This window comes from Acipenser ruthenus, chromosome 1, assembly GCF_902713425.1.
Source record: "Acipenser ruthenus chromosome 1, fAciRut3.2 maternal haplotype, whole genome shotgun sequence".
In the NCBI taxonomy this organism is placed as follows: Eukaryota; Metazoa; Chordata; class Actinopteri; order Acipenseriformes; family Acipenseridae; genus Acipenser; species Acipenser ruthenus.
Genome location: NC_081189.1, coordinates 21,582,615 through 21,726,793, shown reverse-complemented (window position 1 = coordinate 21,726,793; position 144,179 = coordinate 21,582,615). Strand labels below are relative to the sequence as shown.

General features: G+C 36.7%; 3 protein-coding genes across 3 annotated transcripts; 1 reads left to right on the top strand and 2 right to left on the bottom strand.

Moving 5' to 3' along the window:
- Window positions 1-73,827: 73,827 nt before the first annotated feature.
- LOC131736816 (spindle assembly abnormal protein 6 homolog) lies at window positions 73,828-96,486 on the bottom strand. The gene is made up of 17 exons (XM_059021994.1): window positions 95,995-96,486; window positions 91,235-91,295; window positions 88,053-88,132; window positions 86,737-86,841; window positions 86,230-86,401; window positions 84,930-85,007; window positions 84,722-84,841; window positions 81,896-82,087; window positions 81,230-81,424; window positions 80,858-80,947; window positions 80,582-80,761; window positions 79,832-79,913; window positions 79,539-79,666; window positions 75,977-76,138; window positions 75,649-75,755; window positions 75,394-75,476; window positions 73,828-75,219 (listed from the first exon to the last, which is right to left on the bottom strand). Exons 1-17 carry the CDS (start codon window positions 96,057-96,059, stop codon window positions 75,128-75,130), a joined length of 1,992 nt encoding a protein of 663 aa, XP_058877977.1. The 5' UTR covers window positions 96,060-96,486; the 3' UTR covers window positions 73,828-75,127.
- Window positions 96,487-97,101: 615 nt separating this feature from the next.
- On the bottom strand, window positions 97,102-119,290 carry LOC117409073 (leucine-rich repeat-containing protein 2). The gene is made up of 9 exons (XM_059021989.1): window positions 119,188-119,290; window positions 118,460-118,607; window positions 114,493-114,709; window positions 113,734-113,890; window positions 111,559-111,695; window positions 107,100-107,245; window positions 106,467-106,619; window positions 101,280-101,410; window positions 97,102-99,131 (listed from the first exon to the last, which is right to left on the bottom strand). The coding sequence occupies exons 2-9, from the start codon at window positions 118,582-118,584 to the stop codon at window positions 99,082-99,084; spliced, it is 1,116 nt and encodes a 371-aa protein (XP_058877972.1). The 5' UTR covers window positions 118,585-118,607; window positions 119,188-119,290; the 3' UTR covers window positions 97,102-99,081.
- Window positions 119,291-129,465: 10,175 nt separating this feature from the next.
- Window positions 129,466-132,713, top strand: LOC131736815 (cryptic protein-like). The gene is made up of 6 exons (XM_059021984.1): window positions 129,466-129,755; window positions 129,940-129,989; window positions 130,181-130,348; window positions 130,939-131,053; window positions 131,162-131,271; window positions 132,069-132,713. The coding sequence occupies exons 1-6, from the start codon at window positions 129,733-129,735 to the stop codon at window positions 132,167-132,169; spliced, it is 567 nt and encodes a 188-aa protein (XP_058877967.1). The 5' UTR covers window positions 129,466-129,732; the 3' UTR covers window positions 132,170-132,713.
- The last annotated feature ends 11,466 nt before the right edge of the window (window positions 132,714-144,179 follow it).

Here is a 144,179-nt window from a genome sequence, read left to right as displayed (position 1 = left end):
GACTCTTGACCTGAGGGTCGTGGGTTCAATCCCAGGTGGGGGACACTGCTGCTGTACCCTTGCGCAAGGTACTTTACCTAGATTGCTCCACTAAAAACCCAACTGTATAAATGGGTAATTTTATGTAAAATAATGTGTAAAAAATAATGTAATTGTATGTAAAAATAATGTGATATCTTGTAACAATTGTAAGTCCCCTGGATAAGGGTGTCAGCTAAGAAATAAATAATAATAATACATATTTTATTTGCCTTAGGAGCAAGTCCTTACATAAACTGGGACATCCTCTTGGCGAATAAAAAACGTGTACCACAAACAATCATTCAGTCCCCTCTATGTATGGAATTGAGTTGGTAATTTAAGAAACTTTCACCAAAAGTATCTATAAAAATATCAATGAATGAACAAATATTACATCAATAAAAAAAAAGTAAGACATAATCATAAACTTTACAGTTATGCTGATGTAGAGAACAAATAATTAGAGGAACAAACTAAATTATAACAAAGAAACAAGATGTATCAATGAGCAGAGAAACCTATACTCTTACAGGTAGTTGGAGGTTCTGTAAAAACTGATAAAGTGAGCTGTGCTTTTTAAATATCTAATATAGAAGACATCTGTCGGAATCCAAGGTCACAGTGTCTCTTATTCTAAAAACAATTATTATTAATAATAATAATAATAATAATAATAATAATAATAATAATAATAATAATAATAATAATAATAATAAAAATGTTTATCTCTTACCATTTTCAAAGTTCTAATGTGTCTTTTAGGTATTATTTGTGATGGTTTTCCAAAAACTAACACACAAAGCTTTAAAAAAATACATAAAAAATAATTTGTCTTTATAACAGCTAATGCTTTTCAGCAAAATAGATAGTAGCTTGTCTATGTGTCGACCAGTACAACATTAAATCATACACCTGATCTCAAATAAAATAACAAGGAAAATGAAAAAATAAATCTGACTGAAATACTGACACAAAAAAAGTATATGCTTTATTTCTTTGAAAAATTAAAACAAAATTAGTTTAATGAACATGTGCACATGGACATCAGGAATAACCAAGAAAAAGGCTAAAATCCCCCCAAATACATAATATGAACAATATATATATATATATATATATATACATACACAGTTGTAGTCGTAAGTATTCACACCCTCTGTTTGCAACAGTGTTATTTAGCAATGTATTAAGTGTTATAAATATTGATTGATATAGTGTACTTACACATCAATGATACTTCTTGTGAGTGTGGTGAACACTCATTCGTCTTACCAAGTGTTAGTTAAAAATCTGGTGAATTAACTGAGTTAAGGCACAGGGTACTAATATTTATGACTCTAATTCTATTGACTTTCATAGAGTTGGTTTCATAAATATTGGTCACATGAGATTGCCATGTTAATGCTCCATTGTATTCAGTAACAGGATATTGTTGTGTGTGGATCTTAATTTACTGCAAGTTCAAACTATTTGTTGTGTTTTACCCAGCCTTATAGTTTTTCTTTATCCCTAGGGACCAAACCATTGACAACAAAAAAGTGTAACACATCAGGAGAAACATTGCTCCCAGTTCTGAAAGTCTGAGCCACTGACAAGAATTCTGTAGGAATTAGACAACCTTCAGCTGCGCCTGGAACTTGAAAAACATGATCGGAAAAATGAGCAAATAATGGTTCAAGTTGTATGTACATTTACATACTTGATTTTCCACTTTTCCCCCAAAATCCTTGATCATAACATCTAACTCCACAATATAGAACTTGATCATAACATCTAACTCCACAATGTAGAACTTGATCATAACATCTAACTCCACAATATAGAACTTGATCATAACATCTAACTCCACAATATAGAACTTGATCATAACATCTAACTCCACAATGTAGAACTTGATCATAACATCTAACTCCACAATGTAGAACTTGATCATAACATCTAACTCCACAATGTAGAACTTGTCCTCCAAACATTGCCACCACTGACAAATGTTCAGTTACTGTAGGGTAGTTTGTAAATAATTTGACCTCAAGGAATTGCTATCACAAATGTTTCATTAATAGAATGAGAAAAAAATATATATAATATGCTATGCTCAACCAGGGACCAGTTATTTAAGAATCAGTTTAAAGTAAATGGTCCTAACATTTTAAGAGGATTTTATTTTTGTTTTTTTACATTTTGGTTCGGGCCTAGCATTTTATGACACCCACAATGTTTGTTAGAACAAGGTTGCAATTTAGCAGGATGCTGAAAGTCACAAGATACATAGGTGACACTTTATAACCTTTAAACAGGAGAATTCCCATCCCCAAAAGAATTCTAAATTTACCATATAAAATCATAGGATGCTGGCAACCTCAGAACAAACAATAGAAAATGCTGCCTGTACTTAAACTAGTAATAATCATTTTTGATAAATGACTTACCAGTCATGTCCTTTCTATCTAATGCCCTCAATTTACATGATAAATTACATTGTGCGGCAGCCCCCTAGATACATTTTTTAATTTGTATTATTTATCCAGACAATACAATTCAGTCTTCTGGAAACAACCTACTAATTATCTTTGTTTGTCAATGACACCAATATTAGCCAGAAAAAGCATTGTGTGAAGCCACACAGATGTATTTGAACCTTTTAATCAATGACGTGACAGAGCTATTGAAAGTGTCCAAGTAATTGTGAGTGGTGTTTGATTGATTTTGTTTTGTTGCAGTCAGTTAAGTCACACTGGCTAAAAGAAAACAATTCTGTATTGTCAGTTCAGACATTGTTTCTATTGATTGCCAGACATCATTTTTAGCTAAACTGAATGTTTTATATACTGATACACAATGAAAACGCTACAGTCTAAGTTTTACATCAATAGCTCATTGGACACATACATAATGTTATTTACATTTTAAATAGTGAGCAGATAGGTTTGTTGATTGTTTGAGTAGTATTGTTCCTTGGGATAACAAAATACTGAGCTCAAGTCGTGTTATTTCATAAAAGCACCAGGTGCTCAGTGTTTGGTATTGGAGTTGAATTAAATTTGCCAAAATGAGTTGATTAAAAATCTGTATAAATAGCCATTTGAAAAGACATGATTTTAATTAATGCAAGATACGACCATGCCCCGCTTGAGTAATGAAGATCGCCTGGTTGCTATCGGCATGATTGAAGGCGACCTGTCTGTAAGAGAAGTTGCCCGGAGAATGAGATGTTCTGCTTCAACAATCAGCAGACAAGTCCAGAGAAACCAGGAAACCGGCTCTGTGAGGGACAGGCCACGTCCTGGAAGGCAGAGGGACACCACACCGGCCCACCACGTCATGGTGAACGTTATGCTGACTGTTGCGTTGTTCAAGCCAACCAGTGGGGCGGTGGAAGTGTGATGATGTGGGGAGGAAACAAGAATGCCTTTGGTGCAGATTGAGGGCTACTGCTCAGCAGTACATTGACAAAGTCCTTGAGGCAGCAGTTTTTACGTTCCTGCAAGCCAATCCGGATGTGTCGATTATCCAGCAGGACAATGCAAGACCATACAATGCCGTGACAGCAATTACATGACTTCAAGCAAACACTGTCGAAATCTTGCCATGGCCAGCTTTTTCTCCTGACCGGAGTCCAATAGAACACCTATGAGACTAAATCACCAGTGCCATCCACAGGAGACAACCGCGACCAGCCAACCATCGCCAGCTGGCTGCAGCTGAACAGGAAGAGTGGCACAACACAGCAGTCTATCCAGAGGCTGATCAGGTACAGTGCCATGAAAAAGTATTTGCCCCTGTCTGATTTTCTGCATTTTTGCATTTTTTTGACACTGAATGTTATCAGATCTTCAACCAAAACCTAATATTAGATAAAAGGGACTCTGAGTGAACAAATAATACAAAAATGTTATACATATTTAATTTATTTATTAAAGAAAGTTATGCAACACCCAATGCCCCCGTGTAAAAAAGTAATCGCCCCCTTAGACTCAATAACTGGTTACGCCACCTTTAGCAGCAATAACTGCAACCAAACGCTTCCTGTAGTTATTGATTATACTCTCACAGCGCCGTGGAGGAATTATGGCCCACTCCTCCATGCAGAACTGCTTCAACTCGGTGACATTTGTGGGTTTTCGAGCATGAACTGCTCGTTTCAGGTCCTGCCACAACATCTCAATGGGGTTTAGGTCTGGACTTGGACTAGGCCATTCCAAAACTTTACATTTCTTGTTCTTCAACCATTCTGATGTAGACTTGCTTGTGTGTTTCGGATCATTGTCTTGCTGCATGACCCAGCTGCACTTCAGCTTCAGCTCACGGACGGGTGGCCTGACATTCTCCTGTAGAATTCTCTGATACAGAGCAGAATTCATGGTTCCTTCAATGACGGCAAGACGTCCAGGTCCTGATGCAGCAAAGCATCCCCAAACCATGACACTACCGTGGTATGAGGTTCTTACTGTGGAATGCAGTGTTTGGTTTTTCCCAGACATAACGGGCCCATGTCGGCCAAAAAGTTCCATTTTGATTCATCTGTCCATAGAACATTGTTCCAAAACTCTTGAGGATCATCCAGGTGCTTTTTGGCAAACTTGAGACGAGCATTCATGTTCTTCTTAGTGAGCAATGGTTTCTGCCTTGCTACTATACCAGGAATCCCATTTTTGCCCAGTGTCTTTCTGATGGTGGTCATGAACACTGACCTTAGCCGAGGCGAGAGAGGCCTGCAGATCCCTGGATGTTGTTCTAGGGTTCTTTGTGACTTCCTGGACGATTTTACGCCTTGCTCTTAGAGAGATTTTGGCAGGACAGCCACTCCTGGGAAGATTCACTACTGTCCCAAACTTTCTCCATTTGGACAATATGGCTCTGACTGTGGCTCGGTGGAGCCCCAGAGCCTTAGAAATGGCTTTGTAACCCTTTGTAATACTTTCCAGACTAATTGGCATCTGAAGATTGCATGTTTGATTACCTTGCACACCAAACAAATGAAAGAAGCACCAAACTTTGGTGTCATTTTTTCTCTCAGACTCCCTCTATATACTACTACAACCCACAAAAAAATCTGACCAAATACAATGTGAAAAATGTGCAAAAATGCAGAAATACTTTTTCACGGCACTATATATGCATCAACAGTGCCAGGGTTGTGTTAATGCTTAGGGAGGTCATACCTGACACTAACTTTGTAATGTTTTCATTTTGACAGTGTGTCACATTTCACACTGAAAACTTATCATGATTCTTTGATCTGTATTTTTGTTCACATTTTCTGGAATTTTGTTTGATATCTATGTTTAAAACACTTGATTAAATCCATTAGACCTGAGCATTGTGTTTCTTTTGTGCCTCAGTATATATTGTCATAATTATTACATACAATTGTATACATATTCTACAAATGTAGTTGTTGTAAATGACATAAATAAAATAAAAGAATACCATGACATTTCGTTGTATATACTGCTTCCAAAACCACATTATCCTGATATGATATTCCATTTGTATAAAAGTATTATTTAAAAGATTTTTTTTTTTTTTACAATACAAACTATCTATTAAAATTATGGACACCAGAGATATAACTTTTGTCAAAGTTCATGATATTCATATATAAGATACATTTTGTTGCATGCTAAAAAAATAAAAGATCCTGTTACCTCGCGTTTCCTTCACACGCAGCATGGTAGAGTACAGACAGACAATGGACCATAACATGAAAATATAATTAATTGTTCAATGTGGGGAAAAGGGTGTTTTTGTTATACTGTATTCTGTATACCTGCATAATTAACTGAAACAAATACAATATGTCCACAAATCTGTTTGAGACACTGTAGGTGTTGGGGGATTTGTCCTCATGAAAGTAATAAAATACAATGTATCTTAAAGTACCTGTGAAAAATATGTAAAGCCAAGTACTTCCTGCCTTCCAAGCACAGACAGTGATCAACACAGGAGCAATAAAAACCATTTGGAAATAAACACACCAATCACAGGCTATGATCCCCTAGTAAGACTGCCACCTTCAAACATGTAAATGCTTCAGTTTAGTTTACTACGAAATAAACATTTAGAAAATCTACAAACTATAAACTACCATCAAGCAGCTGACAAGTGTGTATCATTTATCCCAGATATATTTTTGTATTACGTTGCAATCGCATAGTGACAGCAACATCCCAGTTCTACATTAAGAAACCAAGCTTTTTCGGCTGTTAAACGCATTTTTTCCACTAGCCAACAGAGAAAAGAAAACAGTAGCCCATCATAGTTTATTCTAATAAACTTAACTGTTACACACTGCCAGTGTGTGTTTAAAAATGCACTGTATACAACATTGATATACCATTCAGATTTCAAGATCACATCACTAATATACTTTGTATACAATATTTTCTAAACAAACTTGTTAAGGCAGGAGAAAGGCAGACAAAAAAAATCAAGCACATCCTATCGACTTAATTTGCTTAAATAAATGACCAACAAAATAATTATATACCGTACAGACAAAGAGAGTGTGAATGAGTTTGCCTGTGCTGGGGAAAATTAACAAATACTCACCCAGACTCAGTAAAGCAGTGCTTCAGCAGAGGGTTTGAGTTGCTTCTCTAATTAAAGTTAAAGACCCTTTGAAGTGAAAAATACCTACTATTGGAAATGATAAGATTAACCTGTATTCAAATATATATTCTCTAAAGAAAAAACCTTTGGTAGCTTTACTTTTTGCACAATTGCGCTTCCCTTGCTGTGTTTGTACTGATTAAATCTGCAAGACATGGAAGAAAGTCAGCTATTTTGTCTGTGTTCAGCAACTTAATATGTCTTTGTACAATAGATAGATTTTTGGATGTAAGTGAGAAAACTGTTCTGTCGATTGACACATTCTACACCTCTGCAGGTAATTAAAGCATGTGTTTTTTGTTTTTATAAACAAAATCTCAGAAGTGCAACAAGATATTGACCCAGCTAACCAGAGTGACCTAAATGGAAATTTTACATTTTGCCGGCTGAACAGGCTAATGGGAGTAATAATTACAAATGGGATATCTGACTAAATGGCAGAGAATACTAAAAGGGAACCAACCAAAGCTGTAAACTGACTGTAACGCTATTCACTGTGACAACAGGCCAGTTAGTAAAGTCAGCTGGCAGCAAGTCTAGAGCCCTATAATAGTTGTAAATATAAGGCAGGCCTTTGGGACAGTTTTCTAGGATTGCATCACAATAATTGCTGGTAGACATTTACCAGATGTCACAGTGGATCAGATCAAATGAGATTGCTATACTTTTCTAATTGTTCTATTCAAACATATAAATTAAAGTAGACATTCAGCTTTATAATAAAACAACACATTATTACATAACAAGCATAACGTGAAAAAACATGCAGAAACTAATTTCATACTTTGATAAAACTATTTGGGCACCCTTGCATTAGTATTTGGTGTGCCCTTCTTTTGCTTCCTTAACAGCTTGCAGTCTTTTTTTGTATTTTGTAACCAGTTCCTGGCATCTTTCCAGAGGTATTTTTGCCCATTCTTCAACACATACAGCTTTGAGTTCTGCAATCCACTTTGGTTTCCTTTTTGCAACAGCAGCCTTCAAGTCAGTCTACAACATCTCGATGGGATTCAATTCTGGGGACTGAGATGGCCAATCCATGACTGTAATCTTCCTTTTTTTCATAAATTCCTTTGTAGACTTTGCAGAATGCTTAGGGTCATTATCCCGCTGGAATACAAACTTCCGTCCAATAAGCCTTCTAGCACTGGGTAACAATTTCTTGAACCAAACTGTATTTTTAAAATCATAAATAAAAAATAGTAATATTGAGAAGAATCTACAATTTATAACTAAACTGTACCAAGAAGACAGTTTGTTTATTGATGAGCCTTTGAAATTCCACTGAGAAAAATCTGAGGGATGTTTTTAGAATAGTCAACACAGGCACTTTCTTAAACCTAGATGAAAGAATGTTGATTTCTATGTATGCCAGATTGAAAATGAAAAGCATACATATATACTATACAAATGCAGTTAATGACATCCAAGTGTGTCAGAGATTATTCTAGAGATGGAGCACTTGATGTGTACAAACAACCAAGACATGTAAACCACTGGGGTCAAGTGACCATAACATGATAAAATTGGTAACAGTCTACCTATGAGTTCAGAGCAGATTGTCTTAACTTTTAAGAAGGCTTACTTGAAGAGGAAGCAGTATGCGAAATAGACAAGAGATAAATGGAAGGAAATTACCTTGAGGGGAAAATTGATTAAATTCAAAATTAAAATACAAGTTATATGTGCAGGGAAATTGTCTGCTATACTTATAATGAAAAAGCCTTGCTCCAATATGATTATATATATATATATATATATATATATATATATATATATATATATATATATACATTTTAGCAGGGAAAAAGCTGTTATTTTTTGTATTTTCTGATTCTCATGAAACAAGAACACACCTGTTTTTTATGGTATTATGTTTTGATATAAAAATAAAATCTAATTGTTTTACTGTTAAAAAAAAAAAAAAATTGGCCAAACTATGATGAAGGGTTTTCGAATTCTATGCACAAAGCCAATGCAATTAAAATATGGTCAAACATGTGTTTAATAAAAAAAAAAATAGTAGTTTAAAAATTAATAATAAGTGTATTATATACAGGGCTTCTGTTTTTTTCCGATATTTATAAATTTCATTTTTCAGTACTTATTTTGAGCTATTTTTGAGTTTTATGTAATGGCTGTTTTCTAGGGCTTTCACTTTTTATATGCTGTAGTTTTTTTTGTTTTGTTTTTAAATGGGAAAGGGGTGAAGTCAAAGTGAACTGAGTAACCATTTCCAGTGTTTTTCCGGTGTTTATTGGCTATACACCGATTTTAATTTTTGTACCGAGGGTGTTTTATCTAATTATACATAATTGTGGCAAAGTGGCTTGCAGTGCGCAGGTGTAGAGGTGACGCGATAATGAAACAGAAGACAACAAAGTTCACGATCCAAATAGGATTTATTTTTATAATCCTGGTCTGGTGACCACAAAGAATAATCCCAGGCAATACACAGCAATGTGTATTGCACTGTTTCTAAACAACGGGTTGCTGTCCCAAAATAATAATACAAGTATTAACACTCACAAAGACACACACGATCACAAGTCCAGAGTGAGTGGTTTACGTGCAAGTTGTGAAATACAATTTATCTGGGTAGAATGGTGAAGTGTTATCCAGGTTGATGCTGGCCTTGCAAGCGACAGCTCCCGGTACATGTTAGCCATCTAATAATAACAAACAAGTACAATTAGAATTCGACAAAACAAACAAACACTGAACACTCACGGTAACTTTATACTAAGTCCTTTTAGGCTCATCTCAACCATAAACAAGGAACAGATCACTTAGCCATGGCCCCTTTTGTACCGTCAGTCATGCCCCCTTGGCTAGCGAGTGCAACTGTTTCTCCTCCAATCCCTTCCCTTCTGCAGCAATTACTTGATGTATCATGGCACCACCCCCTTTCTAGATGGCTGACTTACACTTTCCCTGGAATTAATTGTCCGACCATCCAGTCCGGGGCACTCTTCCCTTTGCACAGCAACCTCACAGGTCTGGAGGTAGATTTATAACCAAGATTCATTCTCTCTCTGTCCCAATAATATAATGAGTTTACCATTTGTGTTCTCCCCTTACAGCTTTCAATGTATTAGTTGTTTACCATGAAGAGTTTAAAAGTTTTGTTTCACCATAATAACAAAGAAATTACTCAGTACCATTGGTCAAAACAAGAGCAGTTCACAGGACAGGAGCAAGAGCGGAATTTAAATAGGAGAGAAGTGCTTCGTGTTTCCCCTTGGCTCACAAAGAGCCGCCCTCGTGGACGTGAGACTGAACCAATCAGCAAGGGTTACTTCCCCCAAGGGAAACCTAGTGGGCTGAGAATAGGAAAACGAAAGCAAGATTTTGCCAGGGGTCCCCTTTGGCTCGCGGAGAACCTTCCAGGCCTCTAAGGTTGGGAAGTGAGCTTCACTTGCCACCAGAGGAAGACCGTTGCAGAGGTGGAGCAGCATAGTGGAGGAGGAAGGGAGGATAGAGGAAACAAAAAACCAAGACAGAGAATAAGGGCGTGACTTGGGGTTCAAATAGGGAGATTGCAGATATTCTGGCAGGACAGAATGGGGAGGAGGGAGGAGCCCTAGCTCTTGCCCCCTGAACCGCACACAAGGTTACAAAACTAGGGAGCACTTGGAAGTTGAGTCACGCTATAAACCTTTTTTTAAAAAAAAGTTTGATTTTCACCCATTTTCTAAAAAGAATAAAACAATAGTAACAGTATTGTTTTGGGTATTTTCTTCCTAGTTTTATACTTTTGTATAAAGGATAAGCTCAAAGTATTATTTTAGTGTCATTAGACCCAACATCCACCATAACATGCTAATGATACAGCGATATGCACATCTCCAGACAAAGGCTTGAAGCTGCTTGCTCAATCCTGAAAAATGTTCAGAATAATCTTGTGATCCAGAGGTTGTACTTGAAGTGCAGGACGATGCTTGTGTACATACACATGAAAGCAATAGGCTGACTCTCAAGGTCAGGAGCACCAAGGGCACGGTAAAGTGATTGCAGTTCTTCTCAACAGAGGAACTTTTAATGGATTGTATTCAGGTCATGTCCTTTTCTTTGATGGCCAGTCTATAAGAGGCAACAATTGTTTTAAATGGTTCTGTTCATAACAGGTTTACTGGAGAGGTATGGTAGGAGGTCAGTCAGTTTAATAAAAAAAAAGAGGTTGAGGTGGACATTATTGTAGCAACTATTTTAAATATATATATATATATATATATATATATATATATATATATATATATGAGCTCATGGAAATCTTGACTAGCTAAGTACAGCATACATTGTTCTAAAAAATAGTAAACATAGTAAGAGATTATCCACAATATTTTTCACAGTAATTAAAAAAGTAATTAAACATGATCTTACTGTTACAATGACAGGAGCAAGGGCTACATGGAGGGTGAACATTGTGACTTAGAAAAGAGGACAGGATTTCCCCTTGGATTGTGGACAGATGCCCCCGCAGAGGTGACCAAGGCTGGGAAGCAAGCGTTACTTCCCCCAAGGGAAAGCTATGGGGGAAAATGAAAGAGTTAGGATATATTTGGCCGGGGTTCACCTCTGGGACGAGGCCAACTGGGCCTCTAAGATTTAGAAATGAACTTTACTTACCCCCAGAGGGAGACTGTTTCAGAAGTGGTGCAGCAAAGTGGAGGAGGAAAGGAGGATGGAGAAAATGAAAATGCAAGATAGAGACTAAAGGCGAGACTTGGCGTCCTGCCCCCTGAGCCACACTGTAAGGTTAAAATAGTCAAATTATTGTGGTTTATAATTAACGTTGTATTACTTGAATTCAGCAAAACCAAGAGTAATTACATTTGTAAACTGATAGGTTGCATTTAATGTTGCATATAGTTTATTGGTTGACAGCAATATTTAAAGTTCACAGTAAATATTAAACCTGTCAATCCTTTTGTATAAAACTGTAGAAATTAAGTGGAACATATTAAGTGAAATTTGTATTATTATTATTATTATTATTATTATTATTATTATTATTATTATTATTATTATTTAACATTTTTACAAGAAGCATGTCCAATTTAAATACCCCTTACCCACATTTTTTTTTTTTTTTTTTTTTTTTTTTTTACATGATTGTGTTGAATCTCATTTAAGCTGCCAGCTGCTCTCAGGTAACTTAGCAGTTTCTTCTTTACAAGACCTATTCACTGAGACATATCTAAATTGCAATCTTTACACTGGTAAAGAAAGAATAGGACCTACTTTCTCAAGCAGTCAAATCCTTTTCAAAGTGACAAGTACTTATTGCATTAATATGAATGCGGGAAAATAACTGTCTCTTTAGCCAATGACATCAATCTTATTTTACATTTTGTTCAATGCATCTTTTATATTCTGCATTGATATACTGACAGGTTTTACACATATGGGACATCTGATGAGAGTCATTAATAACCCACCTGTTTCTCCTTTTCAGAAAGGGCAAGGAAATCAATGAAAATACAAACTGAAGACAAACATTTCAGCCAAAAGAATCCAATAAGGTACATTACTATACCAAATAAATCTCATGCAGCTAATCTCATACCTCAGACATTGAACTGTGACAAGGAGCCAGTGTTTTTTTTTTTCTTTCTTGCAGCTTGGAAAGCTTACAGAAACAGACAGGTAAGCCACAGAAAAAGGTTGTTTCCAACAGCAATCCCCTGAGACTGCATGTAAGAAGCAAAGAGACAGTACGTATCAGGTTTGAGAAATGTCAGTGCTTTTCCTGAATTCCAGATTTGGGAGGGCTACAGGGGTCATTCCTGGAATCTGTGTAATACCAAGGGTCTTCATTCAAATTGTGGACGTCTGCCTTAAATTATAACCAAACCTCCTATCCCATTGCATTCAGGTATAATTTGAATGTTTTGTATGTGTAATGCTTTTTTGGTTTGTTGGTTTTGGGAGGGGTGGGAACACAGAGAGGCCAAATTGCCATAAGACTTGAATGAAACAAGAAAGTCTGTCTTATGCCAAGTAGATTCTCCTAGCAAGATCAATACCAGTTACTGAAAGATACAGTATTGAAATAATTGGGGTAACAAAACCCAGAACCACTCAGAATATGGCAAAAAGAACCCAATGAACATACAGTCATCAGGCATTCCAAAGGTAGATTTTTTAAATGTTCAATAAATTCTGCACCAGATGTTCTCCCTTAAAAGCAGGTACCCCCATTTAGTCTAGAGATATAATCATTAGTCAAGTGGCTTCTCATGGGATAACATTGTTGTTGTTGTTAGCTGGGGCTTCTAATTATACCAGGTGGTGGCAGCAGAGATTTTTGACTGAAGTCCAGACTGCCAGAGCTGTTCAAATGCTGGAATCTGGGGATACACAATTCAGGTTGAACCATTCTGTTGTTTCCAGATTGTGGATGTTTATAAACCACAGGTTTGTACACTAGATGTCCTGGATAGATCGTGGGAGGTCAAACACCCCACACACTGGCTGATATCTACACAATATGGCACTGAGGAATCAGCAGTCCCTTGCACATGGGCTCAATATCCACTTCAGGACAGCAATTGGAGTTGCCATAAGAAACCAAACTGAAAAACAGATTGCATGAGTTTGAGGTCAAGTAGACCAGCTCCTCAACTGACCCCACAATACAAGGGAGACCACTATGCATGGCCTTGATCACCAGCACTGGCAGCTCCATCATTGGGCATCTGTTTTGTTCACTGATGAATCGAGATTTCATCTGTCTACTAATGATTATGGAGAGGCTGAGGAGAACGATTTGCTGAATTCAACATTGTTGGATAGGACCTTTTTTGATTTCCATGGGTCTACATAATCAGTTTATCTGTTTCAGTGTGTAAAGAGTGCTCAATTGAAATACTTTACTTTAATTTGATTCTTGATTGTATTTTGGAAAAAAAATCAAGTTGAAAATGTTGCTCCTTATAGATAAACAGTCGCAGACACAAGTATTTGGACAGTTAAAAAAATGGGAAAAACCACAAAGAAAATGATTTCTATAATTTCTAATTGAAAACTCATTTTTTAACTGCCTGAATACTTTTCTCTGCAACTGTATATATAATGAGACTATTAAAGGTGAATGGTGCCTGACATAGTGATTTAATTCATATTTATTTAAAACACTGTTGCAGTTTTAATAGTCTATTTAAAGCATCACCCATTCGAACTACCTACTGCGGCTATAGTGTAGAAACACTGCGGCTTTACAGAATGGGCAAAATGCTACCTGTTAAAAGCAAAACATTTCAAAGAAAACTTCACTAGTGTGTGGGAGGTCTGCCTCTGACACAATGATTTACGAAACGGTGTATGCTAAATATACAGTACATAGCACACGCTCAATTGGAATGGATCCTTATAATAGGGCACCTAGCTACTTATGTTTTTTTTTCTATTAAGAGATTGTGCTGTGCTATTTTGCTTTGCTTACTGTATACGGTTGACAGTAAGTTTCATTTATATTTATTTTTACTACACTGTATATCCCAAATGTATTTTATCTATAAATATCTTTTTAACTTTTTTTACAATTTTACCATTGCTTCACCTCAATTAAAATAGAATGATGCTCTCCTCAAGCCACAGACAAGTCTGTTGTAAACCCTCCGAAAAAGTCAGCCGTTCCAGTGTTCCAGTGCCCCTTCTTTGATACTGCCAGTGTTTTGTGACAGCCAAAGGCTGTTTGCCTAAAATGTTAATGTTTGTGTACATAATAATAATAATAATAATAATAATAATAATAATAATAATAATAATAATAATAATAATACAAAAAACATGAAGGACTGGTTTACACAACACAATGGCAACAGCATGGTACAAAGAAGATTAAGCATTCATCTTTTTGTTTCAGTGTCAATGAAAAGGAACTGTTGAAAACAGTGGATGTTTTTATAGAATAAAACAAACAAACAATATGTGCTGTGTTAGAAAAAATATAATGCATATTGTATTCTTCACAGCAGAAATAAGCCTTTTGGTGTAATACTACTGTACATTTCCATCTAAACTATGAAACTTGGCTAAAATAGATTACATCTCATTTCAATAAGAATTTGTGGCTATTTGCAGTTTACCAACATTTCCTGACACTTTTAATTAAACAAACAGTACTGAAATATAAATACTTGTAAATAAATAAAATACAGTAGTTGCTACAGAGTAATGCCAAGACTACAATTCTGAATGTCAGAATTGATACATCAGCAACAGACTGTCAACAAAAATATATTGGATGTAATTCAATGCCTAAAATGCATGCATGTACTCAATTATTTAACAATATCTGAAATGGAGGTATTGCATCTTGGGCAAAATGTGACAGACAGATAAAACAAATATGCCAATTCTTACAGATTTTATTGTACAAATCTTTTATGGGATATAGGACATTTATAATTGTTGTCAATTGAGATGGACATCTGCATTACAGAGGTTTGCAATTCAGCTGATTAAGGAAGGGTATATAGATTTCTCAAATATGTTTTTAAAACATATTTTCCAGTGTATTTTAAATATTTTGCCATCTGTGTAAAATATATGATCTATAAAGTCCATGTAAATTAGATTTTGAATATATTTTAGTTCCATAAGTGAATATCCTGTATACATGCTACTCATGTATGTATTTATTGATTACTTTATGTACAGTAATTAACTACATAGTAAAAGACACCCAATATCCTTTCAGAGCTATTCAATACCATCTGACTTCAATAAGTCCTTTGACACTGATTCTTTGCCTGAAGCATTTCATTACTGATGTTCAGTAAAGAATGAAGACAAGTTCTGGTGACCCATATAATCAATTCAAATAGCACCTTTTCAGGATGAAATGTTGAAATGAGATGAAGTCTGTATAAAACTGAAAGCAAACTCTTATTGTATGTAAAGAGGGATGGATTTTGTTCTAACATATATAGGGGATATTTCTATTCAAAATACACAAAAAACCAAAACAAAAATCAATCATGGAGGTCCAGGTTTCGTCGAACATGTAAATCCTTAACAGCCATAAAAGCAATATTATAAACCAAACTGTTTCTGTATTTTTGGCAACAAAAGAGGACCTAAACTGTGTAAGCTGCTGGTCTATACATTTGTTTGATGCTTTATGATAGATATTGGGAATAAACAGCATAATTATTGAAGCCTTCGTGCAGTTGTTGAGACGTGACTTATAAACACCAATTGCTTTTTGCTATGATCTGCATTTGTTTACTGACCCACGGATGTGTGTGCACTACTGAGCCCACTATGAGCTTTCTGCGCCTGTCTGGCATATTATATGTTCAGTATATATTATGTATTCTGTGGTGTATTTTATTTTATTTTTTAATGGTTTTGCCGTTCTGGCTTTTGACAGCCTCTCCGCTTTACCCACAGTATGTGTGATAATAAAATTATTAGAATGAAACAATTGAATTTGCTGCTAGAGGTGTGTAACTTCAATTAGACTACCGCTGCCTCACCTCCTATTATACTCAAGATTTAAAAATTATTTTTAGAGCACAATCTGAATGTTCTATTCTGATTGGATGGAGACTCTTCGGTGAAGTTCAGTGAAGTATGACATTTGACATTTTCTGAAGTGTGATTTTCAAGGGCAGAATAATAAAATGGGTTCCGTTCACATCCCTAGATGAGCTGTTAACAGTGTACATTACTTTTTAAGGACTTTTTTCACCTTCTTCTTAACAATCAGTGACAGCATACGACTGCAAATGGATCTTCTCTGAGCCATTTCTTTTGGAGCTTCTCAATATTCTGCTTCCGCTTCTGTTCTTGGGGACTCTCAGTGCAATAAGTGTTGAGCGGGGACCATTTACTAACTCTGTGTAGAAAAAAGCAACAGGTGATATGACTACTGTATGTTGTTGACGCAGGTAACTTATCCGCACCTAACAACTACATGTTCAGACTAATTGTTGTTTAATACATACTATAGTAATTTTAATTAAGTGATTTAAGCCAACTTTTGTTTACAGCAATGAAAGACCCACCACCATATTTTTTGTCACATACTACAAATTAAAAACACAATATTTGGAAAGATTTAATACAATTAATAGAAAAGCGAAAATGTTAAACAAAGACTTTATGTATTTAGTTATCTTTTATTTATGTATTTGTTGTTGTGGAAGCTTTTTTTTTTTAATTTAGAGTGACCAATTATCATTTGTATTTATTTTCCCCCAATTTGGAATGTCCAGTTATGTTTTTTCTCCTCACCGCAGCGAGCCTCCACACAGCACAGACTTTCGGTGGGCGTGTGAGAATCCTCCTATCTCACAAGCCTAAAGCCAGAATCGTTTTTAAGCCGAGCAATCCAGAGCAGAGGTGGGCGGGTTACCGATCCTGGAGAACAGAGATCAGCCCTGCTTTTTATCCACTCTGAATGTGATCGGTGTCTGGCCAGTAGGGTTCGCTGTTGCGCGATGAGGAGAAGCAATCCCTGCCGGTTTCCCATCCCCCATCCCGGGAGCGTCAGAGCCAATGTGATGCCTCCCTCGGGGTCCCCAGCATCCTGCGCGTCCAACAGCAGCGCTTTAACTGGATGAGCCACTTGTGGAACCATTTTAAACTTAAATGAGCACCTCTACTGTATATAGTTCAAAATCCCCTATATCACCTAAAACAACATGAATTGTTACTTGTCACAAGAATCACCCCCTCACCTGCCCTGCTGGGTTGTCTTAATCAATGCTACTGAAGTAGGTTACATACCATGCACCACAATTGTAGAATAACCCTCAACAGTTTTTAAAACAATAGTATTGGGGTACCCGTATTAACTCTCCCTATGCAGCATGTGTTTTATCCTGCTCAAAAAAACAGCTCCCTTTTATTCAAAGATTCACATTCACGGATATGTAATATAATTGCAGAACATATTCAAGTGAAGATTCTTCCAGAAATACAGCATCAAAGCACCACTTATGCGGTACAATTTCAAGTGATTGTTAATGAAGCAGCAAAGACTGTATGGAATTGCATTAGGCATATGCCACTAGAGTAAAATCAACATTTTGATTACACGTGTCCAATGTGTTTTAACCCGTTCCTGTCCCTTTATTCAGCGCCTGTCGGGCACGTCAGGTCTAATTTATTTTCACACAAGCTGTTTATTTTACATGCACTATTTAAAAGTATTTTTTTTTCACAGTAAAACAGGTTTAAAAGGCACTGCATATCAACAGGACACTCAGTACTGCATCTCCAGCCCTGCCCCACTCCTTGTTCGCTGTATTTATCACATATCTCTTCACAGTAGTGCATACTGATAAATCATCTCCTGATCACTCGATTTATCACCAAACTCCTCAATAATGCTGACCAAGTCATTATTTTATTACTATAACATCTCAAAAAGCATGGCAAATGTCCATGATTTTTTTTTTTCGGCTTCTCTCGGCCATTGAAAGCTTTTCTCGGCTTTTTCCGGAGAAAAAACGACTAGGGGCCTGTGATTGATGTCTTTTTGATGATGTTGGACCTGGTCTGACATAGGACCGCAAAGAGTTAAAAGCTTAATTTATGTATGAGCTTCTTAAAAAAACAGTCTTATGCCAGCATGGTTATCTTTGTTATGCAACTTGAGCACAATGATCAGAAAAACACTGCAAATCTATGGCTTACAAAGCGAGATTGGGTCTTTGTCGACTGGGGTACTATCGAAGTGTACCCTGGCCTGGGTACATGTGGCTATATCAAAGCATACCTTAGTTTAGACAAAGCTATCGTCTGGTACCTCTGCTTTTCAAATTTCATGAGAAATAGCAGTTGCTGCTAACCATTAATTTCTGCTCAGACATGACGTGCATTACAGCTCCCAACATGGCCACCACCGATCAAGCTACTGTGCCTCAGGATGAACTGTTCATCTCATGAGCATTCAGACATATGCAGCTGCCGATATGATGAGAAGGGAGATTAAGGGATCGAAATGTTGACATCCTGAGATAATTTAACTTCTGATCTCAACATAACAGTTTGAAATGTTGAGATCCTGAGATAATTTATCTGGTGATCTCAACCTAACTACAACTCTTGACCAAAAGAAAATAAATAGGTCATGAATGGTATCTGGGGTTTGTAGTATTAATTCCCAAACATTATTTTAAAAAACTTGCAGCATGCATCACTTCTCTTTGTAGTGAAACTGGGAGTTCCTAATCTTACCAACAAGCATTATGCAGTTATTGTAAAAAAAATTTAAAAAATACAAATTCCACAGTTCCGTTGAAGCTGTACAGTCTGGCAGATTGGGTCTGACAAATGTCGTAACAAAGGGATGTCGTAAACAACTTGCAACACAAAACAAGACTTGAAACCAGGGTACATTTGTGACATGCCGAGGTACCAAACGATAGCTTCGTCGTACACTTTGATATATCAACATGTACCCAGAGTACCCCGGTCAACAAAGATCCTATCTGCCTTACAGACAGCTTTTTATAATATTGATAATAAGGATTTAGTCTTTTTTTCAAAGACGAAAGAAAAAAAGAAGGGGCTGGAACCGCACAAGCACTCACATTAGGAGCACGCCAACAACAGAAGGAAGAATAAATGTATTTTATTATTTATTAATTCAAGCATCTCGTCCAGATATTTATGTATTTAGAAGCATATAGTATACAAGCCCTTTTTCTTGTTGTCAGTAGGCTATACGCGCGATTGCTTTTACATTTTATAATAATAATAGGTAATCTCAAGAACGTAAAAAGGATGAATAATAAATCCTGGTAGATCTTTTGTTTTGTTTTTAAGGGGGGGAATGTAATACAGGTACATGATTTTAATACAAAATATGTATGTCTGCAAAGAAATGACCTTATAGTCATTTCTTTTTTGTTTTTCATGTTTTTCGTTCATTCTATTATATTATAGGCTACATTATTTATTCTGTTTATTTATTTATTCCATTTATATATCGCAAAGCACTGTACAGTACACAGCAGAAACAAAGAACAAACCACAATACATTTGTATAGCATTTCACACATACAAATGCCACAGTCAGACCATTTAAATAACAGTATACACATAATAATACAAAAGCAGTAATTTTAAAGTTACATAAAAACCCACTAAGATAAGAAAGCCATTTTATAAAACTGGATTTTTTGTTTTGACTTAAACTGTAATGGTCCCAGCTTCCCTGACAAACAAAGGCAGATCATTCCATAATTTAGGAGCTCTACAAGAAAAAGCCCTACCTCCCGTGTTGCTTTCATTGACCCTAGGAATAACCAGCAGCCCTGCATCCTGTGATCTCATAGTGCGGTTTGGAAGATGCAGGGTCAGTAACTCCTGCAAATAACTAGGTGATAATCCATTCGGGACCTTGTAAGTTAACAGCAACATTTTAAAATCAGTTATATACTGCATAGGGAGCAAATGTAAAGATGCCAAAACAGGGATAATATGTTCACTTTTCCTGGTTTTAGTCAGTCTGAACAAGCTGCAAGCGGGATACCGCACCTTTTGGGACACCAGAAAAAAGTCCATTACAATAATTAATTCTAGATGAAACAAAGGTATGCATTAGTCTCTCAGCATCAGATATGGAAATAATTGGTCTCTCTGGCTATAGTTCTCAAATGGTAAAAAAGATCCTTTAGTAGCTTCCCTAATATGAGCCTCAAATGATCAGGATCAAAGATGACCCCCAAAACTCTTAATTTCTAGTTGAAGTTTTGATAAGAGACTGCAAGGGTTGAGCTCATGTAATCCTGCATTTCCTTTTAGTTGGTTCTGTGATATCACTAGCATAACCTCTGTTTTATCTGAATTCAACATTAGAAAATTCTGTGACATCAAATGCTTGATGTCTGTAAGGCAAGTAGCTAATAACACCCAGGCAGAAGAAATTCCTGGCTTTAGGGACAAATATAGCTGGGTATCATCAGCATAGCAATGGAAGTTCACTCTGTAAGTTCACTTATGTTTGTGTTGCTGACCCAGGTATTAAATGTAACAGAAAAAGTAGAAAAAAAAGCACAGGTTATGTTGAATGTTTTTTAATTTTGCATCGCATGGAACCAGAAAAGTGTGCTGGATAATAGAAGTAGTTTATAGAAGTAACTACTGTTAAATATAATACCTTAAAAAAAAGGTATACATGACAAACTATTTGAACACTCTGAAAAACTATTACAGTACATACAGTAGGAGTACTGTCCAGGTATTTTACTGCAGATGTACCATACCCACAGCACATGTGCGATTACGCAATACACTTAATCTTAGAAAAGAGAGTTTACATTGATTTTAGACAGAGAAGACTCACAAATCATGCCGGATTCCATAATTAACAGGTTTCAGATTGTAGGGGTATCACACCATTATGTTCAATAGGGATTTGGTTGAGATCCCAAAATTATGGCAATACATAATGCCGCTATGCAGAGAGCAGGATTAGTTTTTACAGTGTATTTGGTTACTGTCTCCATAAATAATACAAAGTAAATAGTGTTGTTTACACTTGTATCATCTATAGTTGTGTTTGGTGTACTTGGGTGTGATACAATAAAAAATTTAATATTTCATTTATATGTTTTGTTATCGTTTTTATAACGTGAATCTTCAAGCGTGCTGTATAAGAGCAACTTTAAAGCTGTCTCGCGATAAAAAAAGGACGTCTGTTACCTAATGCAGCTTTTACAACGCTTGAATGAATGTGTTTTGTGCCATGTTTAAATGAGACAGCCCTTACAAAGCGCTGCGTTTGAGAAGCCGAGGAATGAGGTATATTAGACTGCAACTATAACTGCTATTGTCTATGGGGCCAGGTTAAAAATATATAATAATATAGTAGTATAATATAAAAACAGTAGTTGCAAGTTTTTATCATTTGGCCCATTTTGAAGGCATCACATAATTATGGCTTGTCCCATTTTTCTAACTTGGCTGTTTTTCTACACGTCAAATGTTTTTGATCAGTTTATTTATACAGTGGATGTAAAGATGTAAAAAAAAAACAAAGTTATGATAAGGTTTATTGCACATGTTTATTAGCTACACATACAATGCTGTATTTATGGTTCAATTATCCCTTCTGTATTGTAATAAGCAGCAAGGTCCCTAGAGACTAAAATAACAAGCTAGAATACAGTAGGAAGACAGAGAAGCTTTTCACTTTTTTGACAGCTCAGAAGTGCCATTGTGCTCTCATGAATGAAAAACATCCCACGTGTTAGCAGATGGGTCATCTAAATTCAAAGCACAGGGGAAAGAAAACATTGGTTTGCAATTTTCAAACAGAACTAAAAAAAATGTAGTCTAACCTCCAATCTGAATCAATACATGGAAATCATGTCCCAAGGAGAAACTCATTCTTTGTGTGTGTCCTGCCTTTATCAGACAACATTCAATTCAAGGTTTTAGTAGAGAATGAAGAATTCTCACACACCAGTTGTGGTATGCTTTTATAAATTATTAAATATTACATATGTTGTATAAGTTCTATGGATACAATGGTAAATTATATGCAATCAAGTATTATCGAAGTTACTATCATGTTTAAAATTGAATGGATTGAATGGCTTCATCCAAAAAGAAACCACTCTATACAGCTGTCAACAAAAGTCAAGTGAACGAGATCTACAGCATAGCTGCAAAGGAGGCAGAGGCTTTGCACAAATTAGTTATCATGGCAGCTCAAATGTTGGGCAACCTGAATGCTGCATCAACCATGATCCTCTTGGAGAATATTTGATGAGTCTTGGTTCAGCCAGTTCTTAGATAGTGCTGGAAATTGTAAACTGCCCTCAACAAGAAATTAATCAAAATCACATAAGGATGGAAGCAACTATAATTATGATATAATTAGATTGTTCATTGCGCCTTAAATGAAAAATGTTCGGACCAGGACTGGACAATCTTGACACTGACAGAGCTTGCCAAGATGTTTTAGTGAAAATTAGAAAACGATTCAGTACCATTAGACAATCAGCTTTCAGCTTAACTGTGAATCAAACGTTTGCAGTTTGACTTGCTACAATGAAAGCTCAGTTCACATCGAATACTAAACAAAGACACAATTGGTCCAAATTAATTTTATTATCCACCAAAACCAGTGAAACGACATCACAGCCTGCTTCAGAGAAACTTGTAAGAAAGGTAAGAAAGACATGGAAAAACACTGTAAATCCAATGTATTTGACATAGTTATGTATTCTGTCTCGTGTTTATATATATATATATATATATATATATATATATATATATTGTAAAAGATTTGCACTCACTCGAGTTCGTTGCCCCTTTAAGAATCGACCCGACACACAGAAATGGATTTTTCTCAGCGCGTTTGCGCAATTTTTTAATAAACCAAAACACAACAAATACAAAAATCAAAATAACACCTAGCTCCTCTTGAGCACTAACTCGACTTGCAGGAACACCCTGACTACCGCGGGACAGCTATGCTGTTTACCCGTCTTCACAAACACACTGCTTTCAAACAGCACTTACTTTTCCTTCCTTTGGCTACTCGGAGACAGCGCACCTACTGCCTCCTTCCACTCAGCAGCCCCGAGCAGACTGCTTGCACTCCTTTTAAACTCCCGCACCTGGGCTTAATTTCTAATAACGCCCAGGTGCGGAAGACAATTAACAATAAAACAATTAACAAAACAATAAAGCAACACAAAACGGTGCATTCTCACAAGTTTTTTTTCTTGCAGGGAGGTTAACCCCCTCCCTGCCGTCTCTCACAACCCGCTATATTACAATATATATATATATATATATATATATATATATATATATATATATATATATATATACTTTCAGGAAGTATTGTAAGGTCCCTCAGGTCATAGAATGTATCGTTAAGCAGAATACATGATAAAAATACTTATCATAAATAAATAAAACGAATATTGTGTTGAAAAAAAAGCAAAACATTTGTTTGGTTTCTGAAAGACTTTATAATGTGCCCCAGGGTGTTCTGAAAAAAAGGACACCATTTCCAAGATGCTACTATAAAAATAGAATTTTAGTGAATTTTTATAGGAAGAGAATCAAATACAGATAATAGATACCTGGTCCTAGGGGAGCATCCCACTGAACATTGCTTGGTCCTGATAGGGTTAAAAAAATAATAAGAAAAATTGTTTTCTAGAAGCGATGGTGCCCTCTCGATGAAGGCTCTACCATGTGGTAGTTGACATTCGTTAGTCCAAACTCCAGTTGTTGTCAACTACCACACGGTAGAGACTTCATTGATGGGCACTAAGGCTTTAGCATTAACAATCATATATATATATATATATATATATATATATATATATATATATATATATATGGTTATGTGGTATGACTCATTTGTATGTCCAACACTTTTTCCATGATGCTATGGATGTGTGAGTTGTTCTGTTGATTAGAGATGCAATAAAAATCTGTGTCACAGTCTCAAGCATCCCTACCATCACTGTCCTCTTCAACGCTCCATCGAGTATGCTGTGGAATACACAATTTATGCCATAGGACACCTAGATCAGAAGAGGCTCCAGTTCTAACCTTAGACAGAGCTAATGTCTGCATACTAATCTACTAAATATCTACCTCTTGTGCTCAGATGTAAAAACTGTACAGATAATGTACAAATATGAATGCTGAAACTATAGTGGCGACAGTTTTAACTCACCTTTTTGAATGGAGAGTAATTCATTATGAAAAAGAACCATAGTGCAGTGAAATTTGATTAGGTAATATTTAATTTTAATAATTAATACAATGCCATGAGAATTTGTGTTGAGTTATTTTTTATCAGAGAATACATGCGTTAACTGTTTTCAGGCTAGAAGAAACATATATACTACAATACCGAATGAGGTGTATTTTATCCTGTTTCTATAACCAGTTTAACATGTACTGATTGCCCTGCTCTGTGTTGTTCAGCAAATCCAAGCTGTGGCTGGAGGTGATGGATTAGTATTTCAGCATTGCAGAGTTCCTCCAGAAGACCATGCTGTGAATTCGTTAGCACGTTGGTCTGGTATTCCAAGGGCTGCTCATTTCAAACCCAGTGTCCACCACATTTTTAAGATAACTGTGCTTTATAACTGTAATAGCCCCTTGATAGAATGTACTGCCCTGTATATATATATCCGAAACAAGGTTTCCTGAGTAGCTTGGAAGCGCCTTTGTTTTTTTGAGCCAATAAAAGGTATAAAATGTTACCCATTTTCCTTGTCAATTCCTACGACTAAACATACCTTTTTTCAGATTTTTTCAATCCAATTTTGGGTGCAAGAAAATGTAGAAAGCTTGCTTGTTTTCAAAACTCTGAAACCTTTTCTCTATAACCAACAGCAAAATAATATCTACATTTACCTTAAATAATCCATTTTTTTTTAAACACTAGAGAAATATGCAGGTAAACCATTTGCTTTCCTAACTTCTTGCACCTTTGATTACAAACTGATTTATTGTAGGCGTAAGGTAGGCTGGTGGTCCTGTGATTAAAGAAAAGGGTTTGATACCAGGAGGTCCCCGGTTCTAATCCCTGCTCAGCCACTGACTAACTGTGTGTGACCCTGAGCAAGTCACTTAACTTCCTTGTGCTCTGTCCTTTGGATGAGACGTAAAACCAAGGTCCTATTGTAAGTGACTGCAGCACTTGTTGATGCATAGTTCACCCCATAGTCTCTGTAAGTCACTTTGGATAAAAGCGTCTGCTAAATGACTAATTCATAATAATAATAATAATTAATTAATAATATTTGTAACGGTATTCTCTGAGTATTTCCTGCTATCATAGTGACCCTTTATATGACCAAATCTTGTTCTTATTAATTAAAGTGCAATGGACCCAACTGTATTAATCATCTCTTATTACTGTTCTAGTTCATGTTAACCTTCAGTAAGTGTGTTTTTAAGTATGTTCTAGCACTACATATACCTGCACTTTGATGCCAGTGTAATGATCCCTACTCAGGTCCATTGATCTCTCAAGGAATTACTGGTGATACCAGAAAGTGTATACAAAATGGAAAGCAATCTTATAGTGCATCAGTTAAGCAAATGGATAGACAGCAAAGTGCCATCGCGTACTTTACCTATTAAATGTGTTATGTAATACCCTTTTGAACCTGCACATTTTGTAAATCTTACACACCATGTTAAGGCCAGAGCCATGTTGGATTTTTAAAGCCCACTCTTCAACATAGCTCAGCCATTCTCTATTTACCTCCCCTAACATAATGTCTTCTGCAGCATCATCAGAGCCCCATCAAGCTCAAACACCAATCCTAAAAAAAGAAGAAAAAAATGTTTGATCTCCCTAGTGACATACTCAAACAAGCCCAAAAGAAACTTCATTTAGCAAATGTTCATCCTCAGTTAATGTATTCAAATACACCCCCCCTTAGTCTTCAAGGTTAGTGTAAAACCCAAGCCTCAAGGATTAGCTTCAAGAAAAACAGTTTAATTTTCCAAAAGCTTTGTTGCATACTCAAAGGAAAATCATTCTTTGAAGAAAAATCAAACATTTTGATTATTTTAGGGTTACTGTATGTATAGTATAATTGCCTGTGCAAAGAATGCTGTTGTCAAAGAAAATACCAATTGATTATTTATATCCTTAAATTATGGAGACATTTCTCACTTTTAAAATTGAGCCAGAATCTTAATTAAACATGAATGCTAATTACCAAAGATGCACATTTTGTTCTGTTCTTTATATTTGGTTTCTATCCTTGTTCTTTTGGTTTCCTGGCTCACTTAAATGAAGCTTGCAAGATTTATACTGTATCATTTAAATCCCATTATCATTGTGTTCATTAAATGACAGAAAATGGGTTTTCAAAATAAAACCATTTTCTGTCAATAACATTTACTGAATTACAGTTGGAGGTTATTTTGATATTTTGAGATCAAGAGAATGTCTTTATTCTCAAAAGATAGCTCCAGTTTCTTTTCAGCAATAAACAGCCAAAAAGGAATGGGAAGGATCAGAAAATAATACTTGGGGCTAACACACTATTTATGATTCCAACTCCCGCTAGCTTTTACATTTGATCTTCTGAGTTTGATTTACTGAGATCATGGTGTTGCTCTATTGAGGGAATTGATCAGGACGTGAAGCTGAATTGCAGGCAAATACAAAGTTATCAAGTACAAAGGGGCTGTTGTGGAATGGCCTAATCAACTAGTACCAGGTACTACTATGGTGATCCGCACATGCCAGGAGTAGGTTATGGCCAACAAAGTTACCACTAACTGGTAATCAGGTCCTTGTTCCAACAACATGGATAAGCACCTATAGGGCACTACTCGCAATGCTTAAAAACTGTTTTTAAGAATGAGATGAAGTTTGAAATTGCTGAAATATTCACAGCTGTTTATAACTGGTGCAAATAAATGATGAACTAGAAGGCAGTTTGCTTGACAAACCACGTCAATGTGCACTTTCAAATGATTATGCTCACATATATTTTAATATCCAGTGGATGGGTGTTTTTATTTTTTTGGTGGGCACTTTGTTAAGCAATCTGCAATTGTGCGTGTTTCCTCTCCCCACCATCCAGTATGTTGTTCACCAGTTATAAGAGCAACAAGTTTTCTTACAAACATGTAAATAAACATCCATCAATACAAGAAACATCTAAAAACCTTATGTCTGCTGCAATAATGTTTCGTGACCTACCATTCATGACTGTAGGTCTAGCTATTCTCTAATGTAGGGGTATTCATTCAACAGAAATAAACTTATTTGCATTGAAAGTAAAACTATATATATATATATATATATATATATATATATATATATATATATATATATATTATTGTGGTTCTCTGTTTACAGTATAGTTAACTTTCTCTCACTGGCCATTGATGTTACATACAGCAGACAGCTTAAGCTCTTGCCAGCTAGTTGTTCCCAGTGGCTGAGGCACAATACACCATGTCACATTATGTGAAATGCTGCTTTCATTTGACATTCAGAGCTTTTCTCCGCTGGCACTGGTATCATCTATCATGTCTTTTCTTCATCTGCATAGCTAAGATCTAGATATTTCCATGAAGGAGTACTCCTTCAGTACTTGCTGCAAAAAAAAAGAATCTGATCATGAGGTCCCTTGAGATATGAGATTTCAGTGTCTTTAAATCATGATGACAGCTTTGAAATCTCACATCAACCTTACTTTAAAGTCAAGCACAATTGTGCTGACAACCTTGTGTCATGAGTTTCAAAGTTGCTTTTGCTGCAGATAAACTAAATATTTTTTAGATCCAGCTGAAGCAACACCTTTCATGTGTTTCATTCCCCCATGTAACATGTAGCTGCAATGTCAACATTAAAGACATTGCAAAAATGTTGACCTGATTGTTTTTTTAATTATTATTATTATTATCGTGAAGAAAATCAACTACCACATTAATTAAGCTGTTATTGCCAAAATTATGCGTTATCTGTTAAAGCAGGATTAATATTTTCATTTAAATGTGTCTTAAAAAACTTTAAATTCATACGTGAAAATCTAAATGGAAATAAATTCAAAGTACTGTATATTACAAACAGATGTCTACATAAAGGAATGTGGCTTGATTTGATTTGCAACCTGTGATATTTAAAAAAATAAAATCTAATTATTGAATTAGTTTTTAATTAAAGCTAACTGACATTGTTGGACGATGATGTGATTTAAACGTTAAATATTAATTTTAAAACAAATGTGTTAATTGTAGTGACATCATACACATTGAATTATGTTGTGTTTGACAGACATGTAAATTATATTACAATGACTTCAAAACAATCATGAAAAGTAAGTACATACCATTAATTTGAATAGGAGATGAAGCAGATCAAGCATGCAGCACCCAACGTACTTACACAACAACGAAAACGCTGAAACACCGTTACTGACATGAAATGGCAAGTGATCAGGAAAAGGTTTTGTCCTATGACCACGACCATCTTGCACTTTAACAAGCACTACTTTCTAAAAAGTTATTCTAGTCATGTCATTACTGCAGTATAAATTTAAATAGGGGCACTGGCCTTGAACCCATGTTCCAGCAGGCAGTGCAAGTCAGGGTTCAGATGTGAGCAATGGAATAGATGGTGCTTCCATAAATGTGGCTAAAATAAAATACAAATGCCAGTTCTTTCATTTGTTAGCCAGCTTTAAGCAGTCTTTAATAAAGCACATCAGGTGTCTAAAACAGGACTCGTGTCTCACTGTGTGGTCTGAATTAACACACCAGTTACTATTAGGATGAGAATTGCTCAAATACAGACTTTCCTGAGCAGAATTGCAAGCAACAATACAGACCTATCTCAATCTAAATCAACACATAAAGAGCTTTACATTTAGGGTCCTGCAAACCAACATCCAACCCCAAGACCAACCAGTTAGTACTCCTGCTGCCACACTAACTAACTGACACACTCAATATAGTCCATGCTTCGTGTTCTTTGAACTGTAATGACTTGGAATCTCAGCCCATTGAATTGAATGGAAAGGCAAGGGCTTGATGAGAACAGCAAATCATATGGTTCACTTACAAACGTCTTACCATTCAACTAAAGAGCAAGCTCTCTGGACGAGAAGTATGATCATATCTTGTGCTGATGCCAATATTAATAACTCATCAGTCGCTAGGAGGAGTTATATTACAAAATGCTGGGGTTTCCTTAAAAAAAAAAAAAGATGGTATACAAAAATGGCAAGTTAGGATAGAATTGTTATTATTGTTTTGTAGATGTAAAAAAAAAAAGAAAAGTGAACAAAAAGGCTTGACATCTCAGTGACCTCTTCTCTAAACTGACCTTTGGCAGTCGAAATCCAGAACCCGATTCACTCACACGTGTAATTACTTGGCATGCTTTGTTCACCTCTTCTTGCTCCAAAGTACCATTGCTATTTGCAGGCAGTCCCAGATTATTGCACACGATGGAAAAGGTTAAAAAAAAGAAGAATATCATCCTGTAATAATGCATCAAGGCCTTAACATCAATCAGAATAAAGGTGAAATGTTACTGACAATGAAGCCCCGCATACCACATAACATCAGGCAGTGTGGTCCAGTGGTTAAAGTCCAGGGCTTGTAACAGAAGGTCACCGGTTCAAATCCCACCGCTGCCACTGACTGATTCACTGTGTGACCCTGAGCAAGTCACTTAACCTCTTTGTGCTCCATCCTGCGGATGAGATGTTAAATCAATATCCTACTGTAAGTGACTCTGCATATAATGCACAGTTCACAGCCTGCCTGTGTAAGGCGCTTTGTGATGGTGGTCCACTATGAAAGGTGCTATATAAAAATAAAGATATGATTATATTATTATTATCACATCATTTCTTAACAAAGGGAATATGTTAGCAATGATCCATTTGGAGTGACAGACACAAAATGGACACATGTTCTACAACTTATTTCTATGAAATCATTCAAATACAATATGGGCTAGGCCTAGTTGTTCTAGTGAGTTCAGATGTAGATACACCCAGAGAGTTTTTCTGCATTCACCTTTATTAATACTACTTGCTGAGAATGCAAAAAGACAGGGTTCTTTGAACGCCAGAATCTTTTTACAGTTTTTTAACAGCATATATTCTGCTAGTTGTTTTTCTTTTTATCTTTTGTAGTGCACTTTTTGAGATTTCCAATTGATCTGCAGTGTTCACATGTTGCTCTATGTCCACCTGTTGACAGTTGACAGTGATTTTTTTTTTTTCTGCCATGGTCACAGAACCACCGTGGACACTATTGTTCAGTGCCCTGTAGATGCTCTCAGTCTGACAGTAAATGCTTACCCTGGATCAAACGTGGTCATGAATCCACTAATGACCTTGTCAGCAGAGTATTCTTGCTTACTTTCAAAGTGGACAAAAACTTTCAAAACGTGCTGCATGGACAGTAAAGTACTTCTTCCGTCTGTAGCTGGGATCAACAAGAGTAGTTCATTCGTTTTACAGACTTTCAAATGAAATTCTCCAAAAAGATATTGTCTAATGCAGAATCGAACATTTTGATTGAGTTTGTATTAAGCTGCAATAGGAGCTGAGATCATAGCAACTACCTGTAATTTCTTGTTCAAAAACCTAAGTACCATGGAAAACAGCAGGTCAGCACTGTTTATTCTATAGACCCAATGACGTGAATACTGTACAGCAGTAGTTCAGTATCCAGTGGTAAAGAAGACGTCTTATACCCCCCTTTCACACAGTTATGATGGCTCAGAACTGGCACTAATGCAGCATTTTGGTCTGTGTGAATTGCCTATACCGTCACAGAGCCATAGTATTTTATGCCATCTCTGAACCACCTTGCGGTGTGAAATGCTTATGTGAAATGCTACGCTGGCACTGAAGCACTATAGTGGGTGTGGATTGAAAGTCAACATCCCATGTGTACTGGACATGTTGGGTATTTTTGTCGTTGGTGTTACAAGCTTTCATTTTTTTCAAATACAATGGCTGATCAAGAATGAGATAGTAATTGGAGTCTGGAATAAGTTTAGGAATTGTTAACTTTACGGGCTGACGAGGAGGTGAATTCACAAATAGAAGGGATCATTGTACTCGCATAATTCCTTTGGCTGTGTGAAAGGGTTATGACGGTATTATACCGGCACAGATTGTACAATTTCGTGCTGTGTGAATGGGTGTTTTAAAGACTTTTTTAAATGTCTCTGAGACTGCTCAGAAGCGGCATTTGTATGTAAAAGGGGCTTTAGACTGAGAAACTAACTTCCAATATACAGCACCTTAAAATCTTTGACTGAAGAAAAAGGTACTATTTATAGTACAAAAGCAGCAAAAAAAAGATGGTACAATGATCTAATGTAACAAATTAATTATTAAAATGTCTCATGGCAAGCCAAATGTGAATCGTATCATGTCCTTTGGAACTGTGACCATATTTTAATAAAGCAAAGGAATACCTTTTATTACATTTTAGAAGCAATATCATTTTATTGTCGTCAATCATTGAACTTGTGTGAACAAGTGAGTATAATGTGTTTATATGAAAGCATATTATAAACAATATTGTATCTAACACAATAGTCCTGTTTCCATGAGAAAACAACTAGAAAAATTCAGGTTGAAATCTCTTCCTCATGGTCTGGGTTGTATTTTTTTCAGTATAATAAATGGTTTATTCAAATTTGATCTTTTTTCTCTCGTTATTATATAACAAATGTTCCTAAATGTTTAAATACTTAACTGAACAACAGTAAATGCTAAATTGCTAAATATTTAGTAGTAGTGCCTGACACAATAGTCGCAAACCAGTTGCAAACGAGACAGAAGTTTAGGGTGAAATGTACTAAACAAGCGCAATACTAATAGCGACTTAGGGCATGCTTTATGGTAGCAATTTTTCTTTGCAGTTCGACCATAAATGAATATGTCATTATGGGCGTTCTTGCATAAATTCGCAAAAAGCGAGTGGAGATAGTGTTATTATAATGGGATGTACTAAAGCTTCCTGCAATTGCGACACTTACAATTGCATCAATTTGTTATGAACTTTTGATAACAAAAGTCACAATTTGATAAACAGTCAAAATTAGCAAACCTTTAAAAGGCAGTATGAAAAACACTATCCCCTAACCATGGCCGCAACAAGGAGACATCATCTTCAGCAAGAATTAGTGATTTGTAAGATGAGAAGAGAAAGGCTATTTTGTACCCGCATTACCCTCTTCGATTTAAATGAAGACTAAATTAAGCACAAGTACAGGCTCGGCAGCCACATAATTTTTTAGCTGTTGTCTGATTTAAAAGATGACTTGGAGCCTGTCACCCAGAGAAGCCCTGCAGTGGTCAAACTATTGTCCACCCTGCATTATCTTGCCTCTGGGTCCTTTCAGGGGACTGTGGTAGCTGTTTCCCAGTCCACTTTTTCTCGTGTGCCATAACTACACTTTGCGAAAAATGTCATTCTTACCGCAACTCTTTGATGTCACAGCCCAAATTCCCTTTTCAAAAGAAAGAACTATGCAGCTTTGCTAACCCAGACATTTGTGAACCTAGATAAATCACACAGGGCATAACAAAAGGTACAAACAAGCCTTTCGAAGCACTATTCAACCTAACTATATTTACTTTATGAAACTGAGCCAAAGTTTGAGATCATGCTTCTATATCCCATTTACACCACCCTGGGGTGACTCAATAGGCACTGGAGTATTTGAGTAGAATGCTGTACATGGAGAATAGGCCATTATCCTTAGTTGTTAAATTCTGTATTCGTGAGACCTGAAATCTGTGACTTGAGATTTTGATATCAGTGGAGACCTCAAACTTCATCAAGTGAGCTGGGTTGGTGATGAAGGCAATATAATTTAGTGTGAAAACCTGTTTGTTTTGTACCATTGTTTTCTTTTCAAGTTCACAAGCACTATTCTAGAAATGTTACAGACTCTACTTAGCAGACTTGAAGTAGAGAGGGAGATAGCTTATTTGTACAAATTACTTTTAGAAATTGAGTTGAAATACGCCTTGACTCAAATAACACTATCGCTATTAAGTATTGTTATTTGTTTAAACAATTTTAATCGATTCTGACTTCAGTTTGTTTCACTATTTAAGTCTTGTCTGCCTGTACATGGTGACTCACCTCTGATTTATATGAATCCTAAAACTAAAATACATTGTTACCAAGGGGATTAATGCACTATATTATGACCTGGCAGTAGGCAGTAAATGTTGTGGCAATGGTGTCTACCACTGAAGGCAACTATGCTGCTTGCTGTAACTACGGAAACTTGTACAGATCATGGTCTTTAGGCCAAGCCACCTAGACTGAGTTCATATTTGTTAAAAGTTTTACAGAGAGTTGGACTGGAACCCTAGAAAGTTGCCTTCTGTATAAATGAAGTTTGAGAGAGTGTCTGAAAACAGAGCAGCATAACCCAGTGACAAGCTGAGCAGAAGAGCAGTACCATTAATGAGCTGTGGACAGAGGGGGTGATGGCAGAGTGCGAAGAAAAAAAGCTGCATTCGGTATAGCTTGCACCTGCCAGGCTGCACCTCTGGGAATTCAAATGGGTCTGTGTTCTGCTTCATTTGTACATACAGTAATTGATCCTGGAAACTTCTGTATCAGTTTATATTTTTCATTTACAGTTTGAAAGAATCTATACAGTAAAAAAAGAGGTCCTAATGAATTGAATACAAATCATTTTTGTATTCAATTTTGATGTTTTAATTGAGTTTTTCCTGGACCACATAGATATACATTTTGAGGCTTCTTTCTGTGGAAGTACATAGACCCCCCCTTACATTTCTGATGATAGTTTAGGTTGTGGTCAGGAAACTGAATACCGGTGTGCCTAAATAAAATGGAATGAAACTGCAGCATTTAATACAATTAAAACACCCATGCAGCTATGGGTTCTACACATACATGTTTCAAAGTGGTTTGCAATCCCATGAAATGGCGTTGGATGAGTTATTTAGCGTTTCAAACTCCCAAACTTAATGGTCACACAAGGTTGATGTGGAAAGCTGTCATGATGAACAAGTGTTATGTTCATTAACATATTAGATGTAACCCCTGAGTTTCGAACATCTTTTCTATTTGGTCATCTGATTGATCATGTTGCCATGTCAGTAGAGAGTGATCTGTCCAGGTAAGCAGTTACTTCCATACAAGAGCTCTGTCATGTAGTTCAGTCTTTGCAGGCTCATTTTCTCCTTTGTGTGAAAACTAACAACGTGAATGCCAAAGAAAGAACATACGAAGTTTTAAAAATACATTTTGTTGAGGGTGACATTCTTGAGGTTCTATTTTTCCATAGTGTTTTTTTTGTTTGTTTTTTTTTGGTCAAAAATGTGAAATGGAATAGTAATCTGTATTTTTTCCAGTTCAATGGATTTTTTAAAGCAAACTTTCCCATACTGTGGTAAAAATCTGCATTGGGTTTAAAGTGGTTGATGCTAACAAAATATTTTGGGAAACCTTACCATGAACTTTCATTCACTATATAGGTCTCAAATTTACAGTTTTGAAAGAAACATGTGTTATTTTAAAACATGACATCTGGTACTATGTTGTGTTAAAGAAAGCTGTCAGCGGTAGATGTGCAAAAGTGTTGCGGCTGTCACAATAGTCGCAAACTAGTGGCAAAAGAGTTGAAAGTCTAGGGTGAAATATACTAAACAAGCGCAATGCTGTTAGCGACTTTTTAGGGAATGCTCTGCGGCAGCTATTTTTCTTTGTGGTTTAGCTTTAGATGAATATGTAATTATGGGTGTACCTCCATAAATTTGCAAAAATGGGGTGGAGATAGTGCAAATGAGGGTTCTCAAATATTATAATGAGATGTACTAAAGCTGCCGGCAATTGCGACACTTATAATTGCATCCATTTGTTAAGAACTTTTGAAAGCATGCTTTAAACAGTTGCAATTGTTGCTGGCAATTCCCAGGCCGCTGTTTCTCGTGTGTTGCCAATGCTTTTTTGAGATGAACACCCAAGTACTTAATTTTTCCGAAAAGCAGGGTGTACTTACAAGCCTTGAAAACCAATTTCTATGACATTTCAGGTTTCCCTAACGTGTTGGGAGCAATAGACTGCACACATGTGCCACTAACCACTCCAGCGCATTCTAAGCATCTGTATAGACCATGATCTATTTTGTGTTAATTGTCTAGGCTACTAAGTAGGCTGTTCAAAAACCCAAAAATCATTTAATAAATCTTTTTGTTTCAATTTAAAATAGTCTTTTATTCACATTGTACACCAATTTTGTGTTACCCGTAGCCTACAGGCTAAAATAAAAAGAAAGTGTACTAGGTATTCATTTGATTTTACTGTATAGTGTACAGATTTATATTTGTACATAATGTAATGTGTAGCCTACCCAAAACACATTAGTTTTATTTCAGTGCAATGATTTACATTTAAAATACATTGAGCACTAGGAGGCTGTGTGGTCCAGTGGTTAAAGAAAGGGGCTTATAACCAGGAGGTCCCCGGTTGAAATCCCGCCTCAGCCACTGACTCATTGTGTGACCCTGAGCAAGTCACTTAACCTCCTTGTGCTCCGTCTTTCGGGTGAGACGCAATTGTAAGTGACTCTGCAGCTGATGCATAGTTCACACACCCTAGTCTCTGTAAGTCGCCTTGGATAAAGGCGTCTGCTAAATAAACAAATAATAATAATAATAACTATAAATGGATGTGTGTGCGATTTTATTGTTTTGTTTTCAAACCCGACACCTCCTTACGTCTGACAAACATGTCTGGCTTAGTGAGGGGCTACTGTATGATTATGAAAATATTTTTGATAGAAACACATTTTTTATTTGGGAGTGAAAGTGGGGGCCCCCACTATAGAATCTGATGGGATTAAACTGCCTTTTTAATATATAACAGTATTAAAATAGGTAAAAGGAAGACGGAACAGAATGCATTGTACAGATGACCTTTACATTTAACAAAAACAATTATTTTGATTCTTGCACCCTTGTGTGTATAGACGTTATCCATCGGGCACTCTCTGCTGCCAAATTTATTTGAAACAATGTCACACGACTCTCGCAATGCTAGAGATCTCGTTAAGACGACGCAACAAATATTTAAATTGCGTCTTTTCATTTTTCAATATATATTGGTTATTGACAGATAAGAAGGCCCCAAAAGGGTGGAGAAAATGTTACTCTGCTGGTGAAATAACACAGGCTTGTTTAACATAGTGTTCAATCAGATATTTAATTATACAATTAAAATACATGTTTGCTAAAAAATGTGTTTTTTTTTTTTTCAAAACTGCCCATCTGAGACCTATGTTGTGAATAGATGTGCATGGCAGAGAAAATTGAACTCTTTTGTTGGCTTCAATTACTTTAAGTGTTTTAGGGGACATGTCGTCCTTTCATAGAATTGAAACATATTCACTCTATTGTTGTGCAGACAGACATCACTACAATGAACACAAATGCATTTCCTCAAAAATAAGAAACATTAGAAGGTAATTACAGTACCTAAAAGAAAGTGGCATTCTGAAGAAGATTGTAATGTTCAAGAGCTGCTCATTGTTATAGAATGCTAACAGAAAAAATGTCACATCTGCATTGAGCACTTTCCCATCATTCTTATGGAAAATATGCACATGGCATTCCACCTTATGTTCAATTTGCACCTAAAAAAAATCCACAGAAATAAATTTGAATCAAATTTAATATTAATCTTAGAAAACCAAAAAGACCGCCACACAGAAGAACAATTAAATGAGTCAAAGTGTGTTTGTTGCAAGTTTTGTTACATTGGTTGCATTTGATACAGCGACTGTTAGGGACAGAATAACGGGATGTTGTAACACTACCAATAGAAGATAGTGGTGGGTAGAAGTAAAAAATGAGTCTAGTCATCTTTCAGAGGCTTAAATAATTAGTACAACAAACATGTTAATGCAACATGTAGAGAAAGTAACATTTTCTTAGTTTATTAAATTAGCAAAATAAATGTATATAAAATGTGAAGGTTAAAACCTGACACACCCATAGTGACTGGTCAACTGAACACCTGAAACCTGAAGCAGGGCTCCTGGCCATTTGTTCTCTTTTTCAATTTTCAGAAACGTTTTAAAATTCTTGCAGGGTAGCACACCTCACTGGCTGGGTGCAAGTAGATCATAACTAGAGAATTACAAAAAAAGGGTCAAATATTTTAATTTTAAATCTCGAGGTGATGATTTTGTTCAGCTAAAAAATTATCTATATGGTGTTACTAAAAAAATCTGCTGGGGGGGAGAAGCACTTAATTTCACAATCACATTGCTTTTTAATTAAGTGTTTCGGAAACAGTTCGATTAATTAACTAAATTGATCGAAACGAAATCTGGAATTCCATAATATAACGTATTATGTGTTCCTAGCATTACTGTCTTCGGTAATAGGTTTCTGCCATTTGAAAAGCTTTTATTTTAATAACTAGCAAGACAGGTTCTCAAAAATCATTATGTTCAACTCAAAAGATTAATGACATTTTGCCGAGAAATCCTTACAGAACAATTTTAACCTTTTGGGAAACAGACATTTATTTTTGCAAAGTAACATGATGTATCCCCTATAATTTGCAATGGTTAGATGAACGAAAATCCTAAAATAGGAAACATTATCACCGTTCAGAAAATGCCTCTTTACTGATTACAATGTAATTTCCATTGCTACATTCTCTATTAAATATAAATATGTCATCCCTTTCTCTAATGCTGCTAAAGCTCCCCCCTCTCTCTCTCTCTCTCTCTCTTTCTCTCTCGGCATCGCTATCCTCATGGCAGCTTTTAAAAAGTACCCAGTAACAAAACAAACACAACTCTGAAAAACGTAACTTGTGGTTTGTGTCATTTAAAGCAATGTTAGCATTAAATAATTGCACACAGTTATCATACCTTATTCAACGTATTGCAGTGTATTGTTTCAGAATTTAATTCTATGGTTATTTAAATTGTAGAAATAACCATAACATAGTTAGACAGCCGCTTAAAGTTTTGGACCCTATTCTGACAATTATAATAGATGAAACAACAGCCTGAAGAACATCAACTGATAACCTGAACAGAACACCACAATCACATGTTTATTAAGAAAAAGTTATAAGTAAAGGATTCACTATCAGCCTCCTAGTTCTTCAGATTAAACAGATACTGGTTGATTTCACATATCTGATGAAAGGAGAGATTTCTTTATTTATTTAAGCATATTTCTGTGGGAGAAACTCATTAAAATAAACCAGTATAGATAGAAGAGGCAGAGCAGATTCAAGTGGTTATATTATACTGAAAGTTAACATCAATTAATAACATTAACATACACAATTAGGTTTGAAATTACATAACGTTTTTTTTTTTTTTTTTTAAACACTCGAGGCTGGTGGATATCTAGTGGTGTAATATATTCCAAATAGAAGAAGCCTGCAAGGCAAAAGTTAATTGGCTTTAATTAGATTTATTTGCTGGGACCTTCATAGATTTTTGACATGCAGATGTTAATGTGTAATTCTAGGATTTCAAGGGTAACTAAAGAGAGAGTATAGCAAATGGAGGGCTTTGTTATACAAAACTTGCCAAAAACATAACTTGCCAACCTTAGTGAGTAATCTAAACAGTAAAATGTGTATTTCTTGGTTACAATTACATTTGGATTGGTACAATATTAAAAAAAAATACATACATTTATGTATGTGAAAATAATTTTTAGTTTTTTATTTGTGATTCAAATCTGCGACAAGAACCACCAACATTTAAACACAGGTGATTTAACTTGGGAACATACAACATACATTAGGAGGGTGATGAATACCAGGATTATCTAAGTATAAGAAGCTAACGATTATGGCAATGTATCAGCATATTATTAGCACATATTTATTTGAAATTAAAATAGACTTCCCCACTTATTTTAAAGGGGATTCCAAGTCAGTATGCTACAATGTCATAAAGGCTTTTTTAACCTCAGGACCGCTCAACCTACCTACTTTCAAATTATTATTATTATTATTATTATTATTTATTTCTTAGCAGACGAACTTATCCAGGGCGACTTACAATCGTAAGCAAATACAAATTACATGTCTATCATTCAAATCGCAGTCTAACAAATTTTGAAATAATAATTTAAATACATTTTTTTTAAAGAAACGTGTGTTTATCATCACCAGGATCATACACCGGCACTTTGGTTTGATATTCATCTACATATCCAGCTTAGTCACAGAATCTATTGCTGACTAGAACAGACTTGAATTACAAGCTGTGTCAACAAAAATGTCTAATTTAGATGTATGTTATAAACATTGCTGCATAATTGCCTTAATTTTAGGGATGGTAACGTGGAAAAACGTCTCCTTCGCATACAAATAGCTTGACGTTATAACATCATTGTTTTGTGGCACAGCGGGCATTGATGACAACATGTTCAAATGTGTGTATATGTGTTTTTTATAAGGAAATACTTCATATATTTAACATGAACATATTTTGTGTAAATTTGGTGCTTTTTAAAGATGCTGATTTCCAAGTTTTTTTGTTCTGTTGATCTTACAGCCCATCACCGCTGTATATCTTGACGAATTGTTAAATATTATCATTTCTCTTTCAGGCATATAGAAAAAGAACTAAGCAGAACTTAATAAAAACATATAGAATTGTAATACTATATTTTACATGAAAACCCAGGTGTCAGTTTTGCATTTTAAAGTAACATCTATAAGGTATATGAATTTGTCCCAATAAATCAAACTGAACATTTGAAGAAACCCAAGTGGTTGCTGCTCCTCAGAAAGTTATTAAAATCATAAGCAAAAAGCGGTAAATCAAAGCTTTAGGGGATTTTGTGAATCAAATCTACAGGATAAAGCATATTAAAAAGTGACTTTTTTTCTAATTCAAAAGCAGATTGATGCTTTGAATTCTTTTTCACTAAAAACAGTCAAATACACCAGAGGCATATCTAAAAAGCTGTAGAAAATGTAGAGTTTGTTTGGGTGTGAAATAGAGTTTTTTGTATTCATTTCTGTGTTTTTTTCAGGACTGGGTTCATTTGTGTACACTGTCTGCAATGCATCATGTTATCGTTTTAAGATGACAGTGATTGGGGGATTGTTCAGTTTTTTGTCAGCAAGTGTTTCAGTTTTGTACAATTTTGTTATCATTATTGAAGGAAGCACTCGAGGAAAGTAAAGGATCTGGAGGGGGAGCTTTCTCTTTGTCTGAATTTTGGTGTCCAAGACATGGAATGGTACCAACCAACTACACAAAGATAACCAGGAAACTTCACTTTCTCCTCATCCAGCTACAAAGTATATATGGTTTGTTTTCTTTGAAAAAACTAGCTGAGTTCCCCTGTTGTTCACACTGAAGTGTAGCAAATTAACCAAACTCTTCAGTTGCCAAGTGAACTTTGTTGTTCACACTACACCTAGGCTACGTACACACACACTGCAGTTGGCTCGACAACCGTATTTACAAACGGCACTCACTGCGGCTGTTTGTTGTCAACACACACCTTTCATTACTGAAGTGTTTAAACAAACCACTGAACTCGGACCATCGTTACATGCAGATCGTGAGGTTTTGTGTGAGAACATGGAGGCTGTTTTTGTTTATGCTTTTTGAAGAAAGTACCGTACATAATCGATCGAGAGCTTGTTAAGCACAGCTCTGCTCTTTTCTGCAAAACCAGCGGAGACGCCGTTTTGCTTTTTTTGCACTGCTAAATACAGTGGTGACGATCTGCAGTACCATGATACAGTGGTGATGATCTGCAGTACCATGATACAGTGGTGATGATCTGCAGTACCATGATACAGTGGTGATGATCTGCAGTACCATGATACAGTGGTGATGATCTGCAGTACCATGATACAGTGGTGATGATCTGCAGTACCATGATACAGTGGCGTGCCATGACAAATCCAGCTATCCTCCTAACTGCAGTGCTAACCAAGGAATATTCATGTTTTGGGGTGGCTCACTAATGATTGGTCAGCTGTCAGAGCTTTGACTTTCCCATTGGTTGCTAAAGCAGGGCCTTCAAGTGAGGCAAAGAATACCCTGGGAGATTTATGGCCCGCCTCTGCTCACTCCTGATTGGTCGCCTGTCTAAAAAAAAGGACATTCTTCGACTCACCTATTGGTTAAACTCACTCAAGTGAAACAGAGAATACCTTCAACTGTTTTTTTTCTAGCGTCTGGTCGTTGTTTTAGACTTATGGGGGGAAATGCAGATCTCTTATTGGCTGATCACATCCCCTTCAGGAAACCCCTAGACTCTTAAAAAAAAACAATTACAATGTACAATGTAGCAGCATGATTTATTCTGTGTTACCGGTAGCCTACAGGCTAAAGTAAAAAGAAAGTGTGCTAGGTATTCATTTGATTTTACTACTGTACTGTGTACTTAGTGTTCCGCGTTTGTGGTTTACTCTCGCAATGCTAGAGATCTCGCTAAGATGACACAACAAATATTTAAATTAGTATATTGCAGCTCTCTATTAACATATTTTCTCTTAGTACATACAACAAAATGTTTACTTTGCGTATTGTTACAACAGAAATGCAAATTGCAGTATGTTTGTGCTGCGACTGGCCCATCTTAGTACATCTACCCCTCAGTGTGGACACAGCCAGAAATTCATTCATTTGAAGGATGGAGAATGGTCATTTTTTTATCTTTTCTGGCACGGTCTTCTGAAAATAAAATGTTTGCTTCCCAACAACACAAGTATACTTAAGTTGTGAAACACAGACAGGTTTTGTTGTCGCACACTAGTAAAATACATCTCTTCAGTGATAAGAAATAGATGAAAGTAAATGAGAAAATGACTTTGGATATATTTGATCAAAAACATATCAGCTCTACCTCCGACCCACCTAAAATGTTAATAAAATTACTTTTGTGAACTGAGATTCAGTTTTGTTGCACATTTATTTGTCATTTTCATGAATCTTCCTCGACTTTATGAAGGAGCCTTGTTGCTAACAGGATTATGGGAGTCATTTCTTTATCAGCATTTCACTGTGGTTGAAACTTTTCTCTGTGCCTTAAGCAACAGTCCTGAAAACCAATTTGCCCCTAATAATCTAAAACATCTACAAAGGAATAAAAACACACACACACACACTCACTTGTTTTAGGGGCTTTTAACCCTTTGAGTAGTGAGTTCTAAAATGCACTGCCGGTCCTATTGGAGTGAGTTGTTTTCTTTTTTTTTTGCATGCGCTTGATTATTACGAGTACAGCGTACAAACAAGCTGAAAGCTATATGTTTGTATGTATGTAATTTTTTACCGTAAATAAATAAAACAAATAAATATGTTTTATTTTGTCATAGGGAAAGGTTTTGACTAAAAAAATAACAGGTCAACAATAAACAGGGTGGAACAGCCACAACAACACGTCCTAACAAAAACAAACAAAAAAAGGCTGAACTAAAGGGAGAGAGCGAGCGAGTGAGAGAGAGAAAGACACAAATAAAACATATCCGAGTAAACAGGTTGTGGGGGCGGAGGGAGTGAGAGTGACTAATGCTTCAGCGTATGATACTCAAGCTGTCGCTTGATGTTGATGGTAAATATGCTTCACTTACGTCTTCACTGACACACTCGCTGACATCCGATTCAGTGGAAGAATTGTATGTATTTGAATTTAAATCGGAATCTGAATTCAGTATTATTTCTAATACTTCTTTCTCACTGAGCAATTTTCGCCAGTTTACAGACATCGCTGACATTTTGATGGTTTATTGTATGTAATTCAGTCAATATCTAGCAGAGGGCGCAAGAGACCAATAAAAGGTGTTACAGAAACCTAATTTACAATAGCTTGTTATCAGGAGTTTTGTAGGCTCAGTAATTCAAGTTTAAAGTTGCAGAACGTACCGGTACGTTCGTACTCCCTGGGGACCAGAGAGCAGTGAGCGTACTGGTACGTTCGAACTACTCAAAGAGTTAAAACCATTTCATAGTGTAGCTCAAATCAAGATTGTTTAGATATTGTGGCTTGAACTCACAGCAAAAGTTGTATAAAAATATCACCTACAACAAGTCCCTTCATAACAGTTTCTCAACAACTCCAACTGAGTGATGCTGAACCATAGGCAAGGAGGTTTCCTGATGTGAATTGCACAAGTCACCCGTGCAAAATGAGTTTAAATACAGGTACACATGTGTCTGTTTTCCCTTGAGGTGGTGTTGATTGCATGAGTTATAGGATAGTAGAGTTCCTGTGGCATTTGGGTTTTTCAAGTCAGACACTGCCGACGTCAGCAGTTGGTCAGATAGTTCAGTTAGAGCATAAAGCTGCATATAATGCATTAAAGTAAATAGCTTCAAATGCCTTTTTTATATTTTTTATGTTTCACCTGCTCTGTTATTGAGTTATTATTGTCATGTCTGAGTCTGCTTGGAGAACTGTCAGTTAAAGACAGGTATACAGATATATATATATATATATATATATATATATATATATATATATATATATATATATATATATATATATATATACACAGACGTGCTCAAATTTGTTGGTACCCCTCCACAAAAAACGAAGAATGCACAATTTTCTCTGAAATAACTTGAAACTGACAAAAGTAATTGGCATCCGCCATTGTTTATTCCATATTTAATAGAAATCAGACTTTGCTTTTGATTTTTTATTCAACATAATATTGTAAATAAGAAAACAAACGAAAATGGCATGGACAAAAATGATGGGACCGCTAACCTAATATTTTGTTGCACAACCTTTAGAAGCAATCACTGCAAACAAACGTTTTCTGTATCTCTCAATGAGACTTCTGCACCTGTTAAAAGGTAGTTTGGCCCACTCTTCCTGAGCAAACTGCCCCAGCTGTCTCAGGTTTGATGGGTGCCTTCTCCAGACTGCAAGTTTCAGCAATTTCCATAGATGTTCGATAGGATTCAGATCAGGACTCATGGAAGGCCACTTCAGAATAGTCCAATGTTTTGTTCTTATACATTCTTGGGTGCTTTTAGCTGTGTGTTTTGGGTCATTATCCTGTTGGAGGACCCATGACCTGCGACTGAGACAGAGCTTTCTGACACTGGGCAGTACGTTTCACTCCAGAATGCCTAGATAGTCTTGAGATTTCATTGTGCCCTGCACAGATTCAAGGCACCCTGTGCCAGGCGCAACAAAGCAGCCCTAAAACATAACCGAGCCTCCTCCATGTTTCAATGTAGGTATGGTGTTCTTTTCTTTGAAAGCTTCATTTTTTCGTCTGTGAACATAGAGCTGATTTGACTTGCCAAAAAGCTCCAGTTTTGACTCATCTGTCCAAAGGACATTCTCCCAGAAGGATTGTGGCTTGTCAATATGCATTTTAGCAAATTCCAGTCTGGCTTTTTTATGTTTTTCTGTCAAAAGTGGAGTCCTCCTGGGTCTTCTTCCATGGAGCCCACTTTCGCTCAAAAAGCGACGGATGGTGCGATCAGAAACTGACGTACCTTCACCTTGGAGTTCAGCTTGTATCTCTTTGGCAGTTATCCTTGGTTCTTTTTCTACCATTCACACTATCCTTCTGTTCACTCTGGGGTCGATTTTCCTCTTGCGGCCGCGCCCAGGGAGGTTGGCTACAGTTCCATGGACCTTAAACTTCTTAATAATATTTGCAATTGTTGTCACAGGAACATCAAGCTGCTTGGAGATGGTCTTGTAGCCTTTACCTTTACCATGCTCGTCTATTATTTTCTTTCTGATCTCTTCAGACAACTCTCTCCTTTGCTTTCTCTGGTCCATGTTCAGTGTGGTGCACACAATGATACCAAACAGCACAGTGACTACTTTTCTCCATTTAAATAGGCTGAATGACTGATTACAAGATTGGAGACATGTGTGATACTAATTAAAGAAACTAATTAGTTTGAAATATCTCTATAATCCAATGATTTATTATCTTTTCTAAGGGGTACCAACAAAAGTGTCAAGGCCATTTTAGAATATCTTTGTAGAATAAGCAATAATTCATCTCTTTTCACAGCTTCTTTGCTTTATTCTATGACATACCAAAGGCATGCAAGTATACATTATAAAATAGCTTTTAATTTCATCACTTTTCAGGAGGAATGAAGCATTATTTCAATGAGCTGTAAGGGTACCAACAAATTTGAGCACGTCTGTATATATATATATATATATATATATATATATATATATATATATATATATATATATATATATATATATTGGAGCAACAAAACCCAGAACCACTCGGAATGAATGCAGACGTCCTTACACTTGCTCCATAAGGTCAATTTGAAATGTATCTGCTATTCAGTTTGTTCAGCTTCAAACTGAACAATTTTAAATCAAAGCTCTCAATGATTCTTTGTGGTTACACTTATCTATGATAACATATTAGGTGTGGTTTTGGGGGCATTAGCTAGGCCCCCTCTATCCTATCATATCTTTTCATCAATTAAGTCAACTCTATTTAAACCATTAGTCACTCCTATGCAGTCGTCTTGTGTTTTAGTTTTAGTTTCATGTATCACTACAGACATTATTTGGAATACAGAACACTCACCCGCAGCCATTTTCTTCTGATGATGGCGATGATGATTATCCACTACATGATATAAACCCTGCGCTATCTTTTGTTTCATCTTGTTCACAAACATTTTTAATATCACCAAGCAGATGTGATGAAAGGAACTTGTGACCTATCAAAACATGAGAGAACACTAATAGTCAGCTGACACCTCCCTAATCGCCTCCTGCTTTAGTGCAGGAAATACCTGTACATTTACCTTCTAATACATTTTTGGGAAAGGATTACAGACGAGTACGCTGAAGAGACGTTTTTTTGGTGATTCAAATTCAGACCCGAAAATTACATTTTTTTGACCCGCACCCAAACCGCAAACCGTGAAAAAGTTCACATTCCGACCTGAACTCAACCCACTTTTGCTGGTCACCACAGCAATGCCTCATCCACAGCCGTTCAGCCTTCAGGCCGCCAACATTTTACTCTCAGGCTGCGTTACAAGATCCAGTAGCACAGGTGATCTTTCTGACCTTTTATAAAGACAGCCTCGTCTCTCCACGCCCATATCAGCAGTAGATCTGTCAATCATCACGTTGCACTGTTTCCATACAATCTCCTGGCAGCGATCCATTGCTACTTGCTTTCAATAACTGAGACATAATCATAATGGGTAGGATATTAATTTGGTTCAATTCTCATTCAACACGGAATCCCCAGCTTGTTTTGAACTTTACTCATGGTGAAATTGTCCTGGTTTCGTGTCTTGCAACGCATTCGTGTAGTCTTCCCTCTCGCTTCATCATCTCATGCATGTTTAATTGTAACCACTAGATGGTAGAATGACACCACGAGTTGTGTGTGTTTATTTAAATAATTTTATTACCTGGAGGTTGGTTTGAAAATTTTACTTTAACCCTTTGCGGTCCTATGTCGGACCTGGTCCGACATTGCAATTATTCCTATCCGGTCCAATGTCGGACCCTGTCCGACATCATAAAAAAGACTCAAAAAACGGGTTTCTAGTCATTTTTTCTTTGGAAAAAGCCGAGAAAACCATTCAGGAGCCAAGACAAGCCGAAAAAAAAAAAAAGGGCGTATTCATGAATAGTCATACTTACCCCTGGCATCAGATAACAGCGGCCATAAGGAAACAAGCTGGCTGCGACTGCATCAGCGCTCAGAGAATATCACTGACATTTGCAGAGCTTTTTTCAGATGTTATAGTAATAAAATAATGACTTGGATCGCATTATTGAGGCTTTTGGCGATAAAACGAGTGATCAGGAGATGATTGATCGGTATGTACGACTATTATTATTATTATTTATTTATTAGCATATGTGAAAACTATAACGAACGAAAGGGTGGGGCAGGGCTGGAGAATGCCTAGTGACAGAACCCTCCTTCTATTATGTTGGGCTTTTGAAGAGGTGGATCATCCTGCTCTATATGTTATAATAACTACTAACTCCATGTTTTTCTTTCTGGTTCGCGAGCCTCTTTGTATGTCGGGTGCCCCTCTTCATATGTCGGGTCACCTCAGAGACGGTGGCCCCCCTCCTGTTTGTCAGGTGTCCTTAGCGACAGAACCCCCCTACTGCATATGTTGGGCAATTGAAGAGCCGGAACCTCTCATGTGTTAATATTACTAATCAATGTTTTCTTTCTGGTTCACGAGCCTCTTCGTATGTCGGGTCATTTCAGAGATGGTGACCCCTCTTCGTATGTCGTGTCATCTCAGAGTCGATGATCCCCCTCCTGTTTGTCAGGTCTCCTGAATGACGGAACCCCCCTTCTATATGTTGGGCCTTCGAAGAGGCGGAGCCCCTCTCTTCATGTGTTTCATCTGTTACTAACTCCACATACTTAAATCACCTTGGGGGCCTTGCTCACCCCCCGTGAATTTTTGTTTAATCCATTAAAAGATACAGTCCTATTTAACCCTAGAAAGGCCAGAGTCAACTGAACTACCCTTTCAGGCATGGCATCTCGATTGTTAGTTTCAATTACCTCTGAACGGCAGAGACTCAGACAAGATCTAAACTTTCACCAAATAAAAGATAAGGAAGGATCAAAGGACATGAATTAATACCAATTACAACTGGTTATGTTCCTCTATGTACAGTATCTCTAGAATTATAATTAAGAAACTACCTATGGATGTGTTAGCGACATTCACTTTAGGCCTTTTCAATATACACAATTTCATACTGTCATTAATTACTTCTCAAGGAAGTGAATTGAGAAAGTTAAGACCAAAAATGTCTTTTGACTTTGTATCCTTTGCCAGTTTCAAACCAAGGCCTTCGGAGGTGAAGGCACAAAATGATAATTAATTAACCTGTTGTGCAACCCAGACCCTTTAAAAATCAAATGTACAATTGTGAAGAAAAATGTAAATGTTTTTGCTTCTGTTCTTAATTAGTCTTGGTGCATGTGGCATGTATGACTTGGGTTACATGTCACATACATGCTTTTTTCATAAGAACTTATACACATCAAAACGGAAATACATTTGATTTCTTCCAACATTAATAAACTGTTTGGGTGATAGTGCACTCAGTTAGCGAGCACAAGGACATTATTGATCCATATACAATCTAATTTTCTACTTCGCAAGCAGTGAACCTAAGCTAAAAGGAGCTAAAGGCTAAGGTGGATTTATTGGACAAGAATGAACTTAATGGAAATCAATGTCAGAGCACAATATACAACAATGTGCCTTGATGCACCGTGACCAAATGGAAAAATCATCCTAGTACATTTCTGACCCCACTCACAGCAAGCAAGCATCTTTACAACAGTGGAAAAGAGCCAGGCTCATCTGCATTGTGGTTATAGAGCATTTAACCTCATCTCACCAACTGGGGAAAGAATCTGTAACAGCAGTGCCTCACACAACACTGCCCGTTACACCTAGCATTCCACTTCTCGATGCAAATAAAGAGTCAAAAGGTATAGCAAAAATGTTGCAACTTGATAAAGTAATAATCAAGATTATTAGATTTTAGAAAGGGGTTTCATTTTCAGTGGAAATAGCAAAATCTGCTGTTAAGAAATGGCAAAATCACCTGTTAAGAATATCCTCCTTTATTCTAACGTGATCTTCTGTTTTACCCATTTCAAGCATCATTTTCTGTGGTTCTTAGGTGCTTTAAATTAATATGTAATGAGCATTTAACTGGTGTAGACCTCCAGAAAAATGATTCCAGTTCAAATATGTTAGCAATGATATATAAGCAGAATTGAAACCTGTCCCAAAGCTGTGAAAAAAAAAATGTCAAAACATTAAATTGTCACATATATAATGCAAATGTAACTGTGCAATATTTAAAATTTAAAAAGTGTGACCGTAAAGCAGCTGCTTTCACTCATTCCTATCAAAATTGCATCTTGTTCAAGTAATGGTTATTTATTTAGATGCACCAAGAACCAAAAAGTAATGTTTTACGTAAAAATATGTAGGAAGACCGTATACACATATATACATTTCACATAGGTCCGAGAATCACAAACATTTATAGGCACTATGTGTTGTTCCAGGTTTGAGCACCGTAACTTTATAGACTAAAAAAAAACATGCATATTAAAATTACTTCAATTAATTTCAATCTCAATCTCTCTCTCTCTCTCTTTCTCTCCCTTGACACACTTTTGTCTGAAACGCTTACTGAGTTCTAGTTGTAGTGTTTTTCTATAGCTTGTATGGGCTACATAATGTTATTTAGAGATACATTATTTCAGTTTATTGGAAAGCAGCCTGTGTTGCTGTCCCAGCTTTTCTACATGCACTGAAGGTTGAGCTTGTCACATTCATGCCTCATAAGGGTAGGATGGGCATTTATTCCGGTGGGTTAGTTGAATTATATAAATTCATGCTGTAGGCCAGAATTAAATGAATCTAAGCAACCCAATAAACCTTTTAAGAGGAACAAAAAACCAGTCACAACACTATAATAGGATAATATCTTCCTTCGGAGAAACTAGAGTCATCCTATTTTTAAGCATTTTGCAAAAAGAAAAGTAGCCTCCTTCGGAGAGATAATGTTTTATCAAGAGTCCAAGCCCTCAATTAAGAAATGTTAAGTTATGTAGTACCATGTTGGTCAGGCATTCAACAATCTTATCCACCCATCTAAAACTAACAGTGTTAGCATATTCTACTTATATAAGACATCTATTTTTCAGGCAGAGAATTTATGCTTACCCTTTTCTTTTAAGGAGTAATTAATTCAGAGCGGTCAGGTGATGTCAAGTAGGTGAGAGAGTTTTCAGGCAGTTTTCTATTAGGGATTCAAACTGCAAAGGTTGGGTTCCTTAAGTCAAAAGCTCAAGCTGCCAACTCGTCCTAATTGACGTCACTGCATCCTACCATGCTATGTGGTTACAATGTGTTGAAAGCGGATATACCTGTAATTAGGGGTGCAACAATTAATTGATGCATTGATTATTGATCATCTGTCCTTAAATTTCCGAGCTTCGATTACATATTGGTGAATCGATGCATCAAATTAAAACCCAGTTTGAAGTCTCCTGTTGCTGGTTTGCATTAAAACCTTGAGTGTGTGAGATTGCGCTTCTTTTAGTGCTAGTACGGTAGATTAGTGAGTTGCTAGGATACACACTTTATTATATAAAAATAAGATGAATTTAGTATGATAGTTAACTTAGTCAGGATTTGTGTGATTAATTCAAATGTTTTACTTTGCTTTTGGACATAAAATGTTAACAGTAATGAACAACGATAGTTCAGACAGAAATTACTTCTGTTAAAATATAGTATTTTCTATTATTATTACAATGTTAACACTAGAACCGCCGTGTTTATACTCATACCTGAAACCACCGCAGGCAGTCATTATGACGGTTACATTTGAAACATCAGTATTAAAATGAAAGACAAACTGTCGGATACAACTCAAAAGTTTTATTCAAACACATCATATCAAACATCTGCACAGCTGAAACACTGTATTTAAATTAACAATTAAACACAAAATGGTTTATTTTCTAACTTACCACGATAAAGCACTACTTTAAAAAATGAAAAATTATAATAAAATAAACATTTCAAAAGAAACTAGTGTGTAAACAGGTAAAAACAAATGTATTTTTAAATTTAAAACTAAAGTAACATATGTTTTCTCTGCGTGTGTCACTCTCTGTAGCAATGAATCCAGGTTGAGCTGCAGCAGCCTGCGAGGTGTGATTTATGAATGACGCTCCCCTATTCCTCACTATGGACTATGGGGTTGCCCAGATCCCCTCTGAGCTAAATTACCACACGTCCCAGTCCGGGTACGTAACACTAGTGGATTCAGCGGCTGTCTGCTATAGACGCCTCCACTGCCTTCCAGTTCCCTGTTGCTGTCCCGAGCACATGCACGCGGTACTGGTACTCCCTCTGTACCCTCTCGGTCGCTTATTTTATTCCGATAATCCGGCCAGAGTTTCCGCTGTATTGTATCCTGTCAGTCATTTATATGGGAGCAACGTCCCCCACAAGATCCGCCCCCCAACCAATCACAGAGGTTCGCCCCCACCCCCCCTGCTCAAACTCTTTGTGTAACCACCATGATTGACAAGTGCCCAATAGCAAGTGCAGGTCTCCCCTGTTACAATCATTGAAAGGCATCAAAGAATAATGTTGATGGAAGGTCACAACAGCAATCTTGTTGGAGTCGGGGCAAAACTACTCGGCGGAGTTTCAGCAATCTTTTTTTTTTTTTCATTGCTGTTATTTGCCAGCCATAATTTGAGAATACCACCCTATAGGTCTTTTTTAAAACCAACCAAAGGCAAAGACACATTTTCAGAAAACAATGTAATGGTTTGGGACTGACAAATTCCACCCTCCCAATAAAATGTGTGTGTGTTGATGTTGATGTGAAGGTGTTTCAGGTGAGTTCTGGAGATAAATGGATGTTTGAAAATTACCACATATTTAACATGGAGAAAAATAAGCCAAGAAAAAGAAGTGAACAGGGCTTATTCCTTACGAAAGCAGTTTTTAAATTAGGGTTTAGACCGGATATAGCTTTTAACTGAATAAATAAAAGCAAAGTTGATAAAAAAAATAGTACGTGTGCGCAGATCTGGGACCAGGTTAGCTGGAGAAAGACAGCCACGGTTATGAATGATATATAGATGGACCATGCAGAATCAACAGAAAAGAGCAGGGTATAGAATGCCAGTAGGAAACGCATATATATATATATATATATATATATATATATATATATATATATATATATATATATATATATAATTTTTTTTATCTCTACCTGGAAACACAGTTTCTGAGAAAGCAGATTAATGCATTCAATTACAGTCATCACACAGCTACAATGGCAATGAACTAACAGAACTGCTTTCAGAGATGCAAGCTATTGAACTAGAAAGCGAACTTATTGATTATCAAGGTTGGTGAAATCCAGATGTCTGTGCTTAATGTGTTTTTTGTCTTTTTCTTTCTCTTGGGACCTATGACCGATGGAAAATTGGTGATAACTGTGCACCCATATAATACCCTTTTTGAGATTGAAAACCGAGCAATGGCACATTGCTGAAGAAGATACAAGACTTTTTCAACATGAGACAGCTAGAAAAAAATCAATTAGAGCTATTTATACTACAGGTGGGTGCACTACCAGTCCACAGACCATGGGCTTCTTTAATGCATTTCCTGTGTTTAAAAGAACAAGGAACAAAGGAGATTGAAACACAGCATGCAGGAACTTTGTGAAAACTGAGACAGTGAGCCAGCTTGGACTGAAATCCATTTTAAACTGGACTTTGTGTTTGTGACATTTACAATTTTATAGATTTCCTTTTGGCTGGGATCTTATCTCTAAAAAGAGATTTCCTTTCAGATATCAAGAGTAGTGAGTGAAATAAACAGATTGGAAGGGTTAAACCTCAGATTTGTACTTTTACATTTTATATTGTACTTTTCTTTCATTTGAATTAGATACATGTTTAATAGCAGTGTAACAGACAGTGTTGTGTGATGCACTACTATTATACATTGTAACCCTCTCTACTACAGTACCAGTGCGAAATACCTTGATTCTTGTATACAGTGGTTAAGACAATCTGTTGAGGAGTGTGTGGTTGCCGGTTCACGTCCAGTCTCTGCCCTGTTACCCTTACAAAGCAATGGCATATAATATAGGCTAAAGGCTGTTACCTTAGTAACCTTCAGCTGACAGATTTCCAGGGCAACTAATACTGTAGGAATATCATTATTTCGGCACAGTTAAGTTTCCCTAATCAATAATACTTTAAAGTAAATATCAGTAATTCAAATGTAATTATGTATGTACTAACACATGGCTCGTAGTACTCCACAAGACACCTTTAAATGTTAACAGCAGAACATAAATAAATAAGGGGCCTATGTTTGTTATTATTTTATATCTTTATGTTACTCATTAATATTCAACATCAAACATTCCCTTTGTGGATGTATAAGTAGAATCTATGAATGCATTTTAAAAGTGGTCTACGCTTTAATGACTTGGAGTAAAAGATTGCATGTATCGGTCACAGTAAAAAAAAATAATAAAAAAAGTAATTATATTAATATTTCAACATCTTGAACATTAGTTACAATTATATTGGTTAGCGGGAAGATACTGCATGAGGAGAGAGTTGTTGAATTTACTGGAGTTTGCAGGACAAAGTGATGCTGTAGATGCTTCTGGAGGCATGGATGTCCGGTGCAGGTGGTTTTCACCGAATGAATTGACAATGTGCTGTTAAACTGCAACTCTACTAGTAGTATGCTGGTCATACATTGCTGTATACTATCTATATGTAACATATGGATCTGATGTAGCTTGTATGCACTTAAAATATGATACCTTCATAGTTCTGCAGTGCACAAGACAAAGATCCAGTATATTGTTTATTCTCTTGCAGGGGGTGCCTATGATAAGCTCCTCTGAACTTCATGAATTTAAACATGTCACAGTAGATTGAAAATGCATTTGTAAGTATATAACTGATTTAGTGGGCAGCTTGCTTTATCTGCCATAGACCACTTCAAAATAATTTATGGTCACGGTAGTAAACCTGATAACACTCTCCATTACAGTGCCTTGCGAAAGTATTCGGCCCCCTTGAACTTTGCGACCTTTTGCCACATTTCAGGCTTCAAACATAAAGATATGAAACTGTCATTTTTTGTGAAGAATCAACAACAAGTGGGACACAATCATGAAGTGGAACGAAATTTATTGGATATTTCAAGCTTTTTTAACAAATAAAAAACTGAAAAATTGGGCGTGCAAAATTATTCAGCCCCTTTACTTTCAGTGCAGCAAACTCTCTCCAGAAGTTCAGTGAGGATCTCTGAATGATCCAATGTTGACCTAAATGACTAATGATGATAAATAGAATCCACCTGTGTGTAATCAAGTCTCCGTATAAATGCACCTGCACTGTGATAGTCTCAGAGGTCCGTTTAAAGCGCAGAGAGCATCATGAAGAACAAGGAACACACCAGGCAGGTCCGAGATACTGTTGTGGAGAAGTTTAAAGCCGGATTTGGATACAAAAAAGATTTCCCAAGCTTTAAACATCCCAAGGAGCACTGTGCAAGCGATAATATTGAAATGGAAGGAGTATCAGACCACTGCAAATCTACCAAGACCTGGCCGTCCCTCTAAACTTTCAGCTCATACAAGGAGAAGACTGATCAGAGATGCAGCCAAGAGGCCCATGATCACTCTGGATGAACTGCAGAGATCTACAGCTGAGGTGGGAGACTCTGTCCATAGGACAACAATCAGTCGTATACTGCACAAATCTGGCCTTTATGGAAGAGTGGCAAGAAGAAAGCCATTTCTTAAAGATATCCCATAAAACGTGTCGTTTACAGTTTGCCACAAGCCACCTGGGAGACACACCAAACATGTGGAAGAAGGTGCTCTGGTCAGATTAAACCAAAATCGAACTTTTTGGCAACAATGCAAAACGTTATGTTTGGCGTAAAAGCAACACAGCTCATCACCCTGAACACACCATCCCCACTGTCAAACATGGTGGTGGCAGCATCATGGTTTGGGCCTGCTTTTCTTCAGCAGGGACAGGGAAGATGGTTAAAATTGATGGGAAGATGGATGGAGCCAAATACAGGACCATTCTGGAAGAAAACCTGATGGAGTCTGCAAAAGACCTGAGACTGGGACGGAGATTTGTCTTCCAACAAGACAATGATCCAAAACATAAAGCAAAATCTACAATGGAATGGTTCACAAATAAACATATCCAGGTGTTAGAATGGCCAAGTCAAAGTCCAGACCTGAATCCAATCGAGAATCTGTGGAAAGAACTGAAAACTGCTGTTCACAAATGCTCTCCATCCAACCTCACTGAGCTCGAGCTGTTTTGCAAGGAGGAATGGGCAAAAATTTCAGTCTCTCGATGTGCAAAACTGATAGAGACATACCCCAAGCGACTTACAGCTGTAATCGCAGCAAAAGGTGGCGCTACAAAGTATTAACTTAAGGGGGCTGAATAATTTTGCACGCCCAATTTTTCAGTTTTTTATTTGTTAAAAAAGTTTGAAATATCCAATAAATTTCGTTCCACTTCATGATTGTGTCCCACTTGTTGTTGATTCTTCACAAAAAATTACAGTTTCATATCTTTATGTTTGAAGCCTGAAATGTGGCAAAAGGTCGCAAAGTTCAAGGGGGCCGAATACTTTCGCAAGGCACTGTATAATTTATTTTTTATGCCTCCACAAAATGGGAGTAGACGTGTTCTGTTGACTAGTGTTCTGATTTGTAATAAGGATTTATCTGATTGGTTGATCCCACTAAAAATTAAACAGTGCTGACCTGCAAATTCAAGTTATGTTTAATTATATTGTTTTCGATATCTAATTTGTCAGTGCCATCTATCTTAGATCTGTAATAACCCTGCAGAACAAAAAGACAACCTAGGTTATTAACATGTCAAAGATCTATGTAATTTTGATGAACAGGCTAATTTAAGAACGTTTGGATGAGAATCTGGATGTAACGAGGACTGTGGTGTTTAAAACATTCAGCTTTGCTGTAGTCGGGCACTTTTTTGGATACAAGCGCTGGATGCTTTGACTCCTTTTGATTTGTGCAGCTACACTCCTGAGACATGAATATCCACATTTCCTAATAGAGTGTCAGTACTTTCAAGTAGCGCTGTGTGTAAGTTTACTGTCTTGCAAGGTATATTTTTGATATTTCTAGTGGCCCAGAAGGCATTTTGATACTGACAGTATTTCTGATTTATATGACCTCCTGGTGTTTTAAAATATACTTTTACATGCCTGCTATTTTAGTGGTGCACTACAGAACTACAGTAAAACCCCAGGTTGGTGCTTCCAGCATTGATAAAAGTGACAGAAGGCAGCTTGCTCTGTATGTACATTCACTGATCTATTCTCAAGAAATCTACTATACGAGGAAGAAAAAAAAAATCTGCCAGCTTTAAAATTCTTTGAGATGAAACAATAATCAAATGGATCAATGACTGCTATTAAGGTGGCCCAAGCAGTATTTATTATGCATAGCCAGGCTGGGAGAGTGAAGGGGGTGATATATCAGACAGTCATTAACTCCAGCACAACAGCTGGAAACGAACTGTACCTGCTGCTGCTGTTAAAGGATTACAAATAGAAGCCATCCCTACAGGCAACCTCCAGCTGATAGGACACAAAACAATATATACCTGTTGTTCAAATTATGTTTTTTGTTTCTTAATAATGAGCATTTAAAATTCTACATACACAGCTATTATGTATTTTATGCTCCTGATCTAGACAATGTTGGCCGGGTGCATTCTCTCTGTCAGTGTCACACAATAGATTTTCACTGCCTTTACTGAGAGTAAAAGAAAAGTTGAAGCATTCAGTCCTGTGGGCCCTTGATATGTATTTGTTCAGGTTTGTGGTGTTTTGAAGCTACACTGTTTGTAGTTAATTAGTGGTTGTTTTACTGCATTCAATGTTTTCTGTTTAACGTTGATTTCATACTAATTGATTTTAGATTCAGTAATAATTCTTCTTAATGTTTGTTTAATGTGACTAGCACCATAAGGTTCCGTCTCAGAATAATAACTCTGATTCCATATCAGATTGTTTCCAGATTTGACATGTGTGTTGCTACTCTTCTCTATGAAATGTATGTAATACCTCAAAGTTTTAGGTTCTTTGTTTAAGATGTTTCTTAGTAAAAAAAAAAAAGTGACCACTACCTCATTACTTGAAAATCTGTTATGCGTAACTCCCTGCACACTGTTCTAGGAAGTTGCATATATTAGTTCACACCCTTTCACAATCCTCTAAATCCATATCCCCAGTAGCTTTAGAACACACACACGCACTGTTTTCCAGTCTCCTCAGACTTTTGCCATTCTTAAAGACCAAGGGTTAGATTTTTAAAAGGTTTAAAATTAGTCTATAAACTATATTATATGAATTTGCAATCTGACTTCGAATCAATCAATGGTACAGCATTCAATGTGATGCACGTCTTGTCAGTTGCCTTTTTAGAAACCCAGAATGCTTTACCCAGTTAATTTGCATTGGTAATAAATCTATAACATGTTGTGTGGTGTCATGCTTGTGTGGTATCATGCTTATAAAAACACTTTGCATATTTTTGAAGACAGGATATTTATCTTTTCAGGCAACAAATGTCCCACCCCACCACCAACCAGTGGAGAATCCACCACTTTTTAATATTTTGGTAAAAGACTTAAAAAAGATATTAAAAGCAATCAGACATGAAGTACTGTAGTATATTGGCTGCGTAAGAAAAGCTAATTTGGATAACCAAACAGTATTCAGTTTTTAAGCTCTGGTGCTTTCTCATTTTCACTAGAACTGAAAATCAATTTTATACATAGTTGCACTAGCATATTGACAGAAATATTTAATAAATATGACAATACAGTGCAAGTCTAAATGCAATTAAACAAGTTTATCGTTCAACCAGAAAAACATTACAACTCCTTCCTCTTTATATACTCAGAACACATTAAAGTAGCAGCAGATGAAAAAATCCCAATTAGGATTTCATTGGAACAATTCTTTGCATTGTGAAAGTTTCTTCTACATGTATTATTTTCAAATAAAACATTGTTATTCTTGTTGAATTAATGTTGTGGGTGATTGCCAATATCAATCTGTCCACTGATCTTTTGCAAAAGAAATATCCTCTCAATAAAGACTTCTGTTTTGATTTGTTCTTAAAGAAAGGCTAGTCTCAATGAGAATGTGCTGTTCCACTGTGATATAAACAGAGGATAAACCATGAACATTCATAAAGTACTGTACATGAGATTAATCAGTTGGCTATGGTCATCCTCATGAGTGACATAAATGAACCTTCAATCCACAATATTAGTATTCTTTTTAGATAACAATTATAATGCATAGAGTATGTTTAAACCTAAATTAAACAACTCCATTCAGAGAATTACTTTCCTTAGATTACGCAATGCAGCATCATTTGGAACAGTGCAATTTGCCAGTCATTCTGCTGTTTGATTTGAATGAAAACTAGAAAAATATTCACTCAGCAGCATTGGCCCAGCTGTAGAAAGCAGAGATCTTCTGAAGATCTGCGTGTGCGATGAAAGCAAGGATCCAGTCTTTATTGAACGGATAGGAAGAATCCAGTTTTGAGCACAGAAGACTGATAGCAGTTACAGCCTGTGGTGCAAGACAACCTTGTGGATGGAACGCATGCAATGGGACTGGAGCTGCTGCTGCGATGAGCTTGCGGAATCTGGTGATTCATGAAACCCCTGAATCCTAGACGTGAGTCGTCTGTGAAAAGGGACGAGTCATGGGGGGCTGAGATGTAGTCTTCCTAGAATAGTGAAAGTCCGTTCCAGTTTTGCATTAATAATGCACACATTGATGCTGTAGAAAAGGAGCGAAGAGACATGAAATGAAGGTTCTAATTGCATAATTGAAATGGCCCAGTAAGGATAGCAGGTCCCATTTAAAAAAAGAAATAAATAAATCATAGAAATTAAGGATCCAAGGTTGTCGAGTGTAAGTTATTGAGAATGTGCGATGATACATTATGAAAATATCTTTAGTTCAGTAGCAGTGAAACTGGAAGTGTACAGACTGGGGAAAATCCAGTACAAATAGCAGTGTGAAGCCTGTTTCCAAAAAATAAACTTGACAAAAACAACAACTCCGCCATTTCTTTTAGTACTTGCAAGCAGTCTTAAATTAGAACTGTACTTGAAAATGCTCTCTTTCAGAAAAATAAATTAAAATGAGCTGGAAAATAGCTTTGAGAATCTAGTCCTTAATGTTGCAAAAATATTGAAAGTAGAAGCCATATGTGGTCGCTGGACTTGATTTCTCACTACAGGTGCGTGCTATGGACCATTGAGGGAGCTGATGCCAGGTTGTAAGTGGGAACGTCAGCTGTGGGGCCCGGAAGTGCTAAACCGAGAAGGTGGCCATGACTGGAGTGGTGAATACTGGGCTTGATAGAGATTGCTACAGCAATGGAAGCAGCAATTGAGACAGTGAAGGGGTGAATGAGGGACTTCATATCCTCGAAAATGTTGTTTATGAAGCTGAAGGGTGGGATTTGTTTCAGCTGCGTCTCCCGGTTGCTGGGAGGAAACGAGTGACCATGACTGGAGAGAACGACGGTGCTGCCGCCTGTGGGCGAGCGAGTTTGCGGAAGTGCGCTTGAGAAGCAGGTAGGCAGCATGGTGTAGCAGATATAAAAGGTACAATAGATATTGAACAATGCCATATTATCGCTTTCAGCTGGGATGTTGATATTGTTGTCGTGCACGGTTTCTAAAAGTTAGGCAAGTGGCCAATCCTTATAAAATAGCTGCAACGAATATAGGCCTTAGGCTTTCCCACATGTTTGTCTGTGGGCCAAATGAGCCGTGCTGAAGATTTCCAATATTCGATTCTAACTTCTGTGTGGTTTGCTGAAGAATTTAATGGCATGGTAATCATTACTAAATAAAAAATAAAAAATAAGGGTAATAGTATTGCAATACTAATGCACTTATTGATGCTATAACCTTATGTTACTCCGGTCATAATCATAATAAATCAGTTAAGATTTTTTTCAGTTTCTACTGTTGTATTCATGTTTTACTACATTTTTATATTCTTCTCAAACACCAGTCAGCACCAAAGTAGGCACATTTTTTAAGGTATTTTGATCATTTGCATATTATTTCACTTTGTTTATTCAAAAACACCAATAGGCCTGCCCAATAGTAGCCCTTTTCCATCATTTTATATTAATGTTATTATTATTATGTTATATTATATTATTTCATAGAAAATAGAAATCTGGAGGGTTTCGGTCCAAATCCAGAGATTTTTTCAAACTTGTACAGAGATATTTCTTTTCATGATATGGTAACACTGCTTGCCTCCTCTGAGGAGCCAGAACTGCTGTTCATACTGTATGGGAATGAATCTAGTGCTTTGGTTAAATTTCTTTTTTTCTTGCATTTAAGACAATTTTGTTGTTTCAATGGACATTATTATATTATAATGCTACACAACAATAAATAGATATGATATTTTATTTATGAAAATACTTTATTATTAAGTATTTATAAAAAAGTTAAAAAAAAACATTGAAAACCATTACATAAAAGATTAAAACAATCGTTTCATTGATTAAATATTAATATTAGAAAAGCCAGTTATATGAGAATTCAAAAGAGAAAACTCCCCCACAATATTCAAAACTTCACACACAGTTTATCATCTTCAATATCACACAACACATCATCAATATACCAAATCTGCTGAAAACTCTCTAAATTATTTTTAGTTTTATAATAACAACAACATTCTAAAAATGACAACAAATGATTACTAAAACCATTAATCCTATTTTTTCTGCTCTTTCAAATAGCCAGTTGGGCTTGTCCAAAAATACAATTAACAAGTTGAATAATAAAATTGTTCTTTTTACAAAATCGAAAAACTAAAATAAAGATGACATCACTAACCTGGAAACCCAATCAAACAATAATATTTCTCAGCACATTGAACATTGGTTTGAATCTTTTACAGAAAAGAAAACAATGAAAAACAGCCTCTCCGAGAGCAGAAAGGGCAACTATCTTTAACTTCAGGATTACTAATACACACAAAAGAATTAACAGCAAGAATAGCATGTACATTCTCCACTGCAGATCACCTGATCTTTTTGGTAATGGTGGCTTGTATAAGGAAGCCCAGGCTGACTGTATATGCTCCTCCACCCCCAACCTCTCTGTCCAAGGAGAATCAGGCAGTGACTCAAGCTGTTTTTGATGCTGTGTTTTCACACAAATTCTATACAGCTTCTTCCCATCTACTGTAGCCAGGCAAAGATCTTTCAGATCTTTAACAGCCAATAGCTTCCCTGGCACATCAGAGTCCAGACTGAGTTCAGGGGAAATATCTAAAGAGGGAAAATCAGGGTCGGGCTGAGGCAGAGTCTTATTTCTAAGACGTTCGTCCAACAGCTCTATATTTTTCTTGAGGATGGCATTGCGCATTTCATTAATGAAACGTTCAGCCAAGCAGAGCGAGTGGATCCCTAGCCCTAAAACCAGGGACCTCTTCTCTGACCTCTTCCATGTGAACCTGCGATAATCCAGCAGCTGTCTCAGTTTTACTATTCCCGCCCTCACTAAATGCTCCATAAAACTGTTGGATTCCCCAAATGTTGTTTTTAAACCAGGATTCGCTACAAGAGGCTCTTCTAACAGCCAATACAGGTTTATATTCCCAGGTCCCTCTTTACTGTCAGTAACTTCCATGCCTTAAATAGACTGCCATAATGTCCTGGCAGCTGCTTCAAGTCCAACTTATTAAATTGACAAAAAAACAAACCAACAATGTTTTATCTAACTCCATCCCACCCACCAGGGGAATATAGCAACCTCTGCAGGGCCTGAAGCTGGAAATGCAGCAATTCTGCTGGAAATGTCTATAATACCCTGTCCCCCTTCAACCAATGGCATATAGATCACACTATTTCTTACCCAGTGCACTTCCCTCCAAAAGAACTCCAACAGTGCTGACTGAACTTGCCTAACAAGACTTTCCGGGGGATCTAAACAGATAAAACGATGCCATAAGCTACAGGCCACCAAGTTATTGTTTATCAACATTGTCTCTGTGGGAGAGCTGTGGGATGAGCCACCTCCATCTCTGGAGTCTGGCCTCTCCAGAGGTAACCATGGTCAACCCTATCGAAAACTATTTATTGATAAAGCGACACTAAACATGCCCTAAAACCATAATTTGGAGGCTGCCAGAATTTCTCGAATCAAAAATATATTATTAAAAATTGATCTATCAGGTACACAGTAAGTTTGATCTGAATGCACCACCTTTCCTATCACAGTTTATAAACGATTTGCCAGAGCTTTAGGAAAAAATGTATAATAATTCACACCAATAATTGATACAGGTCTCCAGTTTTTTTATATCACACAGATCAGCTTTCTTAGGAAGAGTAAGAACAGCCCTCCTGCAACTCTGAGGTAACACTCCTTCTTGTACACTCTCTCCAAACACCCCCCACAAATCCTCTCCCAACAAAGGCCAGAAGGCTTTATAAAATTCCACTGGGAGACCATTAAGTCCAGGTATTTTGCCATTATTCAGTCCTTGGAGGGCATCAGTCAGTTCCCCCAAAGTCAAAGGGCTGCCTAACCCTCTATCCTCCTCTACTGGCAGTTGAGGGAGATTCTGCAGGAAGCACTGTAACTCCCCAGTTTCCTCCACAATATCCACTGAAAACTATTTATAAAAGTCCACAGCCACTATCCTAATCTCCACAGGCTCCCTCAACTCTTGCCCACCCTCTGTCTTCAGGCAATGAATCATTTTACCCTGTGGGCACTTTTCTTTTTTAGCCCCCCCAAAAAATGTGTGGGGGGTCCCCGAATGGCTCACCTTGTAAAAGCACTGCCGCGCGGCATGCAAGGCGAGTCATACAACCAGAGATTGCAAGTCTGAATCCTGGTTGTGCAATGCAGCCGATCTCCACTGGGGATTCCATGGAGGCGCCGCATTGGCTTTGGCGCTCCCGGGGTTGTGGAGGTGGGATCCGGCTTAGACTGTTTCTCCTCTCCGCTCTGTGGCGACTCCTACAGGCCAGGTGCGGAGTGAGCTTGGGGACGGAGATTTGCTGGGCTGGTCTTTATCCTCCAGAGGCTGGTAGCCTGCAGACTTCTGCTCTAGTTCCTGGGTGTAAAAAGACGCTGATTGGCCCGTGGGATCGGAGGACACCCACTGAGCCTCGGGTCCCCAAGCTGCCTTGCCTTGTTTAAACTCTTAGTGACATTCTATTAAACTGTTGACAAAAAAGACTGGATCTGTACTTTCCCAACCTCCCACCATAACCTCAAAAGAAGAAAAATCCCCTTTCTTCACCCTTCATCTCTCCCAAAAGAAAGTAAAACATTTTTTAAAATGTCCCTCACTGGCTAAAAGATTATTAAAATGCCATTATGCACTATGCAATACACAGCATGATGATCCAATCAGCCAATAATAACACCGGATTTAAAAAGACTCAGGTTATGTTTGAAAGTATAAAAACTATCCAATCGGGCCAGGTAAACATCATTACCACATGTTTTAACCCATGTGTAACATATGCCATTAAAACTCCTCCATACATCAATCAGTTCTGAATGTTTTAAAATTCTTAAAAACTCTCTAGCAGACTGTGGATGAGGCTCAATGTGATTTCTATCTAACCCATTATTTACTGTACAATTAAAATCACCACCTAAAATAAGAACTTTTTCTGGTCCACAGTCTGCTAATATACTTTCTAAATGTTGGAGAAACAAGACTCACTCCCTACCATTAGTGGGTGCATAAACATTTATAAAAATAAAAACCCTGCCCTCAATACAAGCTTGAATTTTCAACAGCTGACCTTTCACTATTTCATCAACAATAACTGAGCTGGGATTGAAATTTTCTAAAAACCGAAGAGTCTGAAACGATAGAAGAGTCTGTAAGACTACCTTCCTCGCTCTCTGAACTCTCCTCTACCACTTCACTAGCTGCCTGTTTGCACTGCAGTCACCTTTACAGAACTCACAGCTTCACTACTGACACTGTTTTTTTTTTTTACATGAATGTCACAGGTGGGGTGACCAGGGGTAACCACAAGTAAATAAATGATTTGAATAGTACCAACTACGCCACCTTGAGTTTGAAAAGAGAAAGGATCTTTATGACCGAGTAGTAATAACCTTCCCAGAACAGGTTCTTTTGATCCCCGGGGGTCCAACACACACACCAAGGGAAAACCAGGTAGGTTAAAACAAATGTTATTGTTTCTCAACAGGGTAAAAATGCTCTTTAAAAACCACACATAAACTCACAACAAATAGAAACAGTTAAATGAGGGAGAACCTAAAAAAAAATACAAACTGAGGTAATCCCCTCCTGTTGGTAAAAGTCTATAAAAAATATATATATCAAAATAATGTTTGTGCTTAGCTGCCACAAAGAGTCCAGTAAAAGTATTGGAAGTCCGATTAAAGTTGGTTCCCAAACCGCTCAGCTGCCCACTCGTCCTGACGTCCACTGTCCCACGTATCGAACTGCCAATGGACCTCACTGCAACGATACGCCGACCCACTGAAGAAGATGAAGATGGAGATCCGGGGAAACCTGAGAGGGGGAAGGGGGGGGGGGCAAAGAAGGGAGGCCATCAGAGACGTGTACAATGGTAAGTAAAGTTTTCTCATACACTCCTGTGTTCCAACTGGTTACTTCCCCTTAGCTTATCTTTGACTCTTGCATATCTATCTCCCTCTCTCTCTCTCTGCCCAATATGACAGGGCATGAAAAGCAGTCACAAAAAAGTTGGTGCAGTAAATAAACAAAATAAGATAATCCCGAAAAAAATAAACAGAAAAATTGTAGCACATCCCAAAACAATAAAAATCCCAAAACAACCAAACAAAAGAATCCAAATCCGTTAATTACCCTACAGCCAGAATCCTTCTTTCAGGGTAGCCAAGACTGTCTTATTTTTTTCTTCTCTTCTGTCCCAACCACAACCACAACCACAACCACAACCAGACCCAGACCCAGACCCAGACCCAGACCCAGACCCAGACCCAGACCCAGACTGCTTACCAACTCCACAACGCTCCACTCCTCCTTCCTGTCCTTCCTCTTTTATATCTCCCTGGATACTCTCATTCGCTGGACTGGGTGTGGGGCCGGACTTCCTACTAATGTGGGGAAAGTGCTCATGCAGATGGTAAAATAGTGTGCACACAAAAATAAACAGTGATTTAAACATGCAGATTCCAAAAGTGCAACAACAAAAAGAAAATACAAAAGAAAAACTAATCAGGTAAAGGTACATCGTAAGTGGGAAACACAATAATAAATCATTTCAGTGTACAAAAAAATAATAATTAATACAACGTCACTTGTGACATTAATACCATCCTTTGGTTTTCTTTGCCTTTTTCTACAGGGTAACATAAACCCATTACTCTCCCTCTCCCACTTCCGTCTGCACGTTTTCTGACACACTGTTCTCTGCAACCACACACTTTTATTTCCTACCTCTTCTGCTGTCCCTACTATTGCAGCCTTATTTTCAAACTCTCTCAGCCTGCCCTGCTTCAGTGTTTTGATCAGCTGGCTGTATTCTGTCTGATACAGCGCTACCGTCTGTAACCTCTCCCTGTAACTTGATCTTCTTCTCACCTGCAGACTCTACATTCAATCCACTTTCATTATCACGTCTGTCTGTTGGCAGTAGAAGAACCTGCCTGTTGACCACTGTGACCCCGTTGCTTCTTCCATCATTATCAGTCGGTCTGTCAGCATTCAAGGACCTGGCTGATCATTGCCTTCATGCCTTCTCCTCTCCTCTCTCTCTTTCTCTGGGCAATTTTTAATAATAGGTCACTCACTCCAACATTTAAAGCACTTCGAGTCAGAAGTGGTGAAAATGACATGAATCAGTACCTTTAATCTTAAATTTAAGAACAATATTTAAATCTTCATTTACTTCATTAAGCACCATATATACCTGTCTTCTAAATGACACTACATGCTTAAACTGGGGAGATTTACAGCCCAAAAGTTCACTTTACCCCCGACATTAATTGCCCATTTTTTGCTGAATGAAACAAAGTCTTTGCATTTGCTTCAGAATTGACCAGTGCTTCTGACATGGCAAATATTTTGAACTGCCTTACTTGGGGAATAATTACCTTCAAAAGAACAGTACTCGCTTTTCTTTGTTGATGTGGGAATTACCATGCAGAGACTCCATTGGTACTGGTTGTGCCATTTGGTGCTACTTGCATGTATTTGTAATTAATGCATGCTCAGTAAGCACATACTGAACATTTTATGTTGAAACACCTGCCCAATTTTGTAGGTTTGCAATTACTAAAACCGTAACTTCACAACAGCAAGGTTAGCTTGGTTTCTTAGCGCTTCTTAATTGTACGCTCAGCTGTTCGTCTTTCAGTTTTCCCCCCACTTTTTAACGACGTTAGGTGCCTATGACAGACACAAAATCCTTTGACCATTGCTTCTGACATGGATTAAAACACAGAATTGTTGTACTGCTTTTAGAATGGAAAAATCACCTATAGGTACCAAAACTGACGCAGTGTTACAGAATTAGAAAGTTTACTGGTCCACAGCTTACCTATACTCAACATGATTAGAATTTAGATTTTACGTATATAAACTGACGCAGTGTTACAGAATTAGAAAGTTTACTGGTCCACAGCTTACCTATACTCAACATGATTAGAATTTAGATTTTACGTATATAAACTGACGCAGTGTTACAGAATTAGAAAGTTTACTGGTCCACAGCTTACCTATACTCAACATGATTAGAATTTAGATTTTACGTATATAAACTGACGCAGTGTTACAGAATTAGAAAGTTTACTGGTCCACAGCTTACCTATACTCAACATGATTAGAATTTAGATTTTACGTATATAAACTGACGCAGTGTTACAGAATTAGAAAGTTTACTGGTCCACAGCTTACCTATACTCAACCTGATTAGAATTTAGATTTTACGTATACAGTTACATAAACTGTTAATGCAAAACCTGTATTTTTTACAGTTGGTTATTAGTAATCAACATTGAAAATGATATCAAACTCCTTAAATTAAGTCTTTGAAAATTGTCAAAATGGTCCCTGAAGTCCTTGAAATTTGTATCAGAAAAACTGTATGAACCCTGTATTTACGACATCTGATTGAGTTAAGCAGATTGTATATTACTTTTTTCAGCTGAGGTTTTATAAAATGTATATTATGTGAATTGGGTATAAATGTAAAAGGTTTGATCAGTAACATTTCAAAATCTATGTTTGTTAACTAGCCTCATGTGTGGTTTATCAGGTTCATCCATCTGGTAAAATGACAAGTTGTAAGTGAAGTCACATCAGAATTTCTTTTTCTACAAAGTCCAGTTCAAATTTGCTTCTGAAAGTGGTCCACGATGGCTCAGAATGCACCTGAGAGCATGTACAACCCCAGAGCCCCAGCCAAAAGACTGGTTTAGTGCCCCAGGAGTTTGTCAAAATGACCATTGGCCACTTTCACCCATGTACAAATTACAGCATGTGACATTTAAGAAATATATTTTTCTTAACAAGTTTCTACCTTTCTTACAGTTTCTGAAATGTTATGTGCAGATTTTTTCCCATTCTTGTAAAAATAAAAAGGCTGCCACAAAACTAGAAAACCTTGAGTTTTATAATAACACATACAGCATTGTGGGCACTAAGATTTGTAGTAGCACTAAACATTATCTTGGGGCTATAATTAATAATAGACAGCTCTCTCTAGAGTATAATTATCATTATTAATGTCACTCTCTTGGTTTTAATTGATGGAATTACATGTACAAAACTATAATTAGTAATGTTTTATTTACACTAACAATTAGCTTCCACATATCATTGTCATATATTCTACAGTAGAATTCCCAAAAATTTTGCAGTACAATTATTCCTATCACAGTATGGTCTTCAGGCTCAATATAAGTAGATTAAACACAGTATTATAAAATAAATGCAAGGCCTTGAAAGAGTTTCTGTTTTTTGTGTTTTCTTTGGATCTGGCGTAACATGGCTCTTCAGTTTCAAGCAATTACGAACCACTGATGAGAGATATGGATAGCACTCAAGTGACTGACTCACAGGAACTAAAATTACCTCAATGAGGTATTTGGTTATGTAAGCGATATACTTTCAAGCAACAAGAGACTTAAGTGGTGTTGTGGAACAACATGGTCTTAATATGGCTATGTGCCAAATGACAAAGAGGTGTAAGAATATACTGAAATCTAACAGCTGTAGCATTGGTTTGATTCTACAAGACCTTTTTAGGACAGTTTAACCTCAACTCAAATTGTAGGTATTATTCCAGTATCTCCTTTAACAATATATACATTGTATCTTGGATTTTGTTTATTTAAACTAATGTGTACATTTATCATAGAAACACACAAGACTGTTCAACTGGATTAATTCATTGGCAATTTCATGGTTCTGTTACAATACAGTATATTTAGGGTGAAAAAATGAACACACATCTTAGTGGTCCCTGTCAATTCTGTGTTATTTCTTTACCGTTATTTTTACTGAAATCAACAAACCTGTGACTTATATTGTGGGTTATATAGTTTAATATAGATACTGTAACATTTGCACTAAACCCCAAGCTGCATCAAGATGTCACCCCACAACAGATTATTTCTTAATTTCCTGATCGTAATCTAACATTATTATTTTTAGAAGGCCAGAATAATTTTCAAGACAGTACTTTATAGTACTAGGTATTATTTTTATGGGGCTTTTTAGATTGAATCGTAAATATTTTGGATATATATATATATATATATATATATATATATATATATATATATATATATATAGCTCAAGTACACAAATGTACTATGTCTTTACTATGTTTTTACAAAAATGTGTGTCATATAAGAGTACTAGCAAACAGAAAACATATAGAGCAAGGTATATTTCAAGAATGTACCCCACCAAGGTTATAAAAACATTACAGATGTCATTAGCATGGAAAATAATGCCACACTAACCAACACCACAGCAACAGCAGATTCCTGAAGCATGTGCTGTATTGTTCTTTAATACATATATCACACTTGAGGGAAAAACACCAGCCGGATTATTAGCGTTAAAAGGACAGTGACTTTAGGATCCACCCGTTTAGATCATTAATATCGACCCCAGCATCTTATAACAAAATAACCAGGCAAATATTCATCCAATCAAAACCATACGCTAGAATGCTTATATGCTTAAATAATAACAATCATACACTTGGATAAGAATGTCTTATGTGGGGAAATTAGCAGAAAGTGCAACTACAGCAGAAATGTGTCCCTGAACATATGCTTAATAAGTCCCATTGCCATGAGAAAGCATTTCTTTGTTTATAGAAACATACCATCTAAAGATACACACATACTCATGACTATTGAGAAAAGAATAAATATATTTAGTGTTTTTTTTGGTATTAGATTTAGTTTTACATATGCAGATCTGCTACATGCGAAATATTAACTCTGTTATGAAGTAATAGTATCCTGACTTCTAAACATATAATTAGGTTAATTTTCCAGGAAAACAAATCAGAAGATGGAACTGGTCATATTCACTCCATTCAAGCTTTAATATACTGTATCAGCTACAGAATAAACAAAAAGCAAATGGGTCGCTTAATATCAATTCAACAATAGAAATGAATCTGTCTAAATGAGGTGGAATGACATTAACTGGCTTTTGAAACATTTTTGGTTTTTTTTTTTTTAGGGGGCTCTTTAGATTGAACTGTAAATCTTCAATGATATAACTATTCAGGGAAGCATTTTTTTAAATGTTCTTGTAAGAATATACAGTAGTCTAACACAAAGACTGATTGATATGTTTTGCTGATTCAGGGTTTTATTCAGACAATCAGATCTATAAAAGCTTATATTTGATCACAGTATCAGGAGGTCAAAGACCGTGAACATCACAGTATTAATGTCCATATTACTTCACATTTTGAATATGATGATTTATCTAAGAAAGCTGACTTTATGCGGTTTAATATGTTGGATCTTCTGGTGGAATTACCATTACTTGTCTGCACTCATCAGACAAGCAATGCAAGCAATTAATGTTGTGCCTGACTGGGCACTATCTATTAGCCTTTGCCCTGCATTTAAAAAGGCATAAGAAAATTGACAACCTGCATACCATTGATCTCATTGCATAAACAAACATTAATGAAACTATAACCTGAATAAAGCACCAGTTAACAACAAGCTTTATGGTGTTTCTTCTTAGTTTGCTGTAGAAATAGCAACAATTATTTGTCACCATCTAATAACCACTAAAGCACTAAATTGAAGAAGAAATCTGTGGGAATCTAAGGTTAACCCAACTTAAAATTGAGAGGAACGGTAGTTCCTCGAACCATCAGCGAGAACTGCCAGAGACTCTCTATACAGCAAGGATAAGTTTACGTGTTTTCAGGGTATTGACGCAGCAAAAGTAAATCAGCCAAAAAGCACCATTTCCCTTTTAATTTGTAATTCCCAACAAATGTAGAAAAAAAGTCAATACCTGTCATACAGTAAGATTAATAAGTCACCAAAAAAAGGTACAAATGTCCTTCTCTTGGTTTTTTTTGAAGATTTTTGCAGACCCCAGGCACTTTTATCCAAGCATATGTATAATAAAGGACATCCGAGTTCAATAACAATTAACTTGTTTTGTCAACATGGAAATATACTAGGGAACACATTTATTATGACGTCTAGATCATTTATATTAAATTATTTATCTGTTTTAAAATGCAACATTTGCCTTCCAAAAATCTATAATTTTTTATATAATATAAATATAAAAAGGTCTAGCATGCAGTATGGAGTAGTGGTTAGGGCTCTGAACTCTTGACTGGAGGGTCGTGGGTTCAATCCCCGGTGGGGGACACTGCTGCTGTACCCTTGAGCAAGGTACTTTACCTAGATTGCTCCAGTAAAAACCCAACTTTAGGAATGGGTAATTGTATGTAAAAAAAAAAAAAAATAATGTAAAAATAATGTGATATCTTGTAGCAATTGTAAGTCACCTTGGATAATGGCATCTGCTAAAAATAAATAATAATAATAATGCATGGGATGCTGCATGATTAGTTGAGAAAACAAACAAGCAGTATTTTGAAAGATGAAGCCAGCCAGCTGAGAATTCAGGACTTTGTTATTTTTTACATTTTGGAGATTTTTTCTTTTTGATTTCAAGTCATCTCATCATTCTGAAATTCTGATCTTGATCTCTGAAAATTTGGGGTTTCCTGTCGGTGTAACACTCATTGTGGTCCCTATTGGTGTAAGGAAGTACGGTTTCCTCTCATTACTGGTTAATGAGAGTAACGCTATTTGTTGTCCTCACGGGACAAAAAGGAACGTTAATTTCTGAGAATTAGCTATGCAAGGATAGCCTATATATTTGTTAAAAGTAAAACAAATACAATGTCATCCCAGGGGACTTTTTCGACCTGAAAAAAGAAACCAGGAACAGGGATCACAAATGGAGATTAAAAACAGAAAATAGGAGGAACTTTTTTACACAGAGAATTGTGAGGGTCAGGAACCAACTCCCCCGTAATGTTGTTGAAGCCGACACCTTGGGATCCTTCAAGAAGCTGCTTGATGAGATTCTGGGATCAATAAGCTACTAACAACCAAACGAGCAAGATCGGCCGAATGGCCTCCTCTTGTTTGTAAACTTTCTTATAAATATTGATGATTACATAAATCAATACATAGACATTTCTTTCTTTCTTTATCTTGATATGTATTTCTTTTTCACTATCAGATATAAACACTGCCATTTAATACTGTATGAAACTAAAATAAATACTCAACAGTTCTTGTTCATGTATATTCTTGTACATTAGTGAAGATTTTTGTACATAAAGGTTGTCATGCTTTCATATATTTTTACTTTCAATTTAAAAAATATATTGTACCGACCCAGACAATTGCTTTGTTGCAGGACTTCTTGTCTGTTCAGTTTGTCTCGTCTGTCTTATGTTACATGTATTGTCTTCACCCTGCCACAATATTATATAGACTGACTATCATCTCTAATAACAGAGAAAAGTAAAGAAGTCTTTATTTCAATTCTTTGTTCTCTATGTATTCTCCTATACCAGGGGTAGGCAACCCTGGTCCTGGAGAGCCTCAGGGTCTGCTGGTTTTTGTTTTACCTGAGCCTCTTAATGAGTTAATTGACTCAATGAATGGGCTTAATTGGTCAAAATTACCATTTGCTCCATGTATTCAGCAATTGATAATTACGAGACACCTACAAAACCTGCAGGATGGTGGCTCTCCAGGACCAGGGTTGCCTACCTCTGTACTATACAGTAATTTAAACACAATGGTTAGGTGCTTGTTAAAATAAAGAAAAAAATAAAGAAATAATATTTGGTAACATTTTCAAGGGTATTAAATCTACTGAACCAGATTTTAGCAAACACAATGATTGTATATTTTAATTATTGCTTTTGTAATTAGTTATATAAGAGTCACTGGTTGAAAATTCTGGCCTGTTATTGGTTAAAACCTCATCATAGGAGGAAAAATAGATTGAACTATTGCCCCAACATCCTTACACCACCGGGCAACAGTCCACTGCTGAACAGTGATTCTGTGACTTAACAGAAAATGAATTACAAAACATGCTACAAAAGAAAAAAAAAAAACTTGCAGTATAAACTTCAAAAACATTTTCTGTTATTTATGTTGTTATTTACTGTATCTGCTATATTTAAACAAAATACTGTAAACCCATAAATATTTGCGACCAAAATATTTGGTGAATCACACCCATAAAACCTGTTTTGCTCCAGAAATGTTGCCGACCTGTTGCACTGGTAGTAGTATATTACTTCATTATATGTACAGCACTAAAGATATTTGTGCGAAAAATGTTTACGCTTTTTCTTATATGCACAAAACCCATAATAAATGGCTTGCAACTATCTATGGCTTTACAGTATATAAAGTCATATTTACTATCCAACCTTGCCTCTCATTATTTTGACTGACTCGTATATTAAATATGTACTGCAGACTCAGCTCATAGCCTGCGGCTTTAAGCACTATAGCCCACCTGTCACCCCCCTGAACACTAGTCTTCTTTCGGGTCAATAATTTCGGGTCAATAAGCCCTCCTCTCCAAATATATATGGTACAAACACACTGTTTAGTTTCCTTGTAGGAATTTGCTTGAGATTCTTCTGTCATAAAACAAAATCCTTGAAACTTTGACCTCACAGATGATGTAGCATAGTTGGCTGAACTTGCATACAATTGACTATATAAATATACTCTATACAGAGTGATAGAACACACTTCTAAAAGAGCTGAGTAAACACATGGCAATAATTAATCAGTTTGAAATGCTGCTATGAAAAACTCGCTCTGAACGTACAGAATGCCATCTGTACACTGATATTTTTCTCTCAGTGATGAACCAAGTAATGCCCACATTATTCAGTTTTTGCAATTTCTCTTCTGGGTGTCAGCTAAAGGGTCCTTTATGACCCCTGTCAGTAGTCTCATAGAATCTAGGTATTAATTATCAGTATCAATTTTATACTTGCCAAAAGCAATTGGGCTCTAATTCATGGGATTATGGTATCGCTCATTCAGTACTTTTTGTAATAAGTATTCTGTGCTCTGCAGTATTCTTCTTAGACTATAAGTTTATGGATTATGTTCCGCATAACGCCATTCCTCTAGAAAATCCCTATTTACATGCAACTTTGGTAGAATACTAAAATATACTCATCTGTAAGTAACACTCATGGGCCAAAATCCCATAAAAACAAATGAAGCTGTGCGCATGTCTCTCACATTGTCTTATGGGAGAATTCCACCAGTATACTACATACTGCAAAAGGGACTTTAAGTATTCTGCATACAACTGGCATATACTGTACCTCAAAAAGGCCCATGTCTATAAACTATCCTTTGGTTAATCACAATGTTCTTGCTCTCAGGCTGCAGAGTTGGGCAATGTGAGTTTATGCAAGTTTATTCTTTAGTATCGGACATACATTTAGAGTTTTTGTAAAATGTATAAAAAGAACATAATAAAACAATATATAGATCCAAAACATAGAGCCCCATTGCTAATAGGTATGTTGTATGATCTAGTACAGTTTATAAGTGATAAACCAACATAACAAGTACAAGTGTTTTCACTTCAAAAGCATATTTAAATTGCACACCAAATAGTCTTCAATCTTTATTGCAAAAGTACACATAATTTATTCAAAATTACTCCAACAATGTGTGAACCATGAATATTTAAATATAAAATACACAGTACTATACATTTGTTTCCCTGGCTTATCTCCAATAACAGTCAATATACCCTTAAGACATAGTAAAGGTTAGTTTTAGCAAAGCATTATTCAATATATAAAATATAAAGGTTGTAAAACCAATATTTGACAAAGCATGGAGAGTATTCATAATGCAGAAGATTATAAGGAACCACTTTAAATGTGTGACAGACAGATAGATAGATAGATAGATAGATAGATAGATAGATAGATAGATAGATAGATAGATAGATAGATAGATAGATAGATAGATAGATAAAGAAATCCATAATACTGAAATAACAAAAATAGATACCCTTGAGTCAAACTAAGTTATAAAATACATTCAGAATTACTTATGGAGCATTTTGAAATCTACAGATTTACAAGTTTTTTGGTATGGGCATATGTTTATTCCTCTTAAGTTCAAGGTTATTATGATATATTTTTTTTTACATTTACTGTAGCTATCTACTTACTACTTCAAAATACAGACTTTTTTAAATGGCACAAAAACAGATCCACAGCAGACAGTAGTAGACTGTAATGACTTTAGTCCCTCTACTACATTAGTAATGCAGTATTTCAGATTGTGTTAAGCATAAATATGCACATCTGGCACATCTTTGAGGATACTTTCTTAGAGGGCTTGTATTAGAATATCCACTACTTATCATTAAAATAGACCCAACTATCTTAAAAAGGATAATACATTGAAAAATAAGCATTTTTTTCAGTGGTTTATCTTTGCAGTAATTGTTGAACACACACAATTATACCCACAAGTGCTAGAATTAAAGATTTACACAAATACAGTTCTTTGGTACGAGCAATGAAGACAGAAAATACACATAAAAGTCACATCCCAGTGATAAAAAATAAGATTGAAATCTGGCAGTTTGAATGAGCACCTATATTATTTCACTTTGTTAATTTATCATTTGAGAACTAGAAGTTGGATTAATTCCACGGGAAGCACATTTCAGCAGGTTTTTTTTTTTTTTGAGCTGTAGTCTTTTAACTTCTCTATTTCATGTTCATGATGCTGGGAGTTTTGACTGCTGCCCTGGAAAATAGGCTGATAATGTTTGTGGTTTTACCTGATTTGATAACAGCGCTCTAGCTGGCACTGGAAGGAAAAAAAACAAAAAAAAAACAAAACACAATTGTTATTTTATACTGTTTCATATATAATTTTACGTAAGTTGTTCAACCTTTCAATTATTTAAAACACAATGTAAAAAAAACAGCAACACTTGGTGACGTTTATTGTGTTTAAAAACTTAAATGAATACCAAACTACCTGCATTATAGGGATTGTGGCCCTTCTGTGCTTTGAGCGGAATGCTCTTTTGCAAGTACTTCATGTCTAATCCAGGAGCATCACTGCAAAATGAATGTTAAATAAAAGTTTAGAAAACTTTATATATAAATACAACATATCGAAACGTTGGGCAGCTGGCTCTTTGAGCAAATATTTTATTGTGTGTATTTATTTTTTAATGCAGAGCAAATACCTGACCAATGAAACATTACAATATTGTTGCGAGGAACATACTTTTTATCTGAGGTATGAGGTATCATAGGAGTGGAAGTTGATGGACCTGGTCTCGGTTCAGATGCACTAGGGGTTGCACTATTCATTGAAAGGGGGCTGAAACGCACCTGCAGGAATAAAGGATTGAATGTTACAGCAAACCAACCTCTCTTTATACTGTTGCTACGTAATGTACAGTACATTAACATGAAGATGTATTTCAAGAAAATTGCAAACTTGCCATTAAAATGTATAATGTACAAATGTGTTTCAAAACATAAAAAAAAAAAAAAATCTGCCTATAAAAAGATAGAAGATATATAAAAAAAGAAACACAGAAGATGCCTGCCTGGGGTCTGTGTCTAATCATACTGGGGCCAAAAGATGCTGTATGCATTCCAATCGAAGAAGCAAAGATCTTAGAATAGTTATCTGAAGGCTGGGCAGAAGGGGCATGCTGGGGCATCAGGGGGACAGAGAAAGGAGTGCTGTAGAGAGCTGGGGGCTGCTGCTGCAAAGACAAACAGTATTGTTAAAAGCCAGCTTTGATCATCATATGAAAAGCAAAAAAGATCATTAAAAATGCAGTATTTATCATAGTTGTTCCACATATGAATAAGTATAGCCGTCATTCAAAAATAATAAGCAGACAGCTGCTCACCTTACTAAATTAAAATGCTGCAGAAGATTATCCCAATCTTTATCAAAGCTTTTTGATACTCAAGTTGTGTTACAAAAGTAGTGAGAAGCTACCCAGTAAGATTAAGGACTCTGTAGCCCATCTAAAGTTGCATTTGCAAGGTTTCATTCATCCAATGTTTTTGAGTCAACCTTGACCAAGAAAATCAGACCACCTACTTCGATCAAAGTTCTTTGAAGAACATGCTCAAACTCAAATTTCTTTGAAGAAACATCACGTCCAAGTTAGCTCTGATTGGTTGACAAGTTTGCAGTCACACATTAAGCTTGCTGATGACATAGCTGGTGCCTTTTTAATATACCAAATATATTGCTTATCAAAATAAATTGGATCCAACTTTGATCCTATTTAAATATGACCATGAAACCAGTGCTTCCAATAAACTGAATCAACTCAGATCCAACTTGATGTACATTTATTTGACTCTGAAAATACACTTTATATAGTTTCTTACAAAAACAATGCAAACTGGAAATTGAAAATTCATAGAGGTGGTGAGAATCAATAGGTGAAATCAACATTGATAAAAATCGGACCACCCTCAACAACTGATATGTTATTGGTAAATATGTTTTATATTTCATTCTTTTTTTTTTTTTTTTTTTAATTCCCTTAACAACCACTGTGATTTTGTGGTGGTTTGTCTTAACTTGTATGTAAAATATTACAGTTGTAAATGATAAATGTCTACTTATCATAATTGATCATTGTTTGCTGGTCCAGAAATGACAAATTAATCAATTAATGGATGTAACATCAATACTTCAGCACCATTGTTCCTGACATGCAAGTATTATGCAAACCTAGTCTCAACCAAGGTAACCCCATACCATCTGGCGCAGCTGCAGATGACTGCCACATTATATGTAACAGATTGATCCGAGAACTTACTGACATGACCAAAACTGGTAGGGAATCCACTGCAAGCTAAAACAACCCAATTAGACAGTTATCTACACGTGCAACCACACAGATAGCTAAATTAGGATGGATTAACAGTCATACATCCTACAATTACAGTACTGGCTACAGTGGGCCATGGGACAGGTCATTTGGACACAAAGACAACGGTACACCAAAGACATCTGGAGTTCAATCCCTCATCAGTCTCAATAGCCTCTATACATCCATGTTTGAGCAACACTGCAAGAAGCTTATTCTTCCCAGTCTTTGCATTAACCCCACATCAGCGGCAAGGGGTGCGAACCCCCCCCCCCCCCCCCAAGATCATTCAAATTCGCAGATGTCATAATTATCTGAAGATCTCTGAAGAACTTTTTGAATATCCTTACATGTGATTAAGTGATAAATCAATTAACTTTATTTTGATACCAGGCATGGATTTGTTTGCCTCTGGAAACGACAGCAATCCTTCGTCTAAGTACACCCCTTTCAGCCTTCAAAGGGTTACAAAAATATTAATCACATAGCACATCATAGCTCCTGCTTACTGCTTACAGGGTTTCACTTCTAAAACTGATTTATCCCTACATATTTCTTTTTTCAGCTAATATGATTTTCGTGAAACTGAATTTGTGTGTCTAATACATTAGTTTCCAGCACTGTATTTGATACCTGCATTCTTTATAGTGTCCTGTTTATTACCAGATACAACATAGGATTGAAAATAATTTATTTCCTAAATATTTTCGTCTTAAGGGAGTTGAAAAAAAGGGCACGTCTTTCATATACTGCACAGGCTACCACACACAGCTGCCTGAAAGAGAAGACAGGAAATATGCCCCCATCTAGGAGGACTTTCAAACTTTAACATATTAGATTGGCTTTTTTTTTTTTTTTTTTTTTTTTTTTTTTTTTTTTAAGATTTGAGGGATGGAGCCTTTATTTTTTGTTATGTTTGAAAGTTCTCTTGTGCACTGTTTTTTTTTTTTTTTTTTTTCGATGAAGACTGAAGCTACTTTAATGTGCAATGTGACTTCATATTGAAGTTTAGGTATGTGTTGACAAATTGTTGTACATGATGTACAAATATAATATTTATTTTTGTAGTGTATATTTGTGTTTGTGGCATTGTAAAGGCATTTACTATTGATAGCAAAATAAATGCTTGGCACTTCAACAACCTTTATTTAATAAATTATTGCTTAAATAATAATAATATAAACCAGTTTTGCTTTAAAATTACAAGTTAACCGCATTTACGTATGTGGTGTGCATTTGCACTCCTTTCCGCGCGAGCCCTATTATTGCTGCTGAAGAAGGGTTAAGGATGCATGATGCCCAAGTTAAGAGTCTAAAAATGTCCTTATCCATGTCTACACCATGCACATTTATCAGAATGGGATAGCCACACCACATAATGGACCTTATTCACAAAATCCCTTTTTAAAACATTTCTATAACATCACCCTTTGATCTTTTGATTGATTCATTTTACAAATCTTCTAACAAAGTGGCTGTGTGGCTTTGAAAAGAAGAGGGTGTGGAACAAATATTCCGTTGATTAGCAAATCCACAGATTGCGCTACGAATCCACAGAAAACTGTTGATTAGTCAACAAAAGCACAGTCAGAACAATAACAGAAAAGTGAATGCCATTTTATTACACAACAATCATTTCAACAATTCGTTAATTACAGTACTACACATTTCATACAACACCTAGAAAAGAGCTTGGTTTAGCATTTCACATTTCATATAGCTTTTGATTTGTTCCGTTTAACCATTATTCAAATGAGCTTACAGCCTACTTCTCAAACAGATGTCTGGCAATAATATTTAGGTCTTCATCTGTTTTAGGTTTGGCAAAATGATCAATAACTTTACTCGGTTCACTTTTTTTTTGCATTTTCATTTTTTTAATTCCACTTTCATGTTCTACATCTAACACTCCTCACTACTATCTTCATTTACAAGAGACACTTTTGTGAATTCATGACAACACTCACACAATATGAGAGACTAACATTTTAACTGTTTAACCTAAAATGTAACAAAAGAGCAAAAACCAAATCCAATGACCCAACTTAACAATCAAGTATCAGATTAGGAGGAAATGTTTTAAGTGCCATAAACAACTCAAAGTGTTGAAAATCGGTACGAAAAGAATCCACAGTTCATTACTTTTTACCGATTCAACACTTATCGTTGTTTATCCCTTAGGAAAACTATAGCCGACCACTTTAATTGTTCAGTAAAAGTATTATGTTCACAGTATTTAATAAGATAATGTTCCAGTTTGTCAGCTTACCAGGCTGTTCTGCATCATGGAAGGCTTTGATGAGATGCTACCAGGCATGGCAGAATCACAGAACCCAGCTGTTCCTTGCACCGAAGCTATCTTATTTTCATTTAGTTGTTTATTCAACCAAGATATCACTGGAATAGAGATTGACACACTTAATTGTATTTAATACCATACTTTATGATTTTTACAAAACTTGTTTTTAAATACAAGTATCTCAGCATACAGAAATACAGAGTACTGTACCAGTACAATAGTGCAAAAAAAAAAAATATTTGCCAATACATACATTTACTCACCATTTTCATTTGTCTTAAGCAACTGTTTACTTTCATCCAATTTTTGTGCTGTGCTATCAAGTTGTTCTTGCAGCTTTGAGGCCTAAAGGGAGAAAATAATATTTTCTAATGTTATATTTGACCAAGTTATCAAATAAGAATGTACTTTTGTACAGAGTCATTGGCGTACGTGCATAAGACAATCACTTTTACAACAGAAGTGTGTGCAGCAAAGCCTATGTAATTATTGCAATGTTGTTCTACAATGGCCCTATGTATTATCAATCCCCAGCAAAAGGGATATAGAGGTGGTGTCGCATGGAGAAGGTTCTGCACATTTAAACACTTTTCCACAGAAATGGAAAATCTCTTTTCCAATTATAATGAGACTTGGTATTAACATTATTTAACATTAATTACTGGGAGTATGAGAGTGTGGGGATCTATGGCGGTGTCTCTGCCTGTAGATCCGTCCGTCTGCATGTTACACTTACATTTTTACATCCATTTTGAACACAAGAAGTTATATGACATACGTTTATTATGTCATTTTAATCCATGATACGAACACCTCATTTGTTTACCTAATGACATCTAGTTCTTTAATACCACTTGTCCAACTTTCATTTAACTATTAATTGCTATATATTTTTCTAAGCTACTCTGTACATGCTGTGGATATATGGTCATCAACATTTCATCATACTGATAGCTCTAATTTTGAATTTACAGCCGTGGCGAGGGATATGTTACCGATAGACTTGCTTTTACCTCATCTTCCTTTTGTTCCAATGCACGTTTCAAGTTGTCCAGCTCCAATGTTTCTTTTTGAAGCATTTGCTCCTTTTCTGTAAGAAGTTTCTCTTGTTGCATAGTAACAGCATTTTTTAGTTTCATTTTTTCCATTAGTTTCTTCATATCCCCCTGCAACTTTTTTATAATTTCATTGGCCTGTGTAGATAACATTTCAGAAATGTAACCCAATAGCACAAAAGAGAATATATTATATATATATAATTTTTTTACATATACATCTTTGTGCATTACCTTTAAAAGCTCCTCTGACAGGGATTTCACAGTGGCTTCAAAATTTCCAATTAGCAACTGTTTGTGTTCCACACTTTCTTCCAACTTTTTCTGAAAATACACACAAGCATACTTTTTTCTTCTTCAGATTCTTCTTTACTTCCCATGTTACTAATGCAATAAATTGTGAAAACAGGGACTGACATATAGAAAGAGCAAACGTGTCACAAACTTTACTAAAGTCTAAGTTTCTCAAGTAACATCCATTTTAGATTTCACAAATCGTACTTGGTTTTCGAACCACTGGTTTTGAATTTAGTCTTTCATTTTGCGGTTATATGTCAGAAAATGGTCTGCTGAACATACAGAGTTTAAGGTGGAGTGTACAAATACCTTGTGCTCCTTTGCAGTTTCAAACTCATCTGTTGTCCTTGTGACAACTTGCTCCTTATCTTTTACTTTCTGCTCCAAGACAGCTGTCCTTGTCCTTAGCTGATTCAGTAGCTTCTCTTTTTCATGACACTCTGAATCTAGGGTAGAATTCTCTCTTCTCAAGGAAATTACTTCTTGTTTAGCTCGATGATAATCCTGTCAAACAGCACAGTATAACCAAACTTATTACCTTGGACAAAATAAAAAAAATGTAAAAATTGATTCAGTAGCTTCTCTTTTTCATGACACTCTGAATCTAGGGTAGAATTCTCTCTTCTCAAGGAAATTACTTCTTGTTTAGCTCGATGATAATCCTGTCAAACAGCACAGTATAACCAAACTTATTACCTTGGACAAAATAAAAAAAATGTAAAAATTGATGATCACATTATACAAGGTATACTTGAACATACAATAGGTTAAGTTGTTTGTACAGAGCAATCCTGCAATAAAATATTCAATTGCCATTCCAGCAACACACTGCAGCACTGACAACACTAATTTCAGCATTAGCCTATGTCCTACCACATAAAATCTCTAAACTTTTTTTTTTTTTTTTTAATTATACAATATTTGTGCTTAGGAGGCACTTTTTTTTTTTTTTTTTTTTTTTAAAACCTTGTTTACCTCTTCCAGGCCTGTCAGCTTAGCTTTCAGCTCTCGAATTGCAGAGTCTGATTTGTACTTTCTCTCTGTGAGCTCTTTGTTGGTGGATTCCAGTTCTGCTACTCTGCTTTCTAAGTGCTGCACTGCTCTGCTGTGTGCCATCTCCATCTCCCTTTTCTGTTGTTCATATTTTATCTGGCACTGGGACTGAATCTGTGAAAAGCAATTTAAGAGACAAAACTGCTGTAACATACAGCATTGGAGTGTCTCCTAAAACATTAACTTTTTGAAGCAACATAATTAATGAATGAACAACAATATTCGACTTGAGTATGTCCAGATATCCAATAAGCAGAGGACATCTTAAATAAAAAAGCAGAGAATCACAAAGTTCAAAATAAAGCGATAACTTCTACAGACCACAAAATGGGTTTTCTTCATGGCATATAACTCTATGGACTGCAGCAAGTCTAGCAGGTAGTGTTGTAAGTTGCACTGCCATTCGAATTCTGACCCGTGACAGTTAGATGAGAAGGGGAAATGCCTCCACTCAGTTGCTTTGGTGCTGTGAGTCGAGTTCTCATAAGCCCCTTTCACACAGGCATGCTCTATCCGGGTCGGACCCTACCCGGATCCTGACACAGGATCGACCTGGGTGACAGAAGCAAATACACAATGCCCCGGAAGCAGTAACGTTCACCCTTTCATCTGTTCAGGTTCCATCCAAGCTTCTCTGGACTGAATCGTCGGCCCAAATGTTGATTAGAGCAAATGTTTCTTCATCCCTGCTGCAATCTGGCTCATGGTGCATCTCAATCAACAGAAATATGGCTTGAACAGAATAAACAGACGTTCCTTGCAGGCATGGCTGTTTGTTACTTTGTCCGATTCCAAATGCCGAAGACGTATTTTGTGGCGCTTGACCAGGGTCAAAGCATGGAACCGGGTAGGAGCTCCAGTGTGAAAGGGGCTTTAGATAGCTGCGATCGATTGCCAAGGTAAAGGGGGTAGGTGTTGTGTGATGCATGGCTGTTCAGATTCTGACCTTGGCCCATGTGGCAGAGTGCAAAACTACATGAATGTATGGTTGGCTGTTTGTTCCCAGCCTCAGCCCACACAGCTGTACTATGAATGATGATGCACAGCTTTAATGTATAGCCTATAAAATCACCCATGATAGTCAGTACTGGTATTTATAAACACATTTCACAAAGTAGATAGTTCTATAAAAAGTTGTACATACTGAGAAAAATACCTGGCGCTTGTTGACTCTCCATTGTCTCTCTCTACTCTACTATGCTCTGTGTGAAGGAAATGTGAGAAAACAGGATCCTTCTTTATCATGCAACCAAATATATGGTATATATGAATACCATAAACTTTTGCAAAAGTGACAGTTCTGGTGGCCCTAAGTTTAATAGATTGTTTGTATAAAAAATAAAAATTCAAATGTAGCACACTATTGTAATAACAATCACCAAATTGGATCCTTCATGCCAGGATTCAATTGACAGTCAGCTTGTTTATTTAAAGGAATGTCTCTGGTTTTTACAATTCTCAAAGTAAAACCTCCGATTTAAAACACCAAAGAATATTCAGAGGAAATATGTTCAAATATTTCATAGTGCACTTAACTGCTATCACTTCTATTGATAATTTTGGTGAAGTTAAATTAAGAGTTCAAATTATCATATATAAACCAACCTCCGATACCATCGCTAATAATTAAGGCTGGGATTAAGTCACAGATGTAGCAGATTCTGTGATTTTTGCTGGATTTCGTTATTTTTGTTGGTGTCCATGATTAACAGAGAGCATTGAACTTTATCAACTCTACTTGAAATTCTACTAAAGACCTGAACTATAAATGGGGGGGGGGGGGGGGGGGGGCACAAAATCTATCTTGTAAGTACATGACAGTTTCACATACATACGTGATATCTATGGAAAGATCTTTATCATTATTATTATTATTTATTCATAAAGCATGATGCCTTTATCCAAGGTGACTTACAATTTCACTATGCACAAACACAATAAATATGGTAGAATTACAATACATGAATACAAAAGCTGTTTTATAATAATAAGAAGTTTGCAGAATGCATTGGTCCAGTGTGGCAGCATGGTATAGCAGGCGATGCAGTGCTGGGATCCAGTGTGCTGTAAATCAGTGAGTAGAGTGAGATCAGAGGTATATCGATAGAGTCTACAAGTGCAGCCTAAACTAACGGGTGAAGATGATACATTTTGGAACTTCTTTCCATTGGACGCAGCCTTACTGCAAGCCTCCGAAGACTCCAGACAGCACCGCAGAGGAAGAGGCTGGATCGCTGAAAACATTACTCTGACATAGTTCATGTTGCAATTTACATAATGGAAGAAACCGAGAAATCGGGACAACGCCATGGATATCGGCTGATGCATTTGAAATGCATATGAATTGTATAGATATTATTACCTACATACTTGATACTTTCACAGCACTTTTCACAGTAACGCGAATGATGTTGAACTAGCCTGGCTGACCAGTGTAGCTACTGACACCTTGCTACATTGCAAGCAAAACAGCAAAAACAAGTGTGAAAGCACGATCTGGACAATACCCCAAAAATGTTTTTCATGAAAGTGGGGGTTTACTGTTTTGTTCAACATATTGGTAGATTACAGTCGTAAAGCAAGCTGTGATGAACAAACAAACAAATAGAACCGAAAACTGTATCACAGCAGAAATACGGCAAACTCTGCACAAGTCTTAAATTTGTTCTCAATGAATTTGTAAACTTTAACGAACATAGGTAACATGCAAACGGTTAACGCAAAGATGGAAAAAGGAACACAACTGACCTGCAGAGATTTCTCTCTCTCAGCTGTAACGTCCTGAGTGTGCCGGTTTGTCAGCAAGGAGGCGTGAGATGACCATTCATTCCGCAACCCGTCTAATTCTTTAGTTTTTTCAGCCAAAGTCTACGCAAAACAACAAAACAGGGATTTCAGTTGAAAGCTGAAAAATATACACAAAAAGATTTTTAAAGAATCTATGGGCAAATAATACCTGCTGAGTTATACTTAATCTTTTAGATAGGTCATCTTCAGTACTGTGAAGCTTTTCCTCCAGCATATGTTTTTCTGTCTAAAAGCAAGATGATTGAGACAGTTAAATTGGCTGTTCATATCTGGTTTGTTTCCAATTTCACTGTTGGTCCACTTAGATTAACCTTTAGCTGGGAAAACGCAATTTTGTTAATATAAATTACTCAATTAACAAAATGGATGTGGGACATTTTTTTATTTTGAGGGCTTATTACTCTATAAAATGTATTTCTCTTAGTTTGTAGCCATTATTTAATTGTCTTAATTTGTGGCCATCTTTTCTGTCAAAATTTGCTTAGGGATGTACAGGGAAGCCATTGAAGAAGTCATACTCCTAGGTCACTGTGAAAGGTTAGCGTTGTGGCCAAGGCTTGTTACCAACAGGAAGCAGACCCGGAAGCTGCAGTTTTAGCACTAATGCATTATTAACAATACAAGAACACAAATAAAAGGGTTAAACAAAACACTTTAAAAACAGAACAGAAAAAACAGCAGCCAAGCTGAGCTACCACAGTGCCTGCACTGAGAGCACACCCTGCTGCACTCAGCCTCTCCCCCAACTAACTTGCTCAAACATGTGGCTGGGCTTAATTGATCTTTAATCCATTAAGCTCCAGCCACTTTCTGCACAAGGATTCGGCAGGGCTGGAATAAACCCCATCCCTGCCAAACTTAAATACAAAAACAATAAAACACATAAATTTATACAGGCAGGGCTTCCGCCCTGCCACAGTCACTCATACTTGAAAGTGGGTGGTAAACGCCTTTCTGGATCTTAGAAAACAACTAGACCGTGCTTTAACAGTGTAAGTGGGTAGTGCTAGAACTGGAACTGCCTCAATAATGCATTTCTGGAAACTGAACAATGATTTAACATTATTTGCGACTGATTAATTTGTAATTTTGTATTTATCAACGGAAGTCAGCAGTTTCATAAAAAAAAACGAGTATGTGTAATAAGCTTCGGTCAGCTTCTCCTTATAAATCTGATCTTCTGTTTTATATAATACAAGTTAAACAGTGGCAATATTTAATCTGCCGCGGCTTAGATAATTAAAATAGACCCCAAAGTACTTTGCACACATTGTAGTATACAGGATTTACTATGTATACAGACAAACAGAACAGAAATATGCTCACTTAAAATATTTATAAGTTATTTTGTATGATAAACTCAGAAAGACAAATACACAGAGACAATGTGTATATCTTAAACATTTCTGGCATTTAAAAAAATGAACAAATTGAAATATATACTGAACCTTTAAGCTTTTGAGACAGATTGCTAAATATTTCTTCACATCACTGTCGTTTCCTGGGAGCAGCTTCAGTGAAAGGTGAGTAAGGTGTTTGAATGGGTTTGTTTCTATTACATTCAAACTGGCCGGCAATCTGTCTAGGACTGAAGATGATGCTTCCAATTGCAGTAAAAACCTTTAAATAAAAATTAAATCATATATTAAAAGCTAAGCATCATTTGTTGGGCAGATTGAATGTTGATCTAAAGCATGTTGTGAACACCACAGTACAGTCAATAACAGATGGTTTAATAGTCAAGACTGCATTACGAAGTACACCATTATCCACACGCTCAAGATACCTTGGGTTTAATCATGTTAAAGTGACAAGTATTCACATTATTCTTTAAACAAAATGCCATGGTTGTTAAAATATTTCTTCACGCTTGAGAAAGTCCACATATTTTATATTTAAAAAAAATCTGATCAGATATTTAGTTTTATACACACAACTTTACATTCATAACCTACCTTGGCACTTCTTTTGTTTGCTCCAAGATGCATTGTTCTAAAAGGTCTATAAATCGTTGAGGGAATGATGAAAATTCTACTAACAATCCTTGCTGGCATTTTAGGCTAGAAAATAAAAGATTTCATGATTATCTAAACACATGTGTGCAGCTACAGAGAAAATACAAGTAATATGCACATTGGCTTTGCATATAACATAGAACAATCCAACTTCTAACAAAATGACGATCATAAAATAACAAGGGTGCAATGGGCCATATTTTCAAAGTGCTTTGTCCAGGCTTTAATTAACTCCTAGGATAAAACAACTAAGTAATATAATCCAAGCGCTCTTAAGCAAAAATGCAGGAGTTAAAGACTGGAGGAAAACTGTACAACCTAACACAGGTGTGGCACAGCTTTACTGGCACAGAGTGATGAATCTCATTTTAGAAACTCACATGGAGGACTGAACTTTCCTCCTCTGCAGCAACAGCATCATATAAAGGGTATTCCCTTCAAGTATCTGACACAACACAAAACAATTAAATATTTTCTCCCAAAGCATTAGTCCAAAGTCATTGTAATCAAACAACCCCCTGCTGTCTCTCTTAAAACATGAAGCTGAATGACATTTATTACAGCTAAGGGCCACTCATACGTTCCTGGAGAAAATACAGATATGGATATAGGTTTAGACACATACTGTACAGTCATACCGCATACAAGGTTTTCCTTCGCAGTAGGGCATACATGAAGATTCACATATACTGATTTGTCACACAGGCCCTTACATAAGCTTTGACAGCAGCTTACCAGTTGATATTTACAGCAGATTGACATGTGACATTTTCCCAGTCAGTTTAATTTCTCACTTATAGTTGGGAGAAATGTCAGCGATCGTTGGATAATATCTGACATTCTAAAGCGTCTTATGTCGACAGTGAAGGGGGAAAAAAATATATAATTTATACAGTACTTGTGTAAAGTTCCCCGGCCATCAGTATGCAATCCAGAACGACCAAACTATAGAGAAGTGTTTCAGTTTTGCATCATGAACCATCCTTCTCCAAACAATCAACCAAATGTCAGTTGTTCTTAGAGTCGTGGCCATTTGTATTTCTTTCTAAAATGGTATTACAAACCTAACATGAACAACTTTTTTCATCTTGTTTGTTTTGTACTTCCATGCCAAAAAAAAAAGTAAAAGTTGATGTCCTCTACAAACAGTGCCAGATTTAAAAAAGGTTCAAATATAATTTACATATCCTACAACAACCACAAGAAAGTTTTTTTTGTTTGTTTAAGGTTTTAGTGGAGGGATTTCTATGCCATACCTCTGGAAATCTTCTTCACTGATCGTGAGGTTGTATAGAAAAAAAGGATCTGTGTCATCAGTTAGCCGGACGATCAAATCCTGTTAAATTAAAATTAGATTTTTAGTCAAAGGTATTAAAAGGTGAACAATAACTTAGGATGACATCTAAGGGAAAGGTGTTTGCTGGCCTGAACTACTGGATTTGGACATTAATGGACTATTTTGCTGCTAATTTAGAAAATATGAAAACTTTTGCCAAGCATAATTATTTATTTTAATATAAATTATATTGTTTTTAAATGACAGTCCAACACTCACTTATTGCCAACAAAATCATTCACATTGTCTGACAGCAAGGCATGATTTTTGTACATGAATTCCCACAAAAACACACATACATATATTTATATACACACATACATTATATATACACACATACATTATATATGTATATATATATATATATATATATATATAATTATATATATATATATATATATATATAAATAAATCAGTGGTAGCTGGTGGCCAAAAAATGTGGAGGCAGAAAAAAGGCAGAGGGCTTAGGGTCCCCTTAAGATCCCAGCAGCTGTAGAATCTTATTGTGTTCGGACTGACAACTCTTTTTATATTATTAAAGGCAACTTAAAGGTTTTACAGGGCAGTACAGGGGTACAATGCAAGATTAACATTTAAATACAGTATAGTTTACAGGGAGTAAAAATAATACTGCTAAAATACAATATAATCTAGGACGCAACCAGTTAGGATTACAAGAGGTGATCTCTACAATGACATAATAGAAGTGCAATAGTGAAAGGATAGTGCATCAGCTGAGGATCCAGTAACGTGGTGCGTAGGTCAGGGAAGTCCAGTGCATAGTAGAAGGGGTCGATCAAAAGATCTACAAGTGCAGTCTAAAAAGGTTTACCCCAATTTGACTGTTAAACACATTTTCTCCACTAACTAACAGAGAAAAGAAGCCAGTATCCCATCATAGTTTATTCTAATATACTTAACTGTTACACACTGCCAGCATCTGTTTAAAAATGCACTGTATACAACATTGATATAGCATTTCAATTTCTACCATACTTTGCATAAAATATTTTTCAAACATAGTTGTTACGGTACGAGAAAGGCAGACAAAAATCAAGCACATCTTATAGACTTAATTTGGTAAACTTAAATAAATGACCAACAAAATAATTATATACCGTACAGGCGATAAGAAAGTGAAAGAGTTTACCTGCGCTGGGGAAAATATACAAATGCTGCTGGGGAAGGGCTAAAATAATATAAATACAACATCCAACAAAAAACAAATGCAGTGTCCGCCCGCATTTAAACATACTATAATAATAATAATAATAATAATACAAATGAAAATACATACATTAATAAATATGCACAAGGGGTGGGCACCCTGTCACACACCTTCAGAAAATGGAATATGAAACTGAATTATGCAATTCCCATTCTTCAACACGTCACTCATAATCAAGCATACAGCAGCAATGCTTCAGCATACAAAAGACATGCCTCCTCCGAGGAGCCAGTACTGCTGCGAATATAGGAATGCTGAATCTAGGGTTTTAGTTAAAATGTCATTTTTTTTCTTGCATTTAAGACAATATTTTTCTTTTTGTTTTATTGAACATTTACATTATAATGCTACACAACAGATACTTTCATTATTTTAACATTTTTAATCGTTTTTCAATTAAAATCTGTTTCGATATTCATTATATATGCATTTAAAAAGTACTACCAACAGTAAATGTCTTTAAAATGCCTCAAACACAACTATACAAAAATGATTATATTGTACTTGGAAACCCAATATACAAAATCTGTCAACACATTGCTTCAATGTAAAAAAAAAAAAAAGGTGCACAACAGAACTTGCTTACATAACAAAAAAATGTAATAGAATGCCAATTCAAACAGCACTGTTATCAAAGCCCTGGCATCAGACATCGATTCTACAAGTTAACCGTGCAATAGTGGGAACTTAGAACGATGTATTATTTTTCAACCCATGAAATAAATTAACTGTGAATAATGTACTGCAAGAGGCAATAAGGAGGGTACTGTAAAGAATGCAGTAATGAAATAGTGCTGAATTCTGATGTAAAATTAATTTGTAGGGCTACATCGATCATTTTAGAAGCAGTACACAGTCTATCACAGCTGCCCTGCAACTATCAGCAATCTATTCAGTCAACTGGGGCTGCACATAGACTACACAGTACAGTACATGGAATACATGCCTTTTTTAAAACTCCCTAAACACAAAAAATAATAAAATTGTATTTGTTAAATACTGCACTTTAGCGAACAAGGATGTGCTTGGTATCACAATAAAAGGTAATCAATTAACATTTAATCATATGTAAGCACCTTCATGGTGCTTCAAAAAGTTATGAGAAATGTTCATTTTAAACTCACTGGGGTGCATTTACACCCCTTGTCGCTGACAAAGGGTTAAAGAAAGCTTTGTAGCCAGTGGCATCCTGAAGACACTGCTGGTGTGAAATGATCTAGTAACAGTCAGCCAAAAAGTAAGGCATGCAAACTAAGAACTTTATAATGTTTGCAAATGAATAAGACAGAATTCTTCAATTAGCTACAGCCCTTTAAGACAAAATGATATGAAGCAATATAGGGCTATTGAACATCTTTTTGTATTTACTTAGTGTGGTAACGTGACTGGCAGTCAAGGCAGACATCAGCAGGAATAGCACTCAACCAGAGACACAACTGTAGTTCTGTGCACTTTTATTCACAAACACTTTTAAACAAAACAAATAAACAAACAAAAAACCCATGGGAGTACTAACTAACTTTTCCCAATCCCTAAACTATAATCCGGATTGCTAAACAGTTTACCGGTTACCAAAACAATATTCACAGTACCTTTCTTCTCTGTCTGACCACACAGGTCTCTTCACACGCTGCACACTTTCCACAAACAAACATTTCAGACCTGGTTTTATACACCATGTGTGCCTCATTATTGGCTCAACAGCCAATTAGCCCTCAAGGTATTCTGGGGGATGTAGTCATATTCCAAACCCCTTGACTACATTTTCCTCTTTCCTCCCCCTACTCTGCTACACTAGATAATGAGGACATTAACGAAACTTTCAATATACTACCCATGGGATTTCGTAAAAAATAAACAAACATTTACAGTACCTTTTTGTGGACTGGGTTTGATGCACTCCGAGTTTCAACTGTTAGTCTAATGCTCGCTCTCCTGAATTAAAAACAAACAAAAGTATTTAGGAGGGACATTTTCTGAATACTTTCACCTTCACCTATGCATTGCATTTCTATTCATAAACTCAACAAATATGTTGTACACTCCCTTAATGGAGAAGGTACAGTGACTCACCACCTATACAGCTGTAGTATATGAAAAAAATCAATCCAACATCTTGATTTAGATTTTTTTTATTTTTTTTTTATGAAACCTCAATACTGACAATTGCAATCACAAATTGGTGTTCTATTGGTATGTGATAGATAAATAAATAATTCTCTTTTGGTTTAGGTATGTGCATTGTGGAAAAATAGATACATATATATATGTATAAACAAAATTGAATTGCTGAATTGTAGAGCTTAATGACAACAGATGAGAATTTAAAAGACTTGTGATGATTAGTCAATACATTCAGTATTTCGAAGTAAACATTTAAGTTATTTTATTTTATTTTTTGTATTATTATTATTATTTCTTAGCAGACACTCTTATCCAGGGTGACTTACAACTGTTACAAGATATCACATTATACATTATTTCACATTATAAAGATATCACATTATTTTTTACATACAATTACCCGTTTATACAGTTGGGTTTTTACTGGACCAATCTAGGTAAAGTACCTTGCTCAAGGGTACAGCAGCAGTGTCCCCCAACTGGGAATGAACCCACGACCCTCCGGTCAAGAGTCCAGAGCCCTAACCACTACTCCACACTGCTGCTGTATGCAGGCTGATCCCTTTTATGAGGGATCAGCCTGCATACATTATAAAAAAAAAAAATAATATTTGGTTACATTCATTAATTCAAAGTTTCAGATAGGGTGCCGGAAAGTAAAATTATATTTTTAATGAACAGAAATTGTAGAGATGCTGCCTTGCACATGTGTTTTACCTGGAAACATATCTGAACATTAGGAGGTTGGATCCAACATCCTGCACATCCTTACTGCTCAACTATCCCACAAAAAAAGAAACCTTGCTAAAACAACCATCATGTCAAACTAAAGAAAATCCTTTGCATGTCAACTTGATTTGAAAAGAATCTGCAGTAACTACATCATATACACCACTATAATGTCCTGCTTTGCTCTCTGTCACCTACTCCTTGTTTCTGTTGCACACAAGGCTCAAGCTTTAAAATAACTATTCAGATTTGACACTTCTTTTCCTCAAGCAAGTTTAATTGCTGTAGTCTAACAAATTGCTACATTAATTTATATGATGGATACTGTCCTACATTTTTGATCATATAAGGCTGGCACTTTAAAACTGAAGTGCTAACATTCCGTTTATAAATCATTAAGGCTCAGGGTTAGAAACTCACGTTCACTCGCAAATTAAATCTGATGAGAACTAGTAGTCCTCTAGGTATGGAGGGAGATCACTGTCAAAAATATTTGTATGCGTAAAAATAATTTGTACTTGTAATTACAGGTACAAATAAAAAATACGAGAACGACTCAAGCAAAGCTACAGGTACAAATCACAAAGTTACGACTACGACTCAAAAGGTTACGAGTACAGCTCACAAAATTACAAGTTGGACAGAGCGTGAAATCGCTGTCAAAAATACGTCACGGAGGTCACAGGACAGGCTGTTGATTGGGGAACAATCGTGGTTGCACGTTGGGGAAATTTGTAGGAGGAATTTTCAAAGCGGGAATATGGCACAAAGTCGCCAAACAGATGGACAGTCTCAGTCTCAGCAAAGATTTTCTATATACACAAGATAGTCAACTCTCCCTTTTTTTCTGTCCCCGCCGATGCGGTGCATCATGGGAATCCCAAGAGTTCCGGTGGCGACTTTTATCCTATCTCTATAATGTAAAGTCTGCTTAATTTCCTATTCAAATCTTTCTCTTTTGAAAATAGTTGAATTTTTTTTAGCAAGATTCACCTATATTTGTTTAGAGACACCCCTCCTTAACACATACGTGTTATTATGTCTACGATCGATGCATTCACTTGGCCTGACAAGAGCTCTTTATCGCCGAAGTGCTGTCCGAAATTGCCGGCTCTCATGAATATAAATTTTGGATTTGTACCTGTAATTACAAGTACAAATTATTTTTACACAAACCAATATTTTTGACAGTGATCTCCCTCCATACTGAGCGAGTATACATGTATGTACACATATACTCTCACGTTTAGTTTTGCGTTAAAAAAATGGAGGGAAGTCCATTTTCTAACGGGGTGTGGCAGTGGTGAATAAGCATTCACAAATGATGCTTAAAAAACAGTCACTCGGAACTGAAACCGCCCTTCATCTCCCCTGCAATGCCAAACCTACTTAATGACGTTTTACGTTTGTGTTCTCCCTCTGCGCGGGATGGGAATTTTTATCGTTTGAATTTACTGAAACGCGTTGCATCTTTTGAAGGAAGTGTAAAGTCATTTTACAAAAATGTGGCGATTTAGCCTATACTGGGTTACGACCCTGACTGGGGGCCGGTTGTACTAACGAGGTCAAACAATAGGTCACGTTTTAATAAACATTTTAAAACAAATCGTATTAATTGTATTAAAACATAATAACACAATATATTCATAGACCATGAAATTAGCCATTTTTTACAGTGAAAAAAATACAATATATTCATAATAAAGTTGAGTTCTTATCTATACTGTAGCACGTTTAAAGCTTGGGACTCACTGTTTGTAGCTTGGTGTTGTTTACATTATCGTCAGCATATTTTAAGTGATTGGAAGCTGAAATTACTTTTTTTTTTTTTAAATTTTCTTATACCAGAACAGTATTGGTGAGCAATAATCAGTTTGTTTGAAAACCGCAGGCTTTAATCACTGATAATAGGTGCACAGGCGGTAATGCCGTGAGTTCAAGCACCAATGGGGGAAAATAAGGTCCCGCACAGTGCAAATAAATCACCTGGATGTCAAATTATAGTGTGGATGCTTTACAAGCAGAACTGCATTTAAAAATATAAAATCAATTTATACAAAGTCTCACAACTCTAGAGAAAATTATCCATATTGAATGCGACAACGCTATTTGTTCTGCTTTAATAAAGTGTTTAATCATGTATTTATACACATTTTTAGACCATGAAATTAGCCATTTTTTACAGTGAAAAAAATACAGCCCTACTTACAATGGCTGAAATTAACAAAAAGGACACTAAACAATTGAAACAACATGGAACTAGATGTTGGTTAGATCAGGACGGGAACAAGATGAGAAAATAAACTCCATGTATCAAACTTGCCTGTGGGTTCGAGGGTAAATGGTATGTGCATGCATAGAAAAGCAGTGCAATTCATTATATTATAAGAAGTGTTTTTTACACATTGTTCTCCATGTGGGGGATGACCGAGAGGTCCATTTTTAGTACGGAACCCCTTCAAAAAAAGTTATGACAAAAAAATGTTATTTGTCTAGGTCAGGGGTCTCCAACCCTGATCCTGGAGAACTACTGTGGCTGCTGGTTTTCATTTTAGCCAATCTCAGTTATTTAATTGAACCAATTATTGGCTTAATTAGTTAAGATTATCAGATGTTCCAGATCTTTAGCCACTGATGATGTAACCTGCAGGATAGGGGCTCTCCAGGACCAAGGTTGGAGACCCCTGGTCTAGGTCATCCCCAGATAGACAAGTGAGGTCAAAGAACCTAAAAATTGGCATTTTTACCACCTTCTCACAGTTCTTTTGCACAAGACGCCTTCCTTAACCATTTTCTCAATTACAGTGCTCTGTGTATCATAAACCAAAAAACAGGAAACACCTCCCCAGAATGTGGTCCACTTGAGCTAGAATGACCTCAAGATGAATACAATTAGTATCATTTTAAAGCTTGTTTAAAAACTGGTGATGAAAACTAATTTTTGTTTCCAACCAGATTATAAAAAAATAATCATAAACATTTCACCAGACAGTGTCTAATATGGGTTACACATTACACACTGAAAACATGCTTTGTATTGCAAATAATTTACAAAATGATATTTCATTGATGCGTTATGTGAATAGTCTTCCAAGGTTTCCTTATTTGTGGGCCATGAGTTATATACAGTAAAAAAAATATTTGCATGTTGTAGAAGAGGTTAGTATTCAGGCTTTATTATTTTCACATTACTGACCACCTGTTCCCAATCTTGGAGAGCAACAGCTATTAAAAAATGGGGACATATGGCGATTACAGGATGTGTTGTAGGCAACAGTGTATTTGAATCATCAAATGTGTGATATCAGTCATGATAAGATGCTTGTATTTCAGAGACATGTGCATGTTTCTCCCCTCACCTTTAAATGACATTCACAGCCAAAAATATTCATTTAGTCTACAGAGAAAATTAACTCTCCGCTGTTTTTTTTTTTTTTTATCAATGTAAATTAATTTACATAAATGTGCTTCTCTTTACTATTTCCTACACAACATAATTGTACATGAAATATTGGCATATAATTATAAACGTGACTGTCGTCATAAATAATGAAGTGGAAAACGAAAACAACACATACAGCACCTGTGCCAAGACTAACCAAACTGGTCATTTAAAAAATACCGTAATTCGCTTGCTTAAATAAAAAGTTTGAAACACACACACTTCTGTAATATATATATATATATATATATATATATATATATATATATAATTACAGAAGTGTGTTCTTTGATTACAACAGATGAAATTTAAAATCTAAATTACATTTGGTCTACTCACCTGTCCTCGCAATCTTTACACTTTAAAATTACGTTGACAACTTTACAAAATATCTCCTCTGCCATGGCAATTTTAATTTAATACAACTTTCAGCATAAGGCCTACACTCTCGGTGATGTGGAGTTATTTCGGACTTGCATTCCCTTTCATCTGTGCAGTTTTCAGAAAGGCATACGCGCTGCACCGGCTCTCAGGTAAGTGTGTATTTCCTTTCTGTTGTTTATGCGGATGAAAAAATCGTGGGTTTAAAACAACAACGTTCTTGTACAAATTATACTTTTTAAATTAATTCATACTTTTTCTATTACGTTTGCCCTGTTATTCAATTTCCATTGCTGTGTTACTCCACATTTTTCCCAAAGGGAGTGTTTAGCGCTGTTCTCCAACAACTTCTTCCTGTCCGTGTGAATTATCCCTCTTCAGTGGTTCCTATGGATTCGCGCCCCAGTCCCGCCCGCACAAGCACCTGCAATACTTCCCAGGTAGTTTGTCTAATTTGTAGGGTTAGATTTTGCTACTGTGCTGCAAGTAAAATAAACATTTTAATTATATAGTAATTTACCATTAATGCACTCATAGAAATAAGGTCTGTGAAATGTACGTCGGTGACTTGTAGAAGAGGAACTGAAACTTAAATGTATGAAATAATTTCCCACGTGTGGTTGTGTGGTGAAAGTGTCGGGTTTACAGTGCATAGTAGTGTCTTAATAAAGGTGAGCTTTATGTGCACCTGGTAACTGGGAGTCTACTGCAGTACACTCATTTCAGTTTGGAAGAAAACAAATACTAGTAGCCCATCATAATTTACTACTGTACCTCCCATTGTCCCATCTGAGGTGTATGTAGGGTACATTCCAATTGTACTAATCTAAGGCCTACTGAAAGTCTAAATTATGGAGCTGCTGAAATATCATTTAATGTCAGAAACAGGGTAATAATAATTGTTGTATTGGTACAGATATTGTAAATGTTTCATTTTTACCACGTGCGTTCAATGTGTTTCGGTATAAAAGTTTGAAGAAACAAAAAAAGCAATAGCTGTCATATTTAATACGTGTTACATGTGGTATTGAGTGTACCTCATTGTGATAAAAAAAAATGACTACTGTTGTAATTTCTTAGTATATCTTTATTATTATTATTATTATTATTATTTATTTCTTAGCAGACGCCCTTATCCAGGGCGACTTACAATCGTAAGCAAATACATTTCAGGTGTTACAATACAATACAATAAGAGCAAGAAATACAATAAATAAATATTTTAAATATATATAAAACATAACCAAGTGAGTACTGGTATGTTTCATTTTAACTTGCATTCAAATAAAATGTTACCAGTACAAGTATAGGAAAAGAATGCAGTGTTTCATACCACAACAGAGAGTGGATGTTAAAATTGAACTAAAGGTGTGTTATGCAAATATTTACCTGCAGACTAATTTACAGTTATTGACAGACCATTTCTATATGTGTTTCCCAGGGTCATGACACTGACTAGTAGATAACTGGAAACACTGTTTCCCAAAGCAACTGTTTAACAGTTGTTATAGTTACCAGTACACTGTTTATTTGAGCTTTCTGAACTCCAAGATGAATTTCTTGGATAAGACCTCAACTGTTCCTGTTACAAAGCAGCTTCTTCTAAAATTATTTTAAATTGTACATAGGTAAGCTCCTGTGGTTTCATTATGACTAGAAAACCTACTTTAGAATTTAAATCATTGAAATACACAATTCATTTAAAATTATACTTATGTAATCTTGGGAATTCTTTGTCCAGTTGTGATTTGTGTGGGCATTATTTTGGCGGTTTATTAAGAATATCATAAAGGTGACAAAAATGAAACTAAACCGCTGCAACTAAAGTGTATGCAGAGTTCAATGTTGTATTTGTGGGAACAGTTAATGAACATAGACAGTTTAGCAACTCGATATTGCTCATATGCTAAACAAAGAAGTAAATTATGTTGTAATAAAAAAAGATGGTAAAATAAAGCACATTGTCAAGTTTACTGGCAAAACAGATGATTTAAATAACTAAATATGACAATATTTGACATTTGAAATCTGCTCCAATCACCTTCCACCTTATTGTTGTGGTATCTCTGTGTTTGACACCTTAAAATAACAAAGAAGTACTACAAATGAATCCTTCCTTCAAAACAAGGTGCTTATGTTTAGCCCCAATATGAGGACAGAAAAGCAGCACATAAAACATTCACTACCTGCTGGGATTTAGTTGGTTGCTTGTTTTGGAACTTGGGTTGCATTTTTGTTACGGCGCAGCTGTCATTATAGCAGCTTTTACAATGTAGCCAATAACAAAACAAACAGTGATGTTAGCATCTTTATAGTCACAAAGTTATCATAAGATAGGGCCATATTGCAGTTCATTAAAATATAATCCTAGGGCTTGGTTCCTGTACCCTGTTTAGGTTTAGAATTATTTATTTTTTTGCAAGATACCGCTGTGCTACAGTAGTTTCATTGTAATTGTACATAATGGCTTATTTCAGTATGTGTATTTCTGACCGTCAAAAAAATAACAATATGAAGATGGTTTAGTGCAGTAAATAATAAGCACACACACAACCAAGGCATGCAATGAATTCCCAATTCATAAATGGCTAGGGAAGGTAGCTGTCATTCTTCTTGAGTAATAAGGCTGCTCTGGGGAGAGAAAAGTAACAGAAGGAGTATTGGGAATTGAATTGAACATAAAAATGCTAAGGTAGTGGTGCAAGTAAAACCCCATATAATTAGGGGAAAAGCAGTCAAGACGAAATCTTTAACAGTAAAAATACAATCACATTGTGAAGTTCAATTCAATTGAATTGCCATTGGCTTACTACAAGTTGACAACAGCATGTTGTAGGAGCAATTAATTTAAGTAAAATGTAATTTAAAAACTAAATATAATAAAGTCCTTGTAGTTCCTACTGTACTGGATACCTTACCCAAAGGACAATTCATATACACAGATCATTATAAAAAATTACACAAAAAACATGGCAGGGTCTTCTTTCTTTTTTCCAAAAGCCATTCATTCCTCTATCTGTGGTTTTAGGCAATCCTTTCAGGACATCATAGTTGACAACTCAGTGATACCTTGGTGGTATAGCAGGGGACTGTTTCTGAAGTAAAACGAACATACATCATTGTTAGCCTTTTATAGAAAATCTTATATGTCTTATATTTGAAGCAGTGACTGTGCTTGTTAAATTGTACAACAAGGCTGTGATGCCAACAGACTGACTCAATAATGAACTTGAGGCCTCCGAGTCACTTTCTTATTAAAGGGCCTGTTTACTGAGCTTTTATAACCCTGTGCCAGGTTAAATATAGATATACACATTTCCCATGGATAAGATACAGGTGCCCCATTTTATAAGCCACAATATTAGGAAATATAACGATGAGAGAGTAAACACTAACCCGAATTCTTTTTCATTCGTATGTGTTAGCTTTTACCTGTATATATTGATAGCAGCAGTTAGGTACTAAATTGGGCCAACCTACCAAAAAGTCGAGGAGACCTCCACCTATAACCCTGATCCCTCCAGAGACCTTCCAACATCTTGTCCCCATTCCCAGGTGTAGGTCCAGTTCATAACACTGTGCCTTACAATCCATTGATTGAGCATGTAAAGGTTATATGACAGTTGTACATGACTATGTCAGACTGCCAGAAATGCATTTCTTTCTTGGTGGGACCGGATACCAAGAATACAACAATATCTGTTGACACAGAAAGGTCAGGCACTGGTTTGAAGGCCAACACTGTCGAATCTGAAGCCTTATAGGATGAATGTATCCTGTATTGGATCTCAAAGTATTTCAGAGGAAATGTCTACATCTCCAGAAAGCTTTGCTGATTTAAGCAGTCTGTTTGATGGGAGGTAGAGGTTATGGAGACTAGCTGTGGGAAGCCATTACTAACCCTGAACTAAGACCATCTACAGTCATATACAGAGGGGGCCACAGAGAGCATTTTCTGAAATAAACCATAATTTGGCCATAAGAGGTATCAATGGAAAATGAGTATAATCTTCATGGAGGAAATACTTTTTTGTAACAGTGTCCCCTTGATGTTTTGCCTGGAAATGCACATATAAAAGGCAGCTGATCCCCTACAACCACTCAGCAAGGGTTTCTCCCTGCTGTGGTTCAACTGCTACTTCAATGTGATTCCTTTTTTGCTTAGATAAGGGTTAGGAGAGCACAATTATGTTGGAATGTGTATTTGTCTCTTGTGATGTGAATGTGGGTGCGTTCATGTACAACCATTGCTCCTTGCTGAAAAACATTTGTTACTGATGGACAGAAAAAAAAATGACAGTTTGACAAGGGTAATCGTCAAAGTGAAGAGTGAGAGAGTGATGGTTAAAGACTAAGCACCATGTGGCTCCCCAGAAAAATCCCTGGGTCAATAAACCTGTTTTTTGGGGTTTTTTAACCAATGTCATTTTCCTACCAGTCCACCCCTCTAACCCCAAAATCTGTGATCAATGTGATCAATACTGTACCAAAGGTAAAATAAATCATGCTCTTACCTATGTATCATTCATGTTGTTTAGTTTTGAATTATTAATTTGTTTCTGCTTTTCATTACATCCTTGAAACTTATTTTTAAAAGTTTGAGCTCAGCATGCTTCATAGCAGTATCTTCTCAACTAAATACCATCAAAGCATGCTTCTATTAAGTTCCCCCATAAGGGCTTTCTGCATCATCAATGTGAAACTAAAAGAAAGAGGGTGAGACTAATTTGGTTAAGAGTCTCACCTTCAACACCAGTGCAAGCTTTCCTGTAATGGAAAAAAAAAAAACATCTGACTTACTGCATCATGTTAGCAGCAGCAATTAATTCATCTAGCCTATCACATGTGTAAAAGGCAAGACTAGTAATCAAATTAGTCTCAGTCTCTTATCTTTAGTCTTACATTGCAGACGCAAAAAGACCTGATGAGGAATGATGCAGAAGCATGATTTAATAGTCTTTAATAGAGAATATATTGCTATGAACCATGCTAAGCTCAAAATTAGTATCACGGATCTAATGAAAAACAGAAGCAATAAAAGAACAAATGATAAGGCACCAGCATTAGTGAGTTAAATTATATTATACAGTACTATAGCACTTAAAAGTAACAATAATGTGCACTACATGAGTTTTAGGACATTCAGTATTTTGGAGAAAATATTGCAATAGAAGTTGATATTCTTATAGTTATGTGTAGTTATTTGGAATAGCATAAGAATGCACAGAATTACACAAATGTACCTCTGTCCCTCAGTGACTCAACGTATGCTTGAATAAACTCCTTTTCAAGCTCCTTCTCACTGCCGTGATCTTTCATTGACTCCGTTTGTTCCTTCTCATCCTCACGATGCTTATCAAATAATTTTATAAATCTGCAAGATGAAATACTTTTAGAGAGGAGTCCTAAATACAGTAGTTACTTTCTAATAAAGTATGAAGAAACCACAGAGGTTGTACCCCATGCTGTTTTTACTGAAGTGTATTAGTATTACTTAAACTATTGAAAATTAAGATACAATCTCCAACAGTTTTAGGGTACTAAAATTAATCTGTACTACAAGAACTACACCACAATTTTGTTTGTCTGAACATCAAAAAAAGACTAAATATTATAAAAAGGCTGAACATGAACATCTATGTTTCTATATGTTGCTAGACACAGTAAACATGTCCTGGTATGGTTTTAATGTTCTAAACTGGGTAGAAGAAACCATTTACTTTATGTAAGACTTTTCAATTTCAATACATAGAGAGCATTGTCAAACATAACCAGAGAACTAAGATGAAACCTGATGTATTAAAAAACAGATTTAATAGAGACTGACAAACTTGAATGACTACCAGACAGGTGGTAATTTAAAGACTTGTTTCCGACTCTCTAACACCCTGTCTCTCTGAGTTGAGAGAGTGGAATTAGACACCACCTACTGTGATAGTTGTGGGTCTGTAATAAACTGCTAAAGGAAGCAGTACTTATTGTATAGCTGAAAATGCTCATAAAATGAAGATGACTGATATAAGACTGTATGTGGGATGTAATTTCCTGTGAAAAGTCTTTATATTTTTAACCATACAGTATTTTTGAAAAAGCCTGACCTCTCTGAGGTTAATGGATTGACAGTAGTCATTTGATCATGGTAAAACAATGACCTTTCTGGTAGAATACTGGTTAACAGTTAAGCGTATAAACAAGCAGGGTAACTAACCTGTCATATTAGGAGGTCCTGTATTTAATGATTGAAAACATTACAAGAAACTTTTTTGGTTTAACTTAAATACTGTACAATGGGGTCAATTCATGTAAAATAAACAGTAGCGGATCTGAATACTGAAAGTTAACACAGGGATATTTGTGTTCTGTACCATGAATTAAGTCTTGTGTATATAGGTCTGTAAAATAATGTATAAGTTCAGGTAGGATCCATCCTCTTTTAACACCAATAGATCACGGTGCTGATTAAACTGATTTCGGTTTTTAAAAAGCTGTTATTTTCTGTTTTTCTTCATTATTTAAGTAGTCCAAAAATGACATAAACCGTACAGTATTTGTTTTCCTTCTGCAGTGTATTTGTAGTTGGTTGTCTTGGAAACTTTTAGAGGTGGGTAGCAAAATGTGTATATACCAACATATTTCATATCTTTGATTAGCCAAGTCAAATCACAATGTTACTTCCAAAAGAAGGATAAGCCACTAAACCAGAAGCCAATACACTCTTTAGAGGAATGTATTTATAGCAAATTAAATATTTTACTGTTTGAATGATGACAGGTTGTGGCAAAGTGCCCCGCCCCTGTGTGCATTTGTGTGTTTTGTGTATGTATGCGTGCGTATGTTAATGTTGGTGTATAGATTGGTACACGGGATATAAACGGGTCTGTGTTTCACGTATATTTAAAAAGTGTAGATTTGTATGTAGGCACGAGGAGGGCACAAATCACTTCACGTGCTGGTTAAATGTAATATGTGAGCACGGGGTTGCACAGAATTAATTCACGTGCTGGGATTCAAGTGAATAATTAATTAGTAATTGAATCCCAGCACAACAGTATAAATAGGCACATTTTTAGTCAGTCGGGGTTAGGTGTTCAGTGAGTGGAGAACGGGATTGGAGACGGAGGTAATAGTAATAAGAATAGTAACGTGTTTTCACTCACCGTGTTTGTTTGTCTCCGTGCACCGTTTGTCTGTGTAGTCCGTTTTGTTTGTCTATTTATTTTGGCGTGTAGTGCCGTGTCCTGTTTTGTGTACCGTTTAAAACCTTTTTATTTGTTAATAAACGCTGAGTGCAGCCATTGCACTCGGCTCATCATCACAACCACCATCTCTGTGTATTCCTTTTCTGGTCTGACGCCACCCACTCTGGCCGTCTTTGTGACACGTGGTGTCCTGCGTGGGATCGACAGCGCCTCCAGGACTCAGGCCAGAGCAGGAACCGCATTTTTTTGAAAAAAAAAAAAAAAGTGTTGGATTACAAAAAAAATATATATATATATAAATAAATAAAATGGGATGGAAGGAGGATAAAGAGGTGAAGGACAGGGAGGAGGAGTGCCGCCTAAGGGCCAGACATCCACGGCGATCTAACAAGCCAACGCCGGGGTGCCTCCTCTGCGACCAGGATCATCTGTTCGCCAACTGTCCCTTCCGCAGTTATGAGGAGGAGCCTGAGCGTCCACAGCCCAAGTGGGAGGAGCCTGAGCGTCCACAGCCCAAGTGGGAGGAGCCTGAGCGTCCACAGCCCAAGTGGGAGGAGCCTGAGCGTCCACAGCCCAAGTGGGAGGAGCCTGAGCGTCCACAGCCCAAGTGGGAGGAGCCTGAGCGTCCACAGCCCAAGTGGGAGGAGCCTGAGCGTCCACAGCCCAAGTGGGAGGAGCCCGAGCGTCCTACGCCTGAGTGGGAGGAGCCCGAGCGTCCTACGCCTGAGTGGGAGGAGCCCGAACGTCCTACGCCTGAGTGGGAGGAGCCCGAACGTCCTAAGCCCAAGAGGGGGGAGTCGGTGCGTCCACAGCCCAAAAGGGAGGAGTCGGTGCGTCCACAGCCCAAAAGGGAGGAGTCGGTGCGTCCACAGCCCAAAAGGGAGGAGTCGGTGCGTCCACAGCCCAAAAGGGAGGAGTCGGTGCGTCCACAGCCCAAAGAGAGGAAAGTCGGGGCTTCCATAACCCTAGGAACCAAGCTGCCAGCAGAGGGAGAATGCCTGCTGGTCCCACCTCCACCAGCAGAGGGAAAATGCCTGCTGTCCCCATCTCCACCAGCAGAGGAAGAATGCCTGCTGGTATCGCTTCCCCCACCAGCAGAGGATGAATGCCTGCTGGTATCACTTTCCCCACCATCACGAGGAGAGGAGCGGGAGCTGCCTCTGCCTCCATCACCATCAGGGGGAGAGAAGCAGGAGCTGCCTCTCCCTTCACCAGAAAGACCAGGACGTGAAGCTGGCGGCCCTCCGCAGCCCTTGCATAGGCTGCTGAGGGAAGCATGGGGAAGAATCGCCTGGTCGCAGAGGCCGAGAAGAGGGCCAACACCCGCACCCCGGCTGGTCTTGACTCCCTGCCACGCTTCACCCTCGCCTGGGGCTGCTAGTTGCTCCGCATCGCGGCAGGAAGTACTGTGGCCGGAACCCCACCAAGGGGAGCTGTCGGCCACGAAGAAGGGGGAGGAGGTCTGGAGACCACCAACCCCAGCAGCAGTTTCGCTGCCGGAGATCGTGGGGGAGGTCAGGAGACCTGCTCCCACTGCAGCAGTTTCGCTGCCGGAGATCGTGGGGGAGGTCTGGAGACCTGCTCCCACTGCAGCAGTTTCGCTGCCGGAGATCGTGGGGGAGGTCCGGAGACCTGCTCCCACTGCAGCTTCTTCGCTGCCGGCAGTACTGTGGTCGGAGCCCCACCAAAGGGAGCTACCGGCTACAAAGACAGGGGGAGAGGTCAGGAGACCACTTTCCCCAGCAGCAGTTTCGCTGCAGGAGTGGACCAACAGGCTGTCAGCCGTGCCACTACCGGCAGGGGTGCTGACAGCATGGCCAGCCATGGGCCCACTGAAGCCTCCCTTCCCAGCCCGAGACTTTGTCCTGGACTGCTGGATTTTTAAGGGGGGAGGTGGCCGTTGAGGCCATGTGTGCTGCGCACAAGGGGGGGTATATGTGGCAAAGTGCCCCGCCCCTGTGTGCATTTGTGTGTTTTGTGTATGTATGCGTGCGTATGTTAATGTTGGTGTATAGATTGGTACACGGGATATAAACGGGTCTGTGTTTCACGTATATTTAAAAAGTGTAGATTTGTATGTAGGCACGAGGAGGGCACAAATCACTTCACGTGCTGGTTAAATGTAATATGTGAGCACGGGGTTGCACAGAATTAATTCACGTGCTGGGATTCAAGTGAATAATTAATTAGTAATTGAATCCCAGCACAACAGTATAAATAGGCACATTTTTAGTCAGTCGGGGTTAGGTGTTCAGTGAGTGGAGAACGGGATTGGAGACGGAGGTAATAGTAATAAGAATAGTAACGTGTTTTCACTCACCGTGTTTGTTTGTCTCCATGCACCGTTTGTCTGTGTAGTCCGTTTTGTTTGTCTATTTATTTTGGCGTGTAGTGCCGTGTCCTGTTTTGTGTACCGTTTAAAACCTTTTTATTTGTTAATAAACGCTGAGTGCAGCCATTGCACTCGGCTCATCATCACAACCACCATCTCTGTGTATTCCTTTTCTGGTCTGACGCCACCCACTCTGGCCGTCTTTGTGACACAGGTATATAGGATTTATTGGTCATAAATAAAGTAACACATCCCTAGAATACATAGTTCTAACAACAGATTAAATTAACCTTGGTGTAAAGAAAATGTTATAGCCTTTTATTTTATTTTACCGTAATAGCAGTTTATCTCAATAACTCGGCCCTAAAGCAAGTGTAATCAAAATTAGATACATGTAAAAATGTTGGTGTGACATACAGACAGAGACACCTCAACATATCCCCACAGTAATTAATTCCACAGGGCTTGAGATGTTTGGTTAGATGTTCCTATAATAGTATGGCTGAGTGCCTTGATAGTGTTCTAGTGAGCTTTAGAATCTGAGGCACAGTGGGGTCCATCAAAATATGACAGTGCTTGAATAGGTCTTTCTTGTAATGCTAGAATAGGCTGGTTCTGCTTTAATAGAATTGTAGGTCACAGCATATTACTTTAATATGGTCAAAGTGTCTAAGAAAAAAGTATTCTGCTGATCAGAGATAATTGCCAGTAATAGTGCCAACATTTGCTGCAATTTGCTCATTTTAATTTGAATTAAAAACTGGTCAAACCAGCAGCGTCAAAATTCGTGCCAGCAGAATGTAAAACATGAATGCCTAAAATATTCTAATTGTTATTAGACATAGATGTCTTTCTGTACTGTGTATTAAAAAAAATTGTGAAACAATGGTCTTACTTACTTAATACTGGGACTGCTACAGATGGCTGTTGGCATTTTAACCATGCGTTCTCCACTTACTACAATCATACTGAGCTTTGTTAGGTTACACAGAGCATGAGGAAGATACGTCATTGGGTTCTTTTGAAGGAACAAGGATTGTACTTCTTCCAACCTAGAGAGATATTAGTACAGACATGTGAGTTTAAATGCAGAGTACCCAATAGATTAAAAAAAAAAGAAGTTTACATATTAAGCCTCTGCTAGTTCATATAGAGGTTTTCTGTAAAATGTTTTTTTTTTTCTTTACTGTTAACAAAAATGCCATTTGAAAAAAAATATGAAAAAACATTTTATGGGTCATCAGTTCTCTAGTGTTTATGAAATATCTACTTAATTTAAAATAACTCATTTTGGCCTCATTACATAAATAATTAAGTACAAATATTTATAAATATGTATAAATGAAAACAAAAAATGCTATGAACTACCATATACTACAATCCCAGCAACATGCTTTTACTGCTATTCATCAGTTTAGAAAAGAAAAATCCTTAAATATTATGAAGTAGTACATTTCAAAACACCGGCCCATTTTCCTCAAGAAGCTTTCGGCAGAAAGGATGGAGAAGGAAAGAGTCATAGTTTCAGTTACCTGTCAATATCTTGAGGCAGTTCTTTCAGGTCATTGTTACTGACATCCAGCCACTGCAGGCTTGACATGCGGAGAACACAGATGGGTATACTGCTGAATTTGTTTGCTGATATGTCCAGGTATAGGAGCTGTTTCAGATTACTAAGCTGAAATGTCACCACAAATCAGTGTTACAGATATTGTTAATAAATGTGTACTGCTTACAAATATACATTCATGAACATACAAAACTTTAGCAAACACTCTGCGACTTCTATGAGTCTCTCTACATGTTAATGAGGCCTCTTATGTACTACTGTATATTTTGATGCACATCAGATCACAATTTGTTTTGCTATCTCTGTCCCCATGCCCTTGGTCATTAATCAATTTTGGTCAGCTTGCTGGCTACCACTTGATCTGTAACCTTTTGTCCTCTCAACGTCATATTAAGTCTTCACGGTTTTGTGTTATTAACACTCCCATAGTTCATGTGTGCTCGCCATGACTTTATGCCTTGTTTTTGAACACAGAAGTTAAACATTACAGAAAAATCAGTAGTCAAACGTTAGTTAACATTTGTGTTTCTCTTTCCTGGGTAATTAATGTGTCACAATAAATTAAATATAATATTGTTCTCTTTAAGGAATACTGTATACTCTTTGAATGTGCATAATATTTATGTTTTAAACTGTTTATTATCCTAGGAGATTAGTTCTTATTCATTACTTCAATGTAAAAATGTTGTTTACTCAGAGAAAGCCCCAAAAGTAAAATATGCTTTTATTAAAAATGCCACACATCCATGTGTGCAGAATCATGCTAAATACTTTATTAAAGGTAAAATAAATAGGGTGACAAAAATAAATCTTGCTCTCACCTATGTATTATTCATATTATTTAGTTTCGAATTATTGATTTGTTTCTGCTTTTCATTGCATCCTTGAAACTTAAAAAAAACATTTGAGCTCAGCATGCTTCAAACAGTATTTTCTCAACTAAATCCTATCAAAGCATGCTTCTATTAAGTTTCCCCACAAGGACTTTTGGCACCATCAATGTGAGACTAAAAGAAAAAGGGTGAGACTAATCTGATTACTAGTCTCACTCTCAACACCTGTGCAAGCTTTCCTGTAATGAGGGGAAAAAAAACATCTGTCTTAATACATCTCGTTAGCAGCAGCAATGAACTCAGCTTTCACAAAGCAATTGTCTTTTGTCAAGGGAAGCTTGTACAGGTGTAGAAGGTGAGACTAATAATCAAATTAGTCTCAGTCTCTTACCTTTAGTTGTAAATTACCATTAACGAGCACATATAATGATAATAAACAGATAAAAACATAATTTTACGTACATTCCGAGGGTATAAAGTACAGCATTCCTGATATTTTTACTTTTTTACTTTTTAATTTTATGTTATGTGACAGTTTAATGGACTGATATTTTCAGTAAAAGTTAATTTCTTCAATTGAGTGGAAGGACACTATGGTACAGTATGGGTGTATATTTCAGCCATTGTTTTTTTTTTATGTTTACATAAAACATTTAATGATAAGCTGTGTTTGCTTTGGTATATATTAAGAACCACTTCCCAGGAAAAGCCTATTGATAATAATGTACAGACTCAGTACAGAAAGATTATTGTAATCGGACATTGAAATTCCAACCAGGTAAGTTTGTCCAATTGTCAGAATTTTTCTTAAAAACAAACAAACAAAAAAGCAGCTGAAGTCAATGCAGTTATTTAACGAAGTCCACAGTTGGTGCCGCTTATAAAGCAGTTACCTGATTTAAGGCCTTTACACAACAGACACGATGCAACAAGCGACAAAATGAGTAGAACCTTTACTTTTAATAAGTATCTTTCACACCACAGGCGACACCACAGGCAGCGCGGGAACGACACTGGAGTGACGCAAATTAAATAGGATTGAATCCTATTTTTTACGATTTGTCGTGCAACAACTAGGGAATTAACCAATCAGACAACAGCTTCAATGCACGTGGTCCAAAAGAGTGAAGCAGTCTCCAGAATGATGGCAGAGGAAATAATACCTGCCCTTGAAAAAGTTCCCAGAGCTTATGACAAAGGTCATTGCAATTATAAAAATACAGATTTAAAAGACAATATATGGGAGTCCGTTTCAAAGAAACTGGATAAGCCTGGCATGTATGATTTATTGCCATATATGTTGAAATACCATCAGAGAAGGCACTCATAATTTCCACATCATGTTGACGAATATGTAACAGTCTTGATTATAGTTTTGTCCACAGCAATTTTTAATAATTGTATAGATCTGGCAGTTTTCAAACATGTCGTATCACCTCTGTAACCTGGCATACCTTCTGAAAAGCTGCTATTTAAAATATTCATATTTTAATGATTTCCCTCAAGACGGTTGTTAATGCATTAACTTCATTTGAAAACTCAGCTAAAACACAAACATGTATCATCAAAATCCTGTATCTGGGTTGCTTCACTTTGTGTGGAATATCTTTACTGGTATGTATTTAAAAAATAAATAGCTGTTTTTGCCATTATTAGTCATAGATTTATTGAATATTGAATATCTGAAAAGTTAACGTTATCAGACATTACCAAAATTCTGTTTATTGTGCTTAGCTCTGTCTGCTATTCTTATTTATTCCCATTTTAACTTTTTGTTTTTGTTTTTAGATAATAAGCAACCAGTGGAAAAGCTGTGTTGAATCCCCTGAATAAAAATATTAGCATGATGAATTCAAAGACTGACATGCCAGAGTAACAGATTTGTAGTATATCTTTTTACTGCCCCCTATTGTACCATTTTGGTAATAAGAAAATATTCTAAAAGGGAACAAAAACAAAGAGTTATGAGTGACTATCAATTTACCACAGTTCATGTTCTAGTGGTTATATTGCTTTCATTCCAAAATGTAACCAATTTAATTATAATCCAAGGTATGTAAAAATGTTCACCATTCTGAGTATAAATTTGACCATTTAAACCTGATTTTGTGAAGGTTATTTCAGATAGTGCTGAACAACAACAAAAAACAAGTCTGCTTACTGTAATACCACTTTAAATCCTTTACTACAAAATAAATGTCTGCTTAGTCTAACCTCATTTCAAGACGTTAACTTACAATTTTACATTTTTGCTGATGGGGGGGTGGGGGGGTTGTGTGTTTTTTCTTTGTATGCATGTTCACCAAAGTTAGAGTGGCCCATGCCACACATTGTAGGTGTGGACAAATCAGAACCTGAAGCTAGCTTTGCCCAGGTTGGTTGAGAGACACAGACTTATGGGGATGCAAGGAGGCTGTGTGGTCCAGTGGTTAAAGAAAAAAAGGGCTTGTAACCACGAGGTCCCCGGGTTCAAATCCCACCTCACCCACTGACTCACTGTGTGACCCTGAGCAAGTCACTTTACCTCCTTGTGCTCCGTCTTTAGGGTGAGACGTCATTGTATGTGACTCTGCAGCTGATGCATAGTTCACACACCCTAGTCTCTGTAAGTCGCCTTGGATAAAGGCGTCTGCTAAGTAAACAAATATTAATGCAAGAAAGGACACCAAAGTAATGCAGGACAGACATGTTAGCTCTGCACAATGCACAGATAAAAATGCAGCTAACAGTTAACCTCTGTGTTCTGATTGTGTTTGAGAAAAAAGCCATGAAAAAGGTCTCACTTATTTACAACAGATAGCTCTGTGCTGCATTCAGTTGCTCAAGATTCTCACAAATCCATGTGAAAGCCACTGTAGCCTGTTTAATGGGGCGTTGCACTGCTGCATAGTCATTCAGATCTGTCCATGAATATTAAAAGCTATCTATTGTATTCAGTTTGTTGTGCTTAACGCTTCTTATACAAGGCTGGTGTGGAGCAGACATGTTCAGGTCCATTCAGAAATAGTAATCTCAAATCAGTAATACAGATTAGAGATGTAGTATACAGCCCTGCTCTGTATAAGGTAAATACAGTACTTAATGCCTGAGTAATAAGGCTGTGCATGGTATCAGAAGAGCTGAGGGTTTCTTGGGAAAGTATGGGAGATGGATTAGCTTTAGGTGGAATTTGGAAATGCTGGTTGAGAAAAAAAAAACGACACGCAGCATTGCAGTAACAGCTCTGCATTTCAACAGCCAGTGTAAAGCAGCTAACGAGTTCATGGCTTCAATTGGTTTACCTGTCTGCCAAGCTTACAAGAATCCTTTGTGGAGTCACGTGTGTACAACATATGAAAAGTACAGGATTGAACAGTGCATTCAAAGGTGCAGATATGGCAATAGCCTGAACTGGTCCAAACCATGAATTTCCTTGCCTTTGTGTCTCAGCTGTATTCTGTGCTATTATGCAATTGATCTGAAGGTATATTTTAATGATTCACCTGTGATTCATGAACAATTATCACAAATAATCAACCCTGTAGCATAACTCACTGTCACTGAAAACAACTTGAAAATATAACACTGAAAGACACCAATGTCTGTTACCTCGAATGGTAGTTCCCAGAGGTCCAGGTTTTCAGTTAATTCCAGCTTTTCCAGGTTTTCACAGTTTCCAAGTTCAGGTGGGATACTGGAGAGCTTATTATAGCTTAGGTTCAGTTCCTTAAGGTTCCTCAGTTTACCTACAGTATTAGAAAGACAGTAACCATCACCAACAAGGTATTATGGAGAAAACTGTATTGCATATTTAACTAGAAGTTTTGTGTATATCCCGCTAAGGAAGAATATGTTTGCGTGAGGAAATTGCTTGTGTAGCTAGAAAAGGGTTTGAATGCACTACTTAGTATCAAGTTGGCCCTGACTTTGCTGAAGGGTCAATGAGGGTCTGCGCTGCATCACATCTTGCTCTAGATTTGGCCAGTTCCCACAGATCACCAGGGAGTGGTTTGCTTTTGATCCTAAGGTGGTCCCATGTGTCTAGGGTGGTACATGTCCAGGACCTGTGTCTTTTGTGACCATCATCATTTCTAACTATTGCTCCATCCTGCAGCAGCCGTGTAGGCATACCATGTACTGTAGGCTGGTATCCTGGATGGAGACGTATGTAACTCTTTCCACCCTTATCAACTGGCCCTGTAGAAAAGTGGACTGCACTGACTGCCGTCCACAGATCCTGGGCCTAATCAATCCACCCCAAGGTGTTGCTGTTATGCCCTGAAGAATGTGTCCATATTCTCAGATTGAATATTTTACAAAACAAACTTGTGGCATGAATACAGGCCCAGGTAAATATAAAAGCTAAAAAATAAAATGAATTGAAGAAAATACATCCTGCTGTGTGCGAGCTTGGGATGTGTGCGGACTGTTAACAAACACGTTTCCAGGACACATTTATCTGGCTTCTGATACACATACTGATTGTCCCTTGTTTGAGCCAGTATGGGGCCTCAGTCTATTCCTTTATTTGCTGCCAATTTTAGCAGCTGCCATTGGCAATGTGGCATTGACTGCTAAACCTCTGTCAAATTCAAGTAATGTGATGTATTACAAAAATAACTACTGCACTTGTCAAGTAATAAAAGTATAACTACAAGATATTTTATTTTGTTTGTTTGTGATTAATCTGTTTTTGTCTGGTGCCTTTATGGAATTCCCAAAAGGAAAGGAAATGATTTGCCCTTTTTTAAAATTGGGTTTGGAACACTATTATCCATTCCCCTTATTTAAAATGAAACATAACAAATCCTCAAAACAATAAAAGCCACAGCTTTTCTTATAAAAAGTAAACAGTTTCAAATCACAATGTAATGCCTCTGTTGTTTATTTATTTATTTATTGCCTTTTCCTTACAGCCTAGTTTTTCATTTCCTCATTCCTAAATATCACATGGCTTTTCTGTTGGTTCCATCTGCTCTGTACAAACTTTATAAAGAGCTGAAAGGCTCTTTTTTAGGAATGTGAAAAATCAAGGCTGAACTGAGCTCTGAAACTCCAAATGATTGCATACACCACAGTTATGGTTCAAACCTTGAAGATATTAACTCTTATACTTTAAAAATTCAATGCATCATTGGTTTCATGCCTTACAATGATTTATAAAACATGCTGAATATGTTTCAGCCGTTTAATCGATAGTGCAGATTGCACAACTATGAATTTGGGGATTTCCATGAGAATTAATAATTATTTCTTCATTCTTATTTTTTCCATTGGACTGCTTTGTTCAGGTTATGTTGAAAAAGAACGTTCCTTTTCATTAAGTGGTCCTGCTTTTTCTTTTCATTGAGATACTTTCACCCAAAGTCTGATTAGCACAGATGACAGTACTTGTACTGACAAACAAGCTGTGACATGTGCCAGATTTCTGCAACCTTTCTCTTCTCCTGAACAGCAAGGTGGCCAAGAAAATATTGATAGAGGAATGGGATTGCTGTCCTAAATAGTACATTCTGAGATACACAGTGTAGTTTATTATATATGTCATGACATGCTTTCAATGAATGGATTGCTTTTTCCCTAGATAAACCATAGTCATAAACCAAGTAACACATATACAGTATGCTGGATATCCCAAGGACTTTTTCGACCTGAAAAAAGAAACAAGGAATTTCCATCCTGTTTATTTCAAGATCACAAGATAATTGATCCCAGGATCAATCTATCCATTTCTCTAAATGGATAGATACCTAAATGTAGAAGTTCAAGTAATAATGAATTTACCTATCTCTGCCAGGAGCTCCTTGATGCCATTTCTGGATAGTTGCAGTACTCTCAGATCCTGAAACAACTCAGTATACTTAGGAAGTTCCTGTATGCTGGTTCTGCTTATGTGCCATTCTCTGAGGTAAGTCATTTCTTTGATTGAATCAGGGAGTTCCTAAAATTGAAAAGTAATCTTGTTCTGGAAAAAAATCTTTCAGATAATATGCATTTGTTTTATTTGCTATATTCCAGTTTGCTTTGAGATAGAAGCTTTTTTTTTTTTTTAGACAAACCAAGAAACCATGTAGTCTGAGTAAATTACTCTAAACAAACAAAAAATATTTTGTAGCAATCTCGGTTAACGCAGGCAGGCGCATCACACAGGGCGAGGCAATCCACACACAGGCGGAGGGCGGAACCCGGGACCTCTCGCACTAAAGCATAGTGCCGATACCACTGTACAAAAGAGCCGGCTCCCTTGCAAGGAGTGTATATCAGGATTATGTCCCAGAGCGTGATTATGTCACCTACCAGTCCTGTTGCTGCCTTCCACCATGCACACTACAATATTTTACGTGGATGAACATTTATACTGACACCCAAAAGTTATTTATTAAAAACAACTACAGGTTTCTGTGGGACTGCATTTCAAATGTAGGCCTGTAGGCCTCAATATGGTAAGTGAGGATGACTAAAAGCTTGCCTTTACCACTTTGCTTCGCAGGTGGTGTAAGCTTCAAATCTACAGTACTGAAAAAAGACTAACATATTAAATACCTTCCATTGTTCTCCATTTAGCTCATAAATAAATGTTTTTTCATCAATATCAATCTCAATTCCTGAATCCAGGGAGGAGCGTCCTTCTGACAGCAAATTCTTTTCACTACTGTGGTAAAGTTTGAAATCTGTTGCCACGTTCTCCAAGTTTAGCTGATTTGATTTTTCACGGAGCCTCTTCCTGTGTTCTAACCTGCGACTCCATTCTTGATTCAACCTGGAAACAGAAAATGTTTCTTCTATTGAAGTTACTGTATGTACTTTTACCAGAATTTACATTCATGCAGATGAAATGTAACATATATTTCCTTTCTTAAGGTAGCACTGTTGACACATGGAAATATGGTGCTTTATTGCAGGAGCAGAGCAGAGCTTGGACAGTTTTAATAAAATATTAATTCTTGTATGTATGGTTTTAGATATAAATATGTTTGCTACATATTTATATCTAATGGAATGATTTCACGCATTCTAAATATGGTTGAACTAGAGGGATATAATCCCTGATATGTGCCCTCAGAATCTTTGTAACCGCATCAGAAAACAAACAAGATCACTCCATCAGCTATTAACAAAATGTAGTTTTAAAGTAAATTTAAACCTTTTTTAATAAGTAAATTGAGGAATGGCTAAATCAAAACATCCCTGTAAGGAATGGCTAAATCAAAACATTGCTGTAAGTAGTATAGAGAGAAGTACTGTTGGACAAACTGAGCCGGTTCTTTCTTCAAGCTCTTCCAAAGGTCACGCTGCTTCTGCTGTCCAAGTACTAGGCAACTTTCCCGGAAGCATTTTTAATAACTGCTCGATATCTGGAAATATTCAAATCATTTACCAAGGAAAAGACTTTTCCCGATCTTTGTCCTCAGTTTATTTTCACAGAATCATTTTTAATAACTGCACTAAAAAAAAAAAAAAATAATAATAATAATAATAATAATAATAATAATAATAATAATAATAATAATGATAATAATAGTTAAACTGCATTCCCAAACACATCTTCTTTTATCTACAGCTGAATCCATTCTGTCCTCATAAGAGCTGGATTTGCTGTTTTAGACCTGTAATAAAATGTGCATTTATCAGTTTCCAACTGTACCATTCAGTTGGCACCGATGTGTGTAAATGACACATGGCAGAGGTCCATGGATAATAGAGGGTATATGTAAGCAATAAGACCCAACACACAGAGCATTACCAGCAATTATTACATCCAATGTTACAGCACAATTAATTCACTTTATTTTATTTTAACTGCATTTCGTTACAAATAAAACTGGTGGAGTGATACTGTTTGATTATAGGTATCTCTGGCCCCATTACCCAAATGGTCCATGATACCTGGTAATGCCCTCTGTCGGGTCTTATAGCTTACTTATGCTTCAATGGAAAGATTCTCTGCACTCTGATTGGCTGAGCTAGAGAGATATAATCCCTAGTATATGCCCTTAGACTATTTGTAACTGCATCACAAACTTTGTTGGGTCTTAGTGCTTTTATATACCACGCAAGACACCATCTGCAAGCGGTCTTTACAGACAGGTGGTCTTTATACTGTGGCTCCCTGTGGAATCTGCATAATTATCACATACTGCACTGATTCATGTTGACATTTTTAACACTTGCTAAATACTCAATGAGCCAATAACAGCAACAGCTGACGCTAGGCCAAGTGCAAGGTGGTGTAATGTGGGTAAATAGAGAGTTATGTCACTGTGAGAGCATTGTAGTTTTTAATCTGCACTGTGGTGTCATTCCTAACTCAAATGAGTAAAGCTAGGACATACATTTCCCCGCAGAAACTATACTGACTTTAATGCCCCTAACCTACGAGGTTGTTTTTATTGTATAATTATTCCTGTATTTTTTTTGTAAGCTGCATTATCAGGCAATGGAATCTCCTTAACCTGGTGGGGTGATGTGTGAGTGTGTTATTATAAACACTAAGTAGAAGGGATTTTATTAGTTAGCAAGAATTATTGTGCCTGTAGCAGGGAAGGAGCTAGCCCTGCACATAGTTAGTGAGGCAGGGCAGCAAAGCCTTGCACATAATAAAAGGGGAAGGGCAAAGCCCTGCTGATTTAAATGTCTTGTGTTTCTTATTATTTTAAAGGGAATGTGTTTTGTTTATTTTAGCACAGGAGAAATGTATTGTATGATTTAAATGCATTTTTGTGTTTGATTTAAAATATTATGATTTGTTATTGTTTGGCAGCATAGATGGGGAAGCCCCATCCCACAAAGCTCATGTAGAATGTGACCATCTCCGAAATGGATTCATTTAGTGTTAATTCAGAGATGGTCACACGTATAAAACAGAGATGCCAAGGTTTGGCTTTCCTTAAGAGTGAGATTTACAGCCCCAGAGTGAGATTCAAGGTCAAAGAGTGAGACTTTCCAGGTGTGGTGTTAGGTCATTGCTTAAGACAAGGACTCTCGTCTTTGATCCTTGGCAACATCCAATAGTCCAGGTTTTTAATCTAACCAGCACTTAATAGTTTATTTTAAAATGTACACTGCTTAATATTGCGCTTTTCACCCGAGTGCACGCCTGTGTGTTCTCTGTCAGCTTCCGTGTCTGTTCTGGGTACGTCATCACTCACTCGGGCTACCCTGTCACAGTGCCATAGAAATCATATACAATCTATAACAACCTCACAATGGTCTTTATATAGACGTTCTTTTTACCCTAGAATTATCACACATGTCCTGAGCCAAATAGATATTTTCTTACTCAATACTGACTACTCCAGTAAGCTAATTGACGGTAACAGTGGACTAAGTGTAGGTTTAAATTCTACACACTTTCTGGGTTATTATTTCCAGAGTAAAGCCTTTAGATTATAAATGTATTATTACACAGTGTAACAATTTTTTTTTAATTTTTTTTTTGGTTCCTGGGTAGTAAGTGTTATTTCTTAATTGCTTATGCCTCAAAAGTATAGAAAATGGCTATTATTCCCCACAAACTTTGCTTTTGTGACCAGGACAGTGATATTTTGAAATTTACCTATTTTCCAGAACATTCCAGATAGATTCAGTGCTGAGTAAACTTGGAGTAACTTTTAGAATTTTCTAGAACTTTCCAGTAATATAAATAGTAGTATAAATACAGGGGCCTTAAGCCCACCAGTTCAGTTTAGTTCCAGCTGCCTAAGTGGGTACATATTAAGACCTTGCTGGACGCCTTGAAGTATGATGAGTACGGCTGGGAGGTCATAGGAGACTTCAAAATGGTGGCATTCCTGATTAACAACATTACACTTACATAGTGTCTTTCACGGTCAAGACCATCCCAAAGGGCTTAACAATAAACACTGGAGACTGGTTAAAACAATCACATTGAAAAAAAGAGAAAGATTGCAGCAAGGGATGTCAGCTGCAATTCGAAGTTATTATTCTTGATACTGGAACTTTAGTTTCTTAACGATCTAAACAGTGAGATGTAAAATGTAAAAGCCTGATTTTTTGCATGGACCCTCTGGACCTCGTGGTTTCAGGTTTACAGTACATTGTGAAAGAGCAGTATTGGAATAGGCATTACAAAGTTTGTGTTATACTCTCAGTTGTGGCCAGGGGGTCAGTGTTCCAGGATTTGGCAAAAATCTGAACACTTGAAATGCTATCACCCATTCGACCGCAGTTGATGAGGTTTTGAAACAGCACAAACAGACAGGATATGTTGCTGATAACAAGTAGAAGCAATAATGGCAGTGGTGGCATACGAAATCATTGGCTATCAGTTTTAATTGCTTTTAAAAAAAATGTCAGCTGTCATAAATTGATATCGTTTTGAACATGCTGTGCACTACGTTAAAGCAAGTGCAAAGTCCAGTTTTGAGTGAGGAATATATTAGAAGATACTACTGATTTAACTGCTTCTTCCTGCAACTGTTTTTTTCTTGCTAACTTTATAACATTAATGTTAGGAGTGTCTGCTCTTAAGATCAGGTTGCAATCTTACTTTGCTAATGCACTTTTCTCCTGCCGTTCCCATTCCTTCCTTTGTTGTTTTTTGTGTTTCCTTATTCGGCCCTCCCAGATGCCCTGTATGAGTGACAGGTCGTACACCACTATTGCTGGGCTCATACTTACATTCAACACGAGCTTATCTGTAAAACAGTTACCATGCAAAGAAAAAAAGACAACAAAATGATTCCAAGCTTGCATTTTAAAGACCTACTCAGAAGCTTTAGACAAGATCTTCCAAAACAGTTAGATTTATTTTCTTTTGCTTCAAAGGTGTTTCAGACAACCTTCAACATTTGAGACACTAAAATAAAGGTCATTATTATAAAATAAATAAAGAATGTACAGTATGTCCACATAACACAAAATGATCCGTACCATGTCAGTACCTACTAGTTTTCACTTTCAAGTAGCACCAATCACTGTCAACATTCATTGCAGCTGTCTGTATTATTTTGTCACATTATAATATTAAGATAAAATACAAGACTTATTATCACCTAAAAATGGCTGGTATACTGCCCATCTTTATGCACCATAACTCATGCCACATAATAACTGATTCCAATAATAATAATAATAGTATAGCATTAAACATATTAGCCAGACCCCCATCCTAACCAGCTACACATAGTTGACAGTGTACCACTTCTTATAAACTATATTCTTGCAAATCCACAATAAAGATTAAACAAAAGGAAACCGCCAAACAGTTCTACTTACCAACTGTTTATAATGCGAGGCTACACATACGTTTGACAGAAAGTTGTTTACAGCAGCACATAACATGTTTAACCTGGTGAGTCAGGGTTGTTCATTTTCCCAATGTGACTAGCCTCTCGGGTGATTTAATATTCTATTCTTGGAAACTGATAATATGATTCCTGTCGTAGTAGTCGCCAGTTCAACAGGGTTGGTATTTAAACCATGTGAGTGAACACAGTGTAGCCTCTAATAGGCAGTAAAAACATCCTGTCTGTGTGTGATGAAATGAATCAATTAACCAATCAATCAGTCAATAGATAATCAGACATCCATACTGTGTAACCTGATATCTACTGTAATACTAAAGAAAAAAGACTGACAAAGATTTTTTTTTTTTTGCAGATTTGAGGAGTTTACTGATTTGATTCTGATTTCTGACCGTGCGCACCAAGCACCATGGGCACCAAGCACCGTATGCACCGAGGCACCAAAATACCAAGGGCTGAGCGTGCACCGAGGTACCGAAGCACTGGGGGGCAGCTAAAGCAGCGGTGCCTGCCCTGACCGTGTGTAGGCACAGGACAAACCAGGGAGACACACAGGCTAAAGCCATGGTGGGCGAATAGAAAAACAACAGGGGAGAACACTCAGTAGGCGGGATCGAGGACGTCACCCCATGAAGGGGCCTGTCGGCAGCCCTGATATAAAGAGCTCAGTGAATACCTGCCAATAGGAGGAAAATCCCATAAGAAATGTTTTGGTGGTCGACTTCGAATTGAAAGTGAACAGTTTAATGTTTACACTGGGCTACTTTACATTATTGTTGGTAAAGTTTGTTAATTGAATGACTATTCTGATATTTCTAGTATTTCTACCCATGCTGCCTTGTTGTTTAGTATTTTATATTCCTTTCAGTCATGCTAAAGCAACACAGATGCTTTAACATTTAAAGACAGGCGTCCCTTGTCCCTCAAGCATTGGGTTTAATGTACTGGCATCAAATGATGTTTAAAATCAACAACATTAGTAATTGCTGGGAACAGTATGACTTTCAGTTTGCATGACCTCAACATTTAAAGGTTACAACACTGTAAATGTCAGCTTTCCTGCTGGGAACAGCACATTACTAATCTTTTATTTTACTTTATATTATTACCAAACATGGCCGTGTTTTACAGTGGTCATTTATTGTGACTGAAATGTGTCATTTGACAGCTGTGCCCTACAACTTGTCTGTGTTGCCCTTCCTTTCATACCGTAGCCAAATCTTGAAGCTGCCTGGAATTCTTTCTGGTGTATTCTGTCCATTCACTGTTGGTATATAGAGTCACAAAGCAATGTCACTTCTAGGTAGCACAAACCTGCTTATGTTTGTAATCTAATATGGATTTTTTTCTTGTAAAATGTTATTATTGTTGCTAGTAGTACTAGTATTTTTAGTAGAAGTAGTAGTTACTGTAGAACTTCATTTAATGGTTGTTATACAGTAGTGTGCAAATTTATTAGAACACCGCATTGCTTCTGTTGTTTTGATTTGTTGTGCATATGAAATTAGTAAGAGAAAAGGAACACATAGCCACAAATGATAAAATGTATGAGACATTTTAAAAGTTGTTTAAGATGTCTTAATTAAAGCATAAAGTGCTGTAATATTTTCACGCGAGTGTTTCACTGATTACTGACCGAAAATTGAAATTCTCACACCCTGAGGTTTTCATGTATGTTGTATCTTGCTCTTAATTGTACTGTAACTCTTGATATGTATTTTTGTATAGTTTATTTTTGGCTATGGTTTTTATTAGGGGTGAATATTATATTTGTATAATTGTATAGATGCTCTAGAAGGCGCTGATTAGAGAGTGACATGAAGATGGGACTCCCGCGGGACCCACAGGATTCCTGCGGTACGGGAAAAAAATGGTGTTAAATTTTGCGGGATGGGATGGTACAGGAGTGAAGCTCATGGGAACCGGATATAAAAAAAATAAAGCTCTCAGGACAGGCAAGAACAGGATTTAAGCTTCCGGGAATGGGAAGGAAGGGGACTACTCTGCCACCAGCAGACAGGAAGAGTGTTTTTTGCTCTTCAAATTGTGTTTAACCCTTTGCGGTCCTATGTCGGACCACGTCCGACATTACAATTTTCCCTTTCCGGTCCGATGTCATCATCAAAAAGACGTGAAACGCAGGTCTCTAGTCGTTTTTTCTCCGGAAAAAGCCGAGAAAAACATTCAATGGCCAAGTGAGACCGATTGGAGCCAAGAGAAGCCGTAAAAAATAAAAAAAATAACAAAGGGGCGGATCTGAGCAGTACACAAAGCCCCAGCACCACAGAGATAACACAAACATAAACAAACAAGATAGCTGCTTCTGCATCCAGCCCTCAGAGGATATCACAGACAATTCCAGAGCTTTTTGAGATGTTATAGTAATAAAATAAATAACTTGGATCGCATTATTGAGTTTGGTGATAAAACGAGTGATCAGGAGATGATTTATCGGTATGCACGACTATGACGAGGTATGTGAAAAATACAGCAAACAAGGGGTGGGGTGGGCCTGGAGATGCAGTACTGAGTGTCCTGTTGATATGCAGTGCCTTTTAAACCTGTTTTACTGTAAAAAAAAATACTTTTTAAACAGCGCATCTAAAATAAACTCCGCGTGTGAAAATAAATTGCACCTGACGTGCCTGAGAGGGTTAATCTCGCTACAATGAATCAAATAATACCAGGAAATACACAGAGGGCGATCTCCATTTCCTGGTGTGGGCCAGGCGACTGTAACCTCAGGCTCCTTTCATCTGCCCGTATAGATGGCAGTCAGTACGTTTACATGACAAAGCGTTTTCCGAAAACAAATGTTTTCAGAAAACTGAATCAGATTTTCTTAATACATCACTTTTATGTGTTTACATGATTAACGATAGAGAATCTAATTAGAATTCAGCTGTATACATGGATTGAAGTTTTCAGAAAACGCAGGATATTTCACATGCGAAGTACTGTAGTAGCCCAAGTACGATTTGAACAGAACGGACATTTCTGTGACCGAACGAAGACCAATCCAATAACTCAAGTGCTTTATCGAAGTGTCAGGTCAATGGGCAATCAACCTTTCCAACAGCTCTTCCTGTTCTATATTACCGGTTTCTTTTGCAGACATTATTTTAAATTCTCACGTCATTTTAAAGCGGAAAAAAATTGCTTCAGTATGGGCTATTAACAAATACATACTGACTTTAACAAATGTATTACTTTATCCCTAGCTAGACAAATGGATGCATGCAGACTGACTACAGATTATTATTATTTTCTCAGTTTTCTAAAACCATGTGCAGGAGAAAAGGGTCAAAGTGTGCACATGCGCAGTATGCTATTTCAATATGTTTTCCCAAAAATGTGTTTACATGACTTTTGATATCGGAATTAGTTTTCTGAAAACTTAGTTTTCCGAAAAATATCGGAATTCTTATGGTCACGTAAACGTACTGAAAGAGAAAGTGAGAGTAGCCTAATTGTATCAGTTTCAGACACCTCTTATGAATGTGAATCATGTAGTGATGGATAAGACGTAGAGAGAGAAAACAGGGGTTGTCTCTGTATCAATTCGAACCGTATGCCTCCAGTCCAAATCAGAATGTTCAAACTCGGAGAGAGACTCCGACAACACCAACGCGGACGGACCAGTGGGACAGCAGATGTCCGCGGAGAATCAGCGTCCTGGCGACACGGAATGGTTAATAAAAACCCTTACGTTTAACATAGATTGATACTTAAAATATTTCATATTACCCATAATTATATAGTTATGTCAGTCCTTTTGTTAACAATATTGATACATGGATTATTGATACTAGCAGAATAACCGAACGCTGTGGATTGCTACTGGCATGTATTTAACATATCTCTCTCTATACATATGTACAGTATATTAGGATGTGCAAATCATAATGCAGAGATGTCAAAGGCTACGATTTGGCTGTAGCAGCTACTAGTTTTTGGCAGTACTGCTTCGGCGCTATGTTGAAGGGGTATGTATAATACTACGATTTTTAATAAATAAATATATGATGGATACTCCATGAACGTTTATGAAATATTATTTAAATACTATGTTTTATTGTTGTTTATTTTTTTAATGAATTAATGGTTCGTAATACCGTATTTCACTGACAGTTTATTGTGGCATTGACATACTAAAATCTCTGAGAAACTGCTTAGAAACTGAAACTGCCGCACAAAACTCCAAACAGTTGTTTTTATATTACCGAATTTATATATTACGTCATTATATTGCACATTGTGTTTATAAATACCCTGTGCTTGCACTGTATTTTGTTCTGAAAAAAACTGAAACTAAAAACAAATTACTAGTAGTATACCAGTATTGTTTAATGCAAAACCATATAAACCCTAATTTTATACATGAATATGAAAATATCTGCACCTCCAAATAATAATTGATCTCTGTTTATCACGGGATGGAATGGGATGGGATTTTTTTGGAATGGGATGGGATTTTTTTTTGACAGGACAGGATGGGACAGGAATTAAAAAAAAAAAAAAAGTTATGGGACGGGATGGGACGGGAAAAATTTGGACAGGACAGGATTGGAAATGATGACTCTTTCATGGGATAGGATGGGACAGGATTGGAAATGATGACTCTTTCATGGGATAGGATGGGACAGGATTGGAAATGATGACTCTTTCATGGGATAGGATGGGACAGGATTGGAAATGATGACTCTTTCATGGGATAGGATGGGACAGGATTGGAAATGATGACTCTTTCATGGGATAGGATGGGACAGGATTGGAAATGATGACTCTTTCATGGGATAGGATGGGACAGGATTGGAAATGATTACTCTTTCATGGGATGGGATGGAACAGGAACATTTTTGAGAGGAAAGGATGGGACAGGACTGAAGATTCTCTAGCTATATCTATATAACTATTTTAATTTATGTGTCCTGGTTCTGAGCTTTGGAAATCTGGTCACCTTACCTGTATCTCAAGTAGATTCCTAGGTTTTTTATATAGGTCATTTCTTACTCAAAAAAAGGTGAAAACTCTCATCTTAAATGATATATAATATTTATAATATAAAATATAACACTTGTTTAGAACATTTAAACATTGACATGTGTATTACCATGCTCAAGTGTATTACTATGCTCATAATTCTGTCATCCTATCTATCTACATACAGACGACTTCATCAGAACTACTGCGCACATTAACAACATCAAGGAATATAACGGTATTGAGAAGTAAATATGCAATACAAGCTAAACCAGGGTTTCAGTTATTTGTATTAATCTGGAGGCAATTGTCTCCGATTATCCCATAATGGCAGTCTTGTGGGTTATAATGAAACCACTCTAAATCCGTTTACATGACTTCTGGGCCTGTTTTCTGTAATGATCCTGCAAAACACAACACGGCTTCCAATGGAGAGTAACAGAGAGGTGTTGCTTTTATTAAAATGCAAACAAACTTGTGAATCATTTTCTTTAGAGTCTGCTTTTATGGGGAGTTAGACAGTATGCATTTTAGTTTTGTAACTGTGTGGACACATCCTTAATTAAGGCACTGGAATCCCTGAAAAAGCCAACAGGCTATGTCCCTGTTCTATTCATTAAATCATGTAGAGAGCAGTGTTCTTGGATCATCGACATGCTGAAGTAAAACAAGGAACAGAAAAGGCTTAAAGTTATAAAGAATAACTTGGCATCAGTTGACATTGTGACCCAAACTGTTCAGGAAGCACTGAAGTAAACAGATTTGCAGTAACCCTGAGGGCATTTTTGACAGTTATATGGATTAGGTTCATTCTCAGTGGATTAAAACATGGTACAATATCTGATACATCTGTATTCACGCTACACATAATCAATATTTTAAATTAATCTGTCTGATATCTGATATTCAAACCACTTTTGTTTCTTCTGTGCAGTTTTAAATGAATCTCTTTGTCATTGACTTTCATTAGGATTCCAGATCTGTAAGCTGTATCCTGTGTAGAACACTGTCCACTTCTGATACACAGGAATGTCACAAAGGCCTCCACTTTGGAACCTATTATAGAATCCGGCATGACTTGTATGTCTTTTCTGTCTAAAGCCAGTGTACGATATGGCATCGTCACAGGATTTTTAAATAAAAAATCAAGTATATTGCATAAATACGGTACTGTAATCGAGTTTTTCAGTGTTCAGATAGTTTGTCATTTATAGCTTTTTTACATTAGCTACCTCTATAAACCAGCACACATTATCTGGCATAATTTCTTCTTTTGTAATAAAGACATTAGTTATCTGTGCATTACAGTTGCTGGGGGGTCTGGGTTTTTTTATTCAGCCTTTATTATTATATGAAGACAACAGAGAACTCTGTTTAGAGAATACCCAAAATATAAGCTTGGTAGAAGTGATACAGTAAGAGTTATTAAAACCATGTAAAACCAGTGTATTCATTTGAAGAAACCCTAACAGAGCCATTGGTGGAGGTTGTTGAGTCAAAATGAGTTTAAAATACATCAAACATAAAACTACCTTCACAACTAGCATAACCAGGAATGGCAACACAATACCATTCAAATATCTAGATAAAGAAACACACTGTCTAGTACGGCTTTAGGAACCATGGTAGTAAAATGGGTCATCTGTGTGTTTTGAGATAGAAATTATGAAAATGTACAAATGGGTCATATATAATTTCATTGTAGCTACCATTGCCTCTTTGTATAGAACCATGGAAATGCCATTGTGCTGCCGCTGCTGAAACATTGTCATTGAATAGAATTAGGTAAGGGCACAACATGTCTTTAATGTAAATAATATGTGATTTTTTGTAAAACTGTAAAAGACATTCTGTTAATATGCATTATGTTGTTTAAAGACAGTTTCTCTCATCCTGACTTTCATCATGTACCAAAATGTAGATGTCTAATAGTTTAGTTTTACTTTAAAACAACAGCAAGTATTATGTTCATAGAAGGAATATGAATGTTACATTGTAGGGGTTAATTTAAAATGCAGTTATTACACAAAATTGGGGATAGAATAGAGTGTCATTATTACTTGAAAATAGGATGCCTGACACAATCTAATTCTCCCATCAACCAACTATGCATTTGCTACATATTGCCCAGCTGATTCATTCAATTTCAATCAGATTCAGAATGACTGCATCTTCTCAGTTTTGAATGTGATGTTCACAGAAATATGTATGTATGTATTATTATTATTATTATTATGTTATGTATGTATGTATTATTATTATTATTATTATTATTATTATTATTATTATTATTATTAATAATAATAATAATAATAATAATAATAATAATAATAATAATAAAACTACAGTTTTAATCTCATTATAGTATATATCATTATTGGTAATCTTAGCTCTATTTTAATTACTGTTTATGATTTTGTTTTCCTAATTGACTAAAACAAATTAACAACAGGCAATTAGTGTTTTACAACCTGCTGTAAATTTCATCCAAGGACACAGTAAGTGAAACAATATTTGGTAAATGTGTCTCTTTTTTGTTACATCAAATGTGTGTTAAAATATTGTTAACAAAGTTATTGACTGTAATTAGACAATAAAGAACAAGCAAACATCCCTTCTCTTTTATTACACACAATGCACGGTGGCTAGTTTGGTAGAATAAAATACTGATAACAGTGCTTTTCTTCAGCAGCCCAGGAGGAGGAGGGGGCGTGCTTTTGAGACGAGTCCAGTGAGCTGGCCTGTTCCCCAACTGCTTGATCTAAAGCAGACTTTCTTCTGGTAGATAACTCTATCTCAGCTCCTGATGGTGATTCCAGTGCTGTCTTCTTTCATTCTCACTAACACAAAGTCAGGTTGCTTCTGATATACCCAACCACACTATTCTTTGTTCAGTGCCAGAAAACCAGTTAACAAAATCAACGTAATACATAATAGGTAAAATAGTAACAGTTACCACTCCTGCTATTGCCTGCACAATAGCTGCATAGAGCAGATAACACCCCCTGGCTGATGCACTGTTCAATTAAGCTGCAATGTGTGCAGTACCTCGGCATTTGTTGTTGGTTGTCGCAAAGGTGCATGAGTGGAGACAGCAGACGAGGGACGTCCCGCTACCGCCAAACTAAGGACCCTTCCATAGATGGGAATAGAGATGTGAAAATGTGCGTCCTTTAAGTCCACTGTGGTAAACTGGACAGACTGGAGGATGTGACGGTGTGTGACCATTTGGAACATCCTCTCCCTCAGGAACCCGTTGTGATGTCTCAGGTCTAGGATGGGGTGAAGGCCACTGTCCTTTAGGATGGAGCAAAGACCCGTGAAAATTCGAGTAGAACCCCTCCTCTTGAGAGGTGGGTTCTATGAGGTGAATGGCTTGTTTGAGAAGTAATGTATTTACTTCTTGCCTGAGGGCCAAGACCTGGAGAGGGTCGCTCAAGGATGTAACCATGTCTGAGGTGCAATTGCACCAGTATTGTAGCTGGTGTTGTGAAGGGGTTGATCTGAGGCTGCAAGTCTTCAGGGGCCCTTCTGGGGCTGCTGAGGCTGGAGTGGAGCCTGCTTTGTAAGCTGCCTAGGGTGGCGTTAGAACTGCCTCCCGGAGCGCTGTTGCGCTGGGGCCCCATGTCCGGCATTTCCCCGTCCTTGCAGGCGGCACCGGTTATTAGCTGCCGTTGGAAGCCTGAAGACGATGCCTCAGGTCGCCACGTGGCACAGTGAGGATCGGAACCGTCCGGTTCACAATTTGTGTCACAGGCGGACACCAGCGTCTCATCCTCTCCTACACCGGAGCACAAGAAGGGAGCATCGAGGCCACATCCCGTTCTCTGTGGGAGCGTTGCAGGATCTCCTCCACTGCTGGCCTGAATGTATGGCCAGGGGAGATAGGCGCGCCCAGCAAGGCAGACTTGTCCGTATCCGGGACCCTTGCCTGGGGCAGCCAAAGCTGTGTGCGCACCACTACAAGGCCTGCCAGGCTTTGGCCCAGAGCTTGCCCTTGGAAGCATGACACCAGCAGCAGTGTGCCTGAAACCAAGTGCAGCTCCAAAGCTAGTGTTTCAGGGAGGGGTGCCGATTGTAGAATGCCAATCGCATTGGTCCTGTGAAGCATCCCTCCACAGGACCAATGCACTGAGGGCACTGATGCAGGGAGTGTCTAAGCACTGAGGACGCCGAGGCACCAAGGCTCTGGGGTACAGAGGACGCCGAAGCACCGAGGCAACAAAGCTCTAAGGCACAGAGGCATCGAGGGCACCGATGCTGGGAGCGTCTAAGCACAGAGGGCACTGAAGCACCGAGGCACCAAGGCTCTGGGGTACCGAGACACTGAGGTTGCTGAGGCATGAGGGTACCAAGCACCGAGGGCACAAGCACCAAAGGTACTGGGCTGGGTGTCTAGTCTGGACCATGTGCAGTCACACAACCGGGGCAGCGCATAGCTTGCAGTGGTGTGGAGCTCTGCCTACAGATAGTTTGGTCTGGACTGCGTGTAGTGGCACACCCGGAGCAGCACGTAGCTTACAACAGAGTGGAGCACAGCCTTCAGACAGTAAGAAGTAGAAAAAGAGAGTAAAAAATAACAAAATAAAACCTATTCTTGTCTGTCTATGCACACTTTTAAAAATAATGTCAAGTCCCTGTAATGCAGAGATCCCTTATAAAAGTTTCTCATAGTAAAAGCATAGCAAAGTTTAATAAAGCATTGTGAAAGCATTGGTTGGCATTGTAAAGAATAGTGAGGTTTGGTAAAGAATATAAATAAGCATGGCATACCAGGGTAAACTATTGTAAATGCATAGTATAACTAGGTGAAAGGTGCAAAAAATACTGTGGTAAACGTATAAAGGGGTAGGCAATCTTCCAGTCCTTTTTTTTAGTACTTAATTATTACACTGACACAATTAAATTCCTGACCATGCCCTAAGTACTGTCCTCAATTTATACATGTTGTTCAGTATCACTGCTGGTCGATATCAACATGGTTTTAAATATTCCATCGTTTAAAGTTTCCAAGTAGCGGCAAATAATGTCAACATTGAAGACATTATTTAAATGTAAGTTTAAGTTTGGAACAGCCAGTGGCTTAAGAAAAGTGTTACATTGGTGTCCAACTTTAAGGTGTTTTTTTTTTTTTTACGGTACCCGTAGTATATTTTAAAAACAACAACAAAAATGTGTTTGTAAAACAGTTTTAATAACATCAGCATACATTGCATTTCAGCGCTCATTTGCATTTGAGGTCTCCGTGCAAGATTTCAGGGATCGCTGGTCTGGAGGTGGGGCTCATAGGTGCTAATTGGTTGTCAAAAGCCCATTGACTATGGGCTTGCTGTGATGGTAAAGGTATTAGTTGGTCATTCTTCGACATGAACGAGTTTCAGGAGTGTTCTGCGTTTAGTAGCATCGATTATATCCAGCTGGCGACTCAACATCCATTTCACTTGGAGTTTTCTAATATTTTTACAATTCCGTGAAGATAGTTTTGGATTAAAGTAATTAAATTGGGTCCTCGCTACCAGGCGCTGAGAAGAAAATGCACTGTAAATGCTATTTTGGGTAACGAGACTTTTTTTTTTTTTTTTTTTACTAATAAATAATGTCATTTATAGCTTTTGTAGAGTGAGTAAAGTAAAATAATGCACTTGTCTGTGAGCCAAAATCCACCGATGTATCCATTTTTTTATTATTTATTTATTACTTTTTATAAAGTGTGTTTTAATGAATATTATTTGTTTTTCAGGGTTCTCTTCTCTGTGGTAGTCACATTCCAAGTAATTCATTTTGGACTAGGTACGTATTTTTTTTATTATGCTACCCAGCATGTTTTCAATTGTATGTAATATTATATGTATTTGCAATAATCACTAATTTAGCAGTCTCGATTACATTGGGTGGTGTTCGGTAGTACGTTTCAAAGTTATTTTTATATGCATTAATTTGTATATGTTAATCCCATAACTTTTTTTTTTTTTTTTATGTAGGTTGCATGGGACAGGATTGTGAAGACTCCAGACTGTCTGATTCGTCAAAAAAGCAAACCCCTCAACACGCCGAATTTTTAAAACAGTTCAATGAAATGAATACTCGATCCGAAGTACGGAAAAACGGAGAGTCTGGAGTTGTTTTACCTTTCACTGGCCTTACAGGAAGTACGTTTCGCGTTGTCTTATTCATTTCACATTAGCATTGTGAGTTTATACTGTAGAAGCACATGGGACTGTTCTTAAAATGTATAATCCTAGAAAACAATATCCTTGTGATGTTTGTTTTTAATTCCGATCAATCGTCTGTTGTAAACAAAAGCTGTGATGAACTTTGTGTGGAAAGGTCATAAACTTGACCCAAGATGAACAGCATTTTTTTTTTTTTTTGAAGGCCACATTGTAGCTTTCATTGTACTTTCCTTCTGGTCGTTTTACCTTTCCCGCTGCACAAATAAAACTGACTTAACTGAGCAAACACACCTCCAGGCAGTTAATTTTATTGCCCTTTGATTTGAAGGTTTGGATTTCCAGGGTGAACGGTGGAAAAGTAAATTAAGCAGCCATGCAGTGTATTTGCAATGTAAAGTCATTCTGAATTTAAGTTGTTTATTAATTATTATTCTGCCTGAAATATCCAGTTGGATCTGCTAGTTTATGGCAAATCTCTACACAACCAACTTGCATGTACAGTATTACTATATGTTTGGGAGCTGACATAGGACCCTAACTTTTTTGTTTTTGTTTTTCATTCAAAGGTGCAAAATTAAGCAGAAGCTGTTGTCAAAATGGTGGTACATGTATTCTTGGCAGCTTTTGTGCATGCCCAAAACACTTTACAGGCAGAAGTTGTGAATATGATGAACGTAACAGGTAAATGAGACGGTGGCCATCAAAGATTTCTTGTTTGTATTTCTGGTGCATTATATTACATTTCTTATGTGCAATTTTAACCTTATGTATGTTTTTGTTGTTCAACAGAAACTGTGGTGGTATTCTTCATGGTGAATGGGTACAAAAAGGATGTTCATATTGTCGATGTGGGTTTGGGATACTACACTGTTTCCACCAAGTTTTTCATGACAACTGTGGTAAGTGCATGATATTCTGTATTCATTAATCGTCCTGTTGTAAACTTAGCTTGGGAAAGCATTGTGCCATGTCTTCTTGGTATATGGCGAACCTAAAGTAAGCATTTCCCAAGTCAGGTTTGTGGTTTGGGTGCCAGTAAGCATTGCAATTATAATTTCAGTAGTCCGAAAACCTAGATTAGACATTTGGGATAGTAAATTTGCTAAATCGCTGCATTACCTAAATGTTTAAATCCTCCTTAAGTAGAGTAGTTAATATATAAAATCATATTGAACAAGCATTACAGTTCTAGGTACTTCGGTTCTGACTAAGGCTGTTATCTAACTATAATGGAATACATTAAGTCAATGTGCAATGCTTTTGAAAGTCAATTTTCAGTTAAAGGTTTACTTTTACACTGTTAAACTTTACTTGATAGTGGGCTTGTAGTGTGTTTTTGCATTTATTTAAATTGATTACATTTTACTTTTAATGACAGAACATTTGCATCTTATTTTCATTCATAAGTGCTTGTTATGAATGGAGTATCCTTCTTGATGGTTCAGGAAATATGTACATTTGGAAATGGGGCGTAATGGGTCCCCCATTTCGATCTGAATAGACCTGGATTACTATCATTCACAGCTTTGCCTGCCAGGAGACTGGTAGCCTGGTGACCAGTTATCACTGCTAATGGCTCCGTTTTGTCTTACAAAGAAATATGAAAGAAGCACCCTTTAAAATCTTAAACACAGGTTAACACCACTTGGTTTTCTCATGGTCACTGACAATAAGCATATCCTTCCTTCTGTTTCAGATGAGGATGTGGAAGACTACAGACTCCATTCTGAGGGCTGCAGATTACAGCAATCCGTGTTCATTTTCATGTCTCTCCTTATGCTGACAGTAATTGTATGATTTTAAAGTAGTCTAGTAATTCAGTGCTGAAACTTGACCATCATTTATCATTAGAAAATCAAGATACAATGAAGGTAACCCACAAGGGTCCAATGAAAACGTTAATCTAAAGTGAAAGCAATTTTATAATATTGTAAATGTCTGGTAAATAGTAAAGAGTGAATTCTTCCAGTGGAAGGCCTGCTACTGTAAATGATATGGAATATGCCTTTTATTGTATACATTTTAAAATTGTAAATACTGTATGTTGACACTGTAAATATAACTTGATAAGGATATTAGTCTTATTTTTGGAAGCTCTCAATATTGTGATGTAACATTACTTAGTTGTTGCCTTGGTATGTGTTGTTTAATAGTCTGGAACTTGGTGACATCTAATAGGAATTGTAAGTAGAACTGCTCAGATTGTTACAACTTTGTATTTAAGTAAATCTTTGCAAAACTAAACTCACATTTTTAAACCTGTTATACTGTATTACTGTACTGAAAAGTGATTGGTGTGAGTAGCACAGTGTAGAAGAACGACTCCTGCTCAACATATTAATATGACAGCCTGGGTGTGAGAAATCATGGAATGGTTGGTGAAGCCAAGTTTTAGTTAATATAAGAAAATGGACGGTGAATTTGCAGTGCATGAACTGAAATTGTACCATGCTATATCTGCAACCTGTTACTAATGCTGAAATGTTTGTTTTGAATGGATGGGTGATCCTTGTTTAACATCTCTTGTGCTATCAGTGCTCCTCTCAGACTGGAGCTGCAACATTCTTTTGCAGTTATCTGCAATGAGGCCAGTTTGATAACGGCTTGAATGACCCCCTGATCTTTCATTTTAATTGGTGGCTTGACCCTTGTGCTATTGCCCATATCAAACCTGCTATCTAACACACAATTCAACTGGCTAATAGTTTACTGATTGTCTTTGTGGAAATACTGTTTATTGTGCTGCTTTTAGGCCAATACTGATTTCTTAACTGTGACTTAAATGTGTTTTAAGAGCTAGTTACCCTTTAATAAAAAAGGGAAATGGTCTATAAGATGGTAATCTTGCCTATATGTGAAAGCTAAAAATGAAGGGTGTTTCACTTAAGGGAATGCCCATAGGGTATATTTGCAGGCATTTATTTATTTATTTTTTTCCTTGTGTTGAATTTCATGTAGACCCACATCAGCAATTCTGATCATTTAAGGGCATTTCTTTCTACATTGCATTCATTTTGTTACATGGCACTTGCATAAAGAAAAGAGAACTTAAAATTGTACAAGTGGGCTTAAATAGAATTACATACACATGACAAAATAAGAATGTGACAATGGACAGGTGTTCCACATCTTCATTTCAGAAGTGAGTGTTTCACTTGTAAGCACAATTCCCATACTCTATACCCTTGTCTGACATTATTAAATAACTGAATGGCACTAAATTACCAAGGCAATTTCATTTAGATAGAAGAAAACCAATTTCAAATACACTTTTACTGTTTAGAGATGCAGGGAGTTGTATGAAGCTGCACAGTGTTGATTTTATCTATATTAAGCTAAATCGAAAGGCAATGCTGTGTGTGGTCCGCGTTAAATTGTGTTGCATAGAAAGTTGTGCCAGAGCAAATTGTGCAATAAAGACACAACTGGTTAAACTCTGCTGGGATGACTGCAAATCTTCCAATATCTACACCTAAAGACGTTTACCTAATGCTTATTTGTGGGGCAGTGTCAGACAAAACAAACAAAACACTTTCTTTTTAATTGAAATGTCTGTGTTTCAACTCTTTGTGCAAGCAGAGTGCTCGAATGTGGCATTTCCTGGTGTGGCCCGCTACCCTGCAGTGATCTGTGATGTTCTCCTAAAACCGTTTCCTGTTGTGCCGATTGTATATTTAGTACATAAACTGTAAGACATAGTCAGTCTATTTTGCTGTAACTTCCCACTCCCACTTCTGCTGTTGTTTGTGTTTGATGAAAGAAGACAAGCACACATAGCCCCAGTCTCATTCCCTTTCCAATTCATTATCAATTGGTCTAAGAATTGCTTGAATTGCTTGAATTTCATTCATTTTTACAAATAGCCCGAAAATACTTCTGTTTGAACCTATTTAAGAAACACACAAAACACTCCCATGAATCTGAGTAACCCTGCATTATTTCTGATAATTGACTGGTGTTGCAATTGTTTATGGCAAGGGACTAGCAGCACTTGTAGACTTAATCCCTTTATCATCAAAACATACTTACTGAGGCTTCTGTGCAATTCCTTTGCAACATATTTCAGTGATGGCTGACCACTTCAGTTGTGGGAAACACTTCAATCCTATATTGAGCGAAGACAGTCAGTTGTACCAAGTTGTCTGTTTTGTGTTTGCTACAGAATTGTTTCATTAAAAAGGTTTCATTAAAAGATAATAAACCACATTGCAAAAAAACAAAGACATAATTTCTCTAATGTCGTGAGGATTTCCTTAACTTCTTAGTTTACTTGTTTTTTTAGTTCATCTAAGGATAATGTGAATTAATTAAGAATGACACATAAATCAGATTAAAGAAAAAAAATTAAGAAGCTAAATAAATTACATTTTCTAATTTTATTTGGATAGGGTCTTAGAAGCATGCCTTGTGTCCATCAGACTGCAAAGGCAGTAACTGTCTCCAGCTCCCTGCTGAGAACTGGTTCAGTAGAATAATTAGAAAAACACCGGACACTGCTGGTTAAAACAAGACGATGGTTAGTCATGGAAAGTAAGACATACCTAAGGATAATCTGGATTAAAATGTAAAATGCATGAAGTGGCATTCTGTGATTAATTCAATCTACTCTATTGTTGAACTTTAATCCTACAAACAGATTATTCACATTAAGGCTTTTGGTAGAATAACTGAACCCACAGCAGGTTAACAGGCTGAACTGAATGAAGCACATAGTCTGCATCAGAAAAATAAATACATAAATGAAAGTGAAACAGGTCCGTATCACAGTCCAAGTAAATTATTTATTCTTCTGTGTTAAGGATCTACAGTTTTAGCAGTCAAGTTTTGTGAAATGCAAAATCTTAACAGAGTGTTACACTTTTTCATTTTAGTAGAAGTGCTTTATTTCCAATAAAAAATACTGGTGTTTAATAACGGTTCCAAATATTATTATTTGGTCAGTCCTTCTGTAGTGTCTGGCCTGGTTTGATTATGATTAGTGAATGCCCTGGTCACATCGTAAGCAGTAGTGCCCTCAGAGAGCTGGGACAGGGCTTCTTCATATTGTTTTTCACCAGGAAACACATATAAAGCTGGTATTTTTTTAACATGGCTTATAACAACCTTCTTAAACATTCTTTTGGTAACAACTCCTTAAAATATCATGTTTGTTCTTTTGCTGGTTGGAAAAATACCATTTTCATATCAGCAGTGGAGCCAGTGAGTGATGCTGATGAAATGTATGCACATATGCAGTATGATCATAAACCATAAGATTGGACTTGGACTGTATCTAGGATTAAATCTGAAAGCAGTGGTTGAATATAAATCACATATCAATGACAGATAACTTCTGTTTTTTTTTTATTGAAGCATGCCTTTTTTGTCATATTTTAAAATACTTTAATGACCTCATAATAAGAATGATTTAAAAAAAAAAAGATTTTATGATCTGTAGCAAAACTGTATTTTCAATCATTTATCATTGCCTGCCTGGAGTTTTTAAAATGACAATGCAAAGCCTTGTGATCTGTACAATGATAGTTACAGTATGTGGCTATAGGAAGATCTTTTTGAGCACATATGCTCATCGCGCTAATGCAGATTTAATGGGATTATAAAAATAAAAAAAAAACTTCAAGATCAAGAATGTTTTAAAAAAACTGTTCTTAAAGATCTAGCTGCTAAAATGGAAACATTATTTACGCATGGCCACTAAAAGCTTAAGATTTAAGCACTCACCGTTCTGTTGTTCAATACTGTATTATGAGCTTAGTAAAACATAGTTTGTCTTTACACAGATTCCCGAATATGAATCTGAATCTTCCTTTCCCTCTTTATGTGGGAAATGCATGGAACGGTTCTGTTTTATAGTAGAAGTAATGTGTCATTACAAAGTCATTTCAGCTGCTGCTTCTTTCAATGTGTTTTTAAATGTGTGACTAACTCCAGCTGTTGGCCTGGGGGTGTTCATGTGTAGATGCAGCATCTCTGTGATCTCCACTGTATACATACATAAAATAAATAGTAAATAAAGCATAAATCTATCATTTCAAGATGCTTTCAAGATAGAGTACCCTATTGCCCGCTGTAGTGACAAAAAGAGAAAACATTCTTTGAGCATAATTTGTTTCATTAGTACATTAAGCACTGCCCCTCCTCTGTAGACACTACGGTCCCTCAAGTTTTGCATTGTGGCATATTGGTAAAAAATACAAGAGCTCGCAGTGCCTGCACAGCATTATCTTGTTTGATTAGATAAAGTAGTGGCTGCATCACAAGCCCTGCTATGTCACCCGTTTAGACAAAGATATCTGCACAATGTCCCCCTTTCTTCACTGGTGAGCTTGCAGTCCCGGTTAAGAACATAAGAACATAAGAAAGTTTACAAACGAGAGGATGCCATTCAGCCCATCTTGCTTGTTTGGTTGTTAGTAGCTTATTGATCCCCGAATCTCATCAAGCAGCTTCTTGAAGGATCCCAGGGTGTCAACTTCAACAACATTACTGGGGAGTTGGTTCTATACCCTCACAATTCTCTGTGTAAAAAAGTGCCTCATATTTTCTGTTCTGAATGCCTCTTTATCTAATCTCCATTTGTGTCCCCTGGTCCTTGTTTCTTTTTTCAGGTCAAAAAAGTCCCCTAGGTCGACATTGTCTATACCTTTTAGGATTTTGAATGCTTGAATCAGATCACCGCGTGAAATCATCAATTTCAGTATCTCCCATATGATATTTATAATGCACATTTGTATTGCCTGCGTACAGTACTTTACACTTTTCTCTATTAAATGTCATTTGCCATGTGTCTGCCCAGTTCTGAATGCTGTCTAGATAATTTTGAATGACCTTTGCTGCTGCAACAGTGTTTGCCACTCCTCCTATTTTTGTGTCGTCTGCAAATTTAACAAGTTTGCTTACTATACCAGAATCTAAATCATTAATGTAGATTAGGAATAGCAGAGGACATAATACTGATCCCTGAGGTACACCACTGGTTACCTCGCTCCATTTTGAGGTTTCTCCTCTAATCAGTACTTTCTGTTTTCTACATGTTAACCACTCCCTTCAAGTGTGAGGGATTTTAATTTTCATTACAGCATGAAAATGTCTAACCAGATCAGATAATCTGGTTCCCTCCAGTTTTTGTAATGTCTTATCAGTAACTTTAAACATGCTCAATCATAAAATCTGTATAAAACTACAAATAGAAAGAGCATTTTAATTACACTATTTGTAATCCAGTTTCACCCCACAACTTAGAGTTTGTTTTTCACACTTTTCTGAAGATCATACATTCTGGTATCCTTTCAATATCTCTGTATGTTATAATGAGACATATTGCTCCAGGGCTGACACTGTATAGTCCAGCTGTTTAACCAGCTAGACTGTCGCCCACTTGAGAATACTGCCATTTCTAGTTTTCTCATTAAATATGTTGCAGTGAAACTGTTTACTGGAAGAAAAAAAACTCTGCAGTGTTTGACCACACCATCCAAGAATGGTTGCCCTTTTCTTTACTCATTCAGTGCCCACACTCCACCGTGATGTTGGCATTTACGCCAGGAAACCTCCCACTTTCTCACACTGCCATTTACTCAGAACCCCTAAGTTACAAGAATACGTCTTATTGTTTGCCTATACATTCCATGGCAACTAAAGTTGTCTTGTTATCAGCTGGTAGTTTCTAGAAAGTGATTAGCACTCCCTCTTTAAAACAACAATGTTATTGACTGGGGGGGGGGGGGGGGGGGTTTGATTGGAGCAGTAAATAGAACCAAGTGTGATAAACAAGGTTCTGTTACTAGGTTGCCTTCAGGAACACCTTTTGGAGCTGGAAGCCAGAACATCTAAACAACAGGAAAACAAACTATTTTTAGCAGCTAAGCCAATTCTGCGCTAGATATACCAATATTTCATGCTCTAAATCAATAATAAAAAATACTGTACATGTTTGGCTGAGCATACATTTTCATAACAATTTTCTATATAGCCAGTATATGGTAATCAGTTTGATGATGCATAGCTTCAAATAGTTATCAACTATTTTTGTGCAAAAAACCTTTTAATAACCAAACATTACTGATTTAGACAGCAAAGATTTGTCTTTATCCTCAGGCAATGCATGAGGCAGCACAAAAGACTAAAAGAGCATAACACAGTGTATGTAAATGTTTCTAAATTACAGTTGTTTTTCTTTTTTTTTTGCTCTGGCTTAATGTCAGGAAAGGCTTTAGATAAGAAGATACAAGCTCAGAAAGTACAGCGAATGTCACACATTCTGCCATTTGTTTTAGTTCTGATGTAGAGCCTGAAAAGTGAAAGATGTGGTTCCCTGGAGAGATGCAAAGTGATTGATCAATGTTTCTCACAGATACTTTTCCCCTTTCCCTTCCCCCATCAGACCCCACAGCCAGGTATGAACTTGGAGCACCACATGTAAGGCTACTTCTAGGTTGTGTTAAGTTTTAGCCTACAAAAGTACAACAGTTTAATATAATTGCAGATGAAATGCCAATATTTGCTGTCAACAAGAAGTCTTAGCAAAGCTAAAAGTAACTGCTGTGTTCCATGAATGCTTCTGCTGAACAAGGGGGGGTCTTTTACTTTTATCCTGGGTCAAACAGCTGGAAGCCAGATAAGAATGGAGACACTAGCAAATCTGTAAAGAAGGGATCAATATCTTACTATTGAACTTTTTCAAATGTAACATTTAACGGATTTTATTGAAAGCCCCATGATATGCTGTTAGATTATTACAGCACTGGGATATACTTGAACATTTTTATGTACACCATTGTATTGACCTTTTCTTTCTAAAATACAAAAATCAGGTACTCTTGCTTAAATGTAAATATCAAAGGTGAAAAGCCAAATTAAATATTATTATTATTATTATTATTATTATTATTATTATTATTAATAATAATAATAATAATAATAATAATAATAATAATAATAATAAACAATACTTATGTGAACGATAATTTCCCTATGAACGTCTGTGTTTTATTTCAGAGTAGCAGAGGGCCGAGGAAATCATCCACCCCTTCAAAAATGCCAAATGTACTTTCAATTCTGTTTCTTTGTAATAATACATGTAGTGATCCTGCACCCCCTTGCCCTCCCAAAAACGTTTTAAGAATACAGAACATTAAAATTATTTGTTAAAAAATAAACTTGTTTTACAATTTTTGTTATTCTATTTTCCAATATTTTTCTTAACATTTCGTTTAAAATAAACACTGATAGTTTTGCAATTTCAGTCTGTTGTATCACAATGAATTATGACTAGGGCCCCAGAAAATTCACGACATCACGAATTTCACGGAAATCATGTATTTGAATGCCTACCGCGGAAAAATATGCATTTTATTTTCCTTTCAGTATTTTACATTACTCTTCACCTCTCCTCATGTCATACTTTATCAAGTAGAAGCAGCGCTACAGTAGCTGTACACGGCTCTGGTGTCGCCATGCATTTGGTTACTACGGCAACAAGGTCAAACAAACACCGGCATTGTTATTGGTGAATTCCTCATACTCTGACATTTCTACATAGGGTGCATACCTAAACTCAATGGTAGTTTTCAGCATTGAGTCAACAAAAACGTCACTAAAAGGTCAACATTTGCGGGTATTTAGGAACACTTTGTTGATTAATGGACGTCATGCAGTGGCTGCTGCAGCTGTCTGTGAGGTTTTATGTTGAGAAAAAAATTATAGAAATATCTGACAAAGAAGATGTTATGATGGAAGCTGTGGCTATAATGGCAGCTTACTGATACAAAGCGCAATGCAGAGGAAAAGTGCGCAGCTATGTCCCAGGCTTGGCTTTATTCCGAAATAGATTTCAAGTCGCATTTCGGACATTCTCAGAGCTCAGTGCCGGGGTATATGCTAAAACATAGCTAATTCTCCTTTAATGTTATACAATAAAACTGTTTTACAATAATAATGTCTTATAGTTACTTTTTTTTGCAGTTTGCACAGTTTTATAAATTAAAAACAATGCTTTTGTTTGTTTTTAACATTTACTGTTTTGAAGTCGATCTGCTTTGTAGCACAGTTTGATGCTAGCTATGGGTGCCACCATCATTTTTTTGTTGAGCAGCTCACCAGCTCTTAGAGTCGGTGAGTTTGCTGAGAGTCAGCGTTGAGCCATTATAGCACGTCACTAGTCCTCATCGTTGAAGTTAGGAGCGGTGTTTGGAGGCGTTGCTACTCATCGTTGAGTTTAGGAACGCACCCATTCTACTGGAAATGTGTAGTGTGTATATAGAAAAACACAAAATCTTTGGTTTTGTCAGTTCAGGTTTGCAGTTAACGTTTCTCCTGTGTTTAATATTTTGGGATTAGAGGCAGCAAAATAGGCCATGGGAATTACACGGTCATTTAATTAATATGTCAACGTTTCAAAGGTTTACAAAACTCAAAAATGTTGCTGAATTGTCATCAAGGTTGTTTTTAAAAAATCTATTTTGTCTGCATGTTACTTATTTTTTGCAGACAATGCGGACCAGTTTAAACGACTTGTTTTCAGCAGATGTTAGTTACATTTTTAAAGAATGTTTCAATAGCGACTCCTGTTCCAATGTACATTTTAAAGAGTTGACAGTAGCTAGGCTAAATGTTTAATTGTTTCAGCCTTGGTTTTTGGGTGATGTTCTTCATGAACTATCAATGACAACACATTTTAGGCAACTTGCATCAGTAGAATATAATGTAAATAGAATATGTGTTTTGTGGTGGTTTTTTTTTTTTTTTTTTTTTTTTTAATAAAATGGCGGTTTCGTGACACTGTGAAATTCTTTGTTTTTTATTGTCATTTGTGAATTTCTTTAAAACATACCGTGAATTGTTGATAATATACTGTATGCCGTTTTCATATAAGGCTTGAATTCGAGCATGCGCTCTCGTAATTTATATGTTACAGTCTTATTATGCACACAACTGGGTGTGCGTTATTATTATTATTATTAGTAGTAGTAGTAGTAGTAGTAGTAGTCGTAGTAGTAGTATCACTATTATTGTTATTGTTGTTGTTGTTGTTAGTATTAATATGTATTTATTTATGTACGTATTTATTTATTCATTTCAGTGCTTTGAAAGTTGCTAAATTGATGTCTAGTTTATTTATCCACACAGCAGGGGCAGCACAACTCTTGACATCTTGAGCTTTCCCAGTTGCCATGTGTCACTCCTCCAACAAGCTCCAGGGGGACCACCCTCTTTGAAAGCAGTTCTGTCTCCATGCTCACCAATTCTTTGGCCTCTCTTTTTGAAACAGCCTGCAAATGTGCCGAATACTAGTTGTGGCAAATGCTGACTTAAACTGGGATTGAATCCAGGCTTCCACACGTGAATGTACTGAAGATACACATGAACACTTTCCTACTGTTGTCATAAACAAAAGTTAGTGGTACCTGCTAATGAAGGCAATGGGCTTTTAGGTGTGAGGTATTGTTCCCTATGGTTTCCTATAGTAAAACCTGGTTTGGGTAAACATTTATTTCCTAACACAGCTTGTATCTTTAAACAATCCACCCTAAAGGATTCTAATCTTGTCTGCAATTGTTTTTAATCAAATTGTATCGATTGTCTTGTCTATTTGATTGTATTTACTTAGTCTTTTTTGTTATAAGATGTGTGCTGCTGCTGACAGGATGTCCCTGTAAACACTGTTGCTTGAAATCACAGAGGGTCAACATGTATAAATAAATGAAAAACAATTGAAAATGCCTATAATCTCTATACAAAGAATTATAAAATAATCAGAAAGGTAGGCCGGAGTTTAACATGTGTTATTCCATGTTTCACTTTCTTCCATATTATAATGTTTTTTGTCATTAGAATCATTACACTGTAGATTTTAAGAGATGTACTGTAAGTCAAACATGCGATACAGTGCAGAGGACAGCATGTTTGTTTTCAGTTAATGCATACTGATAAACTGACAGTATTGAACACAAACTATTATATGTCAGATTTATGAAGGCCCTTTACACCAAAGTGCAAAACGAATGCTCAGCTCGTCAGGTTAATTCAAGGACTCAAAAGTATTCTGTCAATATTACAAACAGCACAAAGCAAAAAAAATGCAGTAAAGTTATTTTTTATTATCGATATTTATTATTTTAAAGAACAAGTAAACGATAGTCTCTGATGCTCTTGATGTAATAAACCATGTATATTAAAGTGTCACACATTCTGAAGGCAAGCCGTGTGCAAAAATACTGAAAGTGTTTTAACTATGCAACTTGTCTTCAGAATGTGTGACACTCTAATATGCATGGTTTACTACATCAAGAGCATCGGAGGCTTTCGTTTAATTGCTTAAAAGGCTGGATTTACATATATTTTCATATATAAAGAGTGCACTGTCTTGAGCAGGAATCCATGCATGGAGTTAATAAGAAATGTCATTTTAAATCTGTTAGGCCCAGCTTTAATTCCAGTGAGGCACTCACATATTTAAATCAAATACAAAAAAACATGGTCATTAATGGTTTTCCATGGGTTAGTTAAAAAAAAAATGCATAAGCTGGATGAACAAGCCTGCTTATACACTGAATTAATTACAAAAGAATATAGTTAGAAGTAGCACAGCATTGAATTATCAAAGGTACTTTAAGGCTTTGATATCACTGCCTTTATATTCTTTTTTTTACAAATAATTATTCTTAGACTTCAAAGTACCAGTTTTAGTTTTTAATGTACAATAGAAGGTTCCAGGAGGTAGGTTGTGATCCAGTTTGTATGTCTTTATCTGCAGCCAGTATACCAGTATACTACAACCATACTTCCCGTCTGTCCAGCCATCTGTATTCCATACTGTATCTTAAAAACTGCGTAAGTGATAGAGGCCATGATGACATTGCCTGTTTAAGGCTTTGACTGCAGACAACAGAATACCTGATTCTAGTTAGATGAGCTTAATGACCCTTTTTATCAAGTACAAGTGTAAAGGCACATTTTCTGAAACAAATACAACTATTTTAATGCTATAAACTAGTAAGAAACTACACCTAACAATACAGTTTAACTGCTTCTACTTGCAACAAACTTGTATCTTGATGTGCTCTACCATCAAAATGATTATATTCTATCCTTTGCCCCTTTGTACAAGTAGGCATTAGTCCATTCCCAATAATACCTGTAGAGACACAAACTGTAAAACTAGAAGACACTTAGGGGTTGATTTGATCAACCTATAGCCCTACAAGGGAATCCATCTGGATAGCATAAAGCACTTACTTTTAGTGGCAACCAAGGAGAGGTTGTTAATGCAATCCACTGTGATTCCCCAGTGTTGTAAAATGCTGTGGTTTAACCTGTTAGCATCAATAACTGTATAATATTTTTTAATTTGTGTTGCTGTAATTATTTTATTGTACCCTGTTTTGTGATGACTCTATAGTGATAGGCTGCTGATAAAATCTAGATTGCTGTTGTACTCCGCCAGAGTCATATTCAGGTAAAGATATTTTACAGGTGCCTATAATATCATTTAAAAAAGTGAACAATCTTGCTGAGTTTGCTTGATTCAAGTGTAGAAACAATGGTTATTGAGTCAGTCGCCTCAAGAGGGTATTAGAGTGCTTTATTCTTGATATAAGAGCCCCCAAAGTCTCATACCAAGATAAGTTTGTGTGCAAGCCATTTTCACTATTTTATTTATTTGATTTTTCAAGTAAAAATAACAAAGTAAGCTACTAGAATTAAGTAATACTGTAGATTAAACAAAGAAATAATATTAAATTAAACCCAAAATGAAATATGTATATATATATATATATATATATATATATATATATATATATATATA

Excerpts from the sequence above, each read along its gene's own strand:
- LOC131736816 (XM_059021994.1), bottom strand. The coding sequence starts at position 96,059 with ATGGCAGAGGAGATATTTTGTAAAGTTGTCAACGTAATTTTAAAGTGT. Across the intron at positions 85,008-86,229 it reads TCTGTCTCAAAAGCTTAAAG|ACAGAAAAACATATGCTGGA; the intron begins GTTCAGTATATA and ends TCTTGCTTTTAG. Across the intron at positions 84,842-84,929 it reads GATTAAGTATAACTCAGCAG|ACTTTGGCTGAAAAAACTAA; the intron begins GTATTATTTGCC and ends TGTTTTGCGTAG.
- LOC117409073 (XM_059021989.1), bottom strand. The coding sequence starts at position 118,584 with ATGAGCCCAGCAATAGTGGTGTACGACCTGTCACTCATACAGGGCATC. Across the intron at positions 114,710-118,459 it reads GAGAAAAGTGCATTAGCAAA|GTTGAATCAAGAATGGAGTC; the intron begins GTAAGATTGCAA and ends TTCTGTTTCCAG. Across the intron at positions 106,620-107,099 it reads CTGCCTCAAGATATTGACAG|GTTGGAAGAAGTACAATCCT; the intron begins GTAACTGAAACT and ends ATATCTCTCTAG.
- LOC131736815 (XM_059021984.1), top strand. The coding sequence starts at position 129,733 with ATGCACTGTAAATGCTATTTTGG. Across the intron at positions 131,054-131,161 it reads GAATATGATGAACGTAACAG|AAACTGTGGTGGTATTCTTC; the intron begins GTAAATGAGACG and ends GTTGTTCAACAG. Across the intron at positions 131,272-132,068 it reads AGTTTTTCATGACAACTGTG|ATGAGGATGTGGAAGACTAC; the intron begins GTAAGTGCATGA and ends CTTCTGTTTCAG.